Source organism: Lactuca saligna, chromosome 5 (genome assembly GCF_052625555.1).
Source record: "Lactuca saligna cultivar CGN05327 chromosome 5, ASM5262555v1, whole genome shotgun sequence".
Taxonomy (NCBI): domain Eukaryota; kingdom Viridiplantae; phylum Streptophyta; class Magnoliopsida; order Asterales; family Asteraceae; genus Lactuca; species Lactuca saligna.
This window is the reverse complement of record NC_136421.1, coordinates 109,768,064-109,912,242: the sequence shown is the minus strand read 5'-3', so window position 1 is coordinate 109,912,242 and position 144,179 is coordinate 109,768,064. Positions and strand designations below refer to the sequence as shown.

General features: G+C 38.4%; 1 long non-coding RNA gene across 1 annotated transcript; it reads left to right on the top strand.

The window, feature by feature from the left end:
- Positions 1 to 16,868: 16,868 nt before the first annotated feature.
- Positions 16,869 to 17,085, top strand: LOC145047730 (uncharacterized). Its single transcript, XR_013682378.1, has 2 exons — positions 16,869 to 16,938; positions 17,049 to 17,085. It is a non-coding gene; the product is annotated as an uncharacterized LOC145047730 (long non-coding RNA).
- The last annotated feature ends 127,094 nt before the right edge of the window (positions 17,086 to 144,179 follow it).

The window sequence follows — 144,179 nt, the reverse complement described above, 5'->3', positions numbered from 1 at the left end:
CAACGGGCTGCTGTTACTTGGCAACAGTTCCGGGATATTTTCCGCATCCACTACGTTCCATGTGTGGAGTGGGAGTGGCTTTGTCAGGAGTTCTTGACTTTGAGGCAGGATGGTGAGTCTATGATGAAGATTACCCATACGTTCATGAAGAGGGCGATGTTTCTCCCGGAGTTTGCTTCAAAGCAGTCTCAGATGACCCATTATCTGAGTATGCTCAAGACTAATATTCGGTAGTCCGTGTCTACACATCGTTGTGATACCCTCTTGGATCATTAGGAAGCCGCAAGGCGACGTGAGTTGGAGTTAGAGCTTCAGCTGAAGGAGCAGCGTCAAGCACTGCCACAGTCTCAGCCGGTGCCTAAGCGGTTTAAGACCGCCGATACTCGGGTTGGGAGTCAGCAGAGTCGTACGTGTGGAAAGTGTGGTAGGGTTCATACTGGGGTTTGTCGAGCAGGAGGTTGGTGCCATAAATATGGGAAGGAGTGGCATTATGCCAGGGAGTTTCTTCAGTCCGCCCCTCCAGCAGATATGAGGATTTGTTACCATTGTCATCAGGTTGGTCATGTGAAGACCAACTATCTGCAGCTCACTGCCAAGTGAGAGCAAGGTCCCATGCCAGCTACTGTGAGGATTAGAGAAGGGAGGCCAGTCATGGTGGAGCCTCCGAAGGCTCAGGGTCTCACCTTCCAGCATACGGCCGAGGAGGCCAAGGCAGCACCGGATGTGGTTGCTAGTACATTTCTGTTCTTTGTGTCAGTTAGTGTATTTGTGATATGCTTATTGGTGGTACCAGTCATAAGGTACGTTTTTAGTGAATTCTTTGCCTGCTTTGGTTTTATTTGACTCGGGGGTGAGTCGGTCGTTCGTATCTCAGACTTTCAGTAGAGGGTTTAATGTGCGGTAGATGAGCTTGAGTGCCCGTTGCGAGTTTCGATTGCCAATGAGTATGGGGTTTCTGCTTCTTCAGTCTAACGGGGATGCGAGTTGGAGATTTTCGGGGTGCGCTACCTGATAGATTTGATTCCTATTCCCATGGGGGAAGTGTGCGTGATTATAGGGATGGATTGGATCAGTCGATTTTGCGCCATGATCGACTGTGAGGGGCAGCGAGTGCTAGTTCAAACCCCAAGTGGGGGAGAACTGGTGGTATATGGCGAGGGCATCAGGATGGGATCAGGGTTTTGTTCGGCGGCTAGGGCTCGACAGTATATACAAAATGGGTGTGTCGGTTATTTAGCATACGTGGTGGATACACGGGTTAGGGATTAGCCCTCAGTTTCGGAGGTCCCTGTAGTTAGATATTTTTCCATCGTGTTTCTGAAGGAGTTACCTGGGGTACCTACGGAGATGTAGGTTGAGTTCATGATTGATCTAGTGTTGGGTGCGGCCCCTATCACTAGGTCGCCATACCGTCTGGCACCGCCTGAGATGCAGGAGCTATCATCTCAATTACAGGAGCTGCTGGGTAAGCAGTTTATTCGTCCGAGTAGTTCACCATGGGGAGCACTGATCCTTTTCGTCAAAAAGAAGGACGGTTCGCACAAGATGTGCATTGACTATAGGGAGCTGAACAAGTTAACAGTGAAGAACCGTTATCCACTCTAGAGGATAGATGATCTTTTTGATCAGCTGCAGGGTGCATCTTGGTTTTCCAAGATTGATTTGAGGTTAGGATATCACCAGGTCATGGTGAGGGAGGAAGACGTAGAGAAGACCGCTTTTTGGACTCGTTATAGTCATTACGAGTTCATGGTGATGCTGTTTAGGCTCACCAATGTGCCACCAGTGTTCATGGACATGATGAAGCGAGTTTGCAGACCGATGCTCGATCGGTTGGTCATTATGTTCATAGATGATATCTTGGTGTACTCCAAGACCCGAGAGCAGCATGAGGAGCATCTCAGGGAGCTGTTGGACGTCCTGTGGCAAGAGCGGTTGTATGCCAAGTTCTTGAAGTGTGAGTTTTGGTTACGAGAGGTTTAGTTCCTCGGACATCTCATTAACCAAGATGGGATTTTGATCGATATGGCCAAGGCGGAGGCAGTTATGCAGTGGGAGACTCCAAAATCTCCCTAAAACATCAGGAGTTTCTTGGGCTTAGCAGGGTACTATCGGAGATTTATTCAAGATTTCTCCAAGATCGCAGTACCCCTCACTCGTCTTACGAGGAAGGGGGTGGATTTCTGGTGGGGTGCTGAGTAGGAGAGGGCGTTTGAGACCCTCCAGCAGTGCTTATGTGAGGCGCCAGTGTTGACACTCCCCGAGGGAGTCAAGGACCTTGTAGTGTTTTGTGATGCGTCCATCACAGGCTTGGGGGCAATCCTCATGCAGAGAGGACGGGTGGTAGACTATGCATCGAGGCAGCTGAAGCTACATACGACGAGATACCCTACACATTATCTGGAGTTCAGAGCGGTGGTTTTCGCTCTCAAGATTTGGAAGCATTATCTGTACGGTGTCCGTTGTACTATATATACAGATCACAAGAGTTTGAGACACATTATGGATCAACCGAACCTAAATATGAGGCAGTGCAGGTGGCTGGATGTGGTCAAGGACTATGATTGTGAGATCCTTTACCATCCTAGTAAAGCGAATGTGGTTGCGGATGCTTTGAGTCGCTAGTCAGCTGGGTCTTCTACCCTCGCAAGGTGTATGAGGATAGCATGGATTCCCCGCTTGTGAACTTTATTAGGGATGCTCAGGTTGAGGGTACGAGACTGGAAAACTGGAAGTTGGAGAGAATTAAGGGCGAGAGCGCCTGGTTTATTCAGGATAGCCGCAGGTTATTGAACTGATAAGGTCGGGTATGGGTTCCAATGTATGTAGGGGTTCGACAGACAGTGATGGAGGAGGCTCATAAGTCTCATTTTTCTATTCATTCGGGGGCCACCAGGATGTATCGTGATATGAGTTGGAGTTATTATGGCCCGGAATGAAGCGAGAAATTGTTGGGTATGTTGAGAGGTGCTTGACCTGTAGCATGGTCAAGGCCGAGCATCAGATGCCGCATGGAAAGCTGCAGCCTCTGGAGATTCCCATGCGGAAATGGGAGCAGATCACGATGAATTTCATTACAAATTTGTCGAGGATGGCGAAGGGGTTTGATGCTATTTGGGTCATCGTGAATCGGTTGACCAAGAGTGCCCATTTCTTGGCCATACGGGAGTGTTTGTCGACAAAGAAATTGGCCGACATGTATGTCAGCAAGATTGTCTCTCGCCATGGGGTTCCAGTTTCTATCGTTTTCGATCGAGATGTCAGGTTTACTTCCCGTTTTTGGCAGAAGTTCCATGAGGAACTGGGTATACGAGTGCAATTTACTTCAGCTTTCCATCTGCAGACAGATCAGCAGAGTGAGCGAACCATCCAGAACCTTGAGGATATGTTGAAGGCGTGCATTATTGATTTTGGTGGGAGTTAGGATTCCCATCTACCGCTTGCAGATTTTGCCTACAACAACATCTATCATTCCAGTATTGGCACCCCGCCTGTCGAGTTGTTGTATGGTCAGAAGTGTAGAACCCTAGTCTGCTGGCGTGAGATTGGACACAGGGTAATGGAGTGGATAGAGGTAGTTCTGCAGACTACCGAAAAGATTCAACAGATTAGATAGCATTTGCAGACCGCTCAGAGTCGGCAGAAGAGTTATGCCGACAAACGCCGATATGAGTTGGGATTTCAGGTAGGTGACATGGTACTTCTGAAATTCTCACCCTAGAAGGGTGTGATCCGTTTCAGGAAGAGGGGAAAATTGGGTCCCCGCTTTATTGGGTCATTCAGGATCATTGCCAAGGTTGGCGAAGTGGCCTATAGGTTGGAGCTCCCGGAGGAGCTTAGCTGGATCCACATCACGTTCTATGTTTCGCAATTGCGGAAGTGTATTATGGACCAGGAGGCAGTGGTATAACTGGATGATATTCAGGTCGATGAGCGCCTGAACTATGTGGAGAGGCCTGTGGCCATCTTGGAAAAAGAAGAAGAAGCTTTTGCAGAACAAAGAAATACCTTTGGTGAAAATGCAGTGGGAACATCGGAAGGGATCCAAGTGGACATGGGAGCCGAAGGAGGAGATGTGCGAGCATTACCTGGCATTATTTATCCCAACGGACTTCGAGGGCGAAGTCTAGTTCAAGTGGGGGAGAATTGTAATGCCCCGATTCTGATTCTCAGGGATTGATTATATAAAAGGTTCTTTGGTTTTAAGTCCTACTCGACGAGTTGGTTGCCCTACTCGTTGAGTATGAGCGGGGTGGGATCGCATGTTTATTGACCTACTCGCCGAGTCCAAGAAGGGACTCGATGAGTAGGAGCTGAAAGATGAAACTCTAAATCCCGGGGTGTTGCACCCTATTTAAGGAACCCTCAGCCTCCTTTGGCTTCCTTATAGTCTTTGAGAGCTCAATGAAACCCTAATTCGTATGGTACTCCTTGTGGTGTGTTTTAGACCTTGGAAAGAAGATTTGCTTAGAGGGAAGAGCTTGAAGAGCAAAGGAGTTGAGGCAAGGAAGGGGTGGGAAACGTAATTTACCTCATCTAGCATCTTTTGGAAGTATCAAGTTGCAATCTTTACTCCCCTTTTTTTCTAGATCTCTTTGTGGTTGAGTTTTAGGGTTTTATGTATTTTTAGGTGTCATATTGGTGAGCTATGGGCTAGACCTGAAGTTGTAACTTCAGATTTGGACACTTCTCAAGTTCTAGAATCACAAAGTTTCTGTTTTGGTCGTGGTTGAGCCCCTCCTTATGCAAGAAACCCCATTAAGAGCTTAGATTTGGCATTAAGAGCCTTTTTAGACATGCATGCATGTAAAGTTTGCAACTTTACGTGAAAAGCATGTCCTAGAAGCGTGGATCTGTAATTTGGAGCCATTACATGGCTTAAATAAGTCTGTATGGCTTAAGGACTGAAGGAACTCCGCGAATCACAAGGTTGACTCGGCGAGTTGCAAGGTTGACTCGGCAAGTCTTATGTAGATGGCCATTGAACTCGACGAGTTGATGAACAACTCGATGAGTCCGATGAAGATTGCCTTAGATTCGACGAGTTGTATGAACAACTCGGTGATTCGGATGAGTTTTCCCCAAGTTATGAATGTGTGTGTAGCCGACGTGTTGCAAGAAGGAAACTCGATGGGTGGCCTTAGGGTTTCGATCGAAAATCATGAGAACTCGACGAGTCACCCGATGACTCGGTAAGTGGGAAAGAACTTCAAAGAACCCGACGAGCAGCCAAGGGTACTCGGCGAGTTAAGATCAATAAGGACAGTTGACCTTGACTGAGTTGGTTTATGGAGTACTTGTGAGGTTGAGGATTTATGAGTATGCTCGTACTATGGTAATAGGTGGAGGAGTATTTGGCGAATAATCCGAGAGTTGGGATTTATCTACCAAGTCGGAATTTGCGAGGTGAGTTATCGTTACTATAGCAAAAGGGTCTAAGGCACGAAGGTCGGCACTTTAGTTGTTATCATTATGATATATATATATATATATATATATATATATATATATATATATGGTTATGATCTGATAGATTGGAATCAGGATAGACAGTATGTTATGCTTCTATGATCCTTAAGGATTGGGTTGTTAGTGGCCTGCTAGGTCTGTATTCTAGTCATGACAGATTGCTATGATTGATGATCAGTGAGTTAGCTATTTTGATGCCTATATATGCTAGTATATGTTAGTTTTACGCTCATGATTGTTTGCTCATTGATTTGGGTTGACGCGGTCCTGCTTTGTGCTGAAGGCCAACATACCTTATAAGTAGTCCGGGAAGACTGTAGGCCCACATGGCGGTCCAGTCATGCCGAAGGCTCGGTGAAGATTCAGTAGACTGTAGGCCCTGTAGGGCGGTCCAGTCAAACTAATGACCCAGTATGCATGTTATTGTTTTATGGTTATATATTTGTTATTCAAGTGTGGTATTGGTATTTTGGGGGTAGCTCACTAAGCCATCGGGCTTACAGTTTGCAGTTTAGTGTTTCAGGTACTTAAGGAGGAGATCATGGCAAGGCAAAGGCGTGATTGTACCGCTCTTCATCCTTATGATCTTGTTTTGGGACACTCTAATGGATATTGATAGAAAATGTTGTGTAAACAGTTACTCGTTGGTTTTTAAATTATGATTGAAAAGTTTTAAATTTTGGCGTAAAAATTTATAGGTGTTACACCTTTGGTGAACATATGATCCAAATCTGAAATTTGTGGGTGTATTGAGCTCCATGCATGAGATCTTCATTTTATATGTCCATTTTAACCTAGTTCAATGCTAGAATTGCATTCGAAATGCATGTCTGAAAAGAATAAATCTTTATGTTGTATTAGACATTAGGAAGCTTTCTAGTTTATTTATGGGTGGCTTAATGGATTGAGAGCTTAATCCGTTAGGCTGTGAAAACCCAATTTCCATGATGTGGTAGCCTGCTTGTAATGATTTGGCTAATGGTGTCACCGCGACTGTTTTTTCGTAAAGCTGCCATGACGTGGCCAATAGGTGGTCACGACATGGGTTTTGAACGGGGTTGACTTTCACCGTTGAGTTAAGACCATGGTTGACTTCTGGTTCATTGAAGGATTTTAGGGTGTAAATTGAGAGCGTACTTTCTTATTGTTGTTAGGTATCCTGTAGTATTACTATGCACTGTGTGAGCTATTGTGTTTAGTTGTTATCTACTAGATGAGTCTTCTTACTATATTACCTAAATCATAGTGTGTGCATATATAAACTGGTAAAAACATGAAAAAAATATGAAAAATATTGTTCGTTTTTACCTTTTTTTTATTCTATAAAAGCCCTTAAATTTGTTTTTTTGGTTTATTAAAATCCTTAAGTTTGACAAAAAAAATATATTCAGTTTTACCAAATAAATTTGCAACAAAAGTAAAATTACAAAAGAAAAAAAAAGCAGCAAATTTGAGATGTTAATGGACCAAAAATACGACTTTGGGTAAAACCGATAAAAACCGGTAAACCTAAGAGTTTTATGTATTTATAAAACCCTTAAATTTGTAAAATTTTATGGGTTTTATCTGTTTGTAGATTTTATGTTGATTAAAACCCGATGTTTGCTACTTTTTTGAAAATTCACCATCTGTTTTATTATAGGTTTATTATAGGAAAGAAATGCACAAAAAGTGATACACCATTTATTTTACATAAATTATCAATATTCGGATTTTGTGGTGTGTTTGTGAAATCAATAAAAGGTGAAGATGTATAAAAGGATTTTGTGGTGTGTTTGTGAGAACTGCCAAAAATAAATAAATAAATAAATAAATAAATAAAATCTAGATTTATACTATAAGAAATATATGATGAAGATATGTGGGTTATTATTATATATATAAAAGATGCAACAATTTAATACTGACCAAGTAGTCGTGCCACAAAAACCCACGTCGCCAGCTAGCCGCAGCTCGACACGAGCAAAAAGAAATACTTGGAAAAAAATTATTAACTTCCAATGAACAAAACTTATAATTGGACAACGAGGTAACTATTTGGATCCAAATCGAAACTGTTAGAACCGGAATAAGTAGAATCAGTCCGGATTTCGGGTTTTATGGATTGACTTTATCCGGATTTTGGGAAATCCGGTCTTGGGTATGTCGGCATCGGATAAACCTGGTTTAAGAACCGGAACCGGTTTCTATGAAAAGATTAAAACATTCATATCTCATTGGTTTGTCATTTTTGGTTTTATATTCATTGACTTATAGTCCCCAAAAGTCGAATATTAAACCTGGATTTTTCCGATTTTCAATTTTTAAAATTGTTTTTTATTTTTTTATTTTTTGTATTTTGTTAAAATTTTAAAACATACATATCTAATTCGCTTGAAGTCAGATAGATATGTGTGTTTCCAACGTATAGTTTAGAGTTTGCACATGATATTAGACTATAAGTTTCTCATTTTTGGTTTTATATTCAATCACAGTCTCCGAATTCAGGATATCAAATTTTAACACTTTCAAAGTTCAACCTACTACCAAAAAGTTCCGTTTTTCTTACGTTTTCCGATTCTAGTCCCATTCTACCCAGTTCTGTAGTGACATAAGAACATGGTTTGACATGCGGAATTAAAGCTTGCACAATTGAACATGATGATTTGGGTGTTTAAGAGATATATTGAATGTATATGGTGTTACAAAAAGGATCTAGATCTAGACTACATAATTAACACACACTTACACACTCACTTCTACATCTCTCAAGCACACCTCTACAAGTGGTATGAACCCACTATTTATAGAGGTGTTTACATGTCTTTCTCTCAGTCTAACTAACAAATGGGTCTAAAGGCTAAAGCACCACATGCAAGTGGGTTTTACAAAAGTCAAATATTTACAAAGTCATGAATGAATAACTTTACACCCCAACATTCTCCCCCTCAAAGTTAGGAATGAATGACCCACTTCAAATCTTCCAAAATCAAGCACTACGTGGTTCGAGCCTCAAAGGTGACACATGTCGAAACGAACTTCAATCTTCAATTCTTCCATGACTCTTCAATTTGGGCTCTAGGATGTGAGACCATACAATCCAAGCAGCAACGAATGATTAAGAGTATTCCAAACTCCAAATAATCACCCAAAGTTGCGCATAAAAACACACCCCAAAAATCTTCAATAATTCCAAACCCGTTTCGAATATATCACTTCGAAACTTCCAATTGCATCATCTCGTGGCTTCAAAATTTCAAGATCACTTCGGTCTTCAAATCCGCGTAATATGAAAAATTCAAGTTCGAATTTCCATATAAAACTTCTCCCCCTTTTTATAATCGAAATTTGATTATAAAACTCCATGGAAAAAGAACGTGCTCTATTCGGAATTTTTCATGTCAAAACTCCCCCTTAACATGTGGCATAAACTTTGTGCTTCAATCTGGAAAACCCAAAAACTAATCAATTTTTATTGTCGTTACCAGATTGCCTTTGACAAAATTTCTCAAAAATAGGTAGAAATTGTCAATTTCAAAATTCTGCAGTGACCCGTTGCACCCAAAACAGCCAAATATGCGAAACACACTACCATTTGCGAAACTGGGTAAAATGTGTAAATTCGCACAAACTGAAGGGACCAGATTTGAAAATTCTGCAATTTCAGCATTTTATGACCCCATTTGCGAAGTTGGGTATTTATTTCCAAAAATGCGAAACTCCAGGTATTCGTTTTTACAATTTCTGTATGTTCTTCAAACTTGCGAAGTTTGGCTACTTGTAATATTTCTTGAAAAGAACAGGGACCAAATGCGAAACTCTTGGCTTTCTTCCCCAATTCGCATTTTACTGTAAAAGCTTTCGCATATTTTGATTTTTCGCATTTTGACTTTTCGCATATTTAGGAATCATGAATGCGAACTAACAATTTTGATCTCATATGTGAGCCCTTTTTAGATCTTTAACCAAACATGAAAGCGAATCCATCTTATACCCTTTGACAATATTTTTCCCTGTATACACGAATGAACCCAAAAGTGAATGAGCCTTGCTTCCATGCGAAGGGTTTTACCGGTTCGAATTCTATAACGGATACTTGACAGGCTGTATACTCAAAATCGTTGGTATTTTGTCCGGTTTTCGAGGCGATGTGACAGTTACTTTTTGGAATGTTGTTACCTTTTGCAGTCATGATCCGACTTTCAAGGTGCCACGTCGGATAACATTAAATGTATCCCACTTCAATTCAAATCAATTTTGAGCAACCTATAAAAGGGGGTTAAAGAACACTGTGTAAGGTTACGCAAACAAGAACTCTCACAACACTTCCAAGATTAAACCTTGATCCAAACTTCAACTTTCTTTTTCAAAACCCTAACAATGGCAGCCACTACTTCCAACACTGATGAGGTTCTTTCTCAATCCCTGATGAAGATTCAAAGCACTAACTACCAAGTTGATCCGAAAGTGTCCGCTTATCCAGAAGAGTTGAAGATGCTGATTGGTGCTCTGAAACACTCATCTTTAGCAACTGCCATGTTCAGTTCATTTCCGGTTCCAATGGTATGGTTATCTCGTGCGACTTCAACGGCTTCATACAATCACACAGCGGATGTGATTACTTTCAACTTAACCAACAACAAACGAGTTAAACTGTCAAAGAACTTGTTTGTGGAAATTCTGCAGATTCCAAACAACCCTCCATTTATCAAACCTGTCAACTCGCAGGTCATTCATATGTTTAATGAAATGGGGCATCAACCGGAGTTGACAAAAATAAGTGATTTCAGAAAGTCTAGGTTGCCATGTATATGGAATTTTCTATTTGGAATCTTTCTAAGATGTCTTACAGGAAGAATAGTCGGATTGGATAGAGGAAGAATGGAAGTATATGCTATGGTAATGGGCATATACTATGATATTAATGTCGATTATGCAACCCAACTGTCGAAGGAATTTGTCAAAAGCCTAGAAAATACAAATTCGGAGAAGGGAATTTCATGTGCAAGATACTGGAGCTTAATTCTTGAACATGTGTATGCGAAAGAAGAAATTCCAATGCTGACCAATGTTGAAGTTGTTGAATTTTCTTTCTATCAATTCCCAAAAGTTGTAGAAGATGATGAAGCAATCTTTTCTCACGTGGCTCGTATTCCAGATGCGATGCTTCGCAAAGTTTCTCGAACTCACAATATTTTGGTGAGATATTTGCGAACTGTTAATACAGATGATCAGACTGGAGTTTTATAGATGTTGATACTCCATCTAAGACAAAGAAGGTTAGCAAGAAAACTGCGAAGGGTTCATCCTCACCAACCGTACCAGCTGAAGTCATTCCAACTGAAGAAATCGAAGAAGGAACTCTTACCTTCTAAGTCCGGGGTACTGAAGCAAATTCGCAAAGCAGAAGTGAGTAGTAAAGGTGTTACTATTCGCAATATTCCTGCGCCAGTATCTCCAACAAAGAAAAGACAAAGAGCTGAAGACGTTGCGAAAAATATGCAATGTACGATGGTTAAAAGAAGGAAGATGGTGATTCGCAATGAATCATCTGAAGAAGAAATAGTTCCAGAAACTCCACCTGTCACAACTATGGTACCTATTTCTTTACCCATCATACCAACTTCGCAAATTTCTACCACTATTCCACAAACCAAACCACTCGCAATAGTTCTCACCAAATCAGTTACTGAGGAGGTTCCTATTTCTGATATGGATGTCAACGTATCTGATACGGTGGCACCTATCCTGAGTGTTGCACCATCAATTCAAACATCCTTACCAATTTCATTACCTGTTACAACTTTATCTACCTCTTCATCAATTTTTGATCATGCTCTTCAAAACCCATTCACCACACTTTTCCCTTCTCAATCACCTAAAAATCCTCAACCTTCGCAACCATTGTCTGATACAGAAGTCGAAGGAGGTGCCTTTGGTGGGATACTTGATGATATTCCTTTTGATTCAGATGAAGAAGATATTCCTGATCATATGCTGATGACAGGAAAACAGTTTAAAATACTGAATCAAAAGTTAAAGACCATTATACAATCATAAGCTGATTCTGGTAGAATGTCTTCAATATCTGCCATGGAGGTTGATATAATGATCAAAGGAGCAGAGAAAAAAATCATGGAAAAGATTGCTCAATACGATAAAAAAAATGAGCTCCGAATTACGTCACAAGGAAGTAATTTTACTTCTGTTGTTCAAGATCTTCGAGCAGTTACAAAAGAACATCATGTTCTGTTTGTACAAGATGTTAAGAAGGTTCGTGAGGACGTCAACTTCAAAATTCAGGAGTTGAAATTTGATCTTGAGAAGGATCTTCAGGATGTTCACATGAAACAAGAAGAAGTTCAAAAGCAAATTGTGAACATTTCTTCTCAGCTTCAAAAGCTCAATAATATTCCTGTTCTTGCCGATCATAAAGCAGAAACAATGATGAAGTTTGATCAGCTCATCCAGTTAGTCACTGATCTTAAAACAGCTGTTTCGCATTCTTCATCCTCTCAAATCCTTACTCCTGAATTCTTGTCTCTAAAGATTAATACTTTAGAACAAGCTATACACAAAGCCCTTACTCCACTCACAAATTTCACTTCTTTACTACCGAAGAGTGCTCCGCCTGTTTCCACAGGGGTGTAAGGGGAGAAGGTCGAAGTAAAGAAGAGGATGCAAAAACTGTTGGAAAGGTGATATCAACTCAGCTTGTTCCTACTCTTCCAATTCCTTCAAAACCTATTTCTACAACAACAATTACCACAAGAACAATTACCAAAGGTATTGTTATTGGAAGAAATGAAGGAGGTTCAAGCTCAATACCTCAAAAGGATGTTGTAGGAAGAGGAAAAGGAATATTATATGAAAAATCAAAAGAAGAATTGAAAGTTGAGGCTGAGGATGAGATGGAGAGGATGAGGCAAGTTCAGAGTATTATGAGGCAAAGGGCAAGTGATCCTCCCTCCATGAACAAAGGAGATCCTGCATAACTTTACTCTTACGAAACAATAGAGTCAAAAGTTGTGTGTAGGGAGATGTATGAGTTCGAGAAGAAGCCAAAGAGAAGTTATGATATTGCGAACTCAGATCATTGCCAATTGGACTTCCCTATAAATGAAATGTTGTTCATCAATGCACAATACAAGATCAGTGAGAAATTTGATAATCCGAATGATTATACTCAAATGAAAATCAGATTTCATGTTGTCTTGGGGAAGAATCCAGATGAAGTTTGGTCTTTAATGAAGATCAAAAAGGTGGTGACGATAAAGAAGGATATTTTGTTTGAAGAGATGCTACAAAATTTTAGATATTTTGTTATCAGAGCTGACAACAAACAATATGACTTCACAGTTGCTGACTTTCCTTTGATGAACTGGAAGAACTTAATTCAAGTAGCACTGATCTTGAAGAATATGGAAGAAAACAATCTTAAAGGCTCTGATACAGATGTATTCAAAGCAGGCTTCGCACATGTGAAGACTTTCATAGACAATTATTTCGATTGTCTAGCCCTTACATATGATGAATTAGCAAATGTTGTGGGAAGGGAAGTGAAAGTTCCATGGGAGGAGACTTTGACACAATCTGCTTTGTCAAAGTATGGTGTTGGTGAAATCTGCCTAAAACCTTTTGGCATGGTGTTTTCTGGCAGAGATACAAAAGGCAACCCGAAGAAATTTTTGTTCAAAGTCTCAAAGATTGAAAGATATAATTCTTCACAATATACGCACTTCATTGTACGTATGAATAATTTCAAGAAGAATAACGAAGGAGACAAGAAAGATTTAAAGAAGGTGATCTCCTGGTATGGAGAAGTGCGAAAGACAATTCACTCTGCAATTCAAAAGCTTATGAGTTGAATTGTATCGATTGTTTACAAAGGGGGAGAATGTTGATGTATATTGTAAAAGTCGAATAGAGTGTTTTGTGTAGTTTTGCATTTTATGTTATTTTACTAAGTCATCTTCTGTGCGAAGGTAAAATGTATAGACTTAGTATATTTTTTGTTTGTTCCCTATAAATAGGGACTTAGGCTAGAAGTAGAGGGACGATGCTAGAACTCACTTCTGCTTAATTTTGTAATCAGTCTTAATCAATATGAGATCTGATTAATATTTACTCTCTGTGTTCTTCATCTTAAATAGTTCAAATCTATCTTTTCTTTTCTAAATTCTCGGTAACAATTCTCATCAAGTTCCACCCTACCCACTATGATGTTTTCAGATTTTCTGCTTCTAGACCCACTTTACTTGGTACCATATCCGAAACTATATCGAAACCGGTTCCTATATGCCATCTCTCTCTCTCTCTCTCTCTCTCTCTCTCTCTCTCCCCCCACCAATTAATTATATTTGGTTTTTCTAATCTCCTTCCTACAATTAAAAAAAATATATTCTTTTTTTTCAATAACTCCTAATGGTCAAAATTTATCTCTTTTTACTAGTGTACAACCCTATAAATACTTATTCTATCTCACATTCAAAATCACACCTTCATCTATCATCTTCCTTTCTACTTTAAGTAAAATGAATCCCAACAATCCCATCAACTCAAACATAAAATTTAATGGATGAAAATCTTGTGTTTCAAGTTAAACCACATTTATTAGAAACATTTTCCCTTTAGACGCATCGCTCCCGATTTAGCTTCGCCAACTTGATGCCCCCATTCAACCACATCCAAAATGTCAATACAAAAATGTTCACTACAAGAAAAATAGCCTTTTACGACGCGCAAACCACGACATTCATTGATTTATGTTACGCAATGGAGAGTGACGTTAAAAAAGTGTCATCTCTTCAAAAAATTTAAGGATTTAGGTCACACATTATTGCGTGCCCTTAAATTAGCATCATACGAGAAAAAATTAAAAACACGGAGTGCGCTGTATCTTAAATGGGCGTCCTCTATGAGTGTCGCTTTATAATTTTAATGAAAAGCGCATTTAGTAGATAGGGGGAAAATGAAATCCCTAAAATTTTTAACACCCGCCTTCATTTTTATCCTCCTCTTTTGTTTCCTTCTTGCCCTAATTACGATCCTTTCTTCCCCCTCCATAAATTCGACGGCCGCCTTGCCTAGTTATCAACACTCCTTCCTTCGTTCCTCACTTGCCTTCTTCGCCTGACAATATCTCAAGAAGTACAACTCCGAAAGCGTACATGTCGGACTTATGTGTCGGAACTCCGGTAGACTGAAATTCAGGCAACATGTAACCTCGTGTGCCCTAAAATTTCACGAATCTTGAATTTGGCTTACTTGAATCTCGTTCCAAGCTGCTATCGGTTTCGCCACAGAGTTCCGCCATTCCAAAAGCGCATATTTTCACGTTGAGTGACTATGATTGGGTTACAATTATGCTTGAGCCGACGATTGGGTTACAATAATGCTTGAAAGTGTGAAGAACTTACATGCTCCATCTAATCATGTCATACTTCATGTTTGTATCACAAATATTGAAGGTCTATCCATTTCTTCTGACATATGGGTTTCAAAATTTGGGGTTTTTATGGGATTTGAAGTTATGGAGATGCAAGGTGCCCTCAAGGTGCTCGCTGAAATGCCAGACTGTGTAAGTATATTTTTTTCATATTTGATTAGAAAAAGCGATAACAAAAATACTTCCTCATCAACTCATCTTATGGGTTGTGCTTCTTTGTTTAAAACACGATTACAAATTGAGGAATACTCCTCCTATCGCATCCTCTTCTAATTTCTTTCTTCTAATTTCTTTGTTTAATGATTTTTTTCTAATTTCATATTGATTTCATCTCTTGTTTCTCTATTCACAGATCTTCCAATCATCAAGGATGTATTGGAGATTGCTAATGTATTAAACAACAAATGGAAGGTAAGTAATACCTCAAAAAACATATTTGATACCTGATCTTCATTCCATACTCACCATATATATTCGAATGTTATTATTTTTTTTAATCTCCCGTTACTATTTATTTGAAATTTATTGCTTCTGTTATTCGTTTTGTAACAGAGGCAAGTGGAATTAATGTACATAATCACCTATGACATTCTTTTCGGACAAGTATCTTCACTTTCTAGGATGCCACATCATATAATATTTTCTTTAAATTAATCATATACATAATTTTAACATTTCTTCATAGGATTCATCTCTAACAGGAGATCCAGAAAAGTACCTTATTTTGAGGAAAAGTCAACTACAGTCAGCTCTTGCAAAGATCTTATTAAAGAAGGGAGCAAAACGTATAGAAGATTTAATGTCCCAATATAAGATTCCCGGTTTGTTCTACCAATAACACTCCACTTTATTATTTATAATTTACACAACCATATTTATTAAACGAGATCTATGATTTATCATTTATGTAGCAGATGTTAAAAAACCTCGCTATGTTCGTGTCAATACTCTGAAATTGGATGTTGAAACTGCTGTGTCTGAATTAAGCAAAGATAATATGGTAACATTAATATACATTATGGTACCCTATTTAATTTATCTTTTTTATTTTTCTGATTTTAGTTATAATAATCTTTATAGGTCGAGAAGGATGACATGATTCCCGATTTATTACTGCTTCCACCAGCTACTGATTTGCACAATCATCCTTTGGTCACAAACGGAAGTGTATTTATGCAAGTAAGATTTAGTAATTTTTTTCATTTTGGTTTATTTTATTTCATCCATAATTACTTTAATATAATTTTTTTTTAGGGTAAGGCAAGCTCCATGGTGGTAGTTGCCCTTGGGCCTAAACCATGGTGGGAAACATTGTAACTAGAGTTCATGCATGGGTATGCAGGAATGATGATGGGCATGAGATGGGTTCGATCACCGAACCATTTACGTGGGTCCCACATGTTAAATCCAAGATCATCCTGTTCAATTGGGCATAGCATGACAGGGTTTGGCAAACACCAGTTAGTATAGACTCTGAAAAAACAGGAAACTAGCATACTAAGTATTGCATTGGGATAAAGCTAGCATACCTGAGCAACTAAAAGAGCCTCCAAAGGGGAAGTTGTTGACGATTTGTTTCCTGCTTATATGAATCTTGAAAATCTTGACACATTAAACTCTTTTGGAACTGACGATAAACAAGGAACTGAGAATCGTGAAGATTTAAATAGTCGAGCTAGTGGAACAAAAACAAATGGAGGTGATAGTAGTGATAATGAAGCTAAAAGTAGTGTTAATGATAAAGGGATTAAACGGAGTGCAGGTGGAGACATTGCTCCAACAACAAGGCATTATAGAAGTGTGTCAATGGATAGTTTTATGGGGAGGATGAACTTTGCTGAAGAATCACCTAAGCTTCCTCCTTCTCCTGGAGGGAATATTGGTCAATTATCCCCAAATAATTCAATCGACTCAAATTCAAATACAAATACGTTTATTTTGGAGTTTGGAAATGGTGAGTTTACAGGGGTTAAGCTCAAGAAAATCATGGCTAATGAGAAACTTGCAGAGATTGCTTTATCTGATCCCAAACGAGCCAAAAGGTATGTAGCTTTTTTCAAATTCATTAATATTTACATTATAATTGGAGAAATATGAATATTTATTTTGATATTTGAATAAACAAATATATTTTTTATGTGATATGTTTTAGGATTTTGGCAAATCGACAATCTGCTGCAAGATCAAAAGAGAGGAAAATGTGTTACATTACAGAATTGGAGCACAAGGTTCAAACTTTATAGACTGAAGCAACCTAATCAACAAACAAAAATCTCACTACCATCCTTAAGTATTATATCATTATACAATACATGACTAAAAATTACACTTTTCGTCCCTGTGTTGTATTGATTTTCACTATTCCATAACATGCCTTTTATAGAAGGCTATTTAGTCCCATCACATACCTTGTACCCATTTGCTTCCACTTTAATCATCATCATTACAAAGATATTTTTCAGAAATCATCACCAATTGTTAAATATATGATTTTCAAGAGTCATCCAGAGAAATGAAACAGTGAATTATGAACTTAAAGCCTTTTACAATGGTGTCTGTCTCGTAGACTAAAAGTGTTATAAAAAAATGAATTATGGAAGAAAAAGGCAAAAAGGGCAAAAATATTCTTTTTTGGATCATAAAAAGGACCACTTTTTCATCCCTAATTCGATGTTTCATAAAAAATTTAGTCACTGGGACATATGCCATTTATAAAAGGGTGTTAAGCCCGATAATATACCTTGCAGAAGAGGGCATGTAGGTCATTTCATTTATCTCTGCAATGGGAAAATATAATCACAAATTACTTAATACAAATTTGTCATGTAGTTTGGTTATGCAAAAGTAGATCGACGAGGTCTTATTATGCTGACATTTCGGCCTGCTATTGGTGAGCGCAAATGTGATTCAGAAAAAGAAACAGGTAATGGAACATTTGTAATTATAATTTACTTTCTATTTCCTGAGTTATTAAAATTGGAATGGAATGAAACATTACTATGGAATAGAATAATCCTCTTTAGCGATCTAATTGGTTTTTTGATGTGTGGTTGTTTGCCTTGTCAGTGACAGAAGTTGGATCATTCATAAGTTTAGGTCCAGGAGATTCTTGTGAATTCTTCCATGATCCATTAATACAATCGAGGTATAATAATAACCATTTGTTATTTATGGTAAATATATTGAAAAATCACTCTTTACTTACCATTTTGAAATATTAATTGATTATGGTCTATATTGATTATGTCTATATTATAGGGATGCAGGTCATTTCTCTAAGTAGGTTATTTTTGTACATAATGAGAATGAACACAGTTTTCATGTCCATGGCGGAACCAGAAAATTTTCCTAGGGGTAGCACAAAAAAAAGTATCGATAAAGGATAGTAATATATATATATATATATATATATATATATATATATATATATATATATATATATATATATATATATGACTTCATTAGATATATCAAAATAATGTAAAATTTTACATTTTAAAGTTGACATCTTCGTTAACATAATTATAAAGTACAATTTCATTAGATATAAGCTTTAGTGCTGAATTAATTTGTTGTTTATGTTAGGTTAGTACACACGCCATCTTTATTTATATTAGTGGTCCATTTCTTCTAATCAATGGGCTTCTAAATGATAAAATGGCTTTTTTAATTTAACCTTCATAGGAGCACACTTGATTTCACATGTTCATACTTGAAATATATATCTAATAAAATTCAATTTTTCACTACAGGTGGGGAGTAAATGAGGGGTAGTACCAACATAGTGGCCGAACTATTCATGTCTCTTATTAGTATGTAAATTTGATGTTATTTATGTATAAAAAAGGTTATTGAATTTATATTGGAGTTTTATTTGCGTGCAGCTGTAGCAAAAAATATCTTGAAAACAAACGAACGATTAACAGTTCCTGTAAGTAGAACAAAGTTTGCAATTGGGTAGTGCAGCTTTCAGTGTATGTGTTGGCGACTCTGTTGCTGCTGAGGTTAGAAGATCACTCATCCGTAACATTGATTGGGTCATTTCTCTTGGAAATGCTTTTGCAAAGCAGTATGAGCTTTATACAAATGATGATGAGCATTCTGCACTACTTCACAGGTATGAACTCATTATCATTATCATTACATTTTTTAAATTAAATTATCTTATTGAGAGTATTCTTCTCCTACAAATGTGTTGATATACTTCTTCAGAAAGTTGATAACATGACTTATGTTCGTGATAAAATCGTCTGGATGTACAAACAAGCAAATAATCTAGATTTCAAGTATTCCAGCACCTTGATAATTATTACATTGCTATGTGTAACATTTAACCCTATTTTCTAATATTGTTTTGGTTGAACATGTTATTCCTCAAATTTTAACAGATTCTTGAATTGTGACTCACCCCTACAGCTTTCTAAATGCAGGCTTGTTTTGGTGCTGGATTAAGTGGAGTTCTGGCTTGGTGTGTGCGAGTGGGAATGAACCAACCCAATGCCCCCGGAGTTCTGGCACCTTCCATCTTTACTTCCTATGTATCCAGGTTAATCTACTCGTATTTATTCATGTCTCAAAGTGTGTATTCCAATATCAGGTATCATGATTTGTGTATTTATAAAATTTTGAAATAGGGTCTTGTTCAATGCTTTAGCTGTGTTTGCTCTAAGGGAGATCAACTTATCAAATGTAAGTTATTGTTTGACCCTTTTATTTAATATTTTTGTGATTGAATGAAAGTCTTAATGAAAGTAATTGACAACCCTTTCTCTGTAAATGATGTTGTGATTGTGGGAGAGGTGTTGTGTTTTTCTCTGTTGCTAGGTAACCTTCTCAACAACAACATTCTACTTAAGAAGGTGAGTAATCAAGATTAAGGGAGACTTGTAATCATGTTTGACATTCCTTTCCAGTATGAAACAGAGTTGTATGATTATTTGTTAGTTTTATAGGAATGTATAACCTATGTTAGCAATGTATTATTTTTGTTTAACATTTGAATGATTCTTTGTATGACATACAATTTGTGCAATTTATTTTATTTTTTGAGTATGAAATTTTATTTTATATTATGCAATGGATTGTATTTTTTGTATATGGTATTTTATTTCTATTATGAGAAATTAAATGCAAATTTAATTTGAAAATTAATAAATATATAAATTTATTTTTTTTAATCATTTAAATTTACGATACGCAAAAATGTGTGTCATCTTCATTTATGACATGGCCTTTCATGACAGGGGCTTTCTTGATACGCATTGCGTGTCATTAACACGCGCGTCGTAAGGTTACGACACGCGAATGCGTGTCATCTTCCTTTATGACAGGGCCTTCCTTGATACGCATTGTGTGTAGTAAACGCGCGTCGTAATTGCGCGTCGTCTCTCTTTATGACAGGGCCTTCCTTGACACGCATTTACGCGTCATCTGAGCCTTTTACGACGCGCAATGAGCGTCGTAAAAGGTTGTTTTTCTAGTAGTGGTTCGACAATACAACCTCTGCAAGTGCCAAATGATAACCCAACATGTTCAATAGCTTTTTTGTTTTTTCTGATCAACTTTCACAAAATTAACCGCAAAGCCAAACGTCACCCTGTCACTTTCAAACCCAAAGTCTCGATGACTCGGAGGACAAATTTGTACGGGAAACTCAAAAGAATGTGATATATTATTATTCAAAACTTGTACGTACTTCAGTAAATTGTTGGTAAATTCCACCAATTGTCCCTCGTGCAGATGCCAAAACACCTGTTTAGTCCCTATCTTCAAAAATTAATTTCGATCGTCTCTCATTTGTTTAAAACGTACACACTTTGTCCCAGATATGAGGTTTTGTGGCGATTTTAGTCCAAGTCATATCTGAAATAACCATAATGCCATATATATATATATATATATATATATATATATATATATATATATATATATATATATATATATATATATATATCGAATTAGTTTTATGTTATTATTATTATTATTATTATTATAAATTAAAAAAAAATATGTCCCACTTCAAACCCGACCCTATGTCACCTTTACTGTCTCTTTTCTCTAAACTCTTAAAGAACTCTAACACTATTTCTCTTTAAGCCACCGATGGTTGATACTATCCTAGCAAACCCTCTTATTGCATCAACTGCCATATGTTCGTCGTAGCAACCTAACTTTTACACTTATCGCACTCCAGCCACCATATTTCCGTGAAGATTAACGTCTCTAGCCGCCAATAAAATACTCATTCATCACCATTGTCGATATGGTGTTTTGAACCACTAGTGGTGGTGGTTACAACAAATGCCGATGGTGATAAGGTGGTGGTTGAAGTAATTTCATGAGATATCTAGTATGATTCGGATGATGTCGATGAATTGCTTCCTTCCCCCTTCAATGTCTTGCATGGATTTGATTTTTGAGAACTTAAGTGATGATGATCTTGACTAATACCAAAGAATTTGGTTATAGGGTTGGTGTTGAATTTGATGAGATCTATGGAAGTAAGCCTTGGACAAATTGCCATTTAAGCTGAAATGGTATTTCCTGAGAGTAATAAAAGGGATAAGGTTTGTTGATTTTATGAGGAAACAATGTCTCTTTCTGCACTAATTATCATTGGGATGCTGTAACGAAGTGAAAATTTAAAACAATTTTTCATTTTTCGAAAAATATAAAACTCATTTAATATTCTAAAATCTCATGTTCAACAGATGTCATCATAATAAAACATATCCCAAGATCACAAAATATAATCCCCTGTCAGTGTGTACAGATCATGCAGGCACCTTCCCGCGATCGTCGCTAGTACCTGAAGCACATAACACATAACACTGTAAGCATAAATGTTTACTGAGTTCCCCAAAATACCACATACAACACATATCAGCCACTCAAGGCTATTACTATGTATGACCCTCTGGTCAATGTGTCTCAGTGGGACCCTCCAGTACCCTAACTCTATGGACCCTCTGGTCCTAACTTTGTGGATCTTCCGGTCCTAACTCTGTAAATTCTTAATCATACATAGCACAAATCACATGTAAATCACATCATACAAAAAGTTGTTGGATTAGTGTCTAAGTCCATAACTATTTTGGTATGTGCTTGACCCGATTATAAGCATGGTCCTTTTGGGTTGCCTTCACCATAGCAATATGTAGGATGAATTAAGGAGATAAAGGTTTAATTATGATTTATTAATATATTATGAGAATAATATAGAAATCATAATGTTTAATTAATATTAATCAACAATTAATTTTGTGGCTAAAAGAGATTAATTAAACTTAGGGGACTGGAATTGTAATTATAAGATAATTGCAATTGGGCTATGGATCACCTTGGAATATAGGTTGGATGAAATCTATGGTAAGCCCATCTAATTTTCGTCCAAGGCATGTTCCAGAAGGGTCCATGGGCTGCTTAGGGGTAAAGCAGTTAAATTAGGGTTTCCTTGTTAGATAACCTTAATTGCCTACCTATTTAAGGAGCCTCTTTCCTCTTCTCTTCCTCATCTTGTTGCTTAGTCGTGTTTGTGACTCCATTAGAGGTGCAACACTTGAGGCACAAAACATTTTGAATCCAATCAAAACAAGGAATTGATTGGTATTACTACATAACAATCAAAGTTATTTCTCTAAACCCTAATTCAGATTACAATATGTTAGATCTAGAGTTAATAGCTCTGGATATTCAATTGCATGTTCATTGGACAAACTAGATCCAAAAGCTATTAGGGTTTGCATGTACACCATAGGAATGATGTATTGCTCGAAACCCATCAGTTGTATTAGAGCCTAGGGCTGTTTGTTAGTGAATTTGATGCTTATTTAATCGAAAATTAGCTGAAAATCAAATTTTTTGAGGTTTTTCGACATGACTCGCCGAGTCAACTGGGTGACTCGCCGAGTCCATAGTGAACTCGATGTGTCCAAGCCAGGCTCGACGAGTCAGAGGGTCGGATGGAGCTGATTTCGGGATTTTGACCTGTTTTGGCTGTGAATATTTACCTAAAACGTTTTTTATTACTAAAATACGAATTTTATCAATACTTGGAGACTATCCTTGCCAAAATAGAAGATAATTGTCAAAATTTAGATAATCATTTGTTTTATTAGATTAAGATTGATTATTTGTAATTTAGATTTGAATTATCTTGTAAAAATAAATTGAAGGTCAAATTAGATAATCATAAATTAATTGTTTATTTTTAAATTATTTGCAATTTGATCTTATGTGTTTTGAAAAGTTTCAAAACTTGTCCTCAGGTTTTGGAATTTAAAATTTTTAATTAAAAGTTTAATTTTGAAAGATTTAAATTCTAAACCCATAATTTTTGAAAAGTTCAAAAACTTGTTCTCAAGTTTTGAAATTTAAATTTTTTATTAGTAGTTTTAATTTTGAAATATTAAATTCTAAAACCCTAGTATTTTGAAAAGTTCAAATTACACACTTATGGTTTACATTTAATTAAATTAAAAGTATAATTTGTTAAATAAGACTACCTAGTATTTTAAAAGTGTAAAATACACCCTATACTATATATATGACATTAAAAGTCTAATATTATATACGTATTAGTAAACAGTCAGTCTTATCGTTTGTAGGCCTCATTCACGAAGCTGGTCTATAAGGGGTGTTTAAGGAAATTGCCTATAAAATGGCGATTGAATGGGTATCCACTCTTACCCACCGCTGTCTTGACTAGTGGAGGGTCGTTAACCGAACGGGTAGGATAGGACGAAACCTTCCATTATAAGTATAATGAAGTACAAAGTAACTAAATGCTTTTACTAATTCCCAAATCATAGTTACCTTAGGTAAAATGTGAAATTGTATGCTAATCCATGGAATTACACTTCATATCCTTGTTAAACGTTAGTGGAGCGTGTGTGGTTAACCGGTACACTAATTTGGAGTTGACATTGGTAGTGAAGGGTGGCTCGATGATCATCATAGATCAATTGAGTGTGTGTGGCTAACCATCATATTGATTAGGTAATAGTATTATTGAGTGCACTAGGCAGATTCATATGGTTATTCACACCTTGTTTGTGATCCTCGGCACTCCAGTAGCAAACTTAAAGGGCATAATCTTCAATTCATTTAAGGTTCAATGAATCTCAAAAGATCAAGGAATTTCAATTCATTTAATACTTAAACTTCTTTTTCATTTTTCATGGTGGAAATTGGTAAATCATCAAATACCTACCTTGAAATATTCTACAACTAGATTATGACATCCTTCTTCTAGGTTATAGAGTATTTTGTTAGATCGTAGCCTTAATATCACATTTGGGTGTTTTATTAAGGACTCAATCAATTTAACTTGAATTTTCTCCCGTTTTGTAGATGTCTTTTTCTGACAATCATGGTCTTCCTGAATTCTTTGAAGATGATATTCCACGATATCATCGAGGAACAAGAGATCATGCTTCAATTCCTCCACCTCCTCCAATTATTCTGCCTAACCCACAAGTTCGAAGGCTTGAAAAGTTCAAGCTCACTCAAGCCCTTTTGGCAAGTAAACAAGAAGATGGGAAACCTGTGTGTGCACACGTCTTAGAGATGAAGTCACACATTGAAAAGTTAAGGATGTTGGGTGTAGAGATTTAAGGTGAGTTGGCTGTTGGCTGTTGACTGGGTTCTTCAGTCACTTTCTGAATCATATAGTGAGTTCGTAAGAGAGTACTATATGATGGAACACGATGTAACCCTAATTGATCTCACCTATTTGCTTATAGATGCTGAATCAGCAATGATTTGGCGTGCTGGTCAAGCAAATTTGTCTGGTGAATCAAACTCCCAAAATTCAAAGGACACTGGCAACATTGGATGTCTAGAAAAGACTAAGTATGAGATTTTCAAATGTAATGTGCCAAAGGAGTCCATTTGCTTTTATTGCCAAGAGAAGGGGCGTTGGAGACGAAGCTGCCCAAACTACCTGAGGGATCTAAGAGATGGGAGAGTCATGGCATATGGCTCTACTTCAGGAAAAATCCACTATCTAGCTCCGTTTAAGTTCCTATTGTAGATTCTTAATACATGATGTGATAAGATTACATTTTGATTTTTTGCAGGATCGAAGAAAAGAAAGGAAGCTTAAGAAAGAAGTGTGCTGAATCTGATCATGAAGAAATGGATTTTAATCGCATAGATTCAAAGATCAGATCTATGACCTGCTACTTTAGAGTTAGAATAAATTGCTTCAGAATGTGTAATAGCATAGTTTTCAGTTGAATTGCATTGTAAGGACAAGTTTTTCCGCAATAAAATAAATTATGAGTTTTATCTTATTTATTTATCCTTGCAATGGCATATGTGAAAATGGATGTTTGTATTTTATCAATGTTGAGTTGGATATGACTCTTGTTTTGTTATTTGTGTAAATGTAGAGAATTTATCAAATAAGGAAAGATTCTCATCGCCCAAGTTTCAATTGGACAGAAACTTGGAATCGTGCAACATATATTGTATGATGAATGAAAAAACTTTCATATTTGGAAATTAGACTAATTCTTTCACAAAGTGTCAAGTGAAGGACTAGGAGATCAAGTACACTAGGTTGTGCGTTGATCAAGTTCACCACAAGAGTAATAAAGGTATTCGTCATGATTTACTAAAGTTCAGTAAATATGATTATACTTATAAGAATAAGTGCAATTCTAAGTTGATTAGAAGAGTTTCAATGAATATTAGAACAAATAAGAAGAGTCAAGTAGGCAGAAAGATAAAAGTTTCTCTATTCTAAGAAGAAGGGAGAGTATATTTTATTGTGTTTTATGATCGTCTTAATGATTGAGAACCATATCACGATTGATCCTCTAAGTGAGTCTTAGTGCATTTGTATGTCTAAGAAGAGGAATCGAGAATTGTGGAAATGAGTAAATCAAGAAGTCAATTATACTTCGTTCCAAAATCAAGTCTTAGAGTCATACTCCAAGATTGTTACTTGAGTGACAAGTCTTAAGTAGGTTTGTAACACTCATCAAATGATGAATAAGAAAGTTTCTTATTCTTGTACATATGAAACTGGTAAGTTGTGATGTCTTGGATAAGACAAAGACCTAGTAAGACCAATTGGGTGAAGTGTTAAACTTGATAAGGAGCTACACTAACTCTTCAATATTTGTTTTGCCAATGAATGTTTCTTGACAAGAGAATCTTATATGTCAAGGAGTCTGTGGGAGTCTTAATGGTCTTGAAAAGGTTTAGGAACAAATCAAGAGTAAACCTAGTTGTTCATCACTATCATGTGACTTGAGGTCTATAACCTGTCATACTCTTATTTTTGTGCCATTCCAGTTGAGTTAATTATACATGTGTGTTCTATGAGTTCTCATTTGAACGCATAAAGACAATGCACCTTGATCAATGGAAAGTACATTGATATGTAAGGGTGAGTTGCTTGGAAGACATGGTGGGCATTCATGCTATCATGAGGCAAGGAATCAAAATTGAACAAGTTCAGTCCATATGAGCTTGAATTTGTCGCAAACCTTGGTTTTGGAAAAATTCATATGGATATGAACACATACACTATAAAATCTAAGTAACATAAGGTTTCCGTCCTTCATGAAATGATTGTGAGGAAATGCTTTCACTAAGAGAGATTTTAAGGATATAGCAATTGTGTAAATTATATTCTCAAATTTGATTATGATTACGACATCCCTCTTCATAGTTCGAATTGTGAGATTTGGCAATTAGTCTGAACATTTGGGTCTTAGTAACATATGTTCTAAATTTGTTTAGACACACATGTGAGCTTTCTAAGACAGTGGTGTATGAGTTTAAGATGCTTATATAAAGGCTTATAAAAGCATCATGAATTTGAAATATGAACTTAAGGAATTCAATAAGCATTGTCTTCTAGGAGTTTAATTGTTTTTTTAATACATCTCAAAGCTAGTGGGAGCATAAGTGTTGTGCTGGTAAGAAAATAATCATCATGTTAGTGGGAGCATGATTATTATGGTAAGTATTGCAAGATAGCAATATTAATTATAGAAAACAAGAGTTATACTTTGCAAAGTCACAAGGGTTGAAAATTTGTTATACTATAATTAAGGGAGAGAATATTGTACTTCATTTCAAACTCTAAAAGCTTAGATCGAGAAATTTTAATAAAATTTAGTCAAGGATACATAGCACATTCTCAAATTCGATTATGATTACGGTATCCCTCTTCGTAGTTCAAATTGTGAGAACATGGCTAAAGAAATGTTATGGCAAAAGACTGGCAAAGTATCATGTCTTTATGTAAGACATTATGAATCGTGTCCCATACGCTTCGAGTATAGGATCGATTACATATGCTATAATATTTGACCTTTATAAAGTTTTCCAAATGCCTAGGGCATTGAGAGGGAAAAAGGGACTAGAACTGGTTTTGACTAAATAATTAAACAACTGTCAAAGGACGATCTGAAGTTCATTAAGGATTTGTCGCTTGTGAGTAGTTGGAAGTATAGTATTGGATTGACCATATCGACATTATTATGAATAGATTAGATTCTATTTAGAATGAGTTGTCATATGGCAAATATGGAATGTTTCAATATTTGGAAGTTGAATATTAAGAATTTTATGTCTAGATTAGAAAATTTTATGCAAAAAGGATGTTCAAAGGAATGTGCTTTGAGTGAGACACATCACATCTATAGAATTGTTTCGTAACAATTTCTAATAGTGAATCTTGTAATTTCATTGGCCAAGTCTTGGTGACTTCGTGCTATGAGATTACAAAAGAACCGTTGCATAAAATGTTAGAATCTAACGTATTGTATTCTTACACTAATAATGAGGATTAGGAATTGTGAAATGAGCATCATTGGAAAAGTTTTCAATTGATCTATTTCACAGAGCATGGACTATAGGAAACATAGTGTGCATGCCTGGTGCATGGGACAACTATTGTTGAAATTCAAGTGTTCAGTTGTTTATCTGAAACATTAAACAATGAATAATGAGTAGTCAATATGGTGGTTAAATAAAAGTGTTTTATTTACACTCAAAAGATTTAGGGCCATATAGGATTATGTATTATTATTGTGTTATAACATTGCATGTTTTGACTTCCAGAATAACTAGGTTATTCGAATCTCCACAGTCGGTCATACATTGGAAGTAAGTATGAAGTAAGACTGTCATGAATCTGTCTGTAGATTGTCTAGAGTGTTTAGACATAGCACAAGTTTGGTGCAGAGTTCATGAGTACTTTGATAAGATTAGAGTATTGTATTAAACCCACGCTCACTTGAATCGCTTCATGGTTTTTATCACGAGTGATTGTGAGACGATAATATTGTATATTCTTGAAAACGAGATGTGTGAGTTGTTATTACAATTCGGTTACACATTGATAATATGTAAACACACCAGTAACTTGGTGTTATAAAACATATTGTTGTGTGTGATTTGATGAGTAAGAGCAAGCGAGCATTTGAGTCAATGTTTATCCATTCCTTTTACCTAAAGTGGGATAAAAGAAATATTTGTGGGCCCCTCGATGATATAGTGATGACACCCTAAGCGCTTGGCCAAGCCGGGACTAAGTTGATATGTTCAATTGTAGTCTGTTGTCAGTCGTCTTAAATTGGATGTCGGGAAACAATATAGGGAGAATGATTAAAATTTATGTCTCAGTCTAGATGATAGCTAGAATGGAGGAATATGTGATCCCTTATCTAAAGGACGTGCGTATCTGATAAAATCAGAGTTGACAACGGCTTTGGAAAGCTACAATTATTGATCAGGTTCTAAAGTTATACAAAATAGTTATTAAACTTATCCAAGTGGGAGACTGTTGGAGTAGTGTCTAAGTCCATAACTATTTTCGTATGTACTTGACCCGATTATGAACATGGTCCTTTTGGGTTTCCTTCACCATAGCAATATGGAGGATGAATTAAGGAGAAAGGTTGAATTATGATTTATTAATATATTATGAGAATAATATAGAAATCATAATGTTTAATTAATGTTAGTGAACAATTAATTAAGAATTAATTTTGTTGCTAAAAGAGATTAATTAAACTTAGGGGACTAGAATTGTAATTATATGATAATTGCAATTGGGCTATGGATCACCTTGGAATACAGGTTGGGCGAAATCTATGGGAAGCACATCTGATTTTCGTCCTAGGCATGTTCTAGAAGGAGTCCATGGGCTGCTTACGGCTTAAGCAGTCAAATTAGGGTTTCCTTGTTAGATAACCCTAATTGCCTACCTATTTAAGAAGCCTCTAAGCCCCAAAAACATGGTGACTGAATCCTTAGGTTTTCCTGGATGTTTTGGAGCGTCTTTCCTCTTCTTTTCTTCATCTTGTTGCTTAGTGGTGTTTGTGACTCCATTAGAGGTGCAACAATTGAGGCACTAAGCGTTCTGAAGCCAATTAAAGCAAGGAATTGATTGTTATTACTACATAACAATCAAAGGTATTTATCTAAACCCTAATTCAGATTACAATATGTTAGATCTAAAGTTTATAGCTTTGGATATTCAATTGCATGTTCATTTGACAAACTAGATCCAAAAGCTATTAGCGTTTGCATGTACACAATAGGAATGATGTATTTCTCGAAACCCACCAAAAGCATACAAGATACTCTATCACATAACTCTAATTACCACCCTAGGTAACGTATAGTGAGAAGACTCACCTCGGGAAATCTCGGAAAGTCTCGAACTCGAAATGCTGATCAAGCCTCCACCTAATCACATTAAGTATTTTACCTCTAATTAACCATGATTCTCAAAAATGAGACTAGACCCTTTCTGTAATCTTTCAGAAGGGGAAAAAGACCATTTTACCCCCTTCAATAGTCCAAATGTCCAAATGTTGACCAAACCCTAAAAGTCAAAGAAAGTCAAAAGGGGGCAGTACGCGACGCGTACCAGCTCTTGTATGCGGGGCGTGCTCCGACGATCTAGAATCGGGGTCTCAAACCCTTACGCAACGCATTCTTTGATTTACGCCGAACGTAAGTCCAAGTCTCATGCTCTTATTAATTTTTAGACTTAAACGGTTAAGACATAAGCTCAAATTCCAGATCTGACTATTCTAAGGCCACTTAATCCATAAAGTCGAAACCTTTAAGCCTTTACATGGCTGTAAAGGTCTCCAATCACTCTAAACACCTTTCCTCTTTCATCATTAAGCCTATAAATCATGCATGACTTAATATTCATATCCAAGATTGGTTTTTTATGAACCTACAACACATATTACACTGGAAAAGGGCAGATCTAAGCTTATGGAGACCTTTTGTTCATAAAGTCTCTACCTTGGAACCAAAAACCCTAAAAATGGGTCCATAAAGCACAAATCAACAATGGAAAGGAAAGCTTTGAGATTTTTACCTCCAAATGAAGCTCCAACCTCTGTAGAACACGGATCTAAGCTTTTCCTCTAACTTCTAGCTGCCACAATGGCCTTCTCTTCTCCTTCACCAACACAAAATGGAACTTTCAACCTTAAGAACACACACAAGCTTATAACGGGTTTTTGCTCTCTTAGGGTTTCACACACTACAATATGGTGGCTGGGGTAAGGGCCTTATCATTCCTTTTATAGTTCTCATGTCTCGTTTAGGGTTTTGCATCTAAGCCAGTTATGCCCAGCGTAACTTTGGTACGCCCCACATACCTAATTGAGTTCGCATCTAATTTAAGCGCATGAGTACGCGCAACGTACACTTCGGTACACCCAATGTACTCATTTGCAACATTGTCCACTCAAGGGCTAAACTTGACAAATTGGTAAAGAAAAAGGGTTAAACAGTTGTACCTGAATTTCGGGATGTTACAATTCTCCCCCACTAGAACCAAAATTCGCCCTCGAAGTCTCATGCCGTAAACAACTCCGGGTGCTGCGCAGGCATCTCCGAATCTGGCTCCCAAGTCAGCTCAGATGCTCTTCGATGTTGCCATTGGACCTGAACCAGGGGCACCTTCTTGTTCCTCAGAACCTTCATCCTCGGATCCACAATTGTGACTGGCCTCTCAACATAATTCAAGTTCGCATATATCTGAATATCCTACAGCGGCACTACTGCTGTTTCATCGGCTATACACTTCCTCAACTGAGACACGTGGAAGGTATCATGTATCTGGCTCAAATCAGAGGGTAGCTCTAAACGATACAGCACCCTGCCCACCCTCGCGGTCACCCTGAATGGACAAATGTATCGGGGCCCCAGCTTGCCCCTCTTCCTGAATGGGATCACTCCTTTCAATGGGGATACCTTGAGGACGACGAAGTCTCCAACATGAAACTAAAGCTCAGATCATCGCCTATCCGCATAGCTCTTCTGGCGACTCTGAGTTGTCAGCAATCTCTGCCTGGCCTGCTGTATCTGCTTGGTCTTCTGAAGCACTATCTCAATGCTACCCATCACTTACTGCCCTACCTCTCCCCAGTAGATGGGAGTTTGACATCTCCTTAACATACAAAAGCTCAAAGGGAGGCATACTAATGCTCGAATGGTGGCTGTTGTTGTAGGAAAACTCAGCCAACAGTAGGTATGTGTCCCAACTTCCTTCGAAGTCCAGTACACATGCTCAGAGCATGTCCTCGAGCGTCTGAATCGTCCACTCACTCTGTCCATCCGTCTGTGGGTGGTAAGCGGTGCTAAAGTGCAATCTCATACCCAACTCCTTATACAACTTCTTCCAGAACCTGGAAGTGAAACGTACATCTCGATCTAACACAATCAAGATTGGCACCCCATGCCTTGACACCACCTCCCTTGTGTAAATCTCCGCCAGCCTCTCCGCAGAAGAGCTCTCATTGATAGCAAGGAAGTGAGTGCTCTTTCTTAGCCGGACAATGATCACCCAAATTGCATCGACACCCCTCGCAGTCCTCGACAATTTGGTGATGAAATCCATAGAAATCTGTTCTCACTTCCACCGGGGAACCTCAAGTGCTGCGACTTGCCGTGCAAACGCTGGTGCTCGGCCTTAACCCTCCGACAGGTCAAGCAACTCTCAACAAACCATGCCACATCCCTCTTCATATAGGACCACCAATACTCTCTCTTCAGGTCTAAATACATCTTAGTGGCTCTGGGATGGATTGACAACCTCGATCTGTGCGCCTCCTCCATCGGTATTGTACGTGCCCCGCCTGTAAAAGGCACCCAAATTCGACCCTGAAAGGTCAAAAGCCCTCGAGTATTGGTAACAAACTCAGATACCTGCCCAATCACCAGCTCTCTCTTACGGTTCTCCAGTCTCACAGCCTCTGTCTGGGCCTCTCGTATGGTATCCAACACCGAAGTCATCACTGTCATCCTCATACAAATGTCTCGTATTGGGGAACTCTCCTACCTACGTCTCAAGGCGTTGTCTACAATGTTAGCCTTGCCCCAGTGGTATAGGATCTCACAGTCATAATCCTTTACCACATCCAACCATCTCCTCTGGCGCATGTTCAGGTTGGGTTGATGCATCAAGTACTTCAAACTCTTGTGGTCTATGTATATGGTATACCAAACCCCATACAAATAATGTTGCCATATCTTGAGGGCAAACACCACCACCCCCAAATCTAAATCGTCGGTGGGATACCTTGTCTCATGAGGCTTCAACTGACTCGATGCATATGCTATCACGTTCCCTCTCTACATAAGCATCACACCCAACCCCGATATCGATGTATCACAATACACCACAAAATCCTACATCCCTTCTGGAAGGGCTAACATCGGGGCTTCGCCTAATCTCTGGCGAAGCGCTTTAAATAAGCCATGCTACTCTGGACCCCAACTAAAAGTTACCCCCTTCCGGGTCAACCTGATAAGAGGAACGACAATCTTGGAGAAATCCATGATCAATCTCCGATAGTAGCCGGCCAACCCCAGAAAACTCCTGATCTTGGTGGGGGATCTCGGCACCTCCCATCTCATCACAACCTCAACCTTAGCCAGATCGACCAATATCCCATTCTGGTTGATGAGATGCCCTAACAACTGGACCTCTCGTAACCAAAAATCGCACTTGGAGAATTCGGTGTAAAGCCTCTTCGATCTCAAAACTCCGAGAATCTCTCTCAAATGCTCCTGGTGATGCTCTCTAGATTTAAGTACACTATTATATTGTCAATGAACACGATCACCAATCGATCTAACATTGGCCTGCATACTCTGTTCATGACATCCATGAATGATGTCGACACATTGGTGAGCCCAAAAGGCATCACCACGAACTCGTAATGCCCATAACAAGTCATGAACGCCGTCTTCAGGATATCCCCATCCCACACCCTCATCTGATGTTATCCGGACCTCAAGTCAATCTTGGAGAACCATGATACACCCTGAAACTGATCGAAATCGTTGATCCTTGGTAACGGATAACGGTTCTTGATCGTCAACTTGTTCAACTCCCGGTAATCAATGCACATCCGGTGTGAACCATACTTTTTCTTGACAAAAAGTATCGATGCTCCCCATGGCGAGCTACTCGGTTGAACAAACCCCTTCCCTAGTAGCTCCTGAAGTTGTGAGGATAACTCATGCATCTCTAGCGGCGCAAGGCGATAAGGTGCCTTGGCGATAGGCGCTGCTCCCAGAACTAAATCGATGCGGAACTCCACCTGCCTCTCTGGGCACACCCGAAAACTCCTCGGGGAAAACATCCAGGAACTCACGCACTATCAGAATATCATCCACCGAACTCGGGCTCTCTGCAGCCACTCATGTGTCCATCACATAGGATACGAATCCTTTACAGACCTTCTGTAAACTCTGTCTCGCTCTGGTAGCCGAACAAAAATCTAACCCTGATCGGGTGCCCTCACCATACACCATAAGTACTCCCCCACTAGGGTCTCGTATCGTCACTAGCTGGCACTGGCATTCTATAACGGCTCTAAATCGGCTCAACCACTCCATGCCTACAATGACACAAACGTCCCCCATCGCAATTAGGACCAGATCTAGCAAAAACTCAACCCTAAATATCTCGAGTATACATCCTCAAATCACATCAGTAGCATACACCGCTTGCTCGGCAGCTACAAAAACTCGTAGAGGTCGACTCAATGCCTCTTTTCAAATACTGATGTGCTGACTAAATGTTAATGACACGAAAGATCAACTCGCACCCGAGTCAAATAACACCAAAGTAGGTACAGAATTCACAAGAAAAGTACCTACGCATATGATCATACACACTGCTCCTTTCAGATACTAAGCCGGTCGCCGATCTCTCCCGTGAGACTCTGCCTCCTCCCTGGCCTGATTCTCAAGCTCGATCTACCTCTTCCGATCATTCTCCTGGAGCTTGGAGAATGTCCGGTATGTCAAGTTCGCCATGAACTCGCGGATGTCCCTCCTTAGTATGCTCAGATATCGAGTCATGCATGCCTGCTCAGAAGACACATGCTCAGGGCAAAACATCGCCCTCTCGTGAAACATCCTAGTAATCGTAGTAACAGACTCAGGAACCTGCTTGAGGGTCAAGAACTCCTGCGCCAATCATTCCCTTTACACTGGGGGAACGTACTCATCATGAAACATAGCGGTGAACCTCTCCCAGGTCACCGCGGTAAGTTGTGCGGAAGTGAAATCCACCATCACGAACTTCCACCAGTCCTTCGCTCCCAAGCGAAGCTGGTTTGGCGTGAACCGTACCGTCAGATGCTCCAGTCATGAACAAGTGTAGAAGATCCCCTCCATGTTACATATCCATCTCATCGCAGCTACCAGATCCTAAGTCCCATCGAACTCTGGTGGCTTCGTGTTGCTAAACTCTCGGTACAGCAACGAGTCACCCCCCTGTAGCCTGGCAGCAGCGACGGTCGCGGTGGTCGCAACAACAACAACATCAGTAAGAGTAGCATACCGCTCATCAAAGGTCTCAATCAGCATGGTCTTGACAGACCCAAACATCTTCGATATCTCAGCTCAGATGGCCGCAATCTTCATGAATCGTCCTGTGAATCGCCTCATCGCTGACACCACTACTCTCTGGAGTGTGGCCCGTACTCACCATGATGCTCTCTGGAGTGTGGCCCTACTTGTTACTTAGTACCCTAAGGTCTCTTACTTGGGCTGCTCATTGATCCGATGTTTCCAGTGGTACGGGCCCTATACATCCTTTCGCAACACATCAGTATTCACCCCAAATCCTCCTCCTAGGATCCCAGATCACAAGTACTCTATATCTTACTAAGCACAGACTACTCTCTAGTAGGCCACTCATAGGCTCCTTACTGCTACCTAGTCGCTCTCGAAGTATCTCATAGTAGCAGTAACCTCCTAGACTACGGCATCGCAAATCAGGCCACTCCAGTCCTAGATATGAATACCTAGCCTACTCTATCATGCATATCATATCACATAATATCTCATAGCACATAATGTAAGGGTATTTTGGGAAATCACTGTTCGGGCATTGGCTGATCGTACACACTGCTCCTTTCTTCTTTTCTCAAAGTCTTTTACTCTTTAGAAAATTTGTTCGTTTTTATGAAAAACTTTCTCAAATTCTCAGTTTGAGTTCAGACATGCCGGAAAGTGCATCTAAATCCCTCAAACCAAGTCTCTGATACCAACTTGTAACGACGTGAAAATTTAAATTTTTCTTTGATTTTTCAAACAACATAAAACTCATTTAATATTCTTAAATCTCATGTTCAACAGATGTCATCATAATAAAACATATCCCATATCACAAAATATAATCCCCTATCAGTGTGTACGGATCATGTCGGCGCCTTCCCGCGATCCTCCCTAATAACTAAAACACATAACACATAACACTATAAGCATAAATGCTTAATGAGTTACCCAAAAAAAACACATACAACACATATCAGCCACTCGAGGCTATAACTTTGTATGACCCTCTGGTCAATGTGTCTCAGCGGGACCCTCCAGTCCCATAACTCTATGGACCCTCTGGTCCTAACTCTATGGACCTTCTGGTCCTAACTCTGTAAACTCTGAATCATACATAGCACAAATCACATAGAAATCACACCATACAAAAAGCATACAAGATACTCTCTCACATAACTGTGATTACCACCCTAGGTAACGTATAGTGAGAAGACTCACCTCGGGAAATCTCGAAAAGTCTCGAACTCAAAATGTTGATCAAGCCTCTGCCTAATCACATTAAGTAATTTACCTATAATTAATCACGATTCTCAAAAACTACACTAGACCCTTTCTATAATCTCTCAGTGGGGAAAAAAGACCATTTTACCCCTTCAATAGTCCAAATGTCCAAATGTTGACCAAACCCTAAAAGTCAACGAAAGTCAACAGGGGGCAGTACGCGGCGTGTACCAGTTCTTGTATGTGGGGCGTACTCCGGCGATCTAGAATCGAGGTCTCAAACCCTTACGCGGCGCGTTCTGGGATTTACGCGGAACCTAAGTCCGCGTTTCATGCTCTTATTGATTTTTGGCCTTAAACGGTTAAGACATAAGCTCAAATTCCAGATCTGACTATTCTAAGGCCAATTAATCCATAAAGTCGAAACCTTTAAGGCTTTCCATGGTTGTAAAGGTCTCCAATCACTCTAAATACCTTTCCTCTTTCCTCTTTCCTCATTAAGCGTATAACTCATGCATGACTTAATATTCATATACAAGATTGGATTTTTATGAACCTACAACACATATTACACTTGAAAAGGGCAGATCTAAGCTTATAGAGACCCTTTGCTCTTAAAGTCTCCACCTTGGAACCAACAACCCTAAAAATGGGTCCATAAAGCACAAATCAACAATGGCAAGGAAAGCTTTGAGCTTTTTACCTCCAAATGAAGCTCCAACCTGTTTAGAACTCGTATCTAAGCTTTTCTTCCAACTTCTAGCTGCCACAATGGCCTTCTCTTCTCCTTCACCAACACAAAATGGCACTTTCAAGCTTAAGAACACACACATAAGCTCATTTAGGGTTTTTCATTTGAGCTAGTTACGCCCAGCGTAACATTGGTACGCCCCGTGTACCTAATTGAGTCCGCGTCTAATTTAAGCTCATCAGTACCCGCAGCGTACACTTCAGTACGCCTAGTGTATTCATTTGCAACATTTTCCACTCAAGGGCTAAAATTGACAACTTGGTAAAGAAAAAGGCTTAAATGGTTGTAATTGAATTTCGGGATGTTACAGATTATTTATAATAGGAATCGAGGAAACAAAGTAAAACTAAGCCTTCGATTCAATAAATATATGTTGAAGAAGAAGCGACCTTTTGTGTTTTAAGATTTGGGTGAACTGAATACATGTAACGTTTTACCTGAGTGATCTGTTTTTGACCCGTTCGACACGTTCAATCCATGTATATATCACTGACACTAAACAAGACTTACACTCTCTTGAGTGTCTTCTTTCTCAGCTTCAACCATCATTGACCTCCTCATGCTTAAAACTTCAACGTGAGGTCAACTCCGAGTTTGATTTGATTTTCAGGTGAGGTAGTGTTTGATTTTGAGCTTCAGATTAGGTTAGATACTTAGATTTTAGATTTTAATTTGGAGTTTCAAATTAATTCAAAATTATTTAGAGTTTAGTTTCTGTTTTAGATTTGGACAAAGGTGGGCGGTAGGGACAGCTTGCTGGAAAAAATAATCGTTGTTACTGTTCTTAATGCATGGGGGGAGAACGAAGGTAGAAGATGGTGGTTTGTGTGTTTGGTGGAGAAATTTATTTATTTATTTTTTAAATTAAGAAATGATAAAAGAATAAAAGAAATTAAAAAAGAAATTATTAAGGGTAACTTAGCCTTTTTATGTCCAGAGGGACTAACGTGCCAGAAAAAACAAATTCAAAGATAGTCCAAGTTAATTTTTTTAAATATGGACAAAATACGCATTTTGATACATGCTCGATGGATGAATATTGTAATCTACCATAAATCTTTTATTATAAACAAGTTTGATCACATTTAAAAATATTGTTAAGGGCAAAAAGATAAACGAGTTGTAATCTCCATATACATGCTTAAATATATTTCTTAAACTATAAAATTGATATTTTTATTTATAATAATGGAAGGTCAATCAAATATTTTGATAGTCAGGTTCTACGAGATGGTAGCATTCATTTTTGTAAAGATTTACCACGTGATGATCATTTATTTGAAAGATCATCTCAACATATCTGAAGCATCAAATCAAAGGGACGCCAAAAAGTGCAAGGACACTATTGCGCGCAGTGATATGACATTATAGTAAAGGGAATCAAAGCGGAAGGAAAATAGACTACAGACTACAACAATGATAATAAAGATGTAAGCATAATAAAATAGTATGACTCTTTCTGTGTTGGGCTTTTAATCTGTCATTTTAACTAGGTTTACCTAAGATGGATTTACTATTCATAGAAAGATGCTAGCATATTGAATATTGTCTTCATTTTCTTTGTAATTAAGTTTATCTCGATAGTGAAAACCTAGCCATTTTCTCTTTAGATTATTAGTAATTTACATGGTACCGAAGCTCTATGCAATCCATGCATCTTGATTTATTGATTGTAGTTGATGGGGTAGTGGTAATCAGTTTCGCGGATCTAAAATTTTTGGGGTACTATTTATCAATTTTTTGGTAATTGTTTGTCATTTTCTTTGTTTGTTCAATTCTAGTTTATTTTGTTGTCGAGGTTTGCTATTTTTGCTTATGACAGGTACTCGCTTGTATTTGCAATTAGTATTCATTTGTTTTGTTTACCGTTACTATTGTTTGTAAGGTTGACTCTTTGCAATCTATTGTTACTCAAGCAGATGAAAAAAATGATGGTTATTTGTAGTTATGTGATGAAAAACTTACTATCAATACATAGTCCGGATCCGTATTTAATTTATTACGTATTGTTGAAACATGAAGTGATCCTCGACGGCAAAAAGATGTATTGAAATACTGAACAACTATTTTGTTTGTTGCGGTAGAACTTTGGCCGAGGATTAGATTTGAAGTCTTTGAAGATTAACCCTGAAGACTTGGGATACCGGAGTGAAATATATTGACCCGAAGAAGAGAATGTTTTGTCTTTTGTATACCGAAGTGTCAGAAAAGTAATGTTCACCTTCTTTAACATTGTGTATTAGATGAGTTATGTCCGTCCAAGCGTGGTAAGTATTGTTGCCTGACTTTGGAGTATTATATTGTTTATCGTGTACTTGGTTTTGCTTTAAATATATGATAATGTTGATAAATCTAAGGGAACCACTTCCATACTTTCATTGTTGGTAGAATTTTGTATATGTCTCTGTTAACCATCAAAATATCATATGTATTCATGTTAATATCTAAATATCATATTTACCCTTCTTAATGTTTTAAAATATCATATGTACCCAAATCTATTTTTTTGATATTTTTTATTGATTTATAATTCTTATTTATATTCCTAAGTCATTATAATTGAAAAACATATTAGAAATTGACAAAATCACCGCTTGATTATCGAAATCAATTTTATTTAACCCAAAAATTCAATCTTGAAAAATCATTTTGTTCCATTAAAAATGGAACTGCCCAGAGACTTTGACACCCTTCGACATCGCTTCAAACAAATATCATTTTCAAACAAATATCATTCCAGTCTCGATTCCTGTTTGATTCAATTTTAACTTCGATTTATACATTTTAATTCAATTTTAAATGTGAAGTCCAATTTTAACTTTCCACACTATTCAATTCATAAAGGAGCATCGTCCAGTCCATTGCAATCCAATTTTGATGACATGGTTTCAACAATTAATTCACTTTAACATCTGCAATTTGATTTTGAAACCCGTCTTCATCTCTATTGCAGTTTTCAATATCGACATTCAAGTTTGACTCTTTTTTTAATCACAAACTCACTCACAATTCGTAAACCCGGTACGTACATCAAAAATCATCACTTCAAACACTTTCAATTATAATCATCAAATCAGACCATCAATTTTGACTTTCAATTTGCAAATTTTGACCATCAAAACTATATTACTGTAAGGGCATTATTGTCAATTTAATATGTTTTTTCAATTATAATGATTTAATATTATAAAAAAGAATTATAAATCAATAAAAATTATCAAAAAAAATAGATTTGAGTATATATGATATTTTAAAAAATTAAGAATGGAAAATATGATATTTATGTGTTAGACTGGACAAATATGATATTTCAACGTTTAGCAAGGTCATATACAAAATTTTGCCTTCATTGTATGACTATTTATTGAATAAAAGTGTTCAATAAAAAGATAACTTGTTTTCAAAAAAAAAAAAAAAAAAAAAAAAAAAAAAAACTCTTATTTAAAAAGCTTTCTCTACGACTTAGCTCAACTTTTTCAAAATCTAAAAAAGTATGGCACATGCTTACTCTTTAAAGGTATCTAGCAATGTTAGAGGTTCTAATCGAGCTCCAATACTTGTTGCAAGTGAATATCATTGTTGGTCTCAACATATGGAAATATATTTAATAAGACTTGGTAAAGAATTTTGTAGATCTATGGAAAATGGACCATATATACTTGTCCTTACTCCCATTTTCACCGATGAAAGTTAAAACATACTTGGAGACGGTCAAGCTTTCATGAACAGACCTACTAACGATGATACTAAGAAAATGGAGAAAGATGAAATTGTTTTCTATGAAATCTCTTGTAGAGTTCCTCCTAACAGTTTTGATCTTATTATTAGTTGTAAATCAGCAAAAGAAATTTGGGATGTTCCTAAAAATCTTTATGAAGGAACAGAGAAAGCTCAAGAAAAATAGTTGTTCGCTTCACTGAACGAGTTCAACAACTTTAAAACTCTTCCTGGTGAAAGTCTTGATAACTGCTTCAAAAGAATCAACCTAATCGTTGCCAAACACTCAAATTTAGGCATCACTCAAAGTGATCATGAAACTAATATGTAGTTCTTGAATGGCTTAGGAAAGCAATGAACCACGGAGAAGATGCTAGTTCAAGGTGACAACAAAATCAAAACTTTGTCATTGTACAAGCTTTGTGGTCAACTACAAGCTCAAGAGTCTTCGGTCATGAAAGATTGCATGGATCTAGGTGGATCACTCTCCTTGGTCACCCACTCACCACAACTTGCCATTCGATCTCCTCAGTATCATTTCACTGGAGAATCATCATACCAGACCCCATACGATGACACACTGCAGATGCAACCTGATGATGAAGAATCCTTTCAGCACACATTAGCCTTTGTCAACCAACAATTCAAGTAACTCCCTCCACCCAATTACCATAAACATCAGCAGTTCACCAGAGCTCCATTTAACCGCAACTACAATCCTCAAAACAAACTTCCTTCAAAACTATCCTCAACCATATTAACCTCAGTCTTAAAACACACCTTTGATGCTCAATAACACAATTAAAGCATAGAAGAATGTAGTTCTCATACGCCACAAGTATCACAAGGAAAATAAGTGTCACAAGGAAAATAAAATGCATCCAACGAAGACTGGAATAATTATACAAACCAGCAACAACTTCGTAATTTTTAGATTTATAAGAAATTTCTAATTGTCTAGCTAAACTTATGTAACCCAATATATCCAGCTTACCAGACATCAGCTCATTTACTGTTGTTTTTTTTTTTTTTTTTTTTTTTTTTTCAGGAAACACACATTTTATTAGGTTCATTTTTGACCTAGATACATAGTCATAAATGATCCAATGAGATGTATATCAAATTATATAGTAAATACGCTACTATATAACCCATCGTATCCATCTTATCAACTAATTTAATGACTAGATGTCCAAGTCAGCAATGAAACTGATAAAATGTATGTTACATGGAGAAAAGGACCAAATCATCACTAAATTTGAGTTTGACTTATTCGTAAATTAAGGTAAAATAATGAGACTTTAATAAAACAGGTAAGTAATGAAATCGGTAAAACCGGGAAAAAAGGTTTTACTGGTAATTCATGCTTTTTCGTAAACAAATTTTAGTTTGGGACTTTTTGGTAAATTACAGTAAAATTTTAGGACTTGCTTGAAGATTTCCCATTTAACTAAACATTGTCATTATATAACTTTCATGTCCTCAAATGAGACCAGAACCATCAACGACACACTTCTAGATCATGACTGGATTGTTGCACTGCAAGAAGAGCTTGTAGAATTTGAAAGTAACAATGTATGGAAATTGGTCCCCAAACCAAAAGGACAAACCTTAGTTGGAACTTGTTGGGTATTCTGTAAAAAAATTGATGACTCAAGTGTAGTAATCATAAACAAAGCCCGACTTGTAGCTTATACTTACAGTCAATTGGAAGGAATTGACTAAGACAAACATATGCTCCAGTTGCAAGGATTGAGGCCACAAACATTTTCCTAGCGTATGCGGCACATAAGAATGTCAAAGTACATCAAATGGATATAAAAATCGCTTTTCTTAATGGCGAACTGAAAGTTGATGTATACTTACAGCAACCTCCAGGTTATGACAAATTGGATATTCCTCATCACTATTAAAAATTAGAGAAAGTTTTGTATCACTTGAAAAAGACACCAAGAGCTTGGTATGAAACTCTCTCTACATTTCTTATCGAGTCTAGATACAATTATGGGATCATTGATCCTACCCTCTTTCTACGTTCAAGTGAAAAATATTTAATGCTTGTACAAATCTACGTGGATGAAATCAATTTCACTTCAATGATCAAGTTATGGTAGATGACTTCGCCAAGCTCATGACAAGTAAGTTTCAAATGACCATGAACAGAGGGATTAACTTCTTTCTTGGTCGTCAAATCAAGCAAGTCCCGCAATGAATCTTCATTCATCAAGAAAAGTATACCGCAAATTGTTAAAGAAATACTCTATGGATAACTACTCCTCGACAAAGCTTGCTATTGCCTTTGGATACAAAATTACTGCAGATCGTATGGGAGAATCAGTTGATCAAAAGGTATACCGAGGACTGATTGGTTCTCTATTGAACCTGACCGCAAGTAGAATGGGTATCATCTTCACAATAGGTTTGTGTGGTAGATATCAAGCTGATCCCAAGGTTTCACATTTGAATACAGTTAAACAGATTTTCAGATGCCTCAAAGGGACTAAAGGTTCAGGTATTTGGTACTAGTAAGAAACGAATTCAGTCTGGAAGCCTTTATCGACTAGGATTATTCGAGTTGTTGATTAGACCACAAGATCACTTCAGGAGGATGCCAATTATGCGGTGGGAGATAGGTGAGCTAGTCTTTAAGATAACAAAATTGTGTCTCACTCTCCAATGTAGAGGCAAAATACGTTGTTGTAGCCAGTTGCGGCTCTTAAATCCTCTCTGGATGAAAACAAAACTCATGGATTATGGCTATAGAATGTGACAAATACCTATTTATTGTGACTCAAATTATGCAATTGCTATTTCTCATAATCCAATTTAGCACTCAAAGATGAACCACATTGAACTACTGTATCATTTTCTCAAGGATCATATCTTGAAAGGTAACTTTAAGCACATATTTGTTCCATCTCATGAAGAAATAGCTAATGTTTTCACAAAAGCACTTGATTCCACCAAACTTTATGGATTTTTAGAAATGCTAGGAATGATGAATCATGATCCTCAATTTTTCTTGAAGGGATATATTGTGAAGACCTCAGGTATTTGAATGTAACAAATAGATATGCTTCATTCATCTTGTCATTTTGATCTTTGAAGCATATATATTTATCTATGGTGTAAAATCTATTTCTTTTAAGTTTAAATATTGAGCACAAATTTCATAAATTCATCCTTGGTACCCTTTGGTTATTGAAGAATATTTATGATATATATACTCTACAGGTCAATTTATTGTTTTTATTTCTAACCTTGTGATCACGTCACTCTGCAGTGCTCATGACTCCACAGTCTCTATCATCAGACATATCGTAGTTCTTCCCTCAAGAACCTAAAGCCTTGTTCTTTTGTTTGGCAATAAATAAAGTTTTTCGAAGGTGTGCTATTTAATGAATAGAAAAAACCTTTTGAATGTTTTTATTCCTTCTCATTAAATTTGTTTAAACCTTGAATAGTAAGTTTTCAGAAACCATACCTTCTTTCCATTTAAAATAAAATGAAGATTTGTCTTTTCAATAAAAAGTACATTACTAAACATTTTGTGAGGTGACCTGTCCAAACTCAACTGTCGAACAAAAAGTTGTACCTTAACCAATGATTTTTGATAGTTATTTTAACCATCACCCCACATTTACCCACTTCATGAACATTTTCATTTAATGTTCCCCGTAACTGCATTTAATGCAAGTTATTTTTGGATAAATACTTTTCTATTAAAATAATCCAAATAGTAGAAACCTTTGGTTTTTACAGCTGTTAAAACCTTTCTTGTTTGGATTCCAATTTCAAACTCGGAGGTATAAAAAACCCCCCATTCTTCCCAAGAAATCTTTACGCTTTCTAAACCCTGAATCGATGATCATCTTCTTCCTCAGCTTACTAAAAACACTTTCTCTACAAGTTCTTCAAAATATTTTCAAATTAACCATGGTGAAATCTAGAGTTTCTAAGAAGCAATCAAAACCAACTAGTTCAATGTTATCTTCCAAAAACACAAGTCCCTCCAATGCAGCAAGCAACTATCGAGTAATCTTCAATGATCATGAATGTTGTGACACTTTAATCAAGCTGATGATTCGTTTATTTCCCAAGCGCTCGTTGTTTGGACCTTTTGGTACTTTCACTGAAGTTCTTCCCCAATCCGTTCTCCTCAACTATGCTCTCTCTGCATTCCGACCGTTTGATAAACTTGATGAAGTTCATCTAAAGCTTGCTGAGGAATCAATGATGAACCTCACCAAACCCAAATATCTTGAATCCATCAACCTCAGAATTCCTCCTTCAACAGCCTTCAAGAACCCTAGCAATTCTAACATCTTCACAGCTCTTTACAATATGGGTTACTAAGAAAAACTTAAGGGAATTGTTAAATTCAAAAGGGGGGAATTTCCAGTTGTGTGGCAATATGTTTGTCACTTTGTGATAAGATGCTTATCATGAAGAACTGTTGGAACGGACAACATGGGAAAACAATTGTTGGACATTGTATGGAGTATCTTCACCGGAGAGGTTGTTGATTGTGGAACCATCCTTTGTGATGATGTCATTCAATAGACTGGTAAAAATCACCCAAAGAAGGGCTCATCGAGCTTACATCCGCAAGGTTTTGTTGACTCTACATAGTGTACCTTCACAAAGAAGTTGGAATCGGTTTAGGAGATGAACTCAATTGATTTTCATGCTGTGATCTCAAGATGTATCCTCTCCCTAAAGAATAATGTGTTATCGGTCCCATTAGATAGTTAACAATGTACATCTTCACTACTATTGGTCAATTTGACTCTACGGTCACTGGTCACAATGAGGCTACAAATGATATAACACATTATCATTCTATGCTGCCTAGCCCCATACCGATTACCACTAGTCTAGTCCCTAAACCCAAATCAAAGAAAGTCAAGACGGTTTCCAAAAGAAAGACTCCAACAAAGACTGCATCCAAAGGAGCCGGAGTCTCCAATAAAAGGAAGATTCTCACTAAAGACCCCATAATGACTTAAGACCCTATAATGATTGATGAACAAATCCAAATGGAAGAGTCTGTGAATCTACACGAAGAAGATGATGAATTAAAAAATATGTCTGAGGACTTGTTTAGAAAGAAGAAGTATAAAATCCATACCCCTCTAAGCCAAAATTGTCGCACACTAGACACTAGAGAGTATCATGTGACAACCATCAAATTCTGGTCAATTCAAAGTCAAATAAAGTCAACAAGTCAAACCGGTCAGCTCAACTAACCCTTGTGTACTTGGACTTACGTTCAGTATTTACTAAACAACTCGCTATTCTAATAAGAAAACATGAATCAAAAAGTACGTACAACTAGATCTCTTTAACCTAAAAACTGTAGTACGTGGCGAGCCAAACAGATAAAACAATGATACATACTCATCGAGAGTGTGTAAGATCCTTAAACAAGGCTTAGCAGGGTTTACGAACCATGCATTGCGATGCTAGACACTCACAACTGTCCCACACGGAACCTCTCTCAATCGTTTTCACTCTATCTCTCTCTATGTCAAATCTCTCCCAAATCCCTCTAAGCATGTGAAACCTCTCTCAAATATCTCTTTGTATGAGAAATCTCTCCAAGAATGTCAAATCTCTCCCAAATCTCTCCAAGTATGTGAAATCTCTCTCTAATATCTCTCTGTATTAGAAATCTCCCCAAGAATGTCAAATCTCTCCCAAATCCCTCTAAGCATGTGAAATCTCTCTCAAATATCTCTTTGTATGAGAAATCTCTCCAAGAATGTCAAATCTCTCCCAAATCTCTCCAAGTGTGAGAAATCTCTCCCAAATCTCTCTCAAAAGTTTCCCGTAACTTTTTGGAATCATTCGGGTCAATCCGGCCCTTAACCGCGTCAAAAACGGCTTAAAACGGGGCGAAAACGAGAAAAATGGACATTAGGAACCGAAGGTCCTCTTAGGGACCAAGAGCAAGAAGGAGCCGAACCCTCCTGAGCCGAAGGTCTTCTCAGGGCCGAACCTCGCCCAGGAGGAACCGAACCCGAGAGCAAGAACCGAACCCGAGAGCAAGAACCGAACCTGAGAGCAAGGAACCCAAAACGAACCGAAAGTACTGTTCATCAACCGAACCGAAGGTACTCTTCACTACTGTTCACTACAGTTCGTTCGATTCTGACCTTCTCGCCTTCTATCTCCGAACCGAGCCTCTGTTGGCTATGGGCGCGAGGACCGAGCCTCGGTTCTCGGTCACCTTACCTATTCCGCCTCTCTGTCTCTTCCCTTCTCTCGCTCTGTCTCGCGCCTCTCTGCTCTCTCCTTCTCCCTCTCGGCTCCTTCCTTCCTTCTTCTTCCCTCTCGGTTCTGCCTCCCTCTCTCTCTCGGTTCAGCACCAGAAGGCCGAGCCTCGGCCAGAATTCGCATTTTTGTCACTTTTAGCCCATTTTTGATATTTTTAACATTTTAAGCCCGTTTTTCGTGATTTTAAAGCGGGATTTTGCTCCAGAAATTATATTTTAACATAATAAACTCTAAATATTCATAATTTAAACATATTTTGATGAAAATCATTATTTAAATAATAAAAATCAAATGGGTGAATTATTAAAGGTGGAGTGTTGACTTTGCCTTATCCAAAGTCACAAGCAACCACCCCACACCCACTCTTTGACTAACCACACCTCCCCACCTTACCTAGGTCACATCAATGTCCCTCACACTCAATTTACCCTCATTCCCACGTTTTTTGAGCTGGAACAAACATCCTCTCTCCTCATTTCTCTCATTTGCCCTCATTTCACTAAGAATCAAACACCAGTTTTCTCTCAAACTTTTCCCACTCCAATTTCGAGATTCAAGGCTGATTTTCAAGTGTTCTTCCACTCTTAGAAGTATAATTCATCCTCCTTATGATTATTTCACTTCATTCTATTCAAATCATGAATATCTTACGCAAATTCCATCATATTAACGTTAGAGCTTCGAATCTTCAAGTGATTCTTCAAGTGTTCTTGGGTTGAACACTTCTCTTCTTCAACACTTATCTACTGAAATCACTCAAGGTGAGTCCATACCCCTACATTTTCATGTTTTCTCAAGTTTTCAGGGGGGGGGGGGGGGAATACAAGTTAAAACACTAAGAACATAACTAAATTTTTCTAACAGCCTTCATCAGAAAAGTTCAACTCCATTCACGGACTGGTTTGGGCATCATAAACATTTTTGTTTTCAAAACTGTACAAGGTGCAAATAGTTCAAATTTTTAGCTTTAAAATGACTACTTGCACATCTCCATACGATTTTTCTACAATTTATGGTGATTTTTACAAAACTGCCTATCATTTCAAACAACAATCCGGACCAGTCTGTGATTATGGACTTTTTCACCCAAGTAAGAGATCATTATAAATTGTGATAAAAATTATGAGCAAACTAGACATATTTTGTGAACTCTCAGAATTTACGGATCTAGTTTTCAACTTCGTATGATTTTTCTATGATTTTTCCAAAACAGGGCAGAATTGCTAAATTTTGCCAACAGCATGTAAATATCATAACACTTTGTATTATGTTGAGCAAAGTGTATAATCATAAGTTCTAATATTTGAATGTGTTTCCTTGCTAGTTTATCATTATGAACGGAAACTAAGTCATTCATATTAATATTATTTCATTCATTTAGAACACGTAAATTTGTTAATCTATGGTTTGATAAATTCACAACACTAATACATTTCCATAAAAGAGTTCATACATATTACATACATTTTAGATAAACTATAATAGGTATAGTTTATGATACATCACTCTATGCACTCGTACAAGAAGGGTACATTCATACAAGAAATATTTATATTCACACACATTTGACGTAAACTTGTTACCCTATATTGTGAGACTCTCTCTCTCTCTCTCCCCGTACGTCCGAGTGCGGGATATAATTCCTGGTAGTTATAATCAGAATCTCCTTGAGGGAGAACGTGATACTTGTATATAGATCTATATTGGGATTGACACCCCACACCTTGCTGCTAGCTACAGTTGGACCTGCAGGTCTACGGGTGACAAATGTCATTTCATTTTTTCGACACTGAGAACGTCGTGGCAGGTTCACATAGTCATAGTATGATTATAACGACTCACATAGGGATATAACACTCCATAAGTTTACAGGATTTTATTTTAAAAACCTAAATGAGTTTTATGTCGATTTAAAATCACCTTTTTATCTCTATGAGTACAGATATTACTGTACACTTTTGGTTTTGGTAGTTACGACTACACATCATTTGAAACCACATTTATACTTTTAAGTATGGTCAATACTTATTATTTCTCAGTCCTCTAATTTAGGACTACGTATATACAAAGTACCGGGTCTCTATACAAAAAGGGGTACAAATACAAAATGCTGTGTCTCTATACAAAGTTATTATGATATTAAAATTATACTTCCTCTAGAATGGTTAGACTTCAACTATAGTCGCTGAGCGTATGTGTTTGAGTCATACAAGAATTTAGTCTTGATTGGCCTAGAATTGGTGGTGCCCGCCTCATCTCCTGTTCCTCGTTGGGTTGTGGACCTAGGGCAGACCCACTATATTCAACGTTTTATCTAATTTAAATCTTATATAACTTATATACAATGGACGATTATAGAGGAACTCTACGGGTCATTCTAGGGTTCATTAATGCATCATATAGGAATATTTCTATTCATACTTAACTAAGAAAATATTGGATTTTCTGGAAATCAAACTATATCGATTTTACAAGGAAAAGCGGTTTCTACTTCAAATAAAACTCTTATGAACTCACCAACCTTTGTGTTGACACTTTTTAAAACTACTTGTATTCTCAGGAAATCAGTGAAACAGGAAAACTTCATCGCTTTGAGGATGGGACGTTAAACCGTCAACAAATTATTTTGTCATCATAATGTAATTGCTTTTGAAACATATAAACATATACTTTGGTGTAACTTTTGCAATTATATATATGGTGGTTGTTTCTACTTTGAGCACTATTATACACGTTGTTGTGATACTGTACATGAAGTCCTCCACCCCCAGACGTTTCCGCCATCCTTGGTTTGGGGGTGTGACAGATTGGTATCAGAGCATTGTTTATAGTGAACTAAGTATATCGAACCACATAAGATATACAAACTATAAATGCACTGGGACTAAGGTCTCTGATTTTAAGATTTCAAAACCACTATACCTTTAAGAATAAATAACTTTTGTTAAAAGTATACATGCATGCATACATACTAAGGTCAGCATCATTTTAGGACAAAACAAAAGAAATGATTGTTGGATATCACAGGTAAGCCTGGGGATGTATGGTCAGTCTTGGGAGTGGCATAGCCTGATCAACTATGCTGGTCCGAGGAGTGATTAGCATATGCCCAAGAATGGTTGTGATGTGGCAACAAGTCTAAAAACTTACCAACACTACCACAATGAAATACCATAGGGGTATTTTGGCATTATTAAAAATTACATATGTGAGAACTAAATAGATCTTTATCAATAGGTAAATAGTTGCTTAGTGGATACATTAAAATTTTATGTATCCAGGACGTCATAGACTTAGAATCTGTGGATCTTTGCTCTACTTCCTGTTCTCGTTGGATTGGGGATTTAGAGTTAGGGTCGCTTATTCGAAGGTCTATCCTGTCCCGAATACACATAACTAGTATGCACTAAACAACTTGTTGAAGTACCTGATAAAGATCATCGTATAATTAGCTAATTAGTACGTTTGCTTAGTTATTTCTTATATCCCCATTTCTCGCGAAGATATCATGGCTGGATTCCACCCACACGACGACCCGTACTACCCTAACCACGACAATACCAAATGGCTCGGAGAGGAGCCAGAGAATGATTACCCAACCCCTGTGGATGGTCACCAAGCTGAAGGCTATGCTGACGGTTCTGACTCCAACCTTGAAGTGGAGAACTTAACCCCGATGACTCTTGTTCCGAATCCTAACCCTTGTCCAACTTTTCAAGGCTTGACGCCTCCTTGGGTAGAGTGCTCGGAAACCTGGAGCGAAGAACGAGACCAACATATGTCGTTTAATAGAGAATGAAGTTTCTACAACATAAACGAAGGAAGCTCAGCAGATAAAAATTTTCTAATCCTGGTCCATAGAGTTGCCCGAAACGAGATTCTGGGTAGAACAACTCTCCATAGTATCGCAGAGGTTGATGCAAATGCAAGAATATATACGATCCGCACCAATCGCCTTGAGCACACTCGTGAATTGTCTAAGAGAGACCCTAAAACCTTGCTGCGAGCACAGGCTGAAACACGAACCGAAGTTATAGAACTCTGAGTACACCAGAGGGTATACAAAAGGCACCTGCCTGATATGGAGTGGCAACTAGTTGAACTGAGGGTTCACCAAAGGGATGATCGCCGCTAGTAGTAGATGCCTTACTTCCTTTTCCCTGTTAACAAGAAAATTTTCTTTTCCCTATCTATGTCCTATGTGGCATTCTATATGAAACCATCTTGTACTGTAAGTACTTTTAGTTAGGCCTTGAGGCGGCCAAAACTCTCCTGCTCCGGATGTGATGTAAGACCCTCTCCAAGGTCAATTTTCCCCAATTTGCTACATCTTAAACATCAATGACGTCCTCAGTCAGAAGAATTCCATGGCACTCTTTGTTCAAATACTTCCTGATGAGTCTATCTGAAGCCCACTTTAGTCAAGTTGTTGGACTAGAGTAATTTAGCTCCGGGATCGTTCCCAATTTCTTTCAAAGGTTGAATCATGTTATTCACCAACCAATGGAACCCGGTTTGAACGACAAACGTCATTAGATCATTCTCTGATCTTACTTCTACTCTATAGGTGGACAATCGAAATACATCTAGGTTCAATGATAGCCCTTACTAGGAATTCTAGTTCATCAAGAGGGATTAATAAGAATGTTATTTGTTATGATTTCCTCACATATACATTCCCCAGTTATATACAACGAAGACTTGGTAGACAATAGAATGTGAGATTTCTAACCTAGTTTCTTTTCCTCGTTGGGATGTGAAACTAAAGGAGAATCACACATTTTACTATCCGCCCAGTCTTGGTTATATCATAATGTGTATATGTTAAGTTTTCATGTATAATAACTTATCTTTAGTCAGAACCAAAATAATACAGAGCCAACCTTAGTCACTCACAATTTCCTTGTCTTTCGTATTACAGAGTCATGTCATCATCCGGAAATAATCAGCCGAACAATGAAGCCCCTAACCTTCATATCGACGCCGCAACATTTCAAGCCGCGGTAACAGTTGCTGTGACAGCTATCCTTACAAACCTCCACACTAACGACGCAACCACGACTGACAAGGGAATTGAAAATTTCGATTGTTGTATCGATCTTGGAAGCCAACAAAGGACAACAGTCTCGGACATACAAAGTCGTAAAACCGAGAAGAGGAAACGAAATCGCCGAGCTCAAAAGGAGCGTCAACGATCCCAAAGACTTGCCATGCAACAGCAACAAGTGGCAACTCCTGCCCCTTCAGCAGCAGCACGACCAATTCCTCAAATCCCTGGCATTGGGACAAACCCTGCACACAAGGTTGATGGGAAAACCGGACCCCATAAAAGGAAAGTTTCGAAGTGGATGAATGAGGAGGGCACCTGTGTCCATGTAACTCTAACTAAACACCTCACTTCCACCACCAATGCTAGTGCAATCCAGATATGTCATCAATGTGGCGAGATTGGACACCTTAGAAAGGACTGTCCAATCATAAAGAACTCTGGCACAGACGGGAGGATACTAAGGATCACTACCGCAGGAGAAACCACTTCGGAACCGCCTGCAAATATCAGTACGTGTTTCTAACATCGACATTTAAATCCCGAATTTCTTTATATGCTAAATCTAGCATCGATTAAAGCATGCATAGTAGTAATCATGTGACATCGGGCGAGTTATTCCTCACCATAATCAAATTCTTGTACTACGAAAAGTCATCCCCATCTTTCCCCTAAATCCCTGGATTCCCATTCGAAATGCAAATTTCGGGACGAAATTCCCTTTAACGGGGGGATGATATGACAACCGTCAAATTCTGGTCAATTCAAAGTCAAATAAAGTCAACAAGTCAAACCGGTCAGCTCAACTAACCCTTGTGTACTTGGACTTACGTTCAGTATTTACTAAACAATTCGCTATTCTAATAAGAAAACATGAATCGAAAAGTACGTACAACTAGATCTCTTTAACCTAAAAACTGTAGTACGTGGCGAGCCAAACGGATAAAACAATGATGCATACTCATCGGGAGTGTGTAAGATCCTTAAACAAGGCTTAGCAGTGTTTACGAACCATGCATTGCGATGCCGGAACTGTCCCACACGGAACCTCTCTCAATCGTTTTCACTCTATCTCTCTATGTCAAATCTCTCCCAAATCCCTCTAAGCATGTGAAACCTCTCTCAAATATCTCTTTGTATGAGAAATCTCTCCAAGAATCTTAAATCTCTCCCAAATCTCTCCAAGTATGTGAAATCTCTCTCTAATATCTCTCTGTATTAGAAATCTCCCCAAGAATGTCAAATCTCTCCCAAATCCCTCTAAGCATGTGAAATCTCTCTCAAATATCTCTTTGTATGAGAAATCTCTCCAAGAATGTCAAATCTCTCCCAAATCTCTCCAAGTGTGAGAAATCTCTCCCAAATCTCTCTCAAAAGTTTCCCGTAACTTTTTGGAATCATTCGGGTCATTCCGGCCCTTAACCGGGTCAAAAACGGCTTAAAACGGGGCGAAAACGAGAAAAATGGACATTAGGAACCGAAGGTCCTCTTAGGGACCAAGAGCAAGAAGGAGCCGAACCCTCCTGAGCCGAAGCTCCTCTCAGGGCCAAACCTCGCCCAGGAGGAACCGAACCCGAGAGCAAGAACTGAACCCGAGAGCAAGAACCGAACCTGAGAGCAAGGAACCCAAAACGAACCGAAAGTACTGTTCATCAACCGAACCGAAGGTACTGTTCATCTACCGAACCGAAGGTACTCTTCACTACTGTTCACTACAGTTCGTTCGGTTCTGACCTTCTCGCCTTCTATCTCCGAACCGAGCCTCTGTTGGCTATGGGCGCGAGGACCGAGCCTCGGTTCTCGGTCACCTTACCTATTCCGCCTCTATGTCTCTTCCCTTCTCTCGCTCTGTCTCGCGCCTCTCTGCTCTCTCCTTATCCCTCTCGGCTCCTTCCTTCCTTCTTCTTCCCTCTCGGTTCTGCCTCCCTCTCTCTCTCGGTTCAGCACCAGAAGGCCGAGCCTCGGCCAGAATTCACATTTTTGTCACTTTTAGCCCATTTTTGATATTTTTAACATTTTAAGCCTGTTTTTCGTGATTTTAAAGCGGGATTTTCTCCAGAAATTATATTTTAACATAATAAACTCTAAATATTCATAATTTAAACATATTTTGATGAAAATCATTATTTAAATAATAAAAATCAAATGGGTGAATTATTAAAGGTGGAGTGTTGACTTTGCCTTATCCAAAGTCACAAGCAACCACCCCACACCCACTCTTTGACTAACCACACCTCCCCACCTTATCTAGGTCACATCAATGTCCCTCACACTCAATTTACCCTCATTCCCACGTTTTTAGAGCTAGAACAAACATCCTCTCTCCTCATTTCTCTCATTTGCCCTCATTTCACTAAGAATCAAACACCACTTTTCTCTCAAACTTTTCCCACTCCAATTTCGAGATTGAAGGCTGATTTTCAAGTGTTCTTCCACTCTTAGTAAGTATAATTCATCCTCCTTATGATTATTTCACTTCATTCTATTCAAATCATGAATATCTTACGCAAATTCCATCATATTAACGTTAGAGCTTCGAATCTTCAAGTGATTCTTCAAGTGTTCTTGGGTTGAACACTTCTCTTCTTCAACACTTATCTACTGAAATCACTCAAGGTGAGTCCATACCCCTACATTTTCATGTTTTCTCAAGTTTTCAGGGGGGGAATACAAGTTAAAACACTAAGAACATAACTAAAATTTTCTAACAGCCTTCATCAGAAAAGTTCAACTCCATTCACGGACTGTTTTGGGCATCTTAAACATTTTTGTTTTCAAAACTGTACAAGGTGCAAATAGTTCAAATTTTTAGCTTTAAAATGACTACTTGCACATCTCCATACGATTTTTCTACAATTTATGGTGATTTTTACAAAACTGCCTATCATTTCAAACAACAATCCGGACCAGTCTGTGATTATGGACTCTTTCACCCAAGTAAGAGGTCATTATAAATTGTGATAAACATTATGAGCAAACTAGACACATTTTGTGAACTCTCAGAATTTACGGATCTAGTTTTCGACTTCGTATGATTTTTCTATGATTTTTCCAAAACAGGGCAGAATTGCTAAATTTTGCCAACAGCATGTAAATATCATAACACTTTGTATTATGTTGAGCAAAGTGTATAATCATAAGTTCTAATATTTGAATGTGTTTCCTTGCTAGTTTATCATTATGAACGGAAACTAAGTCATTCATATTAATATTATTTCATTCATTTAGAACACGTAAATTTGTTAATCTATGGTTTGATAAATTCACAACACTAATACATTTCCATAAAAGAGTTCATACATATTACATACATTTTAGATAAACTATAATAGGTATAGTTTATGATACATCACTCTACGCACTCGTACAAGAAGGGTACATTCATACAAGAAATATTTATATTCACACACATTTCACGTAAACTTGTTACCCTATATTGTGAGACTCTCTCTCTCTCTCTCCCCGTACGTCCGAGTGCGGGATATAATTCCTGGTAGTTATAATCAGAATCTCCTTGAGGGTGAACGTGATACTTGTATATAGATCTATATTGGGATTGATACCCCACACCTTGCTGCTAGCTACAGTTGGACCTGCAGGTCTACGGGTGACAAATGTCATTTCATTTTCGCGACACTGAGAACGTCGTGGCAGGTTCACATAGTCATAGTATGATTATAACGACTCACATAGGGATATAACAATCCATAAGTTTACGGGATTTTATTTTAAAAACCTAAATGAGTTTTATGTCGATTTAAAATCACCTTTTTATCTCTATGAGTACAGATATTACTGTACACTTTTGGTTTTGGTAGTTACGACTACACATCATTTGAAACCACATTTATACTTTTAAGTATGGTCAATACTTGTTATTTCTCAGTCCTCTAATTTAGGACTACGTATATACAAAGTACCGGGTCTCTATACAAAAAGGGGTACAAATACAAAATGTCGTGTCTCTATACAAAGTTATTATGATATTAAAATTATACTTCCTCTAGAATGGTTAGACTTCAACTATAGTCGCTGAGCGTATGTGTTTGAGTCATATAAGAATTTAGTCTTGATTGGCCTAGAATTGGTGGTGCCCGCCTCATCTCCTGTTCCTCGTTGGGTTGTGGACCTAGGGCAGACCCACTATATTCAACGTTTTATCTAATTTAAATCTTATATAACTTATATACACTGGACGATTACAGAGGAACTCTACGGGTCATTCTAGGGTTCATTAATGCATCATATAGGAGTATTTCTATTCATACTTAACTAAGAAAATATTGGATTTTCTGGAAATCAACTATATCGATTTTACAAGGAAAAGCGGTTTCTACTTCAAATAAAACTCTTATGAACTCACCAACCTTTGTGTTGACACTTTTTAAAACTACTTGTATTCTCAGGAAATCAGTGAAACCGGAAAACTTCATCGCTTTGAGGATGGGACGTTAAACCGTCAACAAATTATTTTGTCATCATAATGTAATTGCTTTTGAAACATATAAACATATACTTTGGTGTAACTTTTGCAATTATATATATGGTGGTTGTTTCTACTTTGAGCACTATTATACACGTTGTTGTGATACTGTACATGAAGTCCTCCACCCCCAGACGTTTCCGCCATCCTTGGTTTGGGGGTGTGACATATCAAACTCCATCCGTCCACTCCGCTACGAAAAGTGTAACGGTTTCTGATCATTATCATGGAAACAATGCCCAATCAAGATTCCAAGTGGATCCAAGTGTCGGTAAAACTCCTAACGTCTTTAGCACATACACTACAAACACATGATGCACCGCAAGATCCTTTTTAAGAAACCCTAGTTAGAACAGGGCCGAGGCCAAACTTGGTTATAGACCAAGGAGACCGAGGCAGCCATTAAAATAGTTTGTCGTCGATATTATGACCAAGTGGCATAGGCATGGTGAGCATAAATATATAAGGATCCATGAACATGAGGGATAACCAAGTGATAACTGAACCAAACTTGATTGCAGATGACAACTGGACCAATGATCAACCCTCCACCGGATCAGAAAAAAATATGTTTTGAAGCCTTTAAAAGGGTTGTCCATGTAAGAGAGCAGAGATAAATAGTGGATCAACAAGCCGAGGGTAACTTACTCATAGGATCAAAGCAGTTCCTTCACCAATTGATGTTGATGACTCCAAATATAGTGGAACCAAAGTCCAAATCAGCAGGAACCGGGATTCAATTTTTTTATTAATAAATAGGATGAAGTATAGAAACAAGGCCAATTTGAGGATTTTGATATGTTTTTTGAGGATGAAGAATCCATTGTATCTCAAAATTCCACTTCTAACCCGAATCAGAAGAGGAAACAGAAGGTTGCAGAAAAAAGGAAAGAATTCCTTTATCTCAAAAACAAAATTGATCAACTTCTCTCTGCAGTATCCTCACAACAGACACTGCATACTCCTACCCCTCTAAATCTCTAGTCTTTCGAGGAAAGGTTAAAGGCTACTGAAGAAAGAGAAAAATGGACTACTAACAGGATCGTGTTACGAATTGAGAAGAGGACCCAGAAACTTGATCAACAAAGACAATCATATCATAAAGCGTTCATCAAGAAGGCTGTAGAATTTCTTTCTGACATCAAAGAGTTGATGGATGAACTAAACAACATGACTAATGAACATGAGGCTAAATCAATTTTTTGGATTGACAAAACTCACAAGGTCTATGAAGTTGGTTATACAGAACTTCAAGACACAATCGAATTTCTACATGGAACAGTCTCAGCAAGAGAAAGTATAGATGGCATCTTCACCATTTCAAAGGAAACCTATAATTATCTCAAACATCCTAAGATACCGACCAACAATGAACTCATTGGTCAAATTTTGATTTAATTTGGTAAAACCTTCAAAAGGTTAAATGAGTTGAAAGAATTTTTTGAGGAGAAGGGAAAGCCTTCTTCCTCAAAAGGGGGAAATATATGTCAATTCAAGTTGATGAAAGTTCAAGCTCATATTTGGGATCAGACAAACCAAAGTCTCCCCCTCGGAAGATTCCAACTCCTCCTCCGACTACAAAAGATAAAACTCAACTGCAATACCCTCCAAGATCTCCTACCAACAACGCAACTCCAACTCCTCCGACCTCTCCAAAGTAGCCTTCGCCCATCCAAGAAAAGGAACCAGAGCCTTTCATGTCTGATGACATTTCCTATGAGTCTCGCAAGACAAGACAAAAGAAGACGGAATGGAGATCAGCCAAGCTAGTCGACTACATATGCTAGAATTAAGGAATTGATATGAGAATGGTACATCTCTGATCAATTCTTGGGTAAATTTGATACAAAGACTCTTGGACATCGGTTATGTTCCTCATGTCACCTACTCCAAACCCACTAGAACTTAGTGGGACATTCCTCTCTTTCCCAATGGAAAATGCTTCCTGGTATTTAGGCCATTTGATCAAAGTATCCTAGTTTAGCAAATAATGAACTTTTTTACAAGTATGGGAAATCAATAGAAGAAATATGGTCATGTGATGTACCCAATGTTGTTACAACATTCAAACCAAAGTGATTCAAATGAGAAACACATTATTAATACACTCTTTCATGCTTCAGTAAAAAATACCATTGAACACAAAGAAATTTCATCTATGTGAATCCCAATGAAATCTTTTTTATTGCAAGGTTCTTCCAACTCATATCTCAAAATACCCTAAAATAAAAGATGCATATATTGGGTCTGTTGACTTTCTCAAAGCACTTGTTTGTGACTTCATAAAAATTGATGTTGAGATCCATTCAGTCCTTACAGAGAAGTTTAACTTCCCTCCATCTGAACACCCTAAATACATTACAGGAAGGATTCAAGAATTAAGCCTCGGAGCAAAAAAAGTTCCCCAACTTGGCCATGCTTTCAAACTCTCCAGAGATCGTGAAAAGTTCTTCCTACCAGTCACTGTTGTTCATTGTTGCTCTCTTAAATAGCTGGAATGAACTCTTTCAATGGCTCAAAAGTCCAAGTACACCACTAACGAGGTAAAGTTCGAAATCTTCCGAAGAATCAAATGGATTGTTGAAGTGAGAAAGTTCTAGTGCCTCATTATTGAGTTTCTAAAACTTAATAAGTGAAAGAGATAGTTGCGAGGTCACTTAGGGTAAATTGTTGAAACATGAAGCGACCCTTCAGCAGACAAAAGATGTATAGAAATACCAAAGATCTGTTTTGTATGTTGCGGTAGAACTATGGTAGAGGATTAGATGTGAAGTCTTTAAAGATCAACATTGAATACTTGGGCTACCGGAGTGAAGGATGTTTACCCGAAGAAGAGAGTATTTTGTCTTTCTTATGCTGAACTTCTAGAAAAGTAAGGTTCACCTTTTCTGACATTGTGTGTTAGATAAGTTCTGTTGGTCCAGGCATGACAAGCATGGCCGCCTAACTATGAAGTATTTTATTCTTTATCATGTACTAGGTTTTGCTATAAATAGATGATCATGTTGCTCGATCTACACGCACCACTTCTAGATTTACATTGTACTGCACTTTATTGAATACATTCTTCATTATCTTTATTATCTCTTACTTATGTTATTCATCATTTACTAACTTCTGTTTAAATGCAAACCTTGTTATGGTTCAACTAACTACTATTACTTGCTTATGTTTACTGATTAACCTTGTTTATATATATATATATATATATATATATATATATATATATATATATATATATACATGGGCTTGGAGAATATATGGCTGTTATGTACATAATATTTGGTATAGAGCCATAAAAAACTATACAACTTTAACAAAGTGCAATCAAATCTATCTACCATCTTTCTTGCATCCTTTATCAGAAGTTAGGCTTTAGATATATATATATATATATATATATATATATATATATATATATATATATATAGATATATATATTTTGAAGTTTTATAAGTTTAATTTGGCACCATAAATCATGTTTAAGAATATTTTACCAACTACTTGTCGGTCTCCATATTGAAATTTAATACAAAAAACTACCATGAAAGATTGAAAGTATTTATTAAAAAACCCACTAAAGCTCTTTCCATAACCCATCACAGAAAAACTACGCAAAGATACATAAGATAGGTGTCAAAGGAAGTTATGAAACTTATTAAAGGTCAAATAAAAAACACAATAGAAATACATAGATGTTGGGGATGAATCTCAAAATCAAAAATAATATGAGTTTAAAGGAAATAAGAAGAAGCTAAGAAAGAAAAATGTAGTTTTTTTTAATCAAAATGAAGTCAATTTTGATGGTTCTATACCTAATATTACACACATGACAACCACATATTCACTTTTTAATATATATATATATATATATATATATATATATATATATATATATATATATATATATATATATAGGGGAGGGTTAATGCGAAAATGCAGATAATTTGCGAAAACGTGAAAATAAGAAAAACCTATGAGATTGTGCCAACTCAACGTTATCTTTTTGGACAATAATTCATCCAAAGTTTGAAATACATGATGATAATCGATAATAGATGAGAAATTGTAACATATTAGCAAAGTATGACTTTTGACATTCTTATCATGAAAAAGTGAATTTAAAAATGGTGAAGGACGTGAAAAAAGTAATTATTAAAAACGTTTTTAAATCTATATTATCATAACACAATCCAATGTAAACTTATTATCTTTAATTTATTGCTAATAAATTTATTTTTTATAGTACATGTGTTTATTTTTTATAAGATAAAATATGTTTTCGCGTTTTCGCAAGATATTTATGTTTTTGCATGAACCTACTTATATATATATATATATATATATATATATATATATATATATATATATATATATATATATATATATATATATATATATATATATATATATATATAATTCTCATATTTCTTTATTTTTGATCTTATCAAAAGATCCATTGAGATTAACTTACATTTCCGCAGACCAATGAGATTTACTTGCTTCCTATTCATAATGAATTACAACTTCTATTGATTTACTTATATGTTATAAGCTTGGTCATTTCCCTCTCTCTCTAAAAATAGATTATCATCGTATCAGTTATGGGTACCGAATCAAGCACTTCTTCTTCAGTCTTCAATACACATACTCTCAAGAGTCAAGAAATCATCACTCACACTAACTCAATTTCCCTCTTCTTTAAAACTTCTTTCCACCAATTACATAAATTGGAAAAATCAAATTGAAAACCCACTTCACAATTTGAATCTCTACAAGTTTATTGATGGAACTGTTGGGTTATGAGAATTCTAACACTCCTAAGTGTACATGCAACCCTAAATACCTTGGATCTATGTTTTCTCTATTATACATGCAAATAAGAACTTTCCAAGGTATTATCCTAATCTAGCATACAAAACAATGAATGTAACAAGATAGAATACATACCTCTTTGATGTAGGAAGTCTTAATGGAGCTTGAGTGCCTAGTGCCCCAAGTGTGACACCTCAAATGGTTCACACAACACCAAATACACTTGGAATAACTTGAGATAATTCTACACTTTATGAAATCGGCTAGCCCTTTCTTACTCTCTCTAGTCGCCGTTTTTGGTCAAGAATAAGATGCTTATATAGTTAGGGTTACACCATGTAAACCCTAATTGACATGGCCTTTCATTTCCATGATCCATGGGTACAATAACACCATGGAGCATCATATGGGTTTAGCCCAACTAGATAATCCATGGAGCATTAGCCCACTATATAAGTATGGATCATTTGTACACTCAACCCATATATTTAATTAGTCTTCTTTTGATCACTTAATGAATCCTAGATTAATTCTTGATCAATACTAATTAAAAAATCTTATTATTCTTATTATTAATATACTAGAACTTATAATATATTAATAACCATAAGTGTCTTATTTCTCTCATTATAGTCTATCCAAGTGGATGATGCCATGCAACCCAAATGGACCATGCCGTGTCGGGTCAAGTCTTACCAATTATAGTTATGGACTTAGACATTAATCCAATAGTCTCCCACTTGGATAAGTCTAAAACTATTATTGCAAATGACTTCAAGAACCGACCGACAATCGTAGCTCTCAAAAGCTTCTGTCGAACTTTGACCTTGTAGATGAACTCTGACCTTTGTCAATGACTTGTCCATTAGATAAGGGATCATATATTCTTCAATTCTGGATATCATATGGACTGAGACATGGATTATAATCATTCTCTCTGTCAATTTGTTGTTTTGCGATTTCCGATTTATGACGACTGACTAATTGAACAAATCAAATCAGTCTTGGCCCAGCCGAGCACTTCCATTTGTCATCATCAAATCATCGAGGGGCCCACAGATATCGCTTTTATCCCGAAGGTAAAAGGAATGGATAAACTTCGACTCATATGGCTTGTTCTACTACTTGTTGAATCATACACAAAGACACGTTTTATAGCACCGAGTTACCAAATGAGTTTTCGTGCAATCAATGTACTATCAACTCATAGTAACAACTCTCTAGGTTTAAAGAATATAAGATATTATCGTCTCATGATCACTCGTGATAAAATCCATGAAGTGATTCCAATGAGCGCGGGTTGAATCCAATACTCAGAACTTATGAGCACTCATGAGTGTTGTAGCACTTTGTCCAAGACCTTAGACCTCTACAAGCCAACCCATGACAGTTTTAATTGATATCTACTTCCAACATATGACTGACTGTGGATGGTTTGAATAACTTAGTCATTCCGGAAGAATAACCTAGTTTATTCGGGAAGTCAAAACATACAAAGTGAAACACAATAATAATTGAATCCAATATGGTATCAAAACCTATGAACATAAATAAAACACCATTTATTTATCACCATATGATTACACATTATTCATTGTATACTGTTTCAGCTATCACCTTTATTCTGGAATTTAAAACAATAGTTGTCCCATGCTCCAAGCATGTACACTATGTTTTTCTAAACAGTAGTCATGCCACACACTAAGTATTGCATACTATGTTTGTCTATGATCTTTACTTTGTGAACTAGATCAATTGAACATAAATTCAATGATTCTCTTTTCACACTCCCAAATCCTTACTGCAAATGCAAGAATTCCAAATTCATTCCATTTACTGAAATCTGTTATGTAACAGCCCGGAATTTCAGGTATTTCTTTAAATTATTTTTGGGGCACATTTAGGAGGGGACTCGGCGAGTTGGTGCATGACTCGCCGAGTAGGGCCATGGTCTTGGTCGCAGTCGCAGATACGCGACTGGACTCGACGAGTCCAAATAGGGACTCGGCGAGTCGACGCTGATTCAGCTGAACCCTAGCCGTTTCAATTCTGAATCGTATATAATGATCTTATGGCCGTCATGTCGCGTCTTTTGGCCGATTGAAGATACCTTTGGAGTTTGTGGGCATCTGGAGCAAGAGTGAGGGCTAGAGGAAGCTTGAAGAGATTGTTAGACAAGGAGGGGCAAGGTGGTGATCAAAGGAATCGAGTACTGGAGGTTTGGAGACACAGGGAACACGTTTCCAGGTAATCTTCGGATCAAAATCTGTAGCTTTTACGTTGTATGCGAATTTAGGGTTTAGGAAACCCATTTAAGGAATTGTTAGATTATAGTGTCGTTATAAGTGTTTAAAAACCCCTGTAATAGTATATGTGAAAGTCCAGGAAGCCCCATATCTATATACTTCGAAATCATGCGAAATACAGGAGGCAGCAGATTGACTGCATGGCGAGGACTCGCCGAGTCCAATGATCAGACTCGGCGAGTAGCTTGAAGATTCCCTAGGACTCGCCGAGTTGTTCTTCAGACTCGGCGAGTAGCTTGAAGATTCCCTAGGACTCGCCGAGTTGGTCTTCAGACTCGGCGAGTAGCTTGAAGATCTACTAGAACTCGTCGAGTCGTTCTTTAGACTCGGCGAGTGGAGTCAGGGTGTCTATACTCGCCGAGTTGCCCTTTGCACTCGACGAGTCCGGTCAAGATTGACCGTTGACTTGTATGTAACTTAGTAGGGTCAGTTGTCTTGTTGATAAGATCATTAATAAAGGTATGTGGTATTATAGGGAACCTGCGGATTAGCGGATCGAGTGCGAGTAGCTCGAAGGGTTTATAGCTTGCATACTACGAGGTGAGTCTTCTCACTATACTTCACCCGGAAGGGTTTGACTGTGAGACCGGAAGGTCGTATGTGTTATATTTATGCTATGTCTAGAGAGGTAGATGCTTTATATCTGATGTATGCTTATATGTGATGTATGCTTATACGGGCCGGAAGGCGAGACTTTATGTGATAGAAAGGACGGTATGATGTATGACTTATGTGTTACGTGCGTTATGTTACATGTGTTATGTTTTATACTATTATGGGCCGGAAGGCAAAATACTATGGGCCGGAAGGCAATTTAATACGGGCCGGAAGGCGTTATGTTATGGGCCGGAAGGCGATTATGTTACGGGCCGGAAGGCAATGTTATGTGGACCGAAAGGTCCGGGCCGGAAGGCGTATGTGGGTAAGTCGTATACTGGGGAACTCACTAAGCATTTATGCTTACTAGTTGTGTTTATGTTTTTTTCAGGTACTAGTGATGACCGTGGGAAGGCGCCGGCGTGACACGTACACACTGCCATTGTTGAAGATCCTGGAGATTTATTATTTATACTTTTGAAATAAACTTGGATTAAACCCTTTGTCGAATAATAATGTTTTGTTTTAAATGAAAATTTACTTGAAAATTTGAGCTGTTACAATTGGTATCAGAGCCTTGGTTTGAGGGATTCGGGTGTACTTTTGGGTGCAACTGAACTCAGACCGGGGATTTGAGGAAAAACCTTTTTTTTAAATAATAAGGACACAACATTTTATAAATGGTAAGGCGGTAAAACAAGGATGGAACAGTGTGTACGAGCAGCCAGCGTCCGAACGGTAAAGATCCCCAGAATACCTTACGATGTTATGTTATGCACTGAATTATGAATTGTTATGCATGCTAGAAGACTAGGTATACATGATAGGACTAGAATTGCCTGTTTTGTGATGCCTTAGTCTAGGGAGATTGCTTATATGAGATATTTGGTAGCGTGCAAGTAGATAGTGCATACTAGAGGTAGAGTACTCATTATTCGGGATTCGGGGAGGAAGATTTGGGACGAATACTGATACGGTGTGGTCGGTAGTATTGGGCCCGTACTACCGAAGGCACCGGATCAGTGGAAGGCTCAAGTAAGAATCCCTGGAAATCGGAGACTGGGTAGGGCGCGTATCGAGTACAATTGTACTTGGTGGAGTCTCTGATGATTTTATGTTGTATTTCAGAGACATTATGGTTATCACACGCAATGGGGCGAGCTCGAGCGGTGCGAGTGACGAGGAGATTCATCAGATTATTCAGGAGGAGGTAACTGCGGCGGTCCGGGCTGAGATCCCGGAGATGTTTGGGTCTATTAAGACCACGCTGATGGAGGAGTTTGAGGAGCGGTACGCCGCACTTACTGAAGCTGCAGTTGCTGCCGCTACCGCAGCTGTGGCTGCTGCCAGGCCGCAAGGGGTGATTCATTGCTATTCAGGGAATTCAGCAACACGAAACCCCCTGAATTTGATGGGACGCAGGATCCGATTGCAGCTATGAGGTGGATCGCCGACATCGAGGGGTGCTTCTATACTTGCTCATGCCCGGAGCACTTGAGGGTACGGTTCGCCTTGAACCAGCTCCGTCTGGGAGCGAAGGATTGGTGGAAGTTCGTGACGGCGAACTTCACTCAGGCAGAGATTACGGCGGTGACATGGGAGAGGTTTACGGAGATGTTCAGGGATGAGTACGTTCCCCCGGTAGAGAGGGAGCGATTGATTAAGGAGTTCTTGACCCTTAAGCAGGGTACTGATTCCGTGGCAGTGATCACACGGAAGTTTCATGAGAGGGCAATATTCTGCCCCGAGCTGGTATCTACAGAGCAGTCGCGGATGAGCCGCTATTTGGGTGTTTTGAAGAGGGAGATCAGGGAGTTTGTGTCAAACTCCACCTATCGTACTTTCACTGAGCTTCAGGCGAACGCCAGGAAGCGCGAGATCGAGTTGGAGACTCAAGCGAGGGAGGAGGCTGAGTCTCGGCAGGTGGATCGACGACCGGCCCAGTCTCAGCCGGCAGCCAAGCGGACTAAGTTCGCTGATTCGAGGATGGGAGGTTCGAAGGGTCGCACTTGCGCGAAGTGCGGCAAGAGTCACGAGGGGGCGTGTCGAGCTGGTGGTTGCTACAAGTGTGGCAAAGAGGGACATATTGCCAGGGATTGCCCTAAGGGGTTTATGGTTTGCTTTCACTGCAACCAGACAGGCCATCGGAAGGCCGAGTGTCCGCAACTTCGTCAGGGAGCTACACCTACTACCCGGACTACTGAGACCCGACCGGCAAAGGTCGAGGCCCCGAGGGCTCGCGGAAGAGCCTTTCAGCTGACTGCGGAGGAGGTCCGCGCTGCGCCCGATATTGTGGCAGGTATGTTATCATTCACGTATTTAATTAAAGGTCGAAATGTTATGCTTATGTTAATGTATGTGTAGGTACTTTCCTTGTGAACTCTATGCCTGCTCTAGTATTATTTGATTCGGGTGCGAGTAGATCGTTTGTATCGTTAGCTTTTAGTCAGCACATCGGCATTAGTCGTGAGCCGTTAAGTCGGCCTTTGAGCGTTTCCATTGCGGCTGAGAGGGTGATTTGTGCTACGGAGGTTCTTCGGGGATGTGTGCTAGAGATCTTCGGGGTCGCGTTTCCGATTGACCTAATTCCTATTGCGATGGGTGATGTCTGTGTCATCGTAGGCATGGATTGGTTGAGCCGATTCAGCGCTGTCATCGACTGCGAGCGTCAGCTGGTGATTATACGAGACCCTAGTGGGGGAGTTCTTACGGTATACGGCGAGGGTACCCGTTCGGGATCAGCTTTTTGTTCGGCCGCTAGGGCGAGGCAATGCCTACAGCGGGGATGTAACGGTTTTGTGGCGTATGTGATGGATACGCGGGAGAGTTCCGAGAGACCGAAGACATTGAAGGAGGTTCCAGTGGTGCGCGAGTTTCCAGATGTTTTTCCCGAGGATTTGCCAGGAATACCTCCTGCGAGGCAAGTGGAGTTTGGTATCGATCTAGTTCCAGGGGCTGCACCTATTGCGAAGGTGCCTTATCGTCTTGCACCTCCAGAGATGCAAGAATTATCCTCGCAACTTCAAGAGTTGTTGGGGAAGGGATTTATTCGGCCGAGTAGCTCGCCGTGGGGAGCACCGATTCTGTTCGTCAAGAAGAAGGATGGTTCACACCGGATGTGTATCGATTACCGGGAGCTGAACAAGGTGACAGTCAAGAACCGCTATCCGTTACCGAGGATCGATGATCTATTCGATCAGTTGCAAGGGGCATCTTGGTTTTCCAAGATTGATTTGAGATCAGGGTACCATCAGGTAAGAGTGCGGGATGAGGACGTCCAGAAGACAGCCTTTAGGACGCGGTATGGGCATTACGAGTTCGTGGTGATGCCCTTTGGGCTCACCAATGCCCCAGCAGTGTTTATGGATCTCATGAACAGGGTATGCAGGCCGATGCTGGATCGGTCTGTGATTGTGTTCATCGACGACATTCTGGTGTATTCGCGGTCTAGGGAGCAGCATGAGGGACATTTGAGGGAGGTCCTTGAGGTACTGAGGTCGGAGAAGCTATATGCAAAATTCTCCAAATGTGACTTCTGGTTACGGGAGGTTCAATTTCTGGGGCACGTTGTAAATCTGGCAGGGATATTGGTCGATCCGGCCAAGGTGGAAGCGGTGATGAGTTGGGAGGCACCGAAGTCACCTTCGGAGATCAGGAGTTTCCTCGGGTTGGCGGGGTACTATCGAAGGTTCATTAGGGACTTCTCCACGATCGCGGTGCCACTTACCAAATTGACCCGAAAGGGTGTTACATTCTCATGGGGACCCGAGCAGCAGACTTCCTTCGAGACACTTCGTCAGAGACTGTGCGAAGCACCAGTATTAGCTCTCCCGGAGGGGATGGAGGACTTTGTCGTATATTGCGACGCATCGATTTCAGGACTGGGTGCAGTGTTGATGCAGAGGGGCCATGTGATAGCCTATGCATCGAGGCAGCTGAAGCCTCACGAAGCGAGATATCCCACGCATGACTTAGAGTTGGGGGCAGTAGTGTTCGCCCTCAAGATTTGGCGTCACTACCTGTACGGGGTTCGTTGTACTATATACACGGACCATAAGAGTTTGAAGTATTTGATGGATCAACCCAACCTAAACATGCGTCAGAGGAGATGGTTAGACGTGGTTAAGGATTATGACTGTGAGATCCTATACCACCCAGGCAAGGCTAATGTGGTAGCTGATGCATTGAGTCGTAGGGCTGAGAGTACTCCATTGCGGGACGTATGTTTGAGATTGACGGTGATGACTCCGGTATTAGATGCTATTCGTGGGGCACAGGCCGAGGTCGTGAAGTCTGGGATGCAGAAACAGGAGCGGGTCGTCGGGTTGATCTCAGAGTTCGTTACGGATGCGCGGGGACTTCTGACATTTCAGGGTCGGATCTGGGTACCATTCGTGGGCGGTACGCTTGTTACTTTGATGGAGGAGGCACACAGATCGAAATTCTCGATCCATCCCGGCGCTACGAAAATGTATTTGGATTTGAAAAAGGAGTACTGGTGGCCTTGTATGAAGAGAGACGTTGCCTGGTTCGTTGAGAGGTGTTTGACCTGTCGTAAGGTTAAGGCCGAGCACCAGAGACCGCACGGTAAGTTGCAACCCTTGGAGATTCCTGAGTGGAAATGGGATCAGATCACGATGGATTTCATCACCAAATTGCCGAAAACTGTCAGGGGAGTCGATGCGATTTGGGTGATTGTGGATAGGCTAACAAAGAGTGCACACTTCCTTGCCATTAGCGAAAGTTCATCAGCAGAGAAGTTGGCAGAGTTATACGTGAGAGAGATAGTATCTCGGCATGGAGTGCTGACCTCGATTGTTTCGGACCGCGATGTACGTTTCACTTCCAGGTTCTGGAAGAAATTCCATGAGGAGTTGGGTACTAAACTGCATTTTAGTACCGCATACCATCCCCAGACCGACGGTCAGAGCGAGCGGACGATTCAGACATTGGAAGACATGCTTAGAGCGTGTGTGTTAGACTTCGGGGGTAGCTGGGATGCGCATCTGCCGTTGGCTGAGTTTTCCTACAACAACAGCCATCATTCGAGCATTGGTATGCCACCTTTTGAGTTGTTGTATGGTAGGAGGTGTCAGACTCCCATTTGCTGGGGAGAAGTGGGACAGAGAGTGATGGGCAGTACAGAGATCGTACTTCAAACGACCGAACAGATTCAACGAGTGAGGCAGAGGTTATTGACCGCGCAGAGCCGACAGAAGAGTTATGCGGACAAACGCCGGTCCGAGCTCGAATTCCAGGTCGGCGACTTCGTTCTCCTAAAGGTTTCTCCTTGGAAAGGGGTAATTCGGTTCAGGAAGAGGGGCAAATTGGGGCCCCGGTTCATAGGTCCATTTCGGGTAATTGCAAGGGTAGGTCGGGTAGCTTATCGGTTGGAGTTGCCAGTGGAGCTGAGTCAGATTCACAATACCTTCCACGTATCACAGTTGAGGAAGTGTATAGCCGATGAGGCAGCCGTGGTTCCGTTAGAAGATATTCAGGTGGATGCGAGCCTGAATTACGCCGAAAGACCAGTAGCTATCAGGGATCGGAAGATCAAGGTTCTACGGAACAAGGAGATACCTCTGGTGTTGGTTCAGTGGCAACATCGGAAGGGATCGGAGATGACTTGGGAGCCGGAAAGAGAAATGCGGGAGCAACATCCGGAGTTATTCGCAGAATGAGACTTCGAGGGCGAAGTCTAGTTCTAGTGGGGGAGAGTTGTAACAGCCCGGAATTTCAGGTATTTCTTTAAATTATTTTTGGGGCACATTTAGGAGGGGACTCGGCGAGTTGGTGCATGACTCGCCGAGTAGGGCCATGGTCTTGGTCGCAGTCGCAGATACGCGACTGGACTCGACGAGTCCAAATAGGGACTCGGCGAGTCGACGCTGATTCAGCTGAACCCTAGCCGTTTCAATTCTGAATCGTATATAATGATCTTATGGCCGTCATGTCGCATCTTTTGGCCGATTGAAGATACCTTTGGAGTTTGTGGGCATCTGGAGCAAGAGTGAGGGCTAGAGGAAGCTTGAAGAGATTGTTAGACAAGGAGGGGCAAGGTGGTGATCAAAGGAATCGAGTATTGGAGGTTTGGAGACACAGGGAACACGTTTCCAGGTAATCTTCGGATCAAAATCTGTAGCTTTTACGTTGTATGCGAATTTAGGGTTTAGGAAACCCATTTAAGGAATTGTTAGATTATAGTGTCGTTATAAGTGTTTAAAAACCCCTGTAATAGTATATGTGAAAGTCCAGGAAGCCCCATATCTATATACTTCGAAATCATGCGAAATACAGGAGGCAGCGGATTGACTGCATGGCGAGGACTCGCCGAGTCCAATGATCAGACTCGGCGAGTAGCTTGAAGATTCCCTAGGACTCGCCGAGTTGTTCTTCAGACTCGGCGAGTAGCTTGAAGATTCCCTAGGACTCGCCGAGTTGTTCTTCAGACTCGGCGAGTAGCTTGAAGATCTACTAGAACTCGTCGAGTCGTTCTTTAGACTCGGCGAGTGGAGTCAGGGTGTCTATACTCGCCAAGTTGCCCTTTGCACTCGACGAGTCCGGTCAAGATTGACCGTTGACCTGTATGTAACTTAGTAGGGTCAGTTGTCTTGTTGATAAGATCATTAATAAAGGTATGTGGTATTATAGGGAACCTGCGGATTAGCGGATCGAGTGCGAGTAGCTCGAAGGGTTTATAGCTTGCATACTACGAGGTGAGTCTTCTCACTATACTTCACCCGGAAGGGTTTGACTGTGAGACCGGAAGGTCGTATGTGTTATATTTATGCTATGTCTAGAGAGGTAGATGCTTTATATGTGATGTATGCTTATATGTGATGTATGCTTATACGGGCCGGAAGGCGAGACTTTATGTGATAGAAAGGACGGTATGATGTATGACTTATGTGTTACGTGCGTTATGTTACATGTGTTATGTTTTATACTATTATGGGCCGGAAGGCAAAATACTATGGGCCGGAAGGCAATTTAATACGGGCCGGAAGGCGTTATGTTATGGGCCGGAAGGCGATTATGTTACGGGCCAGAAGGCAATGTTATGTGGACCGAAAGGTCCGGGCCGGAAGGCGTATGTGGGTAAGTCGTATACTGGGGAACTCACTAAGCATTTATGCTTACTAGTTGTGTTTATGTTTTTTTCAGGTACTAGTGATGACCGTGGGAAGGCGCCGGCGTGACACGTACACACTGCCATTGTTGAAGATCCTGGAGATTTATTATTTATACTTTTGAAATAAACTTGGATTAAACCCTTTGTCGAATAATAATGTTTTGTTTTAAATGAAAATTTACTTGAAAATTTGAGCTGTTACATGTTAGATTCTAAACTTATATGCATTGTTCCTCTTGTAACGATTATCCACAAATTTACAAAGACTTGTCAACAATCATTACAGAGTATTCCAAAGGAGATCAACTCCTTCGAAACATCCTTCTTGCATTAAGTTTCCTTAATCTTACACAGATTGAAATTTCTGACTTTGAAACATTTCCAGATTCATTTTAACTATCACTTCTGAACAAGAGTTGCCTCCTTACAGATTATGCCAATATGGTCGTTCCAGAATTATCACTATACTTCCAACTGTCCTTGAGCAACCAATTTTGATAATCTTAGATTGTCCTCGACAATTGTTTAATCCTTTTAGTCATATCCAGTTCTAAACCTTTTCCCTTCTTAATGCCCTAGGCATTTGGAAATTTTTTAGAAATGATGAATATAGCACATGTAATCGATCCTATATCCGAATCATATGAGACACGATTCATGATGTCTCACATAAAGACTAAACCAGTCTTTTGCTATAACATTTCCATTTCTATTTGCCAAGTCCTCATAATTCAGATTATGAAAAGGGATGTCGTAATCATAATCGAATTTTAGAACGCAAATAATGGACCCATATACAGAATTTCCTTATGTTAAGCCATTCCAACATGAAATTCATATATATATATATATATATATATATATATATATATATATATATATATATATATATATATATATATATATATATCCTTGACTAAATGATTAAAGCCTCATGATCTAAGCTTATACATTTGAGATGAAGTATAGTTTCCTCTCCCTTAAATTATAGCAAAACAACTTTTCCCAATTGAAACCTTTTGTTTTCTATAATTAACATTGCTAACTTGCAATACTTATCATAATTATCATGCTCCCACTAACATGATGATTATTCACATAACACTTATGCTCCCACTAGCTTTGACATGTATTCAGAAATCAACTGACTTTCTTACCAAAGTTCAGATTTCTGATACTAGATTGTTTTGATAAGACTTTATCAAAATCATACACCTTCCCTTAGATAACACACTTGTGTGTCTAAACAATTATGAAGAGGGATGTCGTAATCATAATGGTTATACCTTTTTGCCACTTCTCACAAGTCCAGGTTAGTGTGTCGGTAAACCACACACGCTCCACTAATGACTTTGAGAATGCAAATATCATAATTGCTATCTAGCTAAAATCTACTTAGTGAATGTGTTTTCTCACCATCATTTTCATGAAACGGAGAGAAACCTTATGACACTTAGATTTTAATGGTGTATGTGTTCTTATCCATGTGAATTGTCAAAACAATAGTCACAAGGCAAGGATAATGACAAATCCAAACTCATATGGACTGAACTCAATCTTAACTTCTTGCCACCTGGCAGCTCAAGGGCCTGCCATTACTTCCAAGTTGTTGTGCAACACATTGAGAACTCTAAGAACTCATATGAAAATCCAACTTTAACTGGAATGGGCACAAAATATGTCAACACGATCGGTTATAAACCTCAAGTCGTGTACTAGTGAAGAACTTCAGGTTCTATTCTTGATTAGTTCTTGAGACTTTTAAGACTCCTACTGTCCTCTTGACCTATAAGACTCCCTTGTCAAACATCCAAGAGATAGTGTGGATTCTAACCAAGACAAACACTTCACACAATTGCCCTAAGTTGGTCTTTGTTTTATCCAAAACATCACAACTTACCAATTTCAAATGTACAAGAGTAGAAAACTTTTACTCTTACATTTGACAAGTGTTTTAAAGCTTGTTTGAGACATTTCACTGAAGTTACAATCTTGGAGTGTGACTCTAAGAATTTTTTTTAGAACGAAGTATGAATCATCTTCTTGATTCAACCACTTCAACAATTCATAGTTCCTCTTCTTAGTCATATGAACGCACTAAGATTTTCCTTAGAGAACTAATTTTGATATGGTTTCTTCATCATTAAGATGATCACAAAACTGATACTAAAGTACTCTCCCATCTGTTCAGATTTGAGAAACTTTTATCCTTCTGCCTAATTTGATTCTTCTTATTCGCTCTGCCTTACATTGGAACCTTTTCCAATGTCTCAGAATTACACTTAAGCCTGTAAGTATAACCATATTTACTAAGTTATAGTAAATTATGACGAATAGTTTTATCTATCTTTTTGTGGTGGACTTAGCCAGTGCACAAGAATGTGTACTCGATCCCTTAGTCCTTTACATGACTCACACATCCATGTGAAAAGTAATTACTCTTAATTTTCCAATACTTCATCATGCTATACACCTTGCATGATTCCATGTCCTAGTCCAATTGAAACTTGGGTGATGAGAATCTTTCCTTATTTGGTATTTAGACATTACCACAAATGAAAGAATCAATTTCATATTTCCACTCTTGCTATTAATGGAATCATATAAGCAACAATTTTTCCTCAAATGCCATTGTAAGGATATTTTAAAATAAATAAAATCATCATTTTTCCTTTTATTTTAAAAACTTAGCGGAAAAACTTATCCTTATAATCCATATGAAAAACTTGTTGTTATCTATTCCTAAGCAACATCTCATAACTCCTAAGAAGTAGCTCAAGAATCCGATCTTCAAACTACACGATAGAAATCCATCTACGCGATCATATTCAACATATTCTTTGTTTAAGTTTCTTCAGTTTTCTTTGATTCTTAAAACATCACCATGTGACCCAGTCACATCATGTATCAAGAATCTCAGAATAGAAACTTAGCAGAGCTAGATAATGGGCTTTACCTGAAGTAGAGTCAAACTTATTGACTTTAACATCCTTAGGTAAATTTAGCAACTTCGCAACTAATGACCCTTCCTTTGGCAATATAAACATATGGTCCCTTTGATAATGGTACACGTGACTATCACATACTTAGCTTTTCTCTTTACCATTTGTTCAACCGAGTTGACTATGGCCGATCCCTTTCCATTGGGAAGAGAACGCTTTTCTAGATTTCCTGTGTCACTATTGTCAATGTCCATCAAGTTTTAAGGAAGTTGATCTTAACAAATAGATAAGATCATTAAGGGTCTTGTCATAGTCTGTTTCATAGGTGTTCCAAAAGAACTCACTATGTGACTTAGAAAGTAGTTGAACCACCAACTTTCTCAAGACTTTGACACCCTTCTCTCCCGGCTTGTCAATATGTGACTACATCTCCAAGATGTGATCACACCTAGACCTTGCCTTGCCAATAGGGCTTGAGTGACTTTGAACTTGTGGGTTAGGGAGAATAATTTGAGGAGGTGAAAGAAGTATGATTTCCAAGGGACATCTTCTTCATTTAGGAAAGCTTGTTTCAAGAGATTTGGGAAGATCATAAATGTCTAAACCAGACATGTTTTGGGAGATATTCAAGATCGTTGATCTAAAGTCCTTAATATGACACCCAATATGAAATATTAAGGCGAGGACCCAACAAACTATTTTATAACTTAGAAGAGGTATGCCGTAATCCAAGCTATAAAAAATTTGAAGGTAGGTGAATGACGATTCACCAATTTCCACCAAGATAAACGAAATGTATTATTAGGTTTTAATTGGTTTTTGAAACTCCTAGATCTTTTGAGATTCATTGAACTGTTCAATGGCATGTTTCAATATCAAGTGTGCCCTTCAGGTTTTGTGACTGGGATGTCGAGGATCACAAAACAAGGTGTGAAGTAACCATGCAAATTACTTGGTACCCTTAAGTGTTTACCCCTCAATTGATGTGTCGGTTAACCATACACGCTCCATCGATACTATGATAAAAATTAAGTTACCCTTTGCCTACCTTGTTAAATACGAGTTAGTGTGCCGGTTAACCACACACGCTCCACTAACTGACTTAAACAAAGTGAAAAGTGTAATTTCATGGATTAGCACCTTATTCACATTTTCCTAAGTAACTAAGATTGGGTATTTATAAGAGTTTAGTTACTTAGTATTTATCATTAATACTTTTAATGAAGGGAGAATTCTAGTCCTATCAAACCTGTTCGGCTAACGACCCTCCACCAATCAAGCAAGTGGTGGGTGAGAGTGGACAACCATTAAGTTGCCATTTTATAGGCAACAACCTTATACCTACCTTATAGACCGGCTTCGTGAATGAGACATACTGGCGGTAAGACTGACTTTACTCTTATACATATATATATATATATATATATATATATATATATATATATATATATATTATTAACTTATAATCTTATAAAGTATAAGGGTTGCATTTTAACTTTTAAAATTCTAAGGGCTAACTTGGAATTAAAGTATTCATAAGAGAAAACTTTACAAATTCCAAAACTTGAGGGCAAGTTTTAAAACTATTCAAAACTAATTAATTCCATAACTTATGTATTTAAAGTAGTTTTAATCTAAAAACTCTTCAAGTTCCATAACTTGAGGACAAGTTATGGAAGACTTTAAACTAATAAAAGAACTAACTTTTCTTTATTTTATAACTTATGGAATTAATTAAGGTTACACTTATTTTTTTTTATTTATTATTTAATGAAGAGACTCTTGGTCCTCCATAACTTGAGGACAAATTATGGAGTCATAACACCAATTAATTAGAACTATACTCTTCATTTTGTAACCTTTGCCAACTTTTATGAGTTTTATGAAACTTAAATGTGACTTTTCATATAAGTTGAGAACAAGTTACAAAAACACATTTTAGAATCAACTCTTAGATTAATTTGGATTGAAAACAACTATTTCATTCAACTTTTCTATTAATCTAAGCAACTCATAAGAACAAGATAATTCAAATCAAACTTTTTCATGTAATTAGTCTAAACGTTAAACTAATACAAAACATGAAACTATTGACAATTATCTTTGAAATTGGATTAGCATGAACATTAGCACATCAAAAACAAGTTTATAAGTTCAAAAACATCTTAGGGTAATGTTCCTAGTCCAATTCCAGCCAAAAAAGTCGAATTTATGCTGTCTAGGGGTCCAACTCGTCGAGTGCACGAACCAACTCGGCGAGTTGGATGCTTTTTGCCTTGGACTCGGCGAGTCCATTCATGGACTCGGCGAGTCTGCTGGGCTGACAACATCAAAACTCGATTTTTCAGCTCCATTTGCAACTATAACAAGAAAACAAGCTTAGGCTCTGATACCACTGTTGGGTTATGATCATTCTAACACTCCTAAGTGTACATGCAACCCTAAATACCTTGGATCTATGTTTTCTCTATGATACATGCAAATAAGAACTTTCCAAGGTATTAACCTAATCTAGCATACAAAACAATGAATGTAATAAGATAGAATACATACCTCTTTGATTTAGGAAGTCTTCATGAAGCTTGAGTGCCTAGTGCCCCAAGTGTGACACCTCAAATGGCTCACACAACACCAAATACACTTGGAATAACTTGAGAGAATTCTACACTTCATGAAATCGGCTAGCCATTTCTTACTCTCTCTAGTCGCCATTTTTGGTCAAGAATAAGATGTTTATATAGTTAGGGTTACACCATGTAAACCCTAATTGACATGGCGTTTCATTTCCATGATCCATGGGTACAAAAACACCATGGAGCATCCATGGAGGATCATATGGGTTTTATCCCAACTAGATAATCCATGGAGCATTAGCCGACCATATAAGTATGGATGATTTGTACAATCAACCCATATATTTAATTAGTCTTCTTTTGATCACTTAATTAATCCTAAATTAATTCTTGATCAATACTAATTAAATAATCTTATTCTTCTTATTATTAATATACTAGAACTTATAATATATTAATAACCATAAGTGTCTTATTTCTCTCATTATAGTCTATCCAAGTGCATGATGCGATGCAACCCAAATGGACCATGCCGTGTCGGGTCAAGTCTTACCAAATATAGTTATGGACTTAAACATTAATCCAACAGGCACAAACCCAACACCAAATCCCACTATTATAAATGGTGTATCTTCTCCTTAGGCTGACTAACCTTCCCGGTTCCATACATATTGTTTATTATTTGGTGTTGTTATAGGTACACTCTCTCCTACTATTGTCCCATTGATCACTAATGCTTCTTAATCTTTAGATTCCTAGAAAATCATATCAAACACTTATGCTAAACCGTCTCGTGGTCACATCAAAAACCTCCATCATTGAATTAGAAAAACCACAAAAACCACCGATCAACCTATTACAGACTATATGTAATCTATCAAAACCATTATAGATGAACTTAGTATTCTGGGAAAACAAATGCATGAGGAAGATATCATTGATGCTATACTCAATCATCTTGATTCTACTTCATACAAAATTGTTATTGACGTCGTTAATGCTTGCGATGGGATACAACTATTTATTTTCATAAACTACATGAAAAGCTCATTAATCTTGATCTATCTTTAGCATAACTACCTCCTATTACTTCTAGTACCCATCAACTTTTCATAGCTTTTGCAACCAAAAAACGTCCACCAAACCGACCCTGAAACAACCAAAATTTCAATACCGCCCTTGCTCCTCTTCTAACCCCTCCACAATCCCCTAACTCCACCAATTTTTTTTGGGTAAATGCCAATTTCCCTCCACCAAAGGACACTCTCTCGCCTCCTGTTATGCCTTCAAAAAGAAATACCCACAAGTTAACCTACGCTTACTACCACGAACCAGTCACATTAATGGTCCTCCCCAAGCATATGTCATGAACACTGACAAGACCTCTAATTCGAACTGGTTTTTTGATGGTGGATCATCACATCACATCACAAATGACATCAATACACTATATCTTCATACACCTTATGATGATAATGATGAACTTGTCATCACATCACTCTTACAAATATTCTTTGTGTCCCATCTATATCACGCAATATCATATCTATCTTTCGACTATGCATTGATAATCAATTATACTTGTTTTGTTTTCTAATAAAGGACTTTGAAACCAAACAAATCCTACTATGTGGAATGGCTATTCAATGGGTCTATAAAGTTCATGCATAATTATACATAATTATCATCTTTTACTAGCACATTAATTCACAAGTTCTTTTAATGTGAACATGCAAAGTATTAAATACAAGTTCTTCTTAAGTAACCATGCATAATTATCATCTTTTACTAGCTTATTAATTCACAAGTTCTTCATAAGTAATCATGCATACTTATCATCTTTTACTATCATAATAAACACATGTTATTTTTATGTAAACATGCAAACTATTAAATACAAGCTAGAATAGTTTACATCACATCCAATTTCATTCACATATCAGCTTCATGGATTATCATCTCACTTGCATGCTTTGTCCTAAATCATCACATCAATTTTTTTTTCAAAGAAATCATGCCATGCACACATCATATAAAATAAACACAAAGAACTCTTTCTATCATGGCCCTAACACATCTCTCACAACAAAAATAAGAATCTAGCATATATGCATCCGAAATTGTCATATACTTGAAGGAGCCATAACAAACATTACAGTACATGCACTCTAAACAATCTAGGTTCATTCCAATCCATCTAAGACGTGGAATTTCCTAACAAAGTACTTAAAATCCACAAAGATTGACTCACCTTTGTCAAAACAGACCCTTTCCACTCTTCAAAGCCTGTAATAGTTGAGGTATCAAGCATTCCCCAAATAAAACACATATAAGCAGATTACTATAAGTCCTCAAGAATTAAAATAGCAATTCTATACCCCAAGCATATAAATTAATTACTAGACCAAATTCTCAGATTTTCATCTCAAATAGCAGTCTGTACAAGGCCACTTTATTACCACCAAGACCTTTAAAAATTACAATTTTTTCCCATACTATAGTAATTTAGAACCTTAGTTATTTGGGGAGTTCTTATACAATTTTCTACTATTTTCTATGGATTTTACAAAACTGCATTTCTGCTAAGCTAATTTTTGACATGTCAATGAAAATGGCAATTTTCACTTTGGCTAGAGACAAAATTAGGTCTTGGGAAAAATCAACGAGAAACTAGATTCAAAATGTAAACTTTGATAGTTTACAGATCCTAAATCCGACTTTGGATGATTTGTTTATTTGTTATTTACCAACTAGGAGCAGATTAGGTATTTTCCTAAAATTCCTAACTTTAAGTTTTAAGTGTAAATTGGCATCTTCATCTATTAAGCCATAACCAAATACGACTATAAAGCTGAAAATTGTGTTCTTAATAGTAGCAACATGTCATGGAGTCAAAAGTACAATTACAACTTCAAACCATGAATCATAGTACAACGTTTTTAAGGGTTTGAAGTTGAAATTTGTACTTTTATTGAGATAGAAATAAACAAGAATTCTAGCAACAATATAAAAGGAATGATTCGAAGACTTTAAGTAATTCTTGAACAGGATTAAAAACACATTTAACAGTGTTATTAACAGGATTTTTGACATCCATAATCCAACAAAACACACCCACAATGGCTGGACATTGGCCTATAAAAAAATCATGAGAATTAAAGTGAAAGAAGAAAATTAATTTAGCCAACAAGAGACAATTTGACTGCATCATTCCAAGCAAAACAATGGTAATTAAATCATAAGCACACAAACATGAAGAATTACAGATTTACCAAGAAATATGGTTGATTCTAGTAGCTTCAGTGTCATCCCTTGTGACATCGATTGCTATACCCAATACCCTCGTCTCTCTAGACTTCCAATCGTTCTACCTCCTATTTTCTAGATTCCTGCATTCAAGGATCGTTTTCTTCTCTTCATTCCCTCCAAATTGACGTGATAACAAAATAAAAATAACGATTAGACCATTTTGTCTTCCCTCGTTAATCTCCCTAATCTCTCAGCATTCATCCACTCTCAACTGTTGCTTGTTTTTTATTGACGTACAACATCAACAACCCAGGAATGACTTGGAGATGTTCTCAATGATCGAATGTATAATGGAAAAAAAGAAATGGAAGTACTCCTTAATTCGTTGGTTGTAACACATGGGGCTTTAATGCTATTTTTTCAATTAAACCCTACTCTTCCATGATTAAATTCCAAGCACCCCTAATCTTAATAAGATAACATATTAAGGCCCCGTTTGATATACATCTTTCCAGGTCCAAACAGATCTTTCTGGCTGAATGGACTGGAAAGACTGCTTGATATGCACAAAAAATAGGTCTTTCCTAGTAAGATATGTGTTTCCTAGAAAGCTCCAAAACCATATATGTCTGGCTGAATAGGATGGAAAGACAATTCTGCCCCAAACTCCGTTTCTTTCTTTCTTAGATTTTTAGTTGAAATATTTTTTTAATTTCTTTTTTCTTGGATTATTATATATTAATAAATATTATATTCAATATATAATATTTATGTATTAATTAATATTAATTTATTTTGATTATTAATTTATTTTATTCTTTTTTTATTTCTTTTTAATGTATTAATTCTTTTTATTGGATTATTATATATTAAAAAAATATTATTTATAAATATATAATATTTATATATTAGTAAATATTACTTTATTTGATTATTAATTTCTTTTAGTTAATTTTATTAATTCATTTTGATTGGATTAATTCTTATTTTTTTGGAAAACACCACCATCATCCTAATATATTTTTAAAAAATCCATCGATCCCACCACTATCAGACATAATCCGAGTTAAGAATCACATCTTGACTTATAAAAATAATTAAAATTCTTAGAAAGAATAACGATGTAACATAAACATGAAAAAAAAAACTAAAAACAACTTAATCGACATTCTATTTGGATTTTTAGATGATTATTGTGTAATTATGATTTTGTATGATAATTTGTATGTTTTTATAATTATTCAGCATCTTCATCCATCACAGTATAGAACAACGGGGTAATATGTCATTTTTCATCATTCAACATAGTCAATCGAATTTATAATCAAACAACATGATTTCTTTCCTAATCATAAAACATTCCCATACAACACTTTACTAGAAAATATTTTCCCCTACAGAAACAATCAAACGGGACCTAGGTTTATATGAATGACACTTTAGCCCATCAACACCATTTAAATGAATGATATTTACCCTAATAATTCCATAAACTAATTTATTTAAATTAATTACCTTTAATTATTAATTAATCCTCTTAGGATCTACCGAAAGACGCCACATATCTCATAAATTGTCTTCCCACTACCACCCTTCAAAATGACTCCCCTTATTTTCGATTATTTCAAAAACTACCAAACTATGACAAACTAAATAGTTTGGTTGCTTGGCTTCTCTATCATCATATCCCTATTCTAAATACAAACTACAAGAACAATACACACCATGTATATTTGTAAGCTAGTCGTTATCCCTAAGTGCTTACCATATTCTTGAATTACATACTAACAAAATTTATACATCTTGACATGTATAATTCGTTGAAACCAAATTTCCTTATGTCTCACTCCCCAAAACAGCCACACCACCACCTTCAAATCCTAATACTTGGATCCACCTTGATTTTAATTTGATCTCACATCATCCCCCACAAAATCTTTCTCCCAAATTGTAACACACATAAAAATCACAAGAAATTTAAACTTTTGAAACCGACCCAAATTCATAGATTGTTTACAATCATAGTTTTCAAAACATTTTCAAACTGTAGAGTCTCCAAAAATCATAATTCATAAACAAGAGGATGTGTACGGTCATGCCATCACTGCATTCATCCAAAGTACCTAAAAAATAACCCAAAACTGTAAGCCAACATTTAGTGAGTCTCCCCCCATAGTACCAACACATAAATAGATAACATATAAAATAACAACATGTTGGGTCCAATCAACCATCGGGTTGGAATACTCCAGGCCCAATAAACTATTGGGTTGGAATGACAATATATTATGGATCCAATCAACCATCGGGTTGGAATACCCCAGGCCCAATCAACCATCGGGGTGGAATGCCGATATCCAATGGATGCTATCATCCAAATGATGGAATACCCTTGGGACCAATTAACCATTGGGTTGGTACATCCTCGAACTGTTGGCTGATGCACAAACCAGTAAAGCCTTAACCGCCAACCAAACATGTGCACATAAAATAGATAAACATATAAACAGTCTACAAACAGTCACGCAGATCTACAGATAACTAAACACAACATCATTCTATCTACTAGGATACAGATCATGTCAACATATTATCACATAACATGATATCTAATCCGATGGGCTAGCCTTGGTGCCTTCGACCCGTAAGTTGAGTGAGGATAAATCACCTCATAAATTGGAAAAAAGTTGATGAGGTCTCCACTCCGAATCTCATCTCTATTCGACACCAATTTCAACTAAATGAGCAATCTCAATAAAAATCCCAAAATACCGTCAAGGTCAAACTTGGTCAAAGTCAATGTCAAACTGGTCAAATAAACCAAGTCAATTGAGTCAACCGAGCCGAGTCAACCCAACTGAATCAACTCAATCGGGTCAACTCAGAGTGAGTACGTGAGGCGTACTCTAAAGCTATGTTGGGCGTACTCGCATGTTGACCACCAGTGGGGTGGTTGACCTCGTATGTAGGGTATATTCTAAGTAAGCGGGGGGTACTCCCAGAAGCTTAAAAACCGAATAAATGCTTACAGGCTTAAGTACTAACATCTATTTTTCAGATCCATAGCTAAAATACCCTCAAGAGTCATAAAGTTTCCAACTTTGTGACTTTCCATGTCCATTAAGTGCTTAACTCAACTTCCTAATCCATTAAGAACTTCTAAATGATGCATGGAGCGAAACCAACCACTTGGAATCCATTTTTATGACTCAAGACCCTTCAAAGTGTCTAAAAGGACAGATTAATGGGTTAAGGACATGCTATGTTCGTGAATCATCATTTTAGGACAAAAAACGTGACTTAAACAGCAGAACCTAGATCTACAAGATAGGGTGGTAAAGATGTAAGCTTTATACCTTCAAGATGTTGCAAACCAAGTCGAAATGCCAAATGTAAATTGCTCTTACATCCAAGATGTTCTCACAAACTTTTTCTTTTTCCAAAACTACTCCAAAACTCACTTAAAAGCTCAAAGTTTGCTCTTTTTAGCTCTTGTGTTGCTTGATGGTCAAAATCACAGAAGGAGGCTAGATAAGAAGAGGAAATGAGTCCATAAGGTTCCTTGAATATCAGAAAAAGACCTAAAACTATGGTTTGCAAGAAATCCATGTATGCTCTGGGTATGAATATACGCCCGGTGTACTAAGTCGTGCCTTAGTATGCTTAGTGTACACCCACGTACGCACAGAGTACTCATCAATTCCCAGTTTCTTTACCAATTTGCCACTATGGGTCCCTTTTTCACACTCTTTAACACTTAGGGGCCAAAATGCAATATAATTCAATTATATGGCCAAATTTAGAAGTACCTCATCATCAGGATGTTAAAATTTTCCCCCACTTAAACTAGACTTCATCCTCGAAGTCGGCTTCAGGGAAGAACTCAAGATAATGCTCCCGTATAATAGCCTCCGGCTCCCGATCCACTCGGAGCCTCTACAATGCTGCCACTATACCATTACCAAAGGTATATCCTTGTTGCACATAACCTTCAACTTCCTTTCAAAGATAGTCGTTGGTCTCTTGATGTAGTTCAGACACTCAACGACCTAAATATCATCCAACAGAACCACTACCTTGCTATCCCACACATTTCTGTAACTGAGAGACATGGAAAGTGTTGGGGATCTGACTGTCGGCTAATCCAACCTGTAAGCCACCTTGCCAAATCTAGAAAGCACCCAAAAAGGTCCAATAAACCGGGGACCTAATTTTCCCCTCTTCCTGAAGCATATGACAACGTTTCAAGGTGATACCTTCAGGAGCACCATAATTGGCATCATCGACATAGCTCTTCTACCGACTCTGAGCGGTTTGTATCTTTCAATTGGGACATTACAATTGGTATCAAAGCAAATCTGGTGTCAAAACAACTTTAGTTATGTTTACGGCTGAAAGGATCTTCAAATTCTTCATTGTTAAAGCTTGGTTCTGCACTTGTTTGAGTTTTCACAACTAAGGGAATCAAAATCTACACGTAAAACACTTGTTCTCATCATTTATGGGGGTTTACGGTTAGTAGTGTTGAAGGGAGTATGGCCGTAAACACTTGATATAGCCATAATCCATTGATTTTCAAAAGCCATAAACAGTTGATCTTCGAAGGCCGCAAACTCTTGCTTGACCATAAACTGTTTATGGCGCAATATTGCTTGACCGTAAACTGTTTATCTGTAGAAGCTTTCCCAGAATACATCTAGATGAACAATTTCAAAGTTTGGCGTAATATTCTAAGGGGTCCAATTAGAATCACTACCACTCTTCCAAAGGGAACCGTTATCGACAAAGATTTTGCAAATTACACAGATGCAGATTTCGAAAAAATTGAACAGCAGAGAAGGGCTCTTGTCACACTTACGATGGCATTGTCTCTAGAGATTGCTCAAGGATTTTTGTGAAATTTACTCAGCAAAAGCTTTGTGGGAAGCTTTAATCAAAGTGTATGAAGGAAATGAGAATATGAAACAAAGCCATCAAGACATGATGTGACATAAATTTAATATGTTCAATCATATTCTTGGAGAAACTATGGAAGCTCAACTACAACATTTTATCACACTCACTAGTAAGATGTGTTCAGCCAGTATCTCAGTGCCAAGATCAGAAATCCACAAGAAGTTGCATAACTCTCTCCCAAATGCATGGGATATGAATGTGTCATCATCAAGAAAACAATATATCTTAACCGAGTTAGTTTGGCTGAAACCATGGCCATCATCAAAGCATGTGACCTTGATGACAAACAGAGAGAGTTAAATCATGTGAACTCGTACTCAATAAAAAATCTCGGAATTTCTATAAACAATGCTTTATCAGCCTTTACCACTCCTCAAAGTCAAGCTTTCACTATTCCACAACCATAAGGTTAAACGTTTACTAACTCATAAGTTCAACAGTTTGATGTTCCTAAATCACCATCCTATGCCATTCCGTCCATGCAAAGTGCTCAACCTTCAGTATCTTATCCATAAATTGCTTCCTCTCCAAAAGCAACTGTTTCAGTTTCTGCTCCCAACGAAAATGAAGAAAATTTGGCTCTTGCTATTGGTCTTGTAAATTGCTATAATACCAACACTCAAATTACTAACAAGCATTCTAAAAGAAAAGTTACTGCTAAGAAGAAAGAATGATGGCTGTTTATGAAGAACTCTAATGAGAATCGAAGTGGAGACCAGCATCAACTCACAATAACTGATCTTGAAAAATGAAAATTTGGTGACAAGTTTGGCAATCCATCGGGAATTAAGATGTGGGGATATCATGCTGACTTAAAATTGTGGTTGCTAAAGAGGAACTTTCGTGCTCATGAATTCTACAAGAGTACACATGAATATTGTTCTTGGACAAAAGTCAATCTTATAGAACTCTCAAATTCTCCATTCTATAATCCCTCCAAGAACCCTCAGGCTTTCAATTTCAAATTCTTTTTGGAGCGCCAGGTTAAAGAACAAGTTTCTGGAATGAAGACAGCTAACTCTCTGATTAGAAGAGATCCAAAGGCTCTTAACCCCAAAGAAAACGAGATAATGAAGAGAGTGTTGTGGCCTACTACTAAACAATAGAAAGAAATTGCAATTCCGCAACATTTTCAAGATGGATTTCTGGATTAGATGGTGCTCTGGGCCTTTGATGAGGTCATATCTACTGCAGCAATCAATTATTCAAACAGTGACACTGTTCTTCGACTTGTTGAAGCTAAGGATCTTTTGAGTTTCAGGGAGAGAGATATTCACACCTTAGAAAATCATCAAATAACTTGAAAATCAGACATCTTGGACGTAGCTACTAAAGAGTACACGAAAATGGTTGCAAAGATCATTGCCAACAGGCTTTGGATGGGGGCTATTGAAACATCGGATGTGAGGTTGCTAGAGAACCCATGATAAAAGAAGACTTAGCTCATGCTAGCCACAAACCAAGGGGGGATTGATAGGTCATAAATGAGTGGTTTAGCCTAGGAAATCATTTATATATGTTTTATAGGGACTTGATCTTGTAATATGTGTGTTTGTGTCTATTTACGATTGAGTTAGTGTTCACGTCTGTGAAATAGTTTATGGTCGTATACATGTGCTTGCTCGTGAACTTGTTTACGACCAATCAATCCCTATAAATAGTATGTGTCAGATTCTGTCAGCAGTGACGTATCCATAGAGTTTAGAGTCGAAGTGTGTGTGTTTCTCAAGGTGTACCAGACGTTCTTTTCTAATAGACGTGTGCATTTCTTGATAATCTTCTTCTTCTACTTATTCTTTTTTTTGTTTGTTTTGATCACTGGTTTGGATCTTTCAATTGGGATAATACAATTGGTATCAGGGCAAATCTGGTGTCAAAACAACTTTAGCTGTGTTTACGGTTGAAAGGATCTTCAATTTCTTCATTGTTAAAGCTTGGTTCTGCATCTGTTTGAGTTTTCACAGCTAAGGGAATCAAAATCTACGCGAAAAACACTTTTTCTCACCATTTATGGGGGTTTACGGTTAGTAGTGTTGAAGGGAGTATGGTCGTAAACACTTGATATAGCCATAATCCGTTGATCTTCAAAAGCAGTAAACAGTTGATCTTCAAAGGCCGCAAACTATTGCTTGACCGTAAACTGTCTCAGTTCCATAAACAGATTCCGACCGCAATATATTGTTCTAACATTTTGTTTTCAAGTACTTTTTTCATTTAATCAAGAAAACTGAAAAAAAATATTATTAAAAAATAAACAAAACAAAAAAATGGAATCTCAAAACACTACCATGCATCAAGAGCTTGACTCCATCAGGGGAACAACCACATGTATCCCAAGATGGTTATCTGTAGAAGCTTTACCAAAATACATCTAGATGAACAATTTCAAACTTTGGCGCAATAGTCTAAGGGGTCCAATTAGAATCACAACAACACTTCTAAATGGAAATGTTATCGACAAATATTTTGCAAATTACACAGACGTGGATTTCAGGAAAATTGAAGAGCAAGAAAGGGCTCTTGCGACACTTACGATGACATTATCTCTGGAGATTGCTCAAGGTTTTCATGAATTTGACTCAGTTAAAGCTTTGTGGGAAGCTTTAATCAAAGTGTATGATGGAAATGAGAATATGAAACAAAGCCATCAAGACATGATGCAACGTAAATTTAATGTGTTCAATCATATTCTTGGAGTAGCTTTGGAAGCTCAGCTACAACGTTTTATCTCACTCACCACTGAGATGAGTTCAACAAGTATCTCAGTGCCAAGATAAGAAATCAACAAGAAGTTGCTTAACTCTTTCCCAAAGGCATGGGATATGAATGTTTTCCTCATCAAGAAAACAAAAGATCTTACCCGACTTAGATTGGCTGAACACATGGCCATCATCAACGCATGTGACCTTGATGACAAACAGAGAGAGTTCAATCAGGTGAAGTCATACTCAACAGAAAATCTTGGAATTTCTACAAACGTTGCTTTATCATCCTTTACCACTCCTCAAAGTCAAGCTTTCACTATCCCACAACCATAAGGTCAAATGTTTGCTAACTCACAAGTTCAACAGTTTGATGTTCCTTAATCATCATCCTATCTCATTCAATCCATGTAAAGTGCTGAACCTTCGGTATCTAATCCATAAATTGCTTCCTCTTCAAAAGCAACTATTTCAGTTTCTGCTCCCAAAGAAAATGAAGAAAATTCAACTCTTGCTATTGGTCTTGTAAATTGCTACAATACCAACACTCAATTACTAACATGCATGCTAAGAGAAAAGTTACTGCTGAGAAGAAAGAAAGATGGTTGTTGTGCCAACCTGAAATGTATCCTTCGCCGTAACCCATTTCCGTTAAATAAAAATATTTTTTTATTATTTTCGTTTAGCTTTTGGGGTTAGACAAATAAATTAATGTTTTTATTTTACTACACGTGTAACACCCTCAAATTTAATTATGGAAAAATTTTAGTTTACGACTAAGCCGGGTACAACCATAAGCCCCGTTTAACGTTGGTATCGGGTAGATTTCCACCTAGCCAGAAACTCAAACACTATATAAGGGTTGAGTGGTCAACAACTTATACTTTTTACCACTCTAGTCACTCTCTCTCTCTACTCTCTCTCTACAAGTGGGTTTTGGCCAAGAAACACCTTATTCAAGTTCCAAATCCGTAAGTAATCACTGCTAACTTGTTGTTTTGCTTAGTATTCATGAAAATTAGGGATTTAATCACCCAAATACCCCAAAAACTAGAGTTTACGGTTAGGGAACACCTCCCATAACCGTAAACTCCCATAAAGGGGTTTTAAGGCCCCAAAAATCCTACCAAAACCCTTCTAATGCTTGTCTATGTCTTGGAATCTTGCATGACTGAAATTAGAAACCTAAAATCGTGTCTTTAAGGGGGTAAACATGAGTTTATGGTCCATGAACATTCATGAACCATAAACACCCAACAAAGGGGTTTTTGATGCCCCAAAACCCTCCCAATGCTTGGATATTGACCTAGAAGCTTGCATAAATGACCTAAGGACCCCAAATCACGAAATGGATGGAGTAGCCATGAGTTTACAGCTGTAAACTCATGAGTTTATGGTAGAAACTCCCAAGAACCATTCAAGAACCGTAAACACCCCAAAAAGGGTGTTTTGATGACCCAACTCCTTATCTAGCATGAGTTATGGACTAGGAACTTGTTTGGATGACCTAGGAACCCCAAAATTCGAAGTGGATGGATACACCATGAGTTTACTACCATAAAATCAAGGGTTTACGGTAGTAAACTCCCCAAAAAGGGTCCAGGGACCGTAAACTCCAAAAAGTGGGCAATTCATGCCCTAACCACTTCCTAAACCCTTGAAATCAACCCTAGAACCTTCATTGGTGAGGCATGAAGCTTAAAAGCACACAAATACACCCATCCCATGAGTTTACAGCCGTAAACTCATAGGGGAAGTGGTCCCTCAACCGTAAACTTACCTAAGATGAGTATTGGAGGAGTAAACTCCATAGAGAGACCTTACACTCCTTCGTTGCAACCCAATAGCCTCCTAACACTTGACCAAAGAGTTTTTCTTCGCATTAGGATGTCTATATGTGTTTAATTAGTGTCTTAATCACTAATTATATGTAAACATATGTCTTCATATGTTACTAGGGTCATAAAGTGTGTTCAAGCCTTCACTTCACAACAAACACTCAACCGACACTTCCACCCGATCTACTCGCTACAGGTGAGTTCATACCCCTTAATTAACCTTTTTAAATGTTTTACATGTTTTAGGGGGGGGATACAAGTAAATGCAACAAGTTCTAGTTCCTAATCATATGTGATTTATAACTTACAACCAAAAAGGATTTTTCTATACTTTTAACTATTTGTCAATAAAATTGTTTTAAATATTCATCAAACACATTTTCTAAACTAAATTGCTGTTAAACTATTTTCAAATTGTATATAAACTACTTTTCTTTTAAACTATATCGACATCAATATATTTATATAAATAAGACTTGAAGGACATAGGACCGATAGCTCACCTTATTTCCTGTTCTTGTTTGATTGTGGTCTTAGGGTATATTGTTATCCGTCCGACTGTCGTTGATTTCTTAGTTATATATCATATATATAGTGTTAGATATGAAAGTCTTCATCTTATATAATACCTTTGTAAATCGAAGGCATGCGACTCCACACTCTATTTAACTATAATAGGTATAGCTAATACTACTACTCTTACCTCTATCACTATAATAGTTGCTATAATTACTACTATCAAGTTAAGACACACTTAAGAGAACACTCTCTATACTATACTAAAAGTTACTATACTATAATACAAGAGAATACACTAATCCAGAATATAACACACTATCCCTCTATACGACACTCTACTACATAAATACCATGTAACCAGGGCTTCTCGAAAGGAAAGAAACACTACATGTATAGATCTATCCAGGACAGACGCTATTACATCCTGACTGTTAATCACAGTCCGAGCCGACTATCCCCAAGTATGGCACTACATCACTACACTACGGATGACCGGGAAGGTCATCGAGCCCTCTATAATCACTCAGTTTGGTTACATGAGAAATCACATCCATATGCAAATTAACACACTAGGACTTAAAGTCTAAGCTAACTTCCCGAAGTAAATAAATATATATTGAAGTTTGCAACACTACTACAGTCAATCAGCAATACTTTTACTCATCTACATTACTTGTATGAAATTTATTACCTTATTTTTAACACTGAAAGTTTCAAAGAAAATTCTGCTACACACTCAAAGGATTTAACTTACAAATATACAATTCTCTAAAATATAGGATTTTTTAGGGATTTCTACTACTCTCAACATTTATTTCAACTTTTATATTACATGATTGTAAACACTTTTATACCAGAAATGTCATTAAAATCTTATGAACTCACCAGCTTTATGCTGATACTCGTTTTCAAAATAACTTGTATCCTCAGGTCATAGATAGATAGGTACCGGTGCAGCTTTTGAGAAGATGGAGAATATACAAGACCCATCTTTTATTTTTGTTATACTTTTGGTGTCTATTAACTGTACAGAACACGTTAGTATTTACAAATAATATATTAATTGCAATGGTTGTTGTCGCTTGTTTTTACTATTATGCAATTGTTATGATAGTGTACATGACGTCCTCCACCCCAGAACGTATTCCGCCATTTTCGGTTTTGGGGTGTGACAGTTGTTTATGAAGAACTATGATGAGAATCGAAGTGGAGACTAGCATCAAGTCACAGTAACTGCTCTTGAAAAACAAAAATTTGGCGACAAGTTTGGCAATCCATCGGGAATTAAGATGTGGGGATATCATGATGACTTAAAATTATGGTTGGTGAAAAGCAACTTTGGTGCTCATGAATACTACAAGAGTACACACAAATTTTGTTCTTGGACAAAAGTCAATCTTATAGAACTCTCAAATGCTCCATTCCACAATCCCTCCAAGGACCCTCAGGATTTCAATTTCAAATTCTTTTCGGAGCGGCAGGTTCAAGAACAATTTTCTGGAATGAAGACAGCTAACTCTCTGATTAGAAGAGATCCAGAGGTGCTTCACTCCAAAACAAACGAGCCAATAAAAATAGTGTTGTAGCCTGCTACTAAACAATTGAAAGAAATTCCAATTCCTCAACATTTCAAGATGGATTTCTTCATCGGATGGAACTCTGGGCTTCTGATGAGATCACAGCCACTACAACAATCAAGTTTTCAGATAGTGACACTATTCTTCGACTTGTTAAAGCTAAGGATCTTTTGAGTTTCAGGGAGAGAGCTATTCACACCTTGGCAAATCATCAAATAATTTGCAAATCAGACATCTTGGAGGTAGCTGCTAAAGAGTACAAAGGAATGGTTGAAAAGATCATTGCCAATAGGCTTTGGATGGGGGCTATTGAAAGATCGGATATGAGGCTACTAGAGAACCCATGATAAAAGAAGACTCAGCTCATGCTAGCCACAAACCAAAGGGGGAGTTTGATAGGTCATAAATCATTGGTTTATCCTAGGCAGTCATTTATATATGTTTTATAGGGACTTGATCTTGTAATATGTGTGTTTGTGTCTACTTACGGTTGAGTTAGTGTTCAAGTCTGTGAACTAGTTTATGGTGGTATACGTGTGATTAGTCGTGAACTAGTTTACGACCAGTCAATCCCTATAAATAGTATGTGTCAGAGTCTGTCAATAGTGACGTATCCATAGAGTTTACAGTCGAATTGTGTGTGTTTCTGAAGGTGTACCAAACGTTCTTTTCTAATAGACGTGTGGATTGCTTGAAAATCTTCTTCTTTTACTTATTCTTGTTCTTGTTTGTTTTGATCACTGCTTTGGATCTTTCAATTGGTACATTACAATTGGTATCAGAGCAAATCTGGTGTCAAAACAACTTTAGTTGTGTTTACGGTTGAAATGATCTTCAATTTCTTCATTGTTCAAGCTTCGTTCCGCATCTATTTCAGTTTTCATAGCTAAGGGAATCAAAATCTACACGAAAAACGCATGTTCCCTTCATTTCTCGAGGTTTACAGTTAGTACTTTTGAAGGGAATATGGCCGTAAAAACATGATATAGCCATAATCCATTGATCTTCAAAAGCGGTAAACAGTTGATCTTCAAAGGTTGCAAACTCTTGCTTGACCGTAAACTGTCTCAGGATCGTAAATAGATTCCGACCGTAAACATTTATATTTTTCTAACATTTTGTTTTCATGTACTTTTTTCATTTAATCAAGAAAACAAAAAAAAAGTTATTATTAAAAAAACAAACAAAACAAAAAAATGGAATCTCAAAACACTACCATGCATCAAGAGCTTGACTCCATCGGGGGAACAACCACATGTATCCCAAGATTGTTATCTATAGAAGCTTTCCTAGAATACATCTAGATGAAAACTTTCAATGTTTGGCGAAATATTCTAAGGGGTCCAATTAGAATCACTACAACTCTTTTAAATGGAACTGTTATCGAAAAATATTTTGCAAATTACACAGATGCGAATTTCGAGAAAATTGAAGAGCAAGAAAGGGCTCTTGCGACACTTATGACGACATTATCTCTGGAGATTACTCCAGGTTTTCATGAATTTGACTCAGCTAAAGCTTTGTGAGAAGCTTTAATCAAAGTGTATGAAGGAAATGAGAATATGAAACAAAGCCATCAAGACATGATGCGACGTCAATTTAATATGGTCAATCATATTCTTGGAGTAGCTTTGGAAGCTCAGCTACTACATTTTGTCTCACTCATCATTGAGATGAGTTCAGCCAGTATCTCAGCGCCAAGATAAGAAATCAACAAGAAGTTGCTTAACTCTTCCCCAAAGGCATGGGATATGAATGTTTTTGTCATCAAGAAAACAAAAGATCTTAACCGACTTAGATTGGCTAAAACCATGGCCATCATCAAAGCATGTGACCTTGATGACAAACAGAGAGATTTCAATCATGTGAAGTCGTACTCAATAGAAAATCTCGGAATTTCTACAAATGTTACTTTATCATCCTTTACCACTCCTCAAAGTCAAGCTTTCACTATTCCACAACCACCAGGTTAAATGTTTGCTAACTCACGAGTTCAACCGTTTGCTGTTCCTTAATCATCATCCTACCACATTCCATCCCTGCAAAGTGCTCAACCTTCAGTATCTAATCTACAAACTGCTTCTTCTTCAAAAGAAATTGTTGCAGTTTCTGCTCCCAAAGAAAATGAAGAAAATTCGGCTCTTGCTACTTGTCTTGTAAATTGCTATAATACCCACACTCAAATTACTAACAAGCATGCTAAGAGAAAATTTACTGCTGAGAAGAAAGAAGGATGGTTGTTTATGAAGAACTCTGATGAGAATCGAAGTGGAGACCAGCATCTACTCACAGTAACTGATCTTGAAAAACGAAAATTTGGCAACAAGTTTGGCAATCCATTGGAAATTATGATGTGGGGATATCATGATGACTTAAAATTGTGGTTGGTAAAAAGGAACTTTGGAGCTCACGAATACTATAAGAGTACACACGAATTTTGTTCTTGGACAAAAGTCAATCTTATAGAACTCTCAAATGCACCATTCTACCATCCCTCCAAGGACCCTCAGGCTTTCAATTTAAAATTCTTTTTGGAGCAGCAGGTTAAAGAACAATTTTCTGGAATGAAGATAGCTAACTCTCTGATTAAAAGATATCTAGAGGTGCTTGACTCCAAAACAAACAAGCCAATGATAATTGTGTTGTGTCCTACTACTAAACAGTTGAAAGAAATTCCAATTCCTCAACATTTTCAAGAGGGATTTCTGGATCGGATGGAACTCTGGGATTTTGATGAGGTCATAGCCACTACAGCAATCAAGTTTTCAGACAGTGACACTACTCTTCGACTTGTTGAAGCTAACGATCTTCTGAGTTTCATGGAGAGAGATATTCACACCTTGGAAAATCATCAAATAATATGCAAATCAGACATCTTGGAGGTAGCTGCTAAAGAGTACACAGGAATGGTTGCAAAGACCATTGCCAACAGGATTTGGATGGGGGCTATTGAAAGATCGGATGTGAGGCTACTAGAGAACCCATGATAAAAGAAGACCGAGCTCATGCTAGCCACAAACCAAGGGGGGGATTGATAGGTCATAGATTAGCGGTTTAGCCTAGGCAATCATTTATATATGTTTTATAGGGACTTGATCTTTTAATATGTGTGTTTGTGTCTATTTACGATTGAGTTAGTGTTCACGTCCGTGAACTAGTTTATTGTCGTATACGTGTGCTTGGTCGTGAACTTCTTTACGACTAGTCAATCCCTATAGATAGTATGTGTTAGAGTCTGTCAGTAGTGACGTATCCATAGAGTTTACGGTCGAAGTGTGTGTGTTTCTCAAGGTGTACCGGACGTTCTTTTCTAATAGATGTGTGCATTGCTTGATAATCTTCTTCTTTTTATTATTCTTGTTCTTGTTTGTTTTGATCACTGGTTTGGATATTTCAATGGGGACATTACAATTGGTATCAGAGCAAATCTGGTGTCGAAACATCTTTAGTTGTGTTTACGGTTGAAAGGATCTTCAATTTCTTCATTGTTCAAGCTTGGTTCTGCATCTGTTTGAGTTTTCGTAGCTAAGGGAATAAAAATCTACACGCAAAACACTTGTTCTCATCATTTATGCGGGTTTACGGTTAGTAGTGTTGAAGGGAGTATGGTCGTAAACACTTGATATAGCCATAATCTGTTGATCTTCAAAAGCCGTAAACAGTTGATCTTCAAAGGACGTAAAAAGTTGATCTTCAAAGGCTGGAAACTCTTGCTTGACCGTAAAGTGTCTCAGGACCATAAACAGATTTTGACCGTAAACACTTATATTCTTCTAACATTTTGTTTTCAAGTACCTTTTTCATTAAATCAAGAAAACTAAAAAAAAATTATTATTAAAAAAATAAACAAATAAAAAAAATAGAATCTCAAAACACTACCATGCATCAAGAGCTTGACTCCATCATGGGAACAACCACATGTATCCCAAGATTGTTATCTGTAGAAGCTTTCCCAGAATACATCTAGATGAACAATTTCAAAGTTTGGCGCAATATTCTAAGGGGTCCAATTAGAATCACTACAACTCTTCTAAATGGAAGTCTTATCGACAAATATTTTGCAAATTACACAGACGCTGATTTCGAGAAAATTGAAGAGCAAGAAAGGGCTCTTGCGACACTTACGATGACATTGTCTCTGGAGATTGCTCAAGGTTTTCATGAAATGACTCTGCTAATGCTTTGTGGGAAGCTTTAATCAAAGTGTACGATGGAAATGAGAATATGAAACAAGGCCATCAAGACATGATGCGACGTAAATTTAATATGTTCAATCTTATTCTTGGAGTAGCTTGGGAAGCTCAGCTACAACATTTTATCTCACTCACCACAGAGATGAGTACAACTAGTATCTCAGTGCCAAGATAAGAATACAACAAGGTGTTTCTTAACTCTTTCCCAAGTGCATGGGATATGAATGTTTTCGTCATCAAGAAAACAAAAGATCTTAACCGACTTAGATTGGTTGAAACCATGGCCATCATCAAAGCATGCGACCTTGATGACAAACCGAGAGAGTTCAATCATGTGAAGTCGTACTCAACAAAAATCTCGAAATTTCTACAAACGTTGCTTTATCATCATTTACCACTCCTCAAAGTCAAGCTTTCACTATTCCATAACCACAAGGTTAAATGTTTGCAAACTCACAAGTTCAACAGTTTGCTGTTCCTTAATCATCATCCTATCCCATTCCATCGATGCAAAGTGCTCAACCTTTAGTATCTAATCCACAAATTGCTTCCTCTTCAAAAGCAACTGTTTCAGTTTCTGCTCCCAAAGTAAATGTAGAAAATTCGGCTCTTGCTGCTGGTCTTGTAAATTGATACAATACCAACACTCAAATTACTAACAAGCATGATAAAAGAAAAGTTACTACTGAGAAGAAAGAAGGATGGATGTTTATGAAGAACAATGATGAGAATCGAAGTGGAGACTAGCATCAACTCACAATAACTGATCTGAAAAAATGAAAATTTGGCGACAAGTTTGGCAATCCATCGGGAATTAAGATGTGGGGATATCATGCTGACTTAAAGTTGCGGTTGCTAAAGAGGAACTTTCGTGGTCATGAATACTACAAGAGTACACATGAATTTTGTTCTTGGACAAAAGTAAATCTTATAGGACTCTCAAGTTCTCCATTCTATAATCCCTCCAAGAACCCTCAGGCTTTCAATTTCAAATTCTTTTTGGAGCGGCATGTTAAAGAAAAAGTTTCTGGAATGAAGACAGCTAACTCTCTGATTAGAAGAGATCCAAAGGTGCTTAAGCCCAAAGAAAATGAGCCAATGAAGATAGTGTTGTAGCCTGCTACTAAACAATCGAAAGAAATTCCAATTCCTCAACATTTTCAAGATGGATTTTTGGATCAGATGGACCTCTGGGCTTTTGATGAGGTCACAGCCACTGCAGCAATCAAGTATTCAAACAGTGACACTGTTCTTCGACTTGTTGAAGCTAATGATCTTTTAAGTTTCAGGGAGAGAGATATTCACACCTTGGCAAATAATCAAATAATTTGCAAATCAAACATCTGGAGGTAGCTGCTAAAGAGTACACAGGAATGGTTGCAAAGATCATTGCCAACAGGCTTTGGATGGGGGCTATTGAAAGATTGCAGGTGAGGCTGCTAGAGAACCCATGATAAAAGAAGATTGGGGTCATGCTAGCCACAAACCTAGGGCGAGATTGATAAGTCATAAATCAGTGATTTAGGCAAGGCAATCATTTATATATGTTTTATAGGGTCTTGATCTTCTTATATGTGTGTTTGTGTCTATTTACACTTAAGTTTCTGCTCACGGCCATGAACTAGCTTATGGCCGTATACGTGTGCTTGGTCGTGAACTTGTTTACGACCAGTCAATCCCTATAAATAGTATGTATCAGAGTCTATTACTAGTGATGTTTCCATAGAGTTCGCGGTCGAAGTGTGTGTGTTTATCAAGGTGTACCATACGTTCTTTTCTAATAGACGCGTGCATTGATTGATTATCTTCTTCTTCTACTCATTCTTGTTCTTGTTTTTTTTATCATTGGTTTGGATCTTTGAATTGGGACATTACAATTGGTATCAGAGCAAATTTGGTGTCAAAACAACTTTAGTTGTGTTTACGGTTGAAAGGATCTTCAAATTCTTCATTGTTCAAGCTTGGTTCTGCATCTGTTTGAGTTTTCGCAGCTAAGGGAATAAAAATCTACACGCAAAACACTTGTTCTCATCATTTATGCGGGTTTACGGTTAGTAGTGTTTAAGGGAGTATGGTCGTAAACACTTGATATAGCCACAATCTGTTGATCTTCAAAAGCCGTAAACAGTTGATCTTCAAAGCCCACAAACTCTTGCTCGACCGTAAACTGTCTTAGGACCGTAAACAGATTCCGACCATAAACACTTATATTGTTCTAACATTTTTTTTTTCAAGTAGCTTTCTCATTTAATCAAGAAAAATAAAAAAAAATATATTAGTAAAAAAATAAACAAAACAAAAAAATTGAATCTCAAAACACTACTATTCGTCAAGAGCTTGAGTGTGACAACCCGAAATTTTCATTTGTACGACCTCTACAGTTAAACACTTCAATTAAAAGTTAAATTCATTTCTGCTAATTTTTGCTTGGTTTAAAGTCCGTTTGGGTATTTTCAAATAGTTATTCTTCGAAAGAATAAACGAAAGGAAGTATACTCTAGGATTAATGGTACCACATTTGAATAACAAAACTCCAAGATTTTGGTGTTTTCGGCCCAAAATAGTGTTATGGCCAAAAACGCTAAAGAGTATATAAATGATACTTAGTCATTTATATCATTTTTACCATTTCCATGTCAAGAACAATTCTCTCTCAAGTATCATCCGAATTTTTGTCAAGATCTTCAACATTGAAAGTGTTTTCTTCCTTGTTTAGCTGATCTCTTCTATTATCTAGTGATCTTACATGATTTCATCCATGAAATCATTCCATTTTCTTAGATCTTCAAGTGTTCTTCAAGAACACCAAGAACACACACTAGTATTTTGAGCCGAAAACACCATCTTTGCTTCCATATTGTAAGTATCTATCTCCTGTACTTGTTATCTAGTAAGGATACTTAATTTGGAGCTTTCAAAATATCCATTTATCCAAGAACATAGTTGTTTCGGTCTAGTGCATCTCCTTAGACCGAAAACCCTTATGAAAGGTGCAAAATGACTTTAAGCCTTCCTAATGCTTAGTCTTGAGTCTAGAACACTTATTTGCTTGTTGAAAGCCCTTCGAAATCACCTTATGCATCAAAGATCAAGAGTTTTCGGCCAACCTTTTGGACTGAAAACCTCTTGGACCAAAAGCCATATGGACCGAAAACCACAAGAAACATACCACTTGGAAAAAAAACTCCCTTAAGTGGCTATACAACCCTTAGATGCAACCCTTGATACTACTAGCACCTGAATCAAAGTGTTTTTCCATATCCTAGGGTGTCTTAACTTGATTAATTAGTTATTAAATGACTAATTATATACATATATGTTTATTATACGATAACTAGGATCATTGTGTGTGTTCAAGTCTTCACTTGAGACCTAGCACCTTGTCCGACCCTTCCGAGCAAACCACTCATTACAGGTGAGTTCATACACTTTAATTAACCTTTGAAATTCTTTGAAATGTTTTTAGATGCTTTATGGGGGGATACAAGTTGAACCATGTTAGTTATTAGATCAATCACATGTGATTAACAACTAGCATACAAATGGATGTCATTTTTCATACTAAGGAGAGATAACCCACTCTACTTCCTGTCCTTGTTTGGTTGTGGTCTTAAAGTACCCGATTATTTGTTCGAGTGTCATTGAATCCTTAGTTATATATATATATATATATATATATATATATATATATTATGTATATATGTATAGATATAAAGACTTTTATCTCAGTTCAGTACATAAACAAGTCTACTAATAAACTATAATAGGAATAGTTTAGGGTTATACTAGTTACTACTTCTAGTCCAATGAAGCATACAATAGTCAGTTCATTCATGAGTCATTACTTATTACTATGAGAACATCTACAACTATACTAGGATGAGAACATATACAACAATACTAGGATGAGAACATATACAACTATACTAAGATGAGAGCATATACAACTAGACTATGATGAGAGAATATACAACGATACTGTGATGAGAACACATACAACAATACTATGATGAGAAACAATACGTTACATATATAAGTATACATTAACATAAATGTGATCCACAGTATCGAAGCATCCCTTCATTGCCATGGCCCGAGTGGTAACAAGAATCTCCTGGAGGGAGAGCGTGAGATTGCGTACAGATCTATACTGGATTGACTATCCTACACCTTGCTGCTAGCTACAGTGGGACCTATAGGTGTTCGGGTGCCAAATGTCATACCTTTTGACGACATACATTGTCGTGTTTTCCAGTCAATCGTATGGTACAATTAATCACATAATACCTTGATATAAATCCGGTTTAAGGTAGTTAGTATAGCAGTAGTTCCTATAATACAACACTACAGTACCACATTAATTTACCCTTTACATTTATTTGGTGATTACTTCAGTTAAGAATTAATGTACAAATTATATTTTGATAATGATAGTTACACTTGGGAAAATTACATACTTTTACAAGAAACAAACATACAAAATAGTTGTGCCTTGGTAGAAGGCTACTTTTAGTATAAAATATAGGATTTTCTAGGAGTTACAAACTTTTACAAACACTTACAAACATTCACATACTTTTACTACAAACGGTTACAAACTCGTACTTCAAACAATGGTTCAAACATTTTGATACAAACATAGACACTAAATACTTATGAACTCACCAGCTTTAATGTTGATAAACTCTTTCAAAATAACTTGTATTCCTAGGTTATCAGTAGACAGGTACCGGTGCCAGCTTTTGAGAAGATGGAGCGCATTCAAGACTCATCTTATATTTTGATTTATGTTTTGGTGTCTTATATACTACAAAACACACTTGTATTAAAATTTATATATTTAATGCAATGGATGATTGTTGTTTACTTGTTTACCTTTATACTGTGTTGTGATATTGTACATGATGTCATCTGCCCCAGAACGTTTCCGCCGTTCTTGGTTTTGGGGTGTGACAGATTGGTATCAAAGCATCGTTTATAGTGAATATATTATATCATCCCATAACAGATATACTAACTATAAACACAATGGGATTAAAACACTCTGACCAAGAGTATATACTGTTAAATAATAAAATATTTAACTACATATACATGTCTGCATTCATACTAAAATCAGTGTCACAATGAAAAATACAAAAGTATTACGATTGTTGAATATCACAAGTAAGCTCGGCGATGAATGGTCAGTCTTGCGAGTAGCATATCCTAATCAACCATGCTGCTTCGAGGAGTGATTAGCATATGCCCTAGAATGGTTGTGATATGGAAACAAGTCTAAAAACTTACCAACACCAGTACAATGAAAGAAGTAGAACAAAACATAAGTTTAAAATACTATAGGAGTATTTTGTGTTACTATAATCATTTATCTGAGAAATAAAAAGGTCTCTATCAAGTAGGTGAATAGTCGTTAAGTGGATATGCTGAGGTTATATGAAATTCATGTGTTATAGACTAAGAATTTGTGATCTTCGCTTCACTTCCTGTCCTTGTTTGGTTGTGGATTTGGAGTTAGGTCCACTTATTCGAAGGTCTATCCTACTTCGATTTCATATAACTAGTATACACTACACAAGTATTTACATAACTGATAAAGATCATATTTTAATTATCTTAGGTAGTACGTCTATTTATATAAGATTCTTATACCCCTTTTTCTCGCGTATATATCATGGCTGGATTCCATCATCATGACGACCCGTACTTTCCACCCCACAACAATGTTGGATGGCTTGAAGTAGAGTCTGATGATGAGCATCAAATCCGTTTGGATGATCATCACACGGAAGGCTTCTCAGATGGATCTGACTCCGAGCCAGAAGTCAACAACCTACCCCAAGTAGGTCAAGCACCAATTAACAACCTCCGACCAGCGTTTCAGGGTCCCTCACCCTTGTGGGCAACAAACTTGAATCGCTGGAGCGACGAACAAGGTCAACCCTTACCCTACAACAGGGACCGAAGCTTCTACAACATAAGAGAGGGCGGCTTGGCTGACCGAGCCCTACTAAGTTGTCAAACATTTTCCCTCATGTGGTTTGATGTAAGACCTACTGTTAGGTCATTTTTCCCAAACTCGTTTACATCAGTAGTACCAGTAATATTGACAGTTATCTAACCTGTTGGAAAATCTGTACTCTTGTGTTTTTCCTACTCTTCTGCTATATTGCTATTTCAAAAAGTACACCCATTCAACTGTTGGACTACGGAGATTTAGCCCATGGAACACTCTCACCATGCTTACAATTGATGCTAACCACCATGTACATCTTTCGTTTAAACTTATAGTTGAAGGATGCCTCTTCGCAAATCTACAAGGCGTAATCCTCCGAGTACTCCAACTCCAATACCAACTCCTCCACAATTCGATGTTGCGGCTCTGAATGCTGTATTGGCTGTGGCTGTGGCTACGGCCAAGGCTCAATATCACTCTACTAATGCCAACAGAGGTGGAACCCATTTTAACTCTACTCAAGGTGAACTCCTTGTGTGTAACATCCTGTCATTCCAAGTCAGTAAAAATCAAGTCTTGTAACCTCTTTGAGAAAGGAATTAGAATATCATTGAAAAATGAAGTATTCAAAAACTCTAATTGGAGTACACTATGTGGTAGGTATTGTCTTAAGGTTTCCAAACATATAAATAACACAAAAATCCGAGTTATAACAAAGAAGTTATGACCATTCTAAGTTTTCCGACAAAAACCGGCAATACGAAGTTGCGTAAAAACGCAAAGTTTCAATAAAACACTTTTTGACCTTAGGTGTCTAAATGGAAGTTATAGATATCGTTAAACTACAAACATGCATAAAAAGAACGCTCAAATCGGACATCGTATGAATAAGTTATGAATTTTTAAAGAAATTCCATAATCACGTCATTTTCATAAATAAATAATAAAATAATCCGGAATTTGCCAACGGAATCTAAATGAAAGTTGTAGACCGCAGCCTCACCTTCATGGGGATATAAAGAACGTCAAAAACGGAGTTCGTATGAAGGAGATATGAATTTTCGAAGTTTGATAAATAATTTATATATAATTTTTATTAAAAATTCGGTATTATCCGAAGGGGAGTCAGCCTAGGGCCGTAGTACGCGCCGCGTACCCTCGTACGCCCCGCGTACTCGAGGCCACGGCCTCGGATCGTCCACGTCGCCCCTATGCGAGCTACCCCCTCCCCGTCCCGTCCGTAGCGCTGCAGCCGAGGATGAGGTCAGCAGTGACGTCCCGTACGCGCCGCGTACGGGATTACGCCCCGCGTACGCATGCCTCTTAGCCCCCTATAAAAGGGATGCGAGGGTTCCTGGGAAAATGGCTCATTCTCCCTCCTTTTTTCTTGCATTTTACCTCGTTTTCCATGCTCGCACTACCCAGAAGCCCTGGTCATTTTGTGCAAGTCACGAAGGTCGATTTTACTCCCGAGGAATCCCGAGAATCCCGAGGAAAATCCATTTCCCGAGACTAAACTCTTTCCGGTTTTCCATCTTGCTATCTTCAAACTTTCAGGTGAGTTCATACCCCTTTCAAACACACTTTAAATACATTTTTAAATGCTTTTATACTCTTTTAGGGGGGGAATACAAGTAAACATACAGTTATTATCGTGTATTTTATAAAGTTTCACTTAGCTTGTTTTACCGAATAAATCACTTGGAACTCATTACTATTATGGAAAACTCTTGTCATACTTTGTGTGCATTAGACTTATACAAAGTATATAATGATTTCAAAGTACCTTTCATTGTTAAGTCGTTTTATACATTCTAAAAACTTATGATTTTGCTTTGTCAAACATTGCGAAAAAAAAGGATAAACTTTGCATAGAAAACTATCACTTTAATACGGGCTTAGTTGAGAATCCATGAGACGTGTATATCTTTAAACGTTACTTTTCTTTATTAGAAAGTAATGCTGCAAGTCCTGTCTATAACCAGAGTCTCCTGTTCGGAGAACGTGTCAAATGTGTATAGATATATACGGGAAGTCATGATCCCGCGCCCTGACTGTTAGCTACAGTCCATCTTTTGGGGTGACAGTTGTCATAACGCTGCGACGCCTGAAGAACGTCGTTGCAGGCATATTATGTTTAGTATGGTTATAAAACTCATCGGATATACAATTATTATGGTATTATGCTTTTATGAACGAGTAGCTATTAAAACTATTCTTCATCTAACAAATGCGATCTTCGTATAGCTTTATTATATAAAACTATGACACAACTTCTGATAACGTCGGTTTCTTGCGATTTTCGGTCTTAGAGACTGCCATTTATGTTAGGAAAATAAGGGTTTTTCCTGCATACAAACCAAACAACCAATAGGAAAATAAGGGATTTTCCTGATGCAATTATTTACAACTTATAACACGAACATTCATATGCATTTCATACTTTTATAGGAAAATAAGGGTTTTTCTTGAAAAACACAACAACTCGTATCTCAACCATTAGGGAAAATATGGGATTTTCTGGATCTAATACATTCACTTTCAACACAACAAATCACAACTCTTTACATTTGAAATACTACGTTTTCTGGAAAACATACACCCATTTTGGAATGGCATCCAATTTTTCTAAACTACTTATGAACTCACCAACTTAATTGTTGACACTTTCTCTTTGAATTAACTTGTATTCTCAGGGAACCGCTAAGCAGGTTTGGGAATCAACTTTTGGGATTAACACGTTGACGTTAATTACTTCTTTTGAATGATGTTTATGTATTTACCTTTGGAACATGTAATGAATACAATTATGTAAACATCTTGGAAACTTTAATATATATGGTGGTGTGTACTTTCCTTTCTATGAACTGTTATGATACTGAATATGACGTCCTCCGCCCCCGAACGTTTCCGCCGTTCTGGTTTGGGGGTGTGACAGATTGGTATCAGAGCTTTGTTTATAGGGAATTAAGTATATCAAAACCATTTCTTTTTGGTATACAACTACAAACTCAACTAGGCAAAAGCACTCTGAGAAAAGTCATACTTCTGAAATTACATTTAATTAGTTTTAAGGTAAGAATGCACTCATTTTATACTAGTAACAGTTTCATAGTAAATAACTTTAGAAGTATTATAAATAAGTTGTGCAGTACAGGTACGCCTTGGGACATGTAATCGGAACTGGGAAGAATATATCCTGATCAACTATATTTGTCCAAGAGCCGACTAACGTATGCCAAGGAGTGTCTGCAATGGACAACAAATTTAAAACTTACCAAAAGCATATCGTTAAAGAATACTAAGGGAGTATTCGAGTGCCGTCAACCATTAAACTTAAGCGTAAGTTTCATGTGCTCTAGCTTATAGTAAATTTTTAACTCTATTCTCGTACAGTCTAAATGGCGGGATTCCATCACCCCAATGACCCCTACTACCCCAACCAAGGTAATGGAGGGTGGATCGAAGAAGATACTGAAGAAGACGAAGAGCCTATAGAGTTGGAGGGAGGGGATGACTCTGGCACGGATTCGGAGCCAGAAATTATAAATCCACCAATCCCACAACCTTCCGTCCACGTGAGGAACTTCCAAGGACCCACTCCAGTGTGGGGAAGTCACCTCCATCATTGGAGCCAACAACAAAGCTTACGCCCTCCCTACGGCATGTGCCGAGACTTCTATGATGTGAGAGGTGGGGGATCAGCCGACCGAGCACTTCCGGTCATGGTTGGCAAACTCGCCAACCAGTGCTATCAATCCGGAGTGCAAGCCAACCGAATCCGAGAGGTCAATGTGGAAGTACAAATCCACACGGCCGATATCAACCGCCTAGAGATGTTGCAGAACGACATCCACATTCGCGCCGAAGCATTTCAAGCACAAGCAAATGCGGCCTTCGCAGAATTAAGTGAACAACAAGCTGCATTTGATAGACGCCTCATGGAGTCGAAGCAGTCCGACACGGAGTCGAGCTCCAAACGCAAAGCGCGCCGCAAGTAGTACTTGCCTGACTCTCAAATTTTGTTATAAATTAGGACTTCGGATAAAAGTATTATTTTCTTTAAATTGTTTTGTAATCGGAGTCCTTTAGAAAGGCCAAGAACTTTTGTCTAGACCCCGCTGTAACACAACTATATGTTTAATATATATAAGGGTATATCCCTTTTCTTGTTGTTGTTAATCATGCGCAATTCATTCAATTCATTGGTACATCTATTCAAACTTTACTTTCAAGCTCAAAACATTGTGTCGGTCAAACCCAACTTCTTAGAACTATTAGAAGTTAACTCAATATCATTCAACTCTGAACTGCGAAAACTTATAAATTTTTCCATTTTTTTTTCTTTTGGCAGCGCGATGCCTCCTCGTCCAAACCTAAGGCTCAGTCCGGGCACGGCACCACCACCACCTCCACCACCAACATATGATCAAGCCATGGTCCAGGCTGCTATCACAACAGCAGTAACTGCAACCCTCTCGCAAATAAACTCCCACAGAAATGGAGGGGTGGGAAGCAGCACGAATCATCCAAATCATGGCACTGGTCATGGCCAAGGAAGAGAATGTACTTACAAGGAGTTCTCTAACGCTAAGCCAAAAACTTTTAATGGAACTGGGGGAGTCATTGCACTAATGCAATGGTTCGAGAAGACCGAAACGGTCTTCGAGATCTGCTCATGCCTAGAAGCAAGCAAAGTCAAGTTCGCTGCTTGCACTTTCGTAGATCGAGCCCTCACTTGGTGGAAAGCCATGTGAATTCGGTGACGCTCACTGTCGCCAACGCCATGAGTTGGGACGATCTAAAGGTTCTACTACTGGAAGAATACTGCCCAAGGGGCGAAGTGCAAAAGCTTGAGCAGGAGCTCTGGAATCTGAAAATGACAGGGTCTGACCTAGTCGCCTACACAGCTAGGTTCAACGACCTCGCTGCACTGTGCCCTACCATGGTCAACCTAGAATCAAAGAAGGTTGAAAGGTACATTTGGGGGTTGTCACCCCAGATTCAAGGGCATGTCCTAGCTTCCGGGCCTTCCGGCCCAGTTACCTACAACAGCGCTAAACGCCTGGCTCAGCGACTCATCGACCACGGAGTAAAACACAGTATCATTTCAACAACCGCAAATCCACCTAGGGAGGCTCAGGGCCAGAGTAGGCCTTGGAACAAAAGGAGGGGACAAACCCTCCAGGAAAACCCCAAGAAACAACAGGTAATAGCGACCCACGCTATGACTGTACCTGCCAACCCTACCCCCACAAGCTCATATAATGGGAAACTTCCTAAGTGCAACCGATGCAGCTTCCACCACCACGATCCTTGCCATGATCTTCAATGCACCAAGTGTAATAAGAAGGGACATACAGCCCGCTATTGCAAAGAGCCAACCCAACCATCCGTCCCCACTACTAATACCGGGGTAAGCCGCGCCTGCTTTGAGTGCGGAGACACGGGGCACTACCGCAGGGACTGCCCAAAGGCAAACAACCGGAATACCGGCGGAAGGGGCCGAGTTTTCGCAATGGGACAAGATGAAGCCATTGCGGACCCTACTGTTGTTACGGGTACGTTTCTTCTCGATAACTCGTATGCATGCATTTTGTTTGATAGTGGAGCGGAAAGGAGTTTTGTGAGTCACGACTTTAAAGGCCTGCTAAAATCAATACCACAATCATTAACTGAACCATTCATAGTAGAAATGGCCAACAGGAAAACCAAAGGCACTAAGGAGATATACGTAAACTGCACCGTAACTTTAAACGATAATCCTTTTTCAATCAACCTCATGCCAGTCTCGATTAAGAGTTTCGATGTCATCGTTGGCATGGATTGGCTGAGTTCTCATCATGCGGACATTCTATGTTACGATAAGGCCGTTCGCCTTAATCTGCCAACCGGCGAAACTTTCATTGTCTTGGGCGACAAACCCGGTACCACTCTTCGTATCATCTCAACTATCCATGCTCGGAAATGCCTACGCAAGGAGTGTCACACGTTCTTGGCACATGTTGTAGATGTGAAACACGAAGTCCAGGACATCAAGAGTGTGCCCGATGTATGCAATTTTCCCGATGTTTTTCCCGAGGACCTCCCGGGAATACCTCCCGCGAGACAAGTTGAGTTCAGAATCGATTTGGTTCCCGAAGCTACCCCAGTAGCCCAAGCACCCTATCGATTAGCCCTGACAATGATGCAAGAGCTATCCAACCAACTGAATGAACTACATGGAAAAGGATTCATCAGGCCGAGCTTCTCGCCATGGGGATCACCTGTACTGTTCGTGAAAAAGAAGGATGGATCATTCAGAATGTGCATCGACTACCGAGAACTCAACAAACTTACCATCAAGAACCGATACCCCCTACCCCGAATCGATGACTTATTCGACCAACTCCAAGGAGCCAACTACTTCTCCAAGATCGATCTGAGGTCGGGATATCACCAGCTGCAAGTCCTGGAGAGTGATATTCCCAAGACGGCCTTCCAAACATGATACGGACATTACGAGTTCGTAGTGATGCCGTTCGGACTAACCAATGCCCCGGCCGTACTCATGGATCTAATGAATCGGGTATGTCGTCCATTCTTGGATAAATTCGTGATAGTATTCATAGACGACATACTCATTTATTCAAAGAATAAAGAAGAGCATGGTCAACATCTGAGGCAAGTCTTAGAGACGTTACGGACTGAGAGACTGTATGCAAAATTCTCAAAATGTGAGTTTTGGATTAGAAAGGTGGACTTCCTCGGCCACGTGGTCAGCAAGGAAGGAATCCACGTGGATCCATAAAAAATCAAGGCTATCAAAAACTGGTCTGCGCCAACTACACCAACAGAAATTCGCCAATTTCTAGGTCTTGCTGGTTATTACCGAAGGTTCATTCAGAATTTCTCCAGCATCGCAAAGCCTCTTACCGCCTTAACCCAGAAAGGGGTGACCTACAATTGGGGAGAAAAGCAAGATGCTGCATTTCAGACTTTGAAACAGGCCCTTTGCAGTGCGCCCATCCTTTCTCTCCCAGAAGGGACCGAAGATTTTGTGCTGTATTGCGACGCTTCGAAGCAAGGGCTGGGCTGTGTACTAATGCAGAGGGGGAAGGTTATTGCATATGCCTCACGACAACTGAAAACGCATGAGGTCAACTACACCACTCATGATTTAGAACTTGGGGCGGTGGTCTTCGCTCTTAAAATCTGGAGACACTACCTATATGGTACCAAATGCACTATCTTTACAGACCACAAGAGCCTACAACACATCTTCGACCAGAAGGAGTTGAACATGAGACAACGACGTTGGGTCAAATTGCTCAACGACTACGAATGTGAGATTCTCTATCATCTAGGAAAGGCTAACGTCGTGGCAGATGCCCTTAGTCGTAAGGAGTACTCTGGCCGAAGAGTGAAGTCATTAGCCATGTCAATCCATTCGCACCTGTCAACACAAGTCAAGGAAGCTCAAATAGAGGCCCTGAAACCCGAAAACGTGACAGGTGAGACCCTTAGGGGAATGGACAAGAATTTAGAAATCAAGAGTGACGGAGCACACTACCTCATGAACCGAATATAGACACCCAAGTTCGGTGGACTTAGAGAGGTAGTTATGAGCGAGGCACACAAGACTCCATACTCCATACACCCCGGGTCAGACAAGATGTATCAAGATCTCAAACAACTCTACTGGTGGCCAAACATGAAAGCAGAGATCGCTACATATGTGAGCAAGTGTTTGACTTGCGCCAAGATCAAAATAGAACACCAGAAACCCTCAGGACTACTCCAACAACCTGAAATTCCTGAGTGGAAATGGGAACAAATTTCAATGGATTTCATAACGAAACTGCCCAAAACTCAGGGTGGCCAAGATACTATTTGGGTAATCGTCGATAGATTAACCAAGTCCACTCATTTCCTACCGATCAAGGAAACTGATAAAATGTAAAAGCTATCGAGAATCTACATCCGAGAGATCGTACGACTCCATGGAGTGCCAATGTCTATCATCTCGAATAGAGACAGCAGATTCACGTCTAGATTCTGGCAATCATTGCAAAAATCCATGGGAACAAGATTGGACATGAGTACAGCCTATCACCCCCAAACTGACGGACAGAGTGAAAGAACGATCCAAACCTTGGAAGACATGTTACGAACATGTGTAATCGACTTTGGTAAAGCATGGGATGTTCACTTACCTTTGGTTGAGTTCTCTTATAACAATAGTTATCATACTAGTATCAATACTGCTCCATTTGAAGCCCTTTACGGCCGTAAGTGCAGATCACCTCCGTGCTGGACGGAAGTGGGTGACACACAACTAGCAAAAGGTCTAGTCGCTGATAGCACCCTCACTGGTCCAGAGATCATCAGAGAAACTAATGAAAAGATCGTGCAAATACGAGAATGACTGAACTCCTCGAGGGATAGGCAAAAGAGCTATGCCGACAAAAGACGTAAACCCTTGGAATTTCAGATTGGCGATCGAGTACTACTGAAGGTCTCACCCTGGAAGGGTATGATACGATTTGGAAAGCGTGGGAAGCTAAATCCTAGGTACATTGGACCCTTCTAAATCATTTCAAGGGTTGGTCCAGTAGCCTACAAACTCCGACATCCAATAGAGCTTAACAAAGTACATCCAGTATTCCACGTATCAAACATAATGAAGTGTTTGTCCGACGAAACACTTGTAATTCCACTCGATGAGATCGAACTAAATGAAAATCTTAACTTTGTGAAAGAACCCGTTGAGATTATGGATAGGGAAGTTAAACGAACTAAACAGAGTCGCATTCCAATAGTAAAGGTCCGATGGAATGCTAAGAGGGGACCTAAGTTCACGTGGGAACAAGAAGATCAAATGCAACAGAAGTATCCACATCTCTTCCCCAGCCCCTAAGACTCTTCTTTTGTATTTAAATTTCGGGACGAAATTCCCTTTAACGGGGGGATGATGTAACAGCCCATCATACCAAGTCAGTAAAAATCGAGTCTTGTAACCTTTTTGAGAAAGGAATTAGAATATCATCGAAAAATGAAGTATTCAAAAACTCTAATTGGATTACACTATGTGGTAGGTAGCGTCTTAAGGTTTCCAAACATATAAATAACACAAAAATCCGAGTTATAACGAAGAAGTTATGACCATTCTAAGTTTTCCGACAAAAACCGGCAATTCGAAGTTGCGTAAAAACGCAAAGTTTCAATAAAAAACTTTCTGACCTTAGGTGTCTAAATGGAAGTCATAGATATCGTTAAACTACAAACATGCATAAAAAGAACGCTCAAATCGGACATCGTATGAATAAGTTATGAATTTTTAAAGAAATTCCTGAATCACATCATTTTAATAAATAAATAATAAAAATAATTCCAGAATTTGCCAACGGAATCTAAATGAAAGTTGTAGATCGTAGTATCACCTTCGCGGGGATATAAAGAACGTCAAAAACGGAGTTCGTATGAAGGAGATATGAATTTTCGAAGTTTGATAAATAATTTATATATAATTTTTATTAAAAATTCGGTATTATCCGAAGGGGAGTCAGCCTAGGGTCGTAGTTCGCGCCGCGTACCCTCGTACGCCCTGCGTACTCGAGGCCACGGCCTCGGATCGTCCACGTCGCCCCTATGCGAGCTACCCCCTCCCCGTCCCGTCCGTAGCGTTGCAGCCGAGGATGAGGTCAGCAGTGACGTCCCGTACGCGCCGCGTACGGGATTACGCCCCGCGTACGCATGCCTCTCAGCCCCCTATAAAAGGGATGCGAGGGTTCCTGGGAAAATGGCTCATTCTCTCTCCTTTTTTCTTGCATTTTACCTCGTTTTCCATGCTCGCACTACCCCGAAGCCCTGGTCATTTTGTGCAAGTCACGAAGGTCGATTTTACTCCCGAGGAATCCCGAGAATCCCGAGGAAAATCCATTTCCCGAGACTAAACTCTTTCCGGTTTTCCATCTTGCTATCTTCAAACTTTCAGGTGAGTTCATACCCCTTTCAAACACACTTTAAATACATTTTTAAATGCTTTTATACTCTTTTAGGGGGGAATACAAGTAAACATACGGTTATTATCGTGTATTTTATAAAGTTTCACTTAGCTTGTTTTACCGAATAAATCACTTGGAACTCATTACTATTATGGAAAACTCTTGTCATACTTTGTGTTCATTAGACTTATACAAAGTATATAATGATTTCAAAGTACCTTTCATTGTTAAGTCGTTTTATACATTCTAAAAACTTATGATTTTGCTTTGTCAAACATTGTGAAAAAAAAGGATAAACTTTGCATAGAAAACTATCACTTTAACACTGGCTTAGTTGAGAATCCATGAGACGTGTATATCTTCAAACGTTACTTTTCTTTATTACAAAATAATGCTGCAAGTCCTATCTATAACCAGAGTCTCCCGTTCGGAGAACGTGTCAAATGTGTATAGATCTATACGGAAAGTCATAATCCCGCGCCCTGACTGTTTGCTACAGTCCGTCTTTTGGGGTGACAGTTGTCATAACGTTGCGACGCCTGAAGAACGTCGTTACAGGCATATTATGTTTAGTATGGTTATAAAACTCATCGGATATACAATTATTATGGTATTATGCTTTTATGAACGAGTAGCTATTAAAACTATTCTTCATCTAACAAATGCGATCTTCGTATAGCTTTATTATATAAAACTATGACACAACTTCTGAGAACGTCGGTTTCTTGCGATTTTCGGTCTTAGAGACTGCCATTTATGTTAGGAAAATAAGGGTTTTTCTTGCATACAAACCAAACAACCAATAGGAAAATAAGGGATTTTCCTGATGCAATTATTTACAACTTATAACACGAACATTCATATGCATTTCATACTTTTATAAGAAAATAAGGGTTTTTCTTGAAAAACACAACAACTCGTATCTCAACCATTATGGAAAATATGGGATTTTCTGGATCTAATACATTCACTTTCAACACAACAAATCACAACTCTTTACATTTGAAATACTACGTTTTCTGGAAAACATACACCCATTTTGGAATGGCATCCAATTTTTCTAAACTACTTATGAACTCACCAACTTAATTGTTGACACTTTCTCTTTGAATTAACTTGTATTCTCAGGGAACCGCTAAGCAGGTTTGGGAATAAACTTTTGGGGTTAACGCGTTGGCGTTAATTACTTCTTTTTAATGATGTTTATGTATTTACCTTTTGAACATGTAATGAATACAATTATGTAAACATCTTGGAAACTTTAATATATATGGTGGTGTGTACTTTCCTTTCTATGAACTGTTATGATACTGAATATGACATCCTCCGCCCCCGAACGTTTCCGCCGTTCTGGTTTGGGGGTGTGACATTGTGCGCTCGAGAGAGTGCTCCTACAAGGACTTCACTAACTGTAAGCCGAAGTCCTTCAAGGGGACTTGTGGAGACATTGCCCTCTTGCAATTGTTCGAGAAGACGGAGTCGGTATTTGAGATTTGTTCCTGCCCTTTGTGAGTAAGGTCAAATTTTCCGCTTGCACCTTTAAGGAGAAAGCCTGTAACGCCCAGGTTTTTCTCGGTACGTTTGGTTATTTTAATTTAATTTTCCTTGTAATGTTGGGTTAATTTATTTAACCAATGTCTGATTTCTTATGTTATTGGACTCTTTTGATCATCTTGTAAACTCCTTTTGTTGAAGTCCATGGACTATGGGCCTATTTGCAGAGTCCATCTACTAAATAGTGCTTAATGTGTTAATTGAGTCACTTGGAAAACACACAAGAAAAACACTCTAAACCCTCCCTCTCTCTCTCTCTAAAATCGTCCTCTCTCTCTTTGGGATCAAGAGCAGCCAAGGGGCTATTGTTTGGAGCTTAATTCTTGTTCATTTCCATCCTTGATTCATATTGGTATGAACCTCCTTATCATTTCTTACAACTTGATTCATAAGCTTGTTCTAGTTTTATAATTTCATCTTCGCTTCTTCTCCTTCTTATTTGATTTGTAATGTACGTTCTACATCTTCTCAATATCCTATCTTCACCCCATATATGGTGGATGATGGATATAGGGGATTACATGTGGCAAAAGATCATGGAAACCCTAAAAGGGAGAATGGTGATTTTATGTGTTTTATGTTCATTTTCATGTTGATTGTTATTACAATCTTGTGGAAAAATGAAATCCTAATGATACCTAACCCTTTTTAGTACCACCATGATCATGGGCACTAAATTGGGATGATGAACACATCTTAAAATGTGTTTCAAAGGGAGAATGATGGATAAGCCAAAAAGGAATCACAGGTGGCTACGATTCTATTTTCCATCAGATCTGTAGTCATTTTGTAAAACTCATATATTGAGCTCTAGAACTCAAACCGACCCCAAAACAGTTCCAAAAGTTCGAAATTTGAGTTGGCTAACTTTCTTAAGCAGGCCAACCTAACAAATAAGGATTTATCTATGGGAAAGAATGGCATCTTTGCTGTTAGGTCTGATCTGGGTCTGTTCTGATATGTCATTTTGTTTTCATCATTTCTAAGGCTTGAAAAAGGATCCAGAGCGATTCCAAGTTTCTATATGTTCCTTATATTATGAGTTGAAGATCTGGAGAATATGGGGTGTTACTTCCAATTATAAATTAGTTAGAATGGATCCACACTCCAGATCAGTGGCAGTCACCATACTTTGCTAGTGCTGTGATTGTCCACAATGTGAATTTTATATCTGTAGTTTAGGAGACTTTTATTTGTATTTCCTTTACTTCTCTTAATTTTGGTTTGGACGAATTCTACTCAAAAGTTAGGTAGAATTGGCCAACATAACTTGACTGTGTTGTTGGAGACAGAAGTGATACTCCTGGCTTCATTAGTTGGAGTTAGAATGAGTTATTTATAGTTGTGCACTCTTGGGCAATCATAGTTTCCTATAAAATTTAGTTAAAGCTATGTTTCTGTTTTAAATTTTGGACTAAATCCGTTTTAAACAGTAGGTCTGTTTTAGAGACCTTGCTATGATTACTCTTTTCTCAACTCATAGCTTCATTACTTCTCCTTTCTAACCTTTAGTCCTTCTTAGGTGAGGTTTTGAAGTTTGCTCAATCTTGGTAGCATTATTTGATTGTTAGCTATCCTTACTACTCACTCAAGGTGAGTTCTCTCACACCGTTGTATTGACGATTGTGTTTGCTAGTTAGCTCGTGTGTGATTATTTGAACTTATTATAAAAGCATGCTATATAAGTATTCTTTTAATTCGTACATGTGCACTGTATGTAACTAATCATGGATATGGGGACACCACCAAAGGATACGGATTTACCGGTGCGGTGGGTAGGTAAGATCACCAACGTAATACTCATCGTGAGGTGCGGTGATTAGGGCCAAGTGGTACGGGATCTTCCCGGTGCGGCTTAAATGTACAAGTCCTTCTTATATTATTGGCGTTGATTCGTTCTTTGCCCTTATTATAAAACTATAATTGGAAAATGGATTAGGGTTAGTAAATATGAATGTTAGTACAATGTCTATGTTTGAATTCACTCAGCTTTGTGCTTACGGTTTCCTTTATAACTTTTCAGGTGTTAAGATTAAAGAGGCTAGTGCTTGACATGGAGCACCGGGACATCACTACTAGTTATATTTGTTGGGACCTTATTACTATTATTACTTCTGCACTTATTTTATAAGATTATTAAGTAGATGGATTATGTTATGACTATTTCAGTTGTTTTAATTTAATTTCAGATGGGTTTTAAAAGTTTAAAATTTTTGCAAAAATTTGGGTGTCACAAGTTGGTATCAGAACCACAACTTAAGGGAACTAAGCATTCTTGTGGGTGTTCTAGACTCAAATTTTAGGCTCTATATGCGTTGATTTTCTTTTTAAAAGATTTTTCAAACTTTTTGAAGACTATTAGTGGAAGATGTCGCGGTGTGTCAGTCGGCCAGCCAAGTAAGCCTTATTTCTTATGTTAAATGTATATGTTAAATTGTTGACTATGAATTGGATTCTACTAGTCTTAAAATGTTTGATTACACACTTATTTAATGTTAACATGTGAGAGAGTTGTAGAATTAACGGCTAAACCGAGCTGGAAATTTTGAAACTAGACGCGAATGTGAAATTGGAACTTGTGTGGAAGGTAGTAAAAGGGCCCTTACTATTTGAAACATCGGTGCCGGTTTCGGGTCGGGGCAAGGTTGAGAAATTTTCGGCAAGCTGAGTGTTTCGGATTCCTAAAAATATCTAGGCTGAATTATTTCTAAATATTTTCCTCCTTCTACGAATACAGATGGCTCCGCCTGCTCGCCTTAATCAGCTCCAAATGGAGCAAGTTAGGAATATTGTCGCTGAGGAATTCAATATCGCTTTCAACGAACTAATCCTGGGTGTGACCAGTGACATAATCAGCCAGGTCAGTTCTCTTCTGGATGAGTGCCTTGCAGCTATTCCCGGGTAAGCGTTACCGACTCTGCCCGTTCGGGATTCGGCATACTACTTTGAGAAGTTCAGCAAGTGTAGCCCTCCTCTTTGGAACGGTGAATCTGACCCAGTTGCTGAGGGGGCCTTTATCACACCCCAAAAAACCGAGAACGGTGGAAACGTTATTGGGCGGAGGACATCATGTAATGTATCACAACAATGTAAAGTAGTAAACAAGCAACAACATCATCCATTGCATTAATAGTATAAGTTTCAAGTACATGTGTGTTCTTTCATAATATACAAACAATAAAATGAATAATCAGAAAATAAGACGAGTCTGGATTGCTCCGTCTTCACAAAACCTGGTCGTCGTACCTATCTATTTGCGAACTGAGAATACAAGTTATTTTGAAAGCGAGTATCAGCCAAAAAGCTGGTGAATTCATAAGTATTATTGTGTTTTTGATTTGTAAAACTTGTAATGAAAGACTTCATATTGTTCTGAAAGAAAGTTCGTATAAGTGTGGAAATGTTTGTAAGTAATCGAAACCGTTTGGTAAACCCTAGAGATTCCTATGATTCCTATTAGTATAGATGAAATCTTCTACCAAGACCTAGTTGTTTTGAAAGTAGTCTTCTACCAAGACCCGATTGTTTGATAATTATTATTAATATAAGAAATTGTATCCTTTGGTACTAGGATACTCAAATACGGTTCACCTCATTGGTAATGTGGATGAGTCACAACATAATGGTAATAATATAACTAACTTACATATTATCCCTTTATACTAGGATAACTAACTTACGTATTATCCCTTTATACTAGGATAACTAACAATGTTAACTTTAGACATCTGTAGATGTACATTTACCTCTGTTGCTAACAGCTGAGTGTAGGAATAGTTAATCCCTTAAAGTATACCTGTAATGGTATCAACCGAAGACATCCGTGGATGTGCATTTACCTCTGTAGCTAATAGAGATTTTAGGAATGGTTAATCCCGTAAAGTATCCATTGGTAATAGGATATAAAGTCCAATCTATCTCGTCGATGATGTGTTTGTATCACAAGGTAAAGATAGAAAGGAGAACTATATAACAGTATCTAGACATATAATATGTAATAGTAATTTGCCATATAATGTCTATGTAAAAGTATTCATGTATAAGTATTCATGTAAGAGTATTCATGTAAACGTACTCATGTAAGCGTATCTATGTAAGAGTATCCCTATAAATATATCCATGTAAGAGGAATCTCTATAAGAGTATCCCTTCATATAGCATGTAGTCTAGACTCATGAATGAACTGACTCAGGTGTAATTTCTTGTAATAGGAATAATGTTTTGTATCCCCTAAACTATTCCTATAATACTTTACCAGAATGTAATTGATGAGTATCCAGGTACATTTATACACTCTTGCTACCCAAGAGCGTCAGAATAGAATTAACTGATGGAACATTTATGACTATATATGTACACATGATATATAACTAATATTTAAACGACCTTCGGACGGGTACCCGATATCCCACCAGACCACATCCAAATAGAGGAAAAGGAAATAGGGTGGATAGCCTTCCTAAGTCTTTTAAACATTTCTTATATAACTATACACATAGAGGCATGCAACTTATAATATAAAAGCATAAATAAGTTTTGTAAAACCGTTGAAAAGTCTAATAAAGAATTTGTTACTTGATGTCAGTTTATAAAACAATTGAAAGTATTTTGTTTGATAAGACAGTTTAAGTACACGGAAAACCACTGTTTGAAAACACCTTTGTAACCATTTGAAAGGAAGCTTACAGTGTGTAAGACATTTTGATAAAGAGCTTTAATCATGTAAAAACGTTTAAGAAAGTCATTTGAAGTAATATGTTTAGTAAAACTGCTAAACTTGTAGTAAATCCATTTGTATACTAGTTATAAATCCCATATGATTGATTTATTCACAACAAGTATCCCAAAATATTGATGTTTTTCGTGCCAAAATATCATATGTTTGTAGTACCAAAGATGGACACATATACATATAGTATAAGCAGAGTGTTTGATTTATATATATAACAACACTTTTCATTTCAAAAGTTATGATGTTATCGTGATATATTTTTCATACGAAAGTTTCCATATAATTGTTATAAATCACATATGATTCCGTTGATGAAAAGCGTATAATCAACTTTATTATATAACACACGACAATAATCGAGTATTTAACTTGTATTCCCCCCTTTAAAGCATATAAAAGTATTTATAAAACATTTAAAAGTGTAGTTTATAGGGGTATGAACTCACTTGATTGATTGAAGAAAACGTGACGAAAAACGAGCAGAACTTCTACTCGAGAAAACGGATCTCTCAAGATTCTCGGGAAATCTCAGGAGTCTCGGGAGTGTAAAACTTTCTTCCCAACTTGGATATGAAAACCGGGCCTTTGGGATGACTCCGAGGGTTGAAACGCAGAGCTTCGGCGCGAGAAAGGAAGGAAATTAGCAAATATGGCCGGCACCCTCTCACGCTTTATATAGGGGCTGGAGGACCTCATTACGCGGGGCGTACGAGAGTACGCGCTGCGTACGCATGCATCATGCATGAGCACATCCTCGGTCGAAACATCGGAGCGACGTGGACGAACCGGAGCCTAACATCTGATTGCGCTGGGCGTACGAGGGTACGCGGGGTGTAACCTGGATTGGTCCGATGACTCCTCCTTCGGATAATATCGGATATTAATTAAATTTATATTTTAATTAATTAGGAAACATAAAAAATTCATATCTTTCTCATACGAACTCCGTTTTCGATGTTCTTTATATCCACGCGAAGGTGAGACTACGATCTACAACTTTCGTTTAGACTCCGTCGGGTAGTTTTGATTTATTTTTAATATTATATTTTTAATAGGTGGGGACAGGAAAAGTCCGTTAAAGTTCCATAACTTCTTCATCCGACGTTCGTTTTCATCAGACTTTTTACCGTTGCGCTAGTATTGTTGAGCCCTTTTATTCTCATTTAGATTGTGTTGACTAAAAGTCTCTCGATCTCTATTTCGAGTTTTTAGTTGTCTACTGTTATATCTGTAACTTAGAAAAATCACAACTTCCTCATACGAAGTCAGATTTGGACGTTTTTTTTTATGTACGTTTATGATTTGATGATATCGACAACTTTCATTTAGATACCTAAGGCCAAAAACTATTGTATTGAAACTTCACATTTTACGTCTATCAGTATTGCCGGTTTTGCCGAGAATCTTCGGTTGGTCATAACTTCTTCGTTATAACTTGGATTTTTGGGTTCTTTATATGTATGAAAAACTTGATACGATTCGTACTACTTTATATAACCCAAATAAGGTTTTAGGAATGTTAAATTTTGACATAAATTTTACTTGCGTTCCATCATATTGCCTCGAAATATCGGGTTGTCATAGCCTTCATGACTGTTGGGTGTCCAGACCAGTACAAAGTTGTGATCGTCATGAATCAGCTGCGAAGAAGGGGAAAGACATGGTGGAACACCATCACCGCTCTATTAAATGAAGAAGAAGTGAGCTCCATGTTTTAGGCCCAATTTGTGGAGAGCTTCGAGGCACAATATGTGCCTAAGGTGGAACAGCAGCGGATGCAGCAACATTTCATGGCCTTACAGCAAACTATCGAGTTTGTTAGCGACCTGAACGCCAAGTTCTTGGAGATGCTATCTTTTTGTCCCTCGTTTGCAGGGAACGAGGCCTGGTTGGTCAGCCGATACACTACCATTCTACGTACCGAGATTCAGGAATTCGTTTGCATGCAGGAGTTCCCGACTTTATCTGCGATCATGGATGCAGTGAGCAGGAGGGAAATTGTCACACCCACAAACGAGAACGGCTGAAACATTCGGGGGTGGAGGATGTCATGTTCAGTATCATAACAGTTCATAGAAAGGAAAGTACACACCACCATACATATATAAAGGTTTAAAAAATGTTCAGATAATTGTATTCATTACATGTTCAAAAGATAAATACACAAACATCTTTCAAAAGAAGTAATTAACGCCAGCGCGTTAATCCCAAAAGTTGATTTCCAAACCTGCTTAGCGGTTCCCTGAGAATACAAGTTATTTCAAAGAGAAAGTGTCAACAATCAAGTTAGTGAGTTCGTAAGTGGTTTAGAAAAATTGAATGCCATTCCAAAATGGGTGTATGTTTTCCATGAAAATCCCTTATTTTCTTATAAAAGTATGAAATGCATGAGAGTATTTGTGTTTCAAAAATGTAGATAGTTGAACCAAGAAAATCCCTTATTTTCCTATAGTTGTTTAATGTTCAAGAATAAAAATTGGAAGTAAGCCACATGCTTTCAAACATAGATCTATATAATAAATCTATCAGAGGATTTCCGTTTGTTAGATAAAGAGTAGTTTTAATAACTACTCGTTCATCAATCAGAAGTACTATAATAATTGTGTATCCGATGAGTTTTATAACCACACTAAACATAATATGCCTCTAGCGACGTTCTTCAGACGTCGTAGCGTTATGACAACTGTCACCCCAAAGGAAGGACTGTAGCTAACAGTCAAGGCGCGGGATCATGACTTCCCGTATAGATCTATACACATTTGACACGTTCTCCTAATGGGAGACTCTGGTTATAGACAGGACTTGCAGCATTACTTTCTAATAAGAAAGTAGTGTTCGAAGATATACACGTCTCATGGGTTCTCAACTAAGTCTGTATTAAAGTGATAGTTTTGTATGCAAAGTTTATCCTTTTTCACAATGTATGACAAAGCATAAATCATAAGTTTTTAGAATGTATAAAACGACTTAGCAACGAGAGGTAATTTGAAATCACTATATACTTTGTATAAGTCTAATGCACGCAAAATATGACAAGAGTTTTCCATAGTAGTAATGAATTCCAAGTGATTTATTCGATAAAACAAATGAAGTGAAACTTTATAAAATACACGATAATAACCGTATGTTTACATGTATCCCCCCACTAAAAGAGTATAAAAGCATTTAAAATGTATTTAAAGTGTGTTTGAAGGGGTATGAACTCACTTGATAGTTTGAAGAAGGTGTGACGAAAATCGAGCGGAACTTTGGCTTGAAAAAGCGGATTTTCTCAGGATATCTCGGGAGTAAAATCGACCTACGGGTCTTGCACAAAATGTCCAGGGCTTCGGGGTAGTGCGAGCACGAAAAATGAGGCAAAACGCAAGAAAAGTGAGAGAGAATGAGCAATTTTTCCGGAAACCATCGCATCCCTTTTATAGGAGGCTGGAACCGCCTCGGTACGCGGGGCGTACGCGTACGTCATGCATGACCGAGTCCTCGACTGCCTCAAACTTCGGATGGGACGGGGGTAGGCTCACATAGGGGCGACATGGACGATTCGAGGCCAAGGCCTTGGGTGACTCAGACTTCGGATAATACCGAAGTTTTGAATAAAAATATATATTAATTATTTATCAAACTTCAAAAATTCATATCTCTTTCATACGAACTCCGTTTTCGACGTTATTTATATCCATGCGGAGGTGAGACTAAGATCTACAACTTTCGTTTAGACTCCGTCGGTAATTTCCGAAATTATTTTTATTATTTATTTATTAAAATGACGTGATTAAGGAATTTCTTTAAAAATCCATAACTTTTTCATACAATGTCCGATTTGAGCGTTCTTTTTATGCACGTTTGTAGTTTAACGATATCTATGACTTTCATTTAGACACCTAAGGTCAAAAAGTGTTCTATTGAAACTTTGCGTTTTTACGTAACTTTGTATTGCCGGTTTTTGTCCGAAACATAGAATGGTCATAACTTCTTCGTTATAACTCGGATTTTAGTGTTCTTTATATGTATGAAAACCTTGAGACGATATTTACTACATAGCATACTCCGAATAGAGTTTTTGAATACTTCATTTTTCGATGATTTTCTAATCCCTTTTTCAAAGAGGTTAAAAGACTCGATCTTCAATGATCTGAAATGATGGGTTGTTACATCATCCCCCCGTTAGAGGGAATTTCGTCCCGAAATTTTAATACAAAAGAAAAGTTTTAGGGGCTGAGGAAGAGGTGTGGATACTTCTGTTGCATTTGATCTTCTCGTTCCCACGTGAAGTCAGGTCCCCTCTTAGCATTCCATCGGACCTCTACTATTGGAATGCGGCTATGTTTAGTTCGTTTAACTTCCCTATCCATGATGTCGACGGGTTCTTCCACAAAGTTAATATTTTCATTTCGTTTAACTTCCCTATCCCTTGAGGATTTCAGTCGTTCTTGTATTTGCACGATCTTTTCAGTAGTTTCTCTGATGATCTCCGGACCAGTGAAGTTGCTATCAGGGACTAGACCTTTTGCTAATTGTGTGTCGCCCACCACCGTCCATCACAGAGGTGATCTGCACTTACGACCGTAAAGGGCTTCAAATGGAGCAGTCTTGATACTAGTATGATAACTATTGTTATAAGAGAACTCGACCAAAGGTAAGTGAACATCCCATGCCTTACCAAAGTCGATTACACATGCTCGCAACATGTCTTCCAAGGTTTGGATCGTCCTCTCACTCTGTTCGTCAGTTTGGGGGTGATAGGCTGTACTCATGTCCAATCTTGTTCCCATGGATTTTTGCAATGATTTCCAGAATCTGGAAGTAAATCTGTTGTCTCTATCCGAGATGATAGACATTGGCACTCCATGGAGTCGTACGATCTCTCGGATGTAGGTTCTTGATAGCTTTTCCATTTTATCAGTTTCCTTGAACGGTAAGAAATGAGCGGACTTGGTTAATCTATCGACGATTACCCAAATAGTATCTTGGCCACCCTGAGTTTTGGGCGGTTTCGTTATGAAGTCCATGGAAATCTGCTCCCATTTCCACTCAGGTATTTCAGGTTGTTGGAGTAGCCCTGAGGGTTTCTGGTGTTCTATTTTTATCTTGGCGCAAGTCAAACACTTGCTCACATAGGTAGCAATCTCCACTTTCATGTTTGGCCACCAGTAGAGTTGTTTGAGATCTTGATACATCTTGTCTGACCCGGGGTGTACGGAGTATGGAGTCTTGTGTGTCTCGCTCATAACTACCTCTCTGAATCCACCAAACTTGGGTGTCCATATTCGGTTCATGAGGTAGCGTGCTCCGTCACTCTTGATTTCTAAGTTCTTGTCCATTCCCCTAAGGGTCTCACCAGTCACGTTTTCGGGTTTCAAGGCCTCTATTTGAGCTTCCTTGACTTGTGCTGACAGGTGCGAATGGATCGACATGGCTAATGACTTCACTCTTCGGCCAGAGTACTCCTTACGACTAAGGGCATCTGCCTCGACGTTTGCCTTTCCCGGATGATAGCGAATCTCACAGTCGTAGTCGTTGAGCAATTCGACCCAGCATCGCTGTCTCATGTTTAAATCCTTCTGGTCGAAGACGGGTTGGAGGCTCTTGTGGTCTGTAAAGATAGTGCACTTTGTACTGTCTAGGTAGTGTCTCCAGATTTTAAGAGCGAAGACCACCGCCCCAAGTTCTAAGTCATGAGTGGTGTAGTTGACCTCATGCGTTTTCAATTGTCGTGAGGCATACGCAATAACCTTTCCCCTCTGCATTAGCACACAACCCAACCCTTGCTTCGAAGCGTCGCAATACACCACAAAATCTTCGGTCCCCTCTGGAAGAGAAAGGATGGGTGCACTGCAAAGGGCCTGTTTCAAAGTCTGAAATTCAGCATCTTGCTTTTCTCCCCAGTTGTAGGTCACACCTTTCTGGGTTAAAGTGGTAAGAGGCTTTGCGATGCTGGAGAAATTCTGAATGAACCTTTCATAATAACCAGCAAGACCTAGAAATTGGCAAATTTCTGTTGGTGTAGTTGGTGCAGACCAGTTTTTGATAGCCTTGATTTTTTATGGATCCACGTGGATTCCTTCCTTGCTGACCACATGACCGAGGAAGTCCACCTTTCTAATCCAAAACTCACATTTTGAGAATTTTGCATACAGTCTCTCAGTCCGTAACGTCTCTAAGACTTGCCTCAGATGTTGACTATGCTCTTCTTTATTCTTTGAATAAATGAGTATGTTGTCTATGAATACTCTCACAAATTTATCCAAGTATGAATGACATACCCGATTCATTAGATCTATGAATACGGTCGGGGCATTGGTTAGTCCGAACGGCATCACTTCGAACTCGTAATGTCCGTATCTCGTTCGGAAGGCCGTCATGGGGACATCACTCTCCAGGACTCGTAGCTGGTGATATCCCGATCTCAGATCGATCTTGGAGAAGTAGTTGGCTCCTTGGAGTTGGTCGAATAAGTCGTCGATTCGGGGTAGGGGGTATCGGTTCTTGATGGTAAGTTTGTTGAGTTCTCGGTAGTCGATGCACATCCTGAATGATCCATCCTTCTTTTTCACGAACAACACGGGTGCTCCCCATGGTGAGAAGCTCGGCATGATGAATCCTTTTTCAAGTAGCTCATTCAGTTGGCTGGATAGCTCTTGCATCTCTACCGGGGCTAATCGATAGGGTGCTTTGGCTACTGGGGAAGCTCCAGGAACCAGATCGATCCTGAACTCGACTAGTCTCGTGGGAGGTATTCCCGGAAGGTCCTCGGGAAAAACGTCGGGAAAATCGCATACGTCAGGCACATTCTTGACGTCCTGGACTTCGTGTTTCACATCTACAACTTGTGCCAAAAATGTGTGACACTCCTTGCGTAGGCACTTCTGAGTTTGGATACTTGAGATGATACGAAGAGTGGTATTGGGTTTGTCGCCCAAGACAATGAAAGTTTTGCTGGTTGGCAGATTAAGGCGAATGGCCTTATCATAATATAAAATGTCCGCACGATGAGAACTCAGCCAATCCATGCCAACGATGACATCGAAACTCATAATCGAGACTAGCATGAGGCTGATTGAAAAGGGGTTATCATTTAAAGTTAGGGTGCAGTTTAAGTATATCTCCTTAGTGCCTTCGGTTTTCCCGTTGGCCATTTCTACTATGAATGGTTCACTTAATGATTGTGGTATTGGTTTTAGCAGGCCTTTAAAGTCGTGACTCACAAAACTCCTTTCTGCTCCACTATCAAACAAAATGCATGCATACGAGTTATCGAGAAGAAACGTACCCGTAACAACAGTAGGGTCCGCAATGGCTTCATCTTGTCCCATTGCGAAAACTCGGCCCCTTCCGCCGGTATTCCGGTTGTTTGCCTTTGGGCAGTCCCTGCGGTAGTGCCCCGTGTCTCCACACTCAAAGCAGGCATGGCTTACTCCGGTATTAGTAGTGGGGGCGGATGGTTGGGTTGTCTCTTTGCAATAGCGGGCTGTATGTCCCTTTTTATTGCACTTGGTGCATTGAAGATCATGGCAAGGACCGTGGTGCTGGAAGTTGCATCGGTTGCACTTAGGAAGTTTCCCATTATATGAGCTTGTGGGGGCAGGGTTGGCAGGTACAGTCATAGCGTGGGTCGCTACAACTTGTTGTTTCTTGGGGTTCTCCTGGAGGGTTTGTCCCCTCCTCTTCTTCCAAGGCCTACTCTGGCCCTGAGCTTCCTTAGATAGATTTGCAGTTGCTGCAATGGTACCCTGTTTTACTCTGTGGTCGATGAGTCGCTGAGCCAGGCGTTTAGCGCTGTTGTAGGTAACAGGGTTGGAAGCTAGGACATGCCCTTGAATCTGGGGTGACAACCCCCAAATGTACCTTTCAACTTTCTTTGATTCTGGGTTGACCATGGTAGGGCACAATGCAGCGAGGTCGTTGAACCTAGCTGTGTAGGCGACTAGGTCAGACCCAATCATTTTCAGATTCCAGAGCTCCTGCTCAAGCTTTTGCACTTCGCCCTTAGGCAGTATTCTTCCAGTAGTAGAACCTTCAGATCCTCCCAACTCATGGCGTTGAGGAGAGTGAGCGTTACTGAATTCACATGGCTTTTCCACCAAGTAAGGGCTCGATCAATGATGGTGCAAGCAGTGAATTTAACCTTGCTTGTTTCTTGGCATGAGCAGATCTCGAAAATTGTTTCGGTCTTTTCGAACCATTGCATTAGCGTAATGACTACCCAAATTCCATTAAAAGTTTTTGGCTTAGCGTTAGATAACTCCTTGTAAGTACATTCTCTTACTTGACCACGACCAGTGCCATGAGTAGAATGATTTGTGCTGCTTCCTGCCCCTCTATTTCTGTTGGAGTTTATTTGCGAGAGGGCTGCAGTTACTGCTGCTGTGATGGCAGCCTGGACCATGGCTGGATCATAGGTTGGTGGTGGAGGTGGTGGTGCCGTGCCCGGTCTGGGCCTTAGGTTTTGACGAGGAGGCATCGCGCTGCTAAAAGAAAATGAAGATTTATAAGTTTTGGTAGTTTAGAGTTGAAGGATAATGATTTAACTCTCCTTAATAGTTTAAGAATTTGGTTTGACCTACACAGGGTTTTGAGTTCGATTTACAAATGGAGTTTGAATAGATAAACTCATGAATTGAATGAACTACGCATAATTAACAACAAGAAAGGGATATGCCCTTATATATATTAAACATATACTTGTGTTACATCTGAGTCTAGACAAAAGTTTTTTACCTTTCTAAAGGTCTCCGATTACAGAAAATTTTAAAGAAAATAATACTTTTAACCGAAGTCCTAATTTATAACAAAAATTGAGAGTCGGGCAAGTACTACTTGCGGTGTGGTTTGTGCTTGGAGCTTGACTCCGTGTCGGACTGCTTTGACTCCATGAGGCGCCTATCAAACGCAGCTTGTTGTTCCCTCAATTCTGCGAAGGCTGCATTTGCTTGTGCTTGGAATGCTTCGGCGTGAAGGTGGATGTCGTTCTGCAACATCTCTAGGCGGTTGATATCGGCCGTGTGGATTTGTACTTCGACGTTGACCTCTCGGATTCGGTTGGCTTGCACTCCGGATTGATAGCACTGGTTGGCGAGTTTTCCAACCATGACCGGAAGTGCTCGGTCTACTGATCCCCCGCCTCTCACATCATAGAAGTCTCGATACATGCCGTAGGGAGGGCGTAAGCTTTGTTGTTGGCTCCAATGGTGGAGGTGACTTCCCCACACAGGAGTGGGTCCTTGCAAGTTCCTCACGTGGACGGGAGGTTGTGGGATTGGTGGATTGATAATTTCTGGCTCCGAATCTGTGCCAGAGTCATCTCCTTCCTCCAACTCTATAGGCTCTTCGTCTTTTTCAGGATCTTCTTTGATCCATCCTCCATTACCTTGGTTGGGGTAGTAGGGGTCGTTGGGGTGATGGAATCCCACCATTGAGTCTGTACGAGAACAGGGTTAAGAATTTACTATAAGCTAGAGCACATGAAACTTACCCTTAAGTTTAATGGTTGATGACAACACAAAAACTCCCTTGGTATTATGTAATGATGTGCTTTTAGTAAGTTTTAAAATTGTTGTCCACTGCAGACACTCCTTGGCATATGTTAGTCGTCTCTCGGACAAATACAGTTGATCAGGCTATATTCTTCCCAGTTCCGATTACATGTCCCAAGGCGTACCTATACTGCACAACTTATTTATAATACTTGTAAAGTTATTCGATGTGAAACTGTTATTAGTATGAATCGAGTGCATGCTTACCTTAAAACTAAATAAATTTAATTTCAAAAGTATGACTCTTCTCATAGTGTTTTTGCCCAGTTGAGTTTATAGTTGTATACCAAAAAGAAATGGTTTTGATATACTTAATTCCCTATAAACAAAGCTCTGATACCAATCTGTCACACCCCCAAACCAGAACGGCGGCAACATTCGGGGGGCGTAGGACATCATGTTCAGTATCATAACACACCACCATACATATATAAAGGTTTTATAAATGTTTACATAATTGTATTCATTACATGGTCAAAAGATAAATACATAAACATCTTTCAAAAGAAGTAATTAACGCCAGCGCATTAATCCCAAAAGTCGATTTCCAAACCTGCTTAGCGGTTCCCTGAGAATACAAGTTATTTCAAAGAGAAAGTGTCAACAATTAAGTTGGTGAGTTCGTAAGTGATTTAGAAAAATTGAATGCCATTCCAAAATGGGTGTATGTTTTCCAAGAAAATCCTTTATTTTCTTATAAAAGTATGAAATGCATGAGAGTATTTGTGTTTGAAAAATGTAGATAGTTGAACCAAGAAAATCCCTTATTTTCCTATAGTTTTTAATGTTCAAGAATAAAAATTGGAAGCAAGCCACATGCTTTTAAACATAGATCTATATAATAAATCTATCAGAGGATTTCCGTTTGTTAGATAAAGAGTAGTTTTAATAACTACTCGTTCATCAATCAGAAGTACTATAATAATTGTGTATCCGATGAGTTTTATAACCATACTAAACATAATATGCCTGTAGCGACGTTCTTAGGAGTCGTAGCGTTATGAAAACTGTCACCCCAAAGGACGGACTGTAGCTCACAGTCAGGGCGCGGGATCATGATTTCCCGTATAGATCTATACACATTTCACACGTTCTCCTAACGGGAGACTCTGGTTATAGACAGGACTTGCAGCATTACTTTCTAATAAGAAAGTAGTGTTTGAAGATATACACGTCTCATGGATTCTCAACTAAGTCTGTATTAAAGTGATAGTTTTGTATGCAAAGTTTATCCTTTTTCACAATGTTTGACAAAGCATAAATCATAAGTTTTTAGAATGTATAAAACGACTGAGCAATGAGAGGTACTTTGAAATCACTATATACTTGGTATAAGTCTAATGCACGCAAAGTATGACAAGAGTTTTCCATAGTAGTAATGAATTCCAAGTGATTTATTCGATAAAACAAATGAAGTGAAACTTTATAAAATACACGATAATAACCGTATGTTTACTTTTGTTCCCCCCTAAAAGAGTATAAAAACATTTAGAATGTATTTAAAGTGTGTTTGAAGGGGTATGAACTCACTTGATAGTTTGAAGAAGGTGTGACGAAAATCGAGCGGAACTTTGGCTTGAAAAAGCGGATTTTCTCGGGAGTAAAATCGACCTACGGGTCTTGCACAAAATGTCCAGGGCTTCGGGGTAGTGCGAGCACGAAAAATGAGGCAAAACGCAAGAAAAGTGAGAGAGAATGAGCAATTTTTCCGGAAACCCTCGCATCCCTTTTATAGGAGGCTGGAACCGCCTCGGTACGCGGGGCGTACGCGTACGTCATGCATGACCGAGTCCTCGACTGCCTCAGACTTCGGATGGGATGCGGGTAGGCTCGCATAGGGGCGACATGGACGATCCGAGGCCAAGGCCTTGGGTACGCTGGGCGTACTCGTGTACGCAGGGCGTACTTGTGTGACTCAGACTCCGGATAATACCGAAGTTTTGAATAAAAATATATATTAATTATTTATCAAACTTCAAAAATTCATATCTCCTTCATACGAACTCCGTTTTCGACGTTCTTTATATCCATGCGGAGGTGAGACTAAGATCTACAACTTCCGTTTAGACTCCGTCGGGACTTTCCGAAATTATTTTTATTATTTATTTATTAAAATGACGTGATTAAGGAATTTCTTTAAAAATTCATAACTTTTTCATACGATGTCCGATTTGAGCGTTCTTTTTATGCACGTTTGTAGTTTAATGATATCTATGACTTTCATTTAGACACCTAAGGTCAAAAAATGTTCTATTGAAACTTTGCGTTTTTACGTAACTTCGTATTGCCGATTTTTGTTGGAAACTTAGAATGGTCATAACTTCTTCGTTATAACCAGGATTTTAGTGTTCTTTATATGTATGAAAACCTTGAGACGATATTTACTACATAGCGTAATCAGAACAGTGTTTTTGAATACTTCATTTTTCGATGATTTTCTAATCCCTTTTTCAAAGAGGTTACAAGACTCGATCTTCAATGATCTGAAATGACGGGTTGTTACAGAAATCGAGTTGCAGACCCAGTTCAAGAGGAAGGCCACTGACACCTCCTCCAAGATATTTGGAGATGCCCAGAAAAAGCAAAAGCAGGGTGGTAAGTCAATGTATGAGTACAGGCCGTCTTCAGGTCATGGAGAGAAAAATACGTTGATATGCTACAACTGCAAAAAGCCATGACATCATTGGTAGAATTGTAGGGCTCCCCCTGCAAGTGCAGTTCGTCAGATTACTTCTGCTGCTCCTGTCTACTATCACTGCAATCAGACAGGATACAAGAAGCCCGAATGCCCAAGTTAAAGGCTGGTAAAGGAGGCGGGGGTACAAATCCTGCAATTGCATCGTCTTCTAAGGGACCCACTATGGTGACACGAGGTCGCGTTCACCAGATGACTGCGGATGAGCCGCTGATTACTGCAACAGTGTTAGGTAAATTTCTTTTTTTCATTTTTCTCCTACCATTATTTAATAAATCGTAGTTAGAATTGTTTAGATGATTGTATGTGGTAAATAAGGCACTTATTTGCTAGATTCCGAGCCCGCTGTTGTTATGTTTGATAGCGGTGCTACCCATTCTTTTGTATCTCGCACGTTTATTAATCGTTTGGGGTGTAGTATCGAAAAATTGTCTCGCCCAATGGTCGTCGAAGTTGCCGAGAACCGCACTATTTATGTCACCGATGTTTATTGGGGTTGCACTCTCGAGTTTTCTAGATTTGAATTCCCTATTGATCTTATCCCTATTGCGATGCGAGAGCTCTACGTTATCATAGGCATGGATTAGCTTGATGCGTTTGATGCGGAAATCCACTGTCGTAAGAAGCAAGTTCGTGTTCGAAAGCCTAGAGGTGGTGAACTAATTATTCAGGGGGACATTCCCCGCCTAGCTATGGCTTCTTGCTCTTGTACTATAGCACTAGATGATGCTCCTATCGTTTCTAACTTCAGCGATGTCTTTCCGGAGGAACTCCTTGGCTTGCCACCTATTCGGCAAGTGGAGTTTCGCATTGATTTGGTGCCAGGTGCGACTCCGGTAGTGAAATCTCCTTACCGCTTGGCACCAGCTGATATGAAAGAGCTCCAAGATCAACTTCAAGAACTAAGTGATAAAGGGTTTATACGGCCAAGTTGCTTGCCTTGGGGTGCTCCTATTCTCTTTGTGAAGAAGAAAGATGGGTACCAGTGAATGTGTATTGATTATAGGGAGCTAAACAAGTGCAGAATAAAGAATAGGTACCCGTTGCCACGTATTGACAATCTTTTCGATCAGCTTCAGGTAGCGTCTTGGTTTTCCAAGATTGACTTACGTTCCGGTTTCCATCAGATGTGGGTTCGTGAAGAAGACATTGAGAAAACAACATTTCATACTCGATATGGGCACTTTGAACTCGTGGTGATGCCTTTTGGGGTCACCAATGCACCCGCAGCGTTTATGGATCTCATGAACCGGGTGTGTAGCTTGATGCTTGATCGTTTGGTTATAGTTTTCATAGATGATATCTTAGTCTATTCTAAGAGCAAAGAGGAGCATGAGCAACACATTCGGGAGATTCTGGAAACCCTGGCAAGAGAAAGGCTTTATGCTAAATTCTAAAAATGTGAATTTTAGTTGGAAGAAGTTCAGTTCTTGGGGCATGTGGTAAACAAACACGGTATTAAGGTCGATCAAGCCAAGGTTGATGCGGTTAAACAATGGAAGATTCCAAAAACACCTTCTGAAATTCGCAGTTTCATGGGTTTAGCCGGTTATTACCGGAGGTTCATTGAAAATTTCTCTAAAATCGCCTTACCACTCACCCGATTGACCAATAAATCAATGAATTTCGTTTGGGGCCTGGAGCAACAGATGGCGTTTGATGAGTTAAGGAAACGATTGTCTGATGCTCCGATTTTGGCCTTACCTGGTGGGGTTGAGGATATGGTGGTTTACTGTGATGCATCGCTTTAGGGTCTTGGTGCCGTGTTAATACAATGAGATTGGGTGATAGATTATGCCTCCCGACAGCTGAAATCCCATGAACGAAACTACCCCACTCATCATTTGGAGCTTGGGGCTGTAGTTTTCGCTCTTAAGATTTGGAGACACTATCTCTATGGAGTGAAGTTTATCATATACACTGACCATAAGAGTCTGAAATATTTGTTCGAGTAGTGGGATTTGAACATGAGGCAGATCCGATGGTTGGATGTGGTAAAAGATTATGATTGTGAAATTCACTACCACCCCGGTAAAGCTAATGTGGTAGCTGATGATCTCAGTCGAATCAATCTGTCGAACCGATTCGAGCTAAGTGTCTCCGGATCACGATGGTGTCATCTTTGTTAGATCTAATCCAGGACGCCCAAAAGACGGCAATACTGGAGGAAAACATTAGGCGTGAGAAGATTGGGAAAGAGTTGCCTAAGATGGAACGAGACGGGCGGGGTTTGCTGACTCGCTACGGTAGGGTTTGGGTTCCATATACTGGGGGAAATCGTAAAACCCTAATGGATGAGTCTCATAAGTCAAAATTTTCTATCCATCCTGGTGCTACTAAAATGTATCGGGACCATCATGAGGCTTACTGGTGGCATGGAATGAAGAATGATGTGGCTCGATTTGTGGAAGAATGTATGACTTGTCGGAAGGTCAAGGCAGAACACCAGAAACTGCATGGGAAGTTGCAACCATTGTACATTCCTGAATGGAAATGGGAGCATCTAACCATGGACTTCATTACAAAACTTCCAAAAACTGCCCGAGGATCCGATACGATATGGGTGATTGTTGATCATTTGACTAAGAGTGCTCACTTTATGGCTATAAAGGAGAGCTCATCGGCTGAGAAATTAGCCGAGATCTTTGTTAGGGAGATTGTCTCATTACATGCGGTGCCCGTTTCTATCGTCTCTGATCGAGACACCCGATTTACCTCTCAGTTCTGGAGGAAGTTTCAAGAGGAATTGGGCACACGATTACATTTTAGTACCGCCTTCCATCCGCAGACAAATGGGCAGAGTGAGCGGATGTTTCAGACGTTGTAGGACATGCTTAGGGCATGTGCGATTGATTTTCGGGGTAGTTGGGATGACCATCTACATCTCGCTGAGTTTTCTTATAACAACAGCTATCACTCGAGCATTAAAATTCCTCCGTATGAAGCCTTGTACGGGAGGAAGTGCAGGACACCCATTTGTTGGGGTGAGGTTGGGAAGAGGGTACTTGGGAGTACCGATATCGTGCTACAGACTAAGGAGAAAATCCAAGTGATTCGGGATCATTTAGTCACAACGAGCAGTCGTCAGAAAAGTTATGCCGACAAAAGATGCTCCAATATTGAGTTCCAGGTGGGAGATTATGTGTTGCTTAAAGTCTCCCCCTGGAAAGGTGTGATTCGATTTCGGAAGCGGGGAAAGCTCGGACCCCTATTCATTGGACCCTACAAGGTCATAGCCCGTGTGGGGATGGTGGCTTACCATTTAGAGCATCTTGACGAGCTTAGTCTAATTCATAATACGTTCCACGTGTCATAGTTACGAAAATGCATTGTTGATGAGACCGTTGTGATACCACTGGAGGACATATAGAATGACAAGCGTCTCAATTATGTTGAGAGACCAATCGCTATTTTAGAATGAAAGACGAAAGCTCTCCGCAACAATACTATAAACCTGGTTAAGGTGCAGTGGCAACATAGGAAGGGTTCGGAATGGAATTGGGAACCGGAATACGAGATGCGGGCTCATTATCCGGATCTGTTTCTAGGTGTTGACTTCAAGGACGAAGTCCGTTCTTAGTGGGGGAGAGTTGTAACGCCCCTGTTTTTCTCGGTACGTTTGGTTATTTTAATTCAATTATCCTTGTAACGTTGGGTTAATTTATTTAACCAATGTCTGATTTCTTATGTTATTGGACTCTTTTGATCAGCTTGTAAACTCCTTTTATTAAAGTCCATGGACTATGGGCCTATTTGCAAAGTTCATCTAGTAAACAGTACTTAATGTGTTAATTGAGTCATTTGGAACACACACAAGGAAAACACTCTAAACCCTCTCTCTCTCTCTCTCTCTAAAATCATCCTCTCTCTCTTTGGGATCAAGAACAACCAAGGGGATGTTGTTTGGAGCTTAATCTTGTTCATTTCTAGCCTTGATTCATATTGGTATGAACCTCCTTATCATTTCTTACAACTTGATTCATAACCTTGTTCTAGTTTTATGAGTTCATCTTCACTTCTTCTCCTTCTTATTTAATTTGTAATTGTATGTTATACATCATCTCAAGATCCTATCTTCACCCCATATATGGTGGATAATGGATCTAGGGGATTACATGTGGCAAAAGATCATGGAAACCCTATAAGGGAGAATGGTGATTTTATGTGCTTTATGTTCATTTTCATGTTGATTGTTATTACAATCTTGTGGCAAAATGAGATCCTAATGATACCTAACCCTTTTTATTACCACCATGATCATGGGGACTAAATTGGGATGATGAACACCTCTTAAAAAGTGTTTCAAAGGGAGAAGGATGGATAAGCCAAAAAGGAATCACGGGTGGCTACGATTCTATTTTCCATCAGATTTGTAGTCATTTTGTAAAACACATATCTTGAGCTCTAGAACTCAAACGGATCCCAAACCAGTTCCCAAAGTTCAAAAATTGAGTTGGCTAACTTTCTTAAGCAGGCCAACCTCACTGATAAGGAATTTATCTATGGGAAAGAATGGCATTTTTGTTGTTAGGTCTGATCCGGGTCTGTTCTGATATGTCATTTTGTTTTCATCATTTCTAAGGCTTGAAAAAGGATCCAGAGAGATTCCAAGTTTCTATATGATCCTTATATTATTAATTTAAGATCTGGGGTGTTATTTCCAATTATAAATTGGTTAGAATGGATCCACACTCCAGATCAATGGGTAGTCACCAGATTTTGCTATTGTTGTGATTGTCCACAATGTCAATTTTATATCTGGAGTTTGGGAGATGATTTTCATTCAATTCCAACTCTGAGACTTTTATTTCTATGTTCTTTACTTCTCTTAATTTTGGTTTGGACGAGTTCTACTCACAAGTTAGGTAGAATTGGCCAACATCACTTGACTGTATTGTTGGAGACAGAAGTGATACACCATTTTGTAAAATTCATATTTAATTTATCTTTTAGAGTTAGAATGAGTTATTTATAGTTGTGGACTCCTGAGCAATCATCACTTGACTGCTATGTTTCTATCTTAAATTTTGGAGTAAATCCGTTTTAAACAGCAGGTCTATTTTAGAGACCTTGTTGTGATTACTCTTTTCTTAACTCATAGCTTCATTACTTCTCTTTTCTAACCTTTAGTTCTTCTTAGGTGAGGTTTTGAAGTTTCCTCAAGCTTGGTAGCATTATTTGATTGTTAGATATCCTTACTACTCACTCAAGGTGAGTTCTCTCACACCGTTGTATTGACGATTGTGTTTGCTAGTTAGCTTGTGTGTGATTATTTGAATTTATTATAAAAGCATGCTCTATAAGTATTGTTTTAATTCGTACATGTGCATTGTATGTAACTAATCATGGATATAGGGACACCACCAAAGGATACAGATTACCAGTGCGGTGGGTAGGTAAGATCACCAACATAATACTCATCGTGAGGTGCGGTGATTAGGGGCAAGTGATACGGGATCTTCATGGTGCGGCTCAAACCTGCAAGTCCTTCTTATATTATTGGTGTTGATTCGTTCTTTACCCTTATTATAAAACTATAATTGGAAAATGGATTAGGGTTAGTAAAGATGATTGTTAGTACAATGTCTATGTTTGAATTCACTAAGCTTTGAGCTTACGGTTTCCTTTATAACTTTTCAGGTGTTAGGATTAAAGAGGCTAGGGCTTGACATGGAGCACCGGCAGGTGTTAAGATTAAAGAGGCTAGGGCTTGACATGGAGCACTGGGACATCAGTACTAGTTATTTTTGTTGGGACCTTATTACTATTATTACATCCACACTTATTTTATAAGATTATTAAGTATATGGATTATGTTATGACTATTTCAGTTGTTTTAATTTAATTTAAGATGTGTTTTAAAAGTTTAGAATTTTTTCAAAAAATTGGGTGTCACAAAGCCCTAACATGGTGGAACAGCCATGTCAAGTCACTTACTCTTGTAGTGGCAAACGAAATGGGTTGGGAAACTATGAAAGACCTCATGATTGAGGAGTACTGCCCAAGGGGCGAGATCCAGAGGTTGGAATAGGAGCTGTGGAGCCAAACCATGAGGGGCTCCAATATAGTCGCGTATACCGCCAGGTTCAGTGAACTGGTGGCCCTCTGTCCCAACATGATTCCCACAGAAGGGAAAAAGATCAAAAGGTACATCTGGGGGCTGGTTCCTCTGTATCTGGGAAATGTCTTAGCTTCACTCCCTGCTACCTTCGACAGTGCCAAACGATTGGCACAGTGAGTCATCGATGATGGAGTCTAATCCCCATCATCAACAACAACCCTGGCCATCTCAAAACCCTCCAAACTCGCTGACAATAAGCGGGAGTTCTGGATAACTCTTATGCATACATAGTGTTTGATAGTGAAGCGGAGAGTTTTGGGTATAGGCCACTGGGAAGCAGTTGCTGACCCTACGGTGGTGACTGTTAGGTTTCTCCTCGATAACTCTTATGCATGCATAGTGTTTGATAGAGAAGCGGAGAGAAGATTCGTAAATCATAAATTTGCTCGCCTACTTAAACAAAAACCACACACACTTTAGGAACCATTCACTGTAGAAATGGCTAATGGGAAAACTGAGATCACAAATAGGATATGCATAGGATGTAGCCTAACTCTAGATAGCCATTCATTTCCAATCGACCTCATGTCGGTCTCGATTAAAAGCTTCGATGTCATCATCGACATGGATTGGTTGAGTCTTCATCGTGCCGACATCATGTGCTACGAGAAAGCAGTCTGTCTAAACCTCCCGGCTAACGAAACTCTCATCATCTACAGCGACATGTCGAGTTCAGAATCGACTTAGTCCCAGGAGCTACCCTAGGAGCCAAATCGCCCTACCGCTTAGCACCAGCAGAGATGCAAGAACTATCTGGTCAACTTAACGAACTAATCAGCAAGGGTTTTATCAGACCAAGCTTCTCACCCTGGGGAACACCGGTCTTGTTCATTAAGAAGAAACACGGATCATTCCGTATGTGTATCGACTACAAAGAACTCAATAAACTGACGGTCAAAAATCGTTACCCTCTGCCTCGCATAGATGATTTATTTGACCAACTGCAAGGGGAGAGGTACTTTTCCAAATTTGATCTAAGATCCGGATATCACCAGTTACGAGTGCTAGTGTAGGATGTTCCAAAGACAGCCCTCCGAACTCGTTATGGACACTACGAGTTCGTGTTGATGTCATTCGGATTGACCAATGCGCCCGCAGTGTTCATGGACTTAATGAATAGAGTATGTCGTCCTTACTTGGATCTGTTTGTCATCGTTTTCATTGATGACATCCTGATCTACTCTCGAAGTAAGGAAGAGCATGGCCATCACCTACGACAAGTTGTAGGAACTTTACGAACGGAGAAGCTCTATGCGAAGTTCTCTAAATGTGAATTTTGGATCCGAAGAATCAAATTATTAGGACATGTGGTTAGCGAAGAGGGAATCCACATTGACCCATCAAAAATTAAGGCCATTGAGAACTGGTCAGCACTGAAGACGCCTACAGAAATTCGTTAATTTCTAAGTCTCGCTGGCTACTACCGCAGGTTCATACAGAACTTCTCCCGGATTACGAAACCTCTTACTACACTGACCCAGAAAGGAGTGGCCTTTGACTGGGAAGAGAAACAAGAAAAATTGTTTCAAACGCTAAAGCGAGCCTTATGCACCGCGCCAATACTATCCCTCCCCAAAGGGATAGAAGACTCCGTTGTATACTGCGATGCATCCAACCAAGGGCTCGGTTATGTTATGATGCAACGAGGTAAGGTCATTGCCTATGTCTCGAGAGAGCAGAAGACACACAAAATCTACTACACCACGCACGATCTTGAATTAGGAGCAGTTGTGTTTTCCCTAAAGATCTGGAGACACTACCTATATGGTATAAAAAGCACGATCTTTACAAACCACAAGATTTTATAGCACATATTCGATCAGAAGGAGCTCAACATGAGACAACGACGGTGGGTCGAACTACTCAATGACTACAAATGCGAAATTCGTTATCATCCGGGTAAAGCCAACATGGTAACAGACGCCCTAAGTCGGAAAGAATATTATGGTCGAAGGGTCAAATCCTTGACAACGACTATCCATTCACACTTGTCTACACAAATTCACTAGGCTCAACTTGAAGCCTTGAAACCTGAAAATGTGGCGGGTGAATCCCTTAGAGGAATGGATAATAATTTAGAAGCCAAGGGTGGCGGGGCCTTATATTTCATGGATCGGATCTGGACATCGAAGCACGGTGGCCTCTGAGACTTGTTCATGACCGAGGCGCACAACACTTGGTATTCCGTCCACCCAGGATCAGATAAGATGTATCTGGATCTTAAAAAGTTATACTGGTGGCCTAACATGAAAGCAGAGATTTCTACCTTCGTGAGTAAATGCCTTACTTGCGCAAAGGTGAAGGTCGAATACCAGAAACCCTACGGTCTTCTACAGCAACCAGAGATACCATAATGGAAATGGGAGTGGATCACTATGGATTTCATAACTAAGTTGCGCAAGACAATAGGTGTACTTGATACCATATGAGACATCGTCGATAGATTGACCAAGTCTGCACACTTCCTTTCAATCAAAGAAACTGACAAGATAGAGAAGCTTACGAGAACATACATTAGGGAAATCGTAAGATTGCATGGTGTTCCTGTATCCATTATCTCCGATAGAGATAGTAGATTCACTTCGAGGTTCTGGAAGTCGCTATAGAGTTCCCTAGGAACAAGGCTAGACATGAGCACAGCCTACCACCCTCAGACCGACGGATAAAGTGAGAGAACCATCCAAAACTGGAAGATATGTTACGAGCCTGTATGATCGACTTTGGGAATGCATGGGATACTCACTTACCCCTTGTCGAGTTTTCCTACAATAACAGTTATCACACGAGCATCAAGACTGCTCCATTTGAAGCCCTCTATGGCCGGAAGTGCAGATCCCCTCTATGATGGGTTAAGGTGGGTGACACCTAGTTAGCTAAAGGACGAATTCCTGATAGCACTCTCATAGGTCCGTAAATCATTCAAGAAATGACAGAGAAGATCGTTTTGATTCGTAAAGGATTGAAAGTCTCTAGAGATCGATAGAAAAGCTACGCCGACAAACGAAGGAAACCTTTGGAATTCCAGTTGGGAGACCGTGTTCTATTGAAAGTCTCACCTTGGAAGGGCTTGATGCGCTTCGGAAAGAATGGGAAGCTCAATCCAAGATACATAGGGCTTCTCGAGATTCTCGATTGAATCGGTCATGTAGCTTACAAACTCAATCTAACCAACGAACTCAGTAACATACATTCTACATTCCACGTCTCCAACCTGAAAAAGTGTATGTCCGACGAGACTCTTGTAATCCCACTCGACGAGATTGAGGTCAACGAGAGCCTTAACTTCATGGAAGAACCTGTAGAGATCATGGATCGTAAGGTCAAGCAAACGAAGCAAAGTCGCATCCTAATAGTGAAGGTTGGCTGGAACACCAAGCGAGGACCTGAATTCACTTGGGAGTGAGAGGATCAGATGAAACTGAAATATCCTCATCTTCTTACATAGTTAATTATAACTACTTAATTGCTTAAACTGAAATTTCAGGACAAAATTCCTTCTAATGGGGGATGATGTGACAACCCGAACTCATCATTTATACGAACTCTAAAGTCAAACACTTCAAGTAAAAGTCAAATTCATTTCTGCTAATTTTAGCTCAATTTAAAGTCCATTTGGGTATTTTTAAATAGTAATTCTTTGAAAGAATAAATGAAAGTATACTCTAGGATTAATGGTACAACATTTGAGTTGCAAAACTCCAAGACTTTGGAGTTTTTGGCCCAAAATAGTGTTAGGGCCAAAAACCCTAAAAAGTATATAAATGACACTTAGTCATTTATATCATTTTTACCAATTTCAAGTCAAGAACAATTCTCTCTCAAGTATCATCTGAATTTTCGACAAGATCTTCAAGATTGTAAGTGTTTTCTTCCTTGTTTTGTTGATCTCTTCTATTATCTAGTGATCTTACATGATTTCATCCGTGAAATCATTCCATTTTCTTAGATTTTCAAGTGTTCTTCAAGAACACCAAGAACATACACTAGTGTTATGGGCCGAAAACACCTTATTTGCTTCCATATTGTAAGTATCTATCTCCTGTACTTGTTATCTAGTAAGGATACTTAATTTAGATCCTTGAAAACATCCATTTATCCAACAACAAAGGTTTTATTGGTCTAGTGCATCTCATTAGACCGAAAACCCTTATGAAAGGTGCAAAATGACTTTAAGCCTTCCTAATGCTTAGTATTGAGTCTAGAACACTTATTTGCTTGTCGAAAGCCCTTGGAAATCACGTTATGCATCAAAGATCAAGAATTTTTGGCCAACCTTTTGGACCGAAAACCTCTTGGACCGAAATCCATATGGATTGAAAACCATCAGAAACATACCACTTGGACCGAAAACTCCCTTAAGTGACTATATAACCATTCGACGCAACCCTTGATACTACTAGCACTTGAATCAATGTGTTTTTCCATATCCTAGGGTGTCTTAACTTGATTAAGTAGTAGTTAAATGACTAATGAGATACATATATGTTTATTATATGATAACTAGGATCATTGTGTGTGTTCAAGTCTTCACTTGACACCTAGCACCTTGTCCGACACTTCCGAACAAACCACTCACTACAGGTGAGTTCATACACCTTAATTAACCTTTGAAATGCTTTTAAATGTTTTTAAATGCTTTATGGGGGGATACAAGTTGAACCATGTTAGTTATTAGATCAATCACATGCGATTAATAACTAGCATACAAATGGATTTTTCATACTTTAAACTGTTTTACCAAACAAATGACTTCAAACTGTATATCAAACTATTTTACATATCAAACTCTTTATCAAATTCACTTTTGTATACTAAACCTTTCTTGTACAGTTTTCAAACTTATATATTCTTAAAACCATATCTAATATATATATATATATATATATATATATATATATATATAGTTATATATATATAAGGGTTGAAAGACTTAGGAGAGATAACCCACTTTACTTCCTATCCTTGTTTGGTTGTGGTCTTAAAGTACCCGGTTTTTTGTCCGAGTGTCGTTGAATCCTTAGTTATATATTATGTATATATGTATAGATATAAAGACTTTTATCTCAGTTCAGTACATTCATCCATAAAAACAAATCTACTAATAAACTATAATAGGTATAGTTTAGGGTTACGCTAGTTACTACTTCGAGTCCAATGAAGCACACAAGAATCAGTTCATTCATGAGTCATTACTTGTTACTATGAGAACATATACAAATATACTAGGATGTGAACATATACAAATATACTAGGATGAGAACATATACAACTATACTAAGATGAGAACATATACAACTATAATATGATGAGAGCATATACAACGATACTATAATGAGAACATATACAAAGATTCTATGATGAGAAAACAAATTACATATACAAGTATACTTTAACATAAATCTGATCCACTGTATCTGAGCATGCCTTCATTGTCATGGCCCCAGTTGTAACCAGAATCTCCTGGAGGGAGAGCGTGAGTTTACGTATAGATCTATATTGGATTGACTATCCTACACCTTGATGGTAGCTACAATGAGACCTGTAGGTGTTCGGGTGCCAAATGTCATACCTTTTGACGACTTACATTGTCATGTTTTCCAGTAGATAGTACGGTACAATTAATCACATAATACCTTGATATAAATCCAGTTTAAGGTAGTTAGTATAGCAATAGTTCCTATAATACAACACTACAATACTACATTAATTTACCCTTTACATTTATTTGGTGATTACTTCACTTAAACATTAATGTACAAACTATATTTTAATAATGGTAGTTACACTTGGGAAAATTACATACTTTTACAAGAAACAAACATACAAAACAGTTGTGCCTTAGTAGAAGGCTACTTTTAGTAGAAAATATAGGATTTTATAGGAGTTACAAACTTTTACAAACATTCACATACTTTTACTATAAAAGTTTACAAACGCGTACTTCAAACAACGGTTCAAACATTTTGATACAAACATAGACACTAAATACTTATGAACTCACCAGCTTTAATGTTGATAAACTCTTTCAAAATAACTTATATTCCCAGGTCATCACTAGACAGGTACCAATGCCAGCATTTGAGAAGATGGAGCGCATTCAAGAATCATCTTATAGTTTGATTTATGTTTCAGTATCTTATATACTACAAAACACACTTGTATTAAAATGTATATATTTAATGCAATGGATGATGTTGTTTACTTGTTTACTATTATACTGTGTTGTGATATTGTACATAATGTCCTCCGCCCAGAACGTTTCCGTCGTTCTTGGTTTTGGGGTGTAACATTGACTCCATCATGGGAACAACCACACACATCCCACGATTGTTATCTGCAGAAGCTATCCTAGAATACATCACGATGAAAGATTTTAAAGTTTGTTGCAGTATTCTAAGGGGTCTAGTTAGAATCACTACCACTCTTCCAAATGGAACCGCTATCAACAAATACTTTGCAAATTACACAGACGTGAATTTCAAGAAAATTGAGAGCAAGAAAGGGCTCTTGCGACACTTACGATGGCATTATCTCTGGAGATTGCTCAAGGTTTTTGTGAATTTGACTCAACAAAAGCTTTGTGTGAAGCTTTAATCAAAGTGTATGAAGGAAATGAGAATATGAAACAAAGCCATCAAGACATGATGCGATATAAATTTAATATGTTCAATCATATTCTTGGAGTAACTTTGGAAGCTCAACTACAACATTTTATCTCACTCACAACTGAGATGAGTTCAGCCAGTATCTCAGTGCCAAGATCAGAAATCAACAAGAAGTTTCTTAACTCTCTCCCAAAGGCATGGGATATGAATGTTGTCGTCATCAAGAAAAAAAATATATTCACGAACTTAGATTGGCTGAAACCCTCCCCATCATCAAAGCATGTAACCTTGATGACAAACAGAGTGAGTTCAATCATGTGAACTCGTACTCAACAGAAAATCTCGGAATTTCTACAAACAACGCTTTATCATCCTTTACCACTCCTGAAAGTCAAGCTTTCACTATTCCACAACCACAAGGTTAAATTTTTGCTAACTCACAAGTTCAACCATTTGTAGTTCCTTAATCATCATCCTATGCCATTCCATCCATGCAAAGTGCTCAACCTTCAATATCTTATCCACAAATTGCTTCCTTTTCAAAAGAAATTGTTTCAGTTTCTGCTCCCAAAGAAAAAGAAGAAAATTTGGCTCTTGCTACTGGTCTTGTAAATTGCTACAATACCAACACTCAAATTACTAACAAGCATGCTAAGAGAAAAGTTACTACTAAGAAGAAAGAATGATGGGTGTTTATGAAGAACTTTGATGAGAATCGAAGTGGAGACCAGCATCAACTCACACTAACTAATCTTGAAAAACGAAAATTTGGCGACAAGTTTGGCAATCCATCGGGAATTAAGATGTAGGGATATCATGTTGACCTAAAATTGTGGTAGCTGAAGAGGAACTTTGGTGCTCATGAATACTACAAGAGTACACGTGACTTTTGTTCTTGGACAAAAGTCAATATTATAGAACTCTCAAATGCTCCATTCTACCATCCCTCCAAGGACCCTCAGGCTTTCCATTTCAAATTCTTTTTGGAGCGGCAGGTTAAAGAACAATTTTCTAGAATGAATACAGCTAACTCTCTGATTATAAGAAATCCAAAGGTGATTGACTCCAAAACAAACGAGCCAATGAAAATAGTGTTGTGGCCTGCTACTAAACAATTGAAAGCAATTCCAATTCCTCAACATTTTCAAGATGGATTTCTGGATCGGATGGAACACTAGGCTTTTGATGAGGTCACAACTACTACAACAATCAAGTTTTCAGACAATGACACTGTTCTTCGACTTGTTGATGCTAAGGATCTTCTAAGTTTCAGGGAGAGAGATATTCACACCTTGGCAAATCATCAAATAATTTGCAAGTCAGACATCTTGGAGGTAGCTGCTAAAGAATACA